The sequence below is a fragment of the Tinamus guttatus genome, unplaced genomic scaffold (assembly GCF_059628265.1).
Source record: "Tinamus guttatus ecotype Peru unplaced genomic scaffold, ASM5962826v1 Tinamus_guttatus_pri_ptg000456l, whole genome shotgun sequence".
Classification (NCBI taxonomy): domain Eukaryota; kingdom Metazoa; phylum Chordata; class Aves; order Tinamiformes; family Tinamidae; genus Tinamus; species Tinamus guttatus.
Window position 1 is genome coordinate 772,466 of NW_028288990.1, and position 144,179 is coordinate 916,644.

General features: G+C 40.0%; 1 protein-coding gene across 2 annotated transcripts; it reads right to left on the bottom strand.

Moving 5' to 3' along the window:
* Positions 1-19,940: 19,940 nt before the first annotated feature.
* Positions 19,941-102,212, bottom strand: FSHR (follicle stimulating hormone receptor). Of its 2 annotated transcripts, XM_010213464.2 has the most exons (10): positions 101,989-102,212; positions 69,346-69,417; positions 48,024-48,098; positions 47,577-47,651; positions 38,467-38,538; positions 36,336-36,413; positions 33,442-33,510; positions 33,257-33,331; positions 28,488-28,673; positions 19,941-21,387 (listed from the first exon to the last, which is right to left on the bottom strand). In XM_010213464.2, exons 1-10 carry the CDS (start codon positions 102,138-102,140, stop codon positions 20,160-20,162), a joined length of 2,082 nt encoding a protein of 693 aa, XP_010211766.1. In that variant the 5' UTR covers positions 102,141-102,212; the 3' UTR covers positions 19,941-20,159. The 2 variants fall into 2 exon arrangements, with proteins under 2 accessions (XP_010211766.1, XP_088388286.1); XM_088532160.1 differs by lacking the exon at positions 38,467-38,538 and having other exon boundaries at positions 101,989-102,211.
* Between the last annotated feature and the right edge of the window lie 41,967 nt (positions 102,213-144,179).

Sequence of the window (144,179 nt, forward strand, 5' to 3'; positions counted from 1 at the left end):
TGAAAGAGGATTTAAATAGACTTGTAAATGCCAAGGGGACCCGGGGGGAGATCAGACGGCAACTGGCACCTCTTTCCCATCATGACTTTATTATCAAGACTAGCTGCACTTGTTAAATTTCCTCTTCTTTTCAGGAAAAAAATGAAAAGAGTTGACAAGAGTCCATCCCTGAGGGCTGCCCACCCAGAGCTAATCTCTGCAGCTCATCCCAAGGCTGCACCAAGTGGCTTCGGGAGCACCACTTAGTGGAAGCAAAATATCCAGCGTATGGTTTTATTTGTAACAGCAGTGAGGAGCTCGAAGGAGCCACGCTTGGCGATTGTACATGCATTTGAGAGGGGATATTTAGTCTCCCAGGCCTCTGCTGATGCTGCAGGTTTGCATCAGGATAAGGAATTTTCCTCATAACCTGCATATACTAGAGGAGTGGCAGGTCATAACCTAGTGGTCGTAATAGTTAATACCTGGGGGAAATGATGTGATGAGTATGACTGGAGGCACATTATATGTCCTGCCCAGTGAACTACACAGATAGCAAAACAGGCATAGTTAATTCCTGGGTAGTAGCCACACATCCCTATGCTATTTGGATGTGGAGAAGATGTCCATATGGTAAACAGTGTTGGGATGCTGGTGGGAGCAGGCTTAAGTGTCATGGGATTTAGGTGGGAGATATGAGGACAGGGGAAAGCATACATTTAAGAAAGGCTTTTGGTGCAATTCTCTGAATGCTGACTCATACCTTCTTTTAAATGGGAGAGGAAAGGTTTTTATGCTCTCAGATTTGTATTGTACGCATATGGGTAACAGCATAGGGCTGGGAGAGGTGTGAATTGCCTTGGGCCTAAGAAGGCCTGCCATCTTCTGGGGAGTTACCTGGGGAGTTTCTTTAAAAGCCCAGTGCTTTCCAACTAGCATACAAATGAGAGTCAGTGGAAGAGCACCAACACTGTACATTTGCTCAAGTTATATAACTTAAACTCAAGGGTAAAGAAGAAGCACTAGAAGCTTGGGCAGTAAGTGAGAGGAATTACACATTTTCATTTGTGATAGGAAATTGGATATCATTAGTGTTATTGTGAGCTGGAGAAAGGCTTCAGTAGCTGTAGTGCCCACATCACTGACTGTAGCCTCTTAAGGAAAATTAAGTTGGATAGCAGGCATATGTGTGTGTTTGGGTGCTTGTGGTCAACTGGGAGGTGCTCTCTGTGCCGCAGAGACTGATCGAACCCCGGGGACCCATTTACTGCTCAAGGCTGAGAGCTCTTGCACGTTGATGGTCACTGGCCTGCACGCAGCCTGGGTGGTGGGAGCCAGTGCTTGGGTTGGATTTGGGAGCGTATATCCCTATCTCCACTCACAGCAAACCTTCAGAGTTTCTAAAAATGAGAGAGCGCTTTGTAATGACAAAAGAAATGAAGCCACAATAGCAAAAGCCTGTATTAGATATTATGCATAAGGCAACTTGATTGCTGCACATAAAAGCAAAAAGCATTGAAATGTAAGTGATCAAACCTGGCTGCATTTGCTCATCCTAACTAAAAGGCAGATATATCCAGCAGATAGATATATCTCTCTCCCTTTCTCTCTCTCTGCTTTAAATAGGGACAATTCTCAAAAGGCAAAAAAAAAAAAAAAAGAGATAATGAGAAAAATTGAAACATCAGAGTACAGATGATAATAGAAGACTCTTCATGAAAGGTTCATTAAATTTCAAGTCCCTGCAATTCAGCAATCAGGGAAAACCAGGCTACAGCCTACTGCAGATCAGAAGCAAGAGCAGCAATTATATGTGAAACCAAATACATTTATACGTATTCATACACACCCAAGAAAACTTGATATAGCAAACAGGGAATGTGAGCTTTTTGAATTTAACAGAAAATTCAGGAAATTGTTAAAAGAGTCTAAAGACGGAGGTGAACAATATATAGCTGCTTGCTTTAAAGAAATTCCTTAAATGTATTAAGAACAAATGAAACCTTAGAAGTGGTACAGGGAAGATCATAGGCAAGGGTGATAAAATTATCATTCGTAATAATAGAAAACCAGAATATTTCTCATAATTGTTCTGTTAGTTTAAGGATCTAGGCAAGGCAGGTTCTGCATGGAGCAATACCATCAGTTAGTCTGACAAAAATATTATCTCTCTCCCTAAGTTTTGCCTGAGATCTGACTATTCAATAATTGTTTGCTCTGTTCTCAGAAAGAAGCAGAATGATGACTTCATATCTCAGTATTGTAACAAACATTTTCTTTACTGCTATTAATTAGGGAGGATGTTAAACAGCAACCATTGAAGTTAAATGATTTTAAATCTCAGGGCTATAGTGCTGATATCCAGCAGCATTGAAAGGACTGAGTGAGGAACTCTTGCACTTTTTTTTTTTTTTTTTTTTTAGCAAATCTTGCAACAGGAGGGCTAAGTGATGCCAGAGCTAATATTGTGCCACAATTTAAAAGGGTAAATTGAATGACCCACTATAATATGGACCAATTACCTCCTCGACTCTCTGGAGAAAAGTCATGTAAAAATAGAAGAGCACTGAATTAAAAAATTAAAAACAGATAATAATAATAATGCTGTAAGTTTATGAACCACTGGTTTGCTCATTTTACCAGTGTCAGCATAGTAGATTTTGGTTTCTGCAAAGCAATCAAAACCTACTATCTTGCTGAAAATATTAGTGGTATGTAAATATTGTGGTGAGCCTTTACTAAGTGGTTTGGATACTGATTAAATTGCTAAATCGCAAAGAATAAATGTGAAAGGAAAGGTGTCATCTAAAATGGTGTATGGCTGAGGAGTTCCTGCAAGGATGGACTCTAGTGCTTGTTTAACATCTCCTAATGCAGAGCTATTTAAGAATTTTAGGAACGATCTGGAACAATAATCATCTGTAAAATTTGCAGTGGAGGTGAAACTGGCAGAGCAGTCAGTGGGGCAAGAGCAGCAAGGATGCACTGAGGGCGGGATGGATTTCTGTGAACATGTTTTGATGTTGATGAATGCAAGATTGTGCAGGGGGAGATGATTCTATGAAGGCCCCTGTGCGATTCGTGAGTGGGACTGTACCTTAGGGTGCAGGTGCTGTGCTGGTACTGTGCTGTTATAGCTGGGTGGGTGAACATGGTGCCCAAGTGTGCAGGCGAGGGGCTGGCAGGAGCAGGTGGTGGAGCAGCAATGCCATGACCAGGTGCTCTGGTCGCTTGGTGGTCTGGTCTCCAGGTGTGGAGCAGCAGTGATGGGACTGCAACTGCACTACACAGGGTCCTGGTGTCCAAAGCTGAGAGCACATTAAAACTGGAGGGGAGTCAGAAAAGAATGGCAGGACTACGTGCAAGCCTGAAAGCATGGCCCAGCCTGGACTGCTTCAGTCTCCTGCTAAAGGTAGGGCGTGAAAGACTGAAAGACTTGAGATGGGAAAGACAGTCAGGATGGACATAAGCGCATGTGGGTGTGTTTTTGACAGAGCAGTGACCATTCACATAGGCATCTTATCTAGGCTGATGTTGGGGTCATGATGCCATTTAGGTTTCAATCCCTGCTGGGCTTCCTCTCCAGGGGACGTGGTAGAGGTGGAGCAGAACTGAAGGTTTGCTTGGGATGGTTACTGGACGAGCTCCTTTGGTCAGGGCTGGCCTCCAGATACGAGGAACGTTTTGGTGCTGCCAGTCAGTAGACACTTCAACGTGAGGAGGTGAGTGAGCACCGAGGTCTGGGCTGCACGGCCATCTTCTGCTGGGACCCTCTGTCCATCTGTCACGTTTGCGCCGAGGGAAGCACAGGAGTTGTTTGTTTCTTGCTCCAGAGTTTTAATGATCCTGCGCAGGTTTGGCTTTGTCTTGTGAACACAAGCTCTCAGCCTGGAAATCTCCAGCCACCTTTATAATCTCGATCCCTGCACTAAAAATCTCTAGACGTCAAAAACTGCAGTGTGCCCGTCTAGCTTTTATGAAATCAAGCCCTTAGGCAAAACTCATAAAAAAAAACAGTTGGAAAAGAATGATTTTATTTTGAAGTACTTTGTGTTTTGCTCTGTATTAAAATATAGTTTGCTCTAATCTATTCCTATATTTGCAAGCAGAATCTAAAAGGAGATAATATGATCTCAAGAGCACAGTGACCCGATACATTTAGTATTACTGTAGCCTTGCAGAAGCCAAATGAAACGAGAGTGTTTTCAATTCCACGTAAATAAATATATATTTTAATAACAGCTAATGTCAGTTCACAAAGAGAAGCACACTAGGAGAGTTCTTTAAAAGAAGATTACGCACTCAGTACAAAATCCCTTCCTCGGATATGACTGAAAAGAAAAATGAAGTTGCAAAATACCATCTCCAGTCTCAGAAAGTCTCACTTCTATATTGTTCTTTCCCCCCTAGGAAAGTAGAAAGACATTATTAAGGCATATCAATCAACTTTGGTGGCACTGTTAATGCCTGATATTATCATTTTGTTCATATTGATGATTTCTCCACATTTTGTTTACATAGTACATCTTACCAATGTCTGTTTTCCCTGTGCAAAAGTTATAATAAAAAAGTGCATGTTTTGAATAATGCATATGCACAAAGTGCTTAGCGATACTTTGACATAATCTGCTATTGGCAGATGCAGAAAGAAATGTAAGGAAATAGGTCTTCTATTACCCTGTATTAGTCATAGTTAATAACCCTCATTGTCTGTATCTTGAAATTGTGCGAGTATCTCTCAGGAGAAGCATGTGATGCAGCTGTGGTTGAAGAATAAAGTCTATGTGCAACTAAGCAGAAGTCAAGATCCTGTACTGTGACACAGACATGCTGTCCAATTCTGGTGTTGAGCATAGTTCATCGCTATTGGATCTTGGGTTTTGCCTCTGCACAGACAGAGTAAAACCCAAAACTGCCGGTGAGGTCCAGGTATTTCCTTCTTCTGTCATAGTTATTGCCTAATTAGTACTAAATTGTGCATAACGAATACTGTCTTATAGGACCACAAAGGACCTACTGTGTAATCAAGAGCAGTCCCTCTCAGCCATGTATACTGTGTTTTAGGCACTTCATTTTGAAGGAAACACTGAACATCTGTTGCACATGCTAGTCTTTCCTCACCACCTATAAAACTAACTTACAATATGTGGTGAAAGCTCAAAACGCTCCACATACAGTGTGCCACGGGACAGCTGAGGCCATTTCCTTTATCCCAAGTCTTGCAAAAGCAAGTTTTTAGCTGCAAAAAACCCTCCCAGATTGTCCAGGAAGTGGAACATAAAAAGCAACAGAAAAAGACTAGAAAACAAAGAAACTAAAAGCATCTGTCAGGAAACAATGATGGTTATTTCACACTGTTCTGGAGAAAAATGTGTTCCTGATTCCGGACCAGGTGGTGAGGTTAACTCTGAGCAAGTGAAGAAAATGCACTGACTGGACGCCTGAGTGATTTTAATAGCATGCTACCAGCTACCTCTTGTCTCTACCTGGGGGCCATCTCTTGTACTTTAGGCTACAAGTAAAACAATAGTGAGGGTTACCCACCTGGGAGCTGTGACCCACCACAAGTACTGGGGACTCAGGGCTTTAGCATCAGATATGTGAGTTTACAGCTGTCCTCCTTCTGGGCTCCTCCTTGCTTCTTGGTAAAGCAAATGCAGCTTCGGATGTCCTACGTGGCCACAGCAAGTGAGTTCAAGGGTTTTCTGGTCATGTTTGCTGTCTGTAAGACAGTATAACTCACCTTTTTTTTCTTGAGGAGGTCATTGTGAATATTAGGGACTTGTGAAATTCACCTATTGCAGTGATGACAGCAATTTTAATATCCTTTTCCAGTCTGTGACACTAGAAATTTCCCATTGCCATTAATTAGCAGGCAACAGAGCTGAAGAGGGAAGAAATGGTGCCGATGATAAGGTTACTGGAAAAAAAAAGGTTTTAAAGAAAAAAAACACTTCAAAGATGTTTCTCTAGATTTTTTTTTCCTTTTTCTTTTTTTTTTTCATTAAAATCCTAAATATTCAGGTTTGGCCTGAAACAAGTTTTCTTATAGGTTTTCAGCTCAACCACCAATTAGAAAAAAAAAGCATAATTTCTCTACTAACCACTGACAAACAGCAAAAAAGATTGAGAAAGCGAGTTTTCTTTCAAAAGCAAAACCCTTGTGTAGGCTCAGCGTTCAGCACAAACCTCCTGCGGTTCTCTTGCGTGGCTGGAGTGCAGCTTTGAATCCTGACGTAAGAGTCTTTGGTGCACTAATGCATCATTAATGCTCTGGCTTTTGGCTCTGGGAAGTGGTGGAGCCATTCTGTGGGGTGGCTCTTCCTGAGATCCCGTGAGAAGAAGAGTCTTTGCAGCTTCAGGCACCTCTGACCTGGGCGAGCACTAGTGCTCGCAGGGTGGCCACCATAAATAACCAAGTTTCCTATGCAAGAGCATAGGAAACATTTAAAAACAGTACATTTAAAAGCATTCCTCTTTATGCTGAATAAGGTTCAGCTGACACGCATGAATGACCTCCTTTAGCAGTTTGACAGCAGTTCCAAACTTTATGGTTTGCTTTTCACTTCCCCTCTCTCTGCTGTGAAGCAAGGACAAATTTATGTGCAAAGAAAAATTTTATGGTTGTGGGTTGAAATAATTAAATTCGGTAACTCCGGTCTGCCCAGCAGAGAGAAATACTTTTCATCCAACTCAAAACTTGGGCAAAACTCACCTGGTTTCTGGTTCCTACTCAGCTGTAGCAGGGTTTTCTCTGAGACCAGCTAGAGCCTGCAGCTCTTCAGCAGAGGTTGCAAACGGAATAATTTCACTGCCTCCAGAGAAGCACAGATTTGTGGTGTCAGGATCTCATTGATTTGTTTAAAGTTCATTAACAAAAGTCACGCAGCACCTTTTCTCAGTGTACACTGCTTGGGGCTCATGTCCAGGAGCGAGCAGTGCCAGTCCCCGTTATATATTTGCTGCGCACCAGATTTTTTATTTCTTGCAGTCATTTGACCCCTGGCAAGCTGATTATAAAAGACTTCCCAGATCTGTAAACCATAATTCCCCAGCCTGCCTATAGGAGTAGACATATATGATTAATTGGACGGCACCAGCTAATTAATACAAGATTTGAGACCTTAGAGCACCTGTTCCACTAAAGATAGGCCAGTCATTTCAGATTCTTGAAGAAAAGCAAAAAACGTAATACCTAATAATATTTCCAAAAGAAGCCTAATTTTTCCTGTAGGTCTCTAATAGAGCAGATGATTAAGAAGAAAGAGATTTTTCATTAGCTTTGACTTTCAGTCAGCACTAATCAGTGCTTTCCTTTCTGGGTAGAACGTCAAGGGACCCGGGTTGGCCTCGGGTATTTCTGTACAGGAGAGCGGGCAGCGCGTGACAGCGTCTGACCCCATGGCCAGCAGCACCCAGGAGGTTAACCCCATGCTCTGAACATGTTGCCTGTGTGATACCCTTTGTATTAAGCCAATAAAGGTTGTCTTACATGTCTGGAAGGCACCAACAGTGGATGTGAGAGGCCGGGCGTTCTTCATCATCAGGACTTCATTACTCTTGCCAAATCAATGCTAGAGAAAGGAAAAAATGAGGAATGCAACCACATATGCGAGAAATGTGTGAAGGGAACATGCTTTACATTGGAGGTATTCCCTTGCTCATTATTTCATGAAATTCAGGCCCTCCCATTGGGATAAGTCTCCTCTCTACTGCAGGAAAAGTCAGCGATTTCATTTTGCAGCCAGATTTTCTTGTTACATGAAAAATGAGTGATGGCAGGAGTGTACAGAATGCTCATTTCCTCACTAAGGCAGTTTTGGAGATCATATCCCTGTTTTTCAGGGCTGCTCACAGTTTGGGCACAGAGCAGCTTGCTGCCCGTGCAGACTGCACCAAGAATGATGCTGATGAGATGTGGGAAGAGCAGCGAGCAGCAGCAGAGCTCTGGTCCCTCCTTGCTGGTTGCTCCTGGGAAAAGCTGCTCTTCCATCAGGACCCAGCTGTGGCTGCAGCCTCTGCAGAAGGACGTTTTACTACTTTCCCCTGTTGTGTTCGTGTTTTGCTGCTGCTGGACACCCAGTTGTGGTTTTGCTACCCTTGCTGGAAAAAGCACTTCACTGGCACTTTCCCCTTTTGGGTGTCCAAACACGCTAATAGGTTGGGTAATTTAATTTGTACTGTATCTCCCCTTTGGAATGTATGATTGCATTTAATATAGCACTGATGTAAATGTTTGTGGTTTATGCTGAGCCAGCTGTCTGCACACATTCCCTCCTGGAGTTTCACACGCGTGTGGCAATCTTTCCAATAATAGCTCTAGGAACGTGGTTGTGTTTTAAGGGTTTTTTGTTGTTGTTATTGTTTTGTTTTTATGATTTTGTTTTGCTTTGTTTTGCTGCTGTTGTTTTAATTTTCATGAATTTCTCAGGTTTTTCAAAGCAAGTGCCATTTTATGCCATTATCATTCAGAAGTAAAAAAGAGAACATACTAGGCCAATGTATGGCAAAAATCGTGGTATTTTACTAGCTGATGGTGGTATATCTAGAAACTTGGAAATGCTGTTTCTTAGATTATTACTTTTTCAGCATATAAACTTGCTTTCATATTAGGGAAGATTTCCCAGCATCAGCGCAAAGCTCCATCTGATACCAGGAATCAATTCAGAGTAAATCATCAGCGGGAGCTGCTGCTGCTGCTCTTTTAAACTCTCTGCATTTAAGAGTCATAATGCGGGCATCCACTTTTGTCCAAGGACACAGGAAAAACACGTACTTTCTTGGTCTCCATGAGTCAGCTTTGAGGCTCTTCTTCCTCCCTAGGAAGAAGTTTAGCTGTGGTGCTTATGTGTCTTCTTGGAGCTACTTGGACCCTCTATGTGGACCTTACCTAGCGCAGAGCAAACATGAGTCCCCAAACTACCAAGTCTTTCTATTGAGAAAATTAGTCTTTTTGCCCCATAAACACAAAAACCTGGAGAAGTGTGAGAGAATTTGAAAGCCTGCTGTGAATCTTCACCCACCTATGGACTGGTGTCCTGAAGTGAATGTGAATCTATTGGAGGGTGGGAAATAAAATCTATTTTCCTGCATTTTTGTAGAGGTAAAATGATGATTTGAGAAGGAGGAGGAAGAGCAGCAAAATGACATATCTGCAGCTGTAGGTGACAGAAGAGATATTAAGATGAATGTCTGCCTTTCTACTGGAAGTGAATCTTTTCTGCTGCTCTCCCATAGGGATTTGCTCATGCATGTAGTGCTGCCTCCAGCTTTTCACCTGGAATTAAATGTATCCTAACTCCTCTCTGCATCAACAGCTGGAATAGCTAAATAAGTGCAAGCAGGGGCTCCTTTAGGTAGCCTGCAGAAACTGTAACCCCGATCATGCCCGGTGATCTACCTGTTCATGGTCCTTTATTTTACCTACACTTTGTTGTTGCTACCAGAGCAGAGAGGGGCACATGCTGAATACGGTGTTTCCCAACGGGGTGAATTCAGCGAAACCCACGTGTGCATGGGGCAAGTCTCACATCTTTGCTCTCCCCAGAGCCTTGGGAAGCGCCCAGCCGCTTGGCACTTGGAGCGGGTAGGATGTGACTTTTCCCTTCCCAGTGTGCGGAGCAGCTGCGTGGGGGAGGCGTCAGACATGCTGTTCCCACAGCAACTCCCTGCCCGCGCCAGGAGGAGGCTCCGGGCCCAGCGTGAGGGGGCTCCGGGCCCAGCGTGAGGGCAGCCTTGGCTCCGGGCGGTGCTTCCTGGGCCGGGCGATAGGGACATGCCAGAGGTCACCCTGCCCGCCACAGCAGGTGCGGCCTCGGCTGCCCGGCCCATCCCGGCCATCCTTCCCACCCCCGTTGGATTTGACGTGGCTTTGAGGTGGAGTGGAGCAGCCAGCGCAACACGGCTTCCAGAACGACTTCCAGAATGTCTGGTTTCCATTTCTTTCTTCACAGACGGGACTCTACAACGGTCCCTGAAGTGGCAGGACCTAAAAGTCCTGCAGAAACCTTATGCCATTTGTCCAAAGGGCTCAGAGTTTGAGAGGAGCTTGACCAAATGCACAGAGGAACTTTTGCAAAGTAAAGGTGACCACTTCTCTATGCTGAAAGCAGCAAGTCCTCTGCTGCTAGTCCTGCATATGGGCATCATATCATCACTCATGTTCACTCAAATCTAGTATTTTCCTATGAGACAAACAAAAGTCGTAGGTGGCCCCCCACATCTCTTTTGTGGGGTCAGAGAGGTAGTGTCTTTCCCTGTGGAAAAGTGTGAAGGAAAAGCATAACGGCTCCTTCAGCCTCGGTCACGGCATGGAAAGGGTTAGATGAACTCTCCATAAAAACCCTGTAAAGCTGCAGGTGCAGGAAGGGAGGAAGAAAAACACACTGCTGCCTTTGGAGCTGCTCCAAGACGAAAGCCTGGAGTCCGTTCCTGGAACAGGCTAGAAAGCAAAACAACCAGGTTATAAATAATGCTGAAAGATGTAACAGAAACAGCAGCCGAAAAACAGGGGTGGAGAGCGCTGCTGCATCTGCATTCAAAGCACCGGGTGCTGCAGACATCCAAGACAGCTGCTTTCTACTTTAAGAGGAAAGGGAAGCTCCTGAATTATTAATATGGGCGGGTTGAGACTGGAGACATTTCCCTGCCACTGTGACTTAACCCCTGCACAGGGAGCAGCTAGGGAGCGGTGTGGAGGATCACAGGCGCGCGCCAGGGCCCCCAGTCCCGGCTGCTCTGCTCCAGGAGCGAGGACAGTGGGCACGGCCACCACGAGCATCCCGACCCCTCTGCTGCACAGCTCCTGCGTGTCTTGGGGACTGCCACCGAGCTCTGCGTAGACTTCAGGCTGTTCCCGTCACAAGTGAAACATCTGCCCAGGAAGCAGAGCTCCTGGCCTGCACTTGTGAGCGCGGAGTGGAAAAATGAGAGAGAAATAAAAAAAGCAGCATGCTCTTATGTGTGCAGAGGAAGAGAGACAAGAAATGTATGTATAGAAGGCAGGAAGAGGACATTGAAATGTTTCTTTTGATAAAAAAGTCATTTCTGACGCAAGTGAAAACTCAGTATTCATTTCACAGAGCCTTTTGGGTTTGCCAGGAATGTTATGGAAGAAGAAAACGCACACACACAAAATCAATACATCCTTAGTTTTTAGAGAGAGCATTCATGGTTAAAATATGTTTGTATTTCAGAATTACTTGCAACTCTATAATTGGTATCCCTTATGGGCAAGTGCTGAGGCAAGAGGAAAGTGAGGAAGGGTTGGTTCAGAGATGGGTGAAGGGAAGAGAAAGAGCAAGCACACAAGCAAAGAGAGAGAAAGGGGGAGCACATATGCTGGAGAGTCGTGGAGGAAAATAGGTATGTGGGTGACAAAAATGGTACAGTTTTGTGGATAATGAAGGAGATCAAGGATGAGAAGGAGCATTAATGATGGCAGAGTTGTGGCTTCTTTTCTAGCTAGTGAAGCAGTTGGTACCAGGCAGGGAGAGGGACACTGCCTGTGGCCCAGGCAATGTTGCCCCCCAGGCAAGGTCTTTGGTGGTAGGAAGGACTTGGATCAAAAGGGACCATTTTCATGAGATGGAGATAAAGCCCAGAGATAATGAGGCGGTTGGAAACTTGCTTCCAGCACTAGTAAAAGCAGTGCTGTGCCCTTGGGGATGCGGCATGTTTTTCTTTACTTTTTTTCCTCTGTGCAGAAATTCAGCCAACTGCAGCAGAGGAACTCGCTGGCGTTGTGTCTAAGTGAAATATTTTTATCACGTGCCTTTTTTTTTTTTTCAAAATAGCAAGTCACTCTGGTGCTATTCTGTGATGCAAGGCCTTGCTGCCAAAAGGACATGTAAGCAGATAAGTGTTTGGAGCGGCTTGGTGGGGGCCGACACGGGTGGTTTTTCCTAGGTGTAGAGCAAACACCGCCTCCTCCTTGGCCTGCAACACGCTGCAGTGCGGAAGACCAGCACACAGCTTACACATTATGCCAGCCCCCCTTTGAAGGTCATTTATTGTGGCAATGATCCTTGGGCTGGTTCTCTGAGCAGGGATGAATAGTATTCTTTGTGCAAGTCATTGCTCACAGGAGCTCCTGTTTAGAAAAATTAACATCGCTTTTTTTTTTTATGAACTTCCTTGGTGCAATCCTTTTCACTCCTCTCATAAGAATTATTTGTATAGCCTTATTTTAAGACTCCTTCTCTCTCTCCCCTTCCCCAGACACGGTTTCTTCAGCATTCACCGATGTTAAAAAAGGAAAAAAGTCTTTGATGAAAATCCTCTAGGAGTTGTCTCTGACTGCCTCTTTGCGCTTGCCTCTTTGCTGACTGAAGAGCATAGGACCTGGAAGACTTTCCACCAATAATGTCTTGTTTCTGGGTACTGCCTGAAGAAAATCATTCTACTTCTGACATATGGCAGAAGGTCCTGTTAACTGCTTTATCATGTCTTGTTTTCCTGGACACTGTCCATCCCTCTGTCATTAGTAATTCTCATCATGCTGTCAGCGCTGACTCCTTCTCCAGGCTCACTCTTCCAAAGCCTCTTTATTTTTGTGGTCTTCTGGGAAGCGCAGAGAAACTGTGAGGGTAGGAAATGTCCAATGGGAATCGGACTTTGCCTAGCTAAGTACTAAGTGAAATATGCCAGATCCTCATCTTACCTCATAGCCCCTTCCCAAAACAGTTTCCAAGACTAAACAGCTCTTAAAAACTCAGGTCTTCAAAGAAAGTCTGCTCATGAGGTTCTGGCTACCCAAGCGCTCCAGGTCTCCTGCAGGGACCAGCCTTGTGTTCCTTGTCTTATCTGCACACTGCCATTACTCAAAGCTTTGCAAACATGAGTGAGGTGTGGAAATGAGCGCCACTCTATCAGCCAAGGAAATGTGCATTAGACCTGACTAAGCTAATGACTTTTTTTAACTTGTGACACATTTATGGCTGTCTGCTGCTTTAACACCACATGATCCCATGGCTTTTTGCAAATTGCAGTTGGCAATGCAAGTTCTTTCCATAGTTTCCTCCTTCATGTCTAAAATGCATCTGGGACGAAATTTAGCCGTGGCAAAACTGCCCAGTGATGCTATGCAAGATGTGAGGGAGGAGTTGCCAAAAGCAAAATGATTTAACTGAAGCAGGACAGAGACCTTTGGGACCTTTATGCACACTGGGATCTGGCCAAAGTGAAGACAGAGCAAAGGCACTAGCAAGTTGATGACTGACTGAGCAGACTGCTGTAGCACAGAGGATGAAGCTGAGCATAAGTTATGATGGTGCTAAATAAATGGAAAGAATATTCTGTTGGCAGAGAGTTACCATGTGGTAAACAACACCTTTCTGTGAAAAAATAGACTCCAGGGAGTCCAAAAAGCCTTTTTTTTTTTTTTTGGTGACTAATGAGTTGGTTCAGTTGTGACTTCACTGGAATCCCATGAGACGATACCACAGTCCAGGGAAGGGGCAATAACATAGCCTGGAAGTGTCGGAGTGGCCAGGGTAGGAACTGAGGGAAGAGGGGAACCAGTAGTGCAGGGCAGAGCTGGAACCAGGTGGCAGGAGAAGCTGTACTTAGGAGGAAATACCCACCTCAAACGCTGGCTCTTGCTTAAGTCAACATGCAGAAATGCAGATATGGCCACATATCATGGAAAAAAAATCTACTTCAACTTGTTTTTTGGCTAGTCCAGGCAAGTTATCTCTGCTGTAAGCAAACCCCCTCTTTCTGGTGCCCCTGTTCACTTGGTATTTGGTATTGTCTCCTGCCATATAGATGTGCACTGGGACCCCAAGTCGGGGGCGTCTCTCTTGCCTCAGTGCAGACAATGACACAGGAATGGAAATGGAAAATCTTCCCCTTTTCCTTGGATCCAGATGGTCCCTTCAGAATGGGAGAGCCATCTGAAAGCTGCCCCAGTTTGGCCCTCTCCTCTTACAGCTTCCACCAGCCTGTGTTGGCTCTCTCCTCCTTGCCCAGCCTTTCCCAGGACACCCGAGAAAGCTGCGTGTCATAAAACACTTTGGTAAGATAATATGAAGCTGCATTTGGCAATGGGGGGCAAAGGGATGCTCTGAACTGTAATATTTTAATTATATTATTATTTAAATTATTAAAAATAGATTAGACTTTTTTTTAATAATAAAATAAACAATAAACCTGGGAATCTGCAGGAGGCAGGGAGAGGGAGCTGTGAGTTGCACGCTGATTTATTGCTCTCAACTGGCTTGAACGCCAACTGTTTTAAAGCAGAATTTTCTAAGTTTGGGAAAGGCCAGTTACTCTCACAATAATCACTTAAAAAATAACCAAAACGGGAGACAGAAACTGGAAAGCAGCAGGAAAACATACGTACACTCCAGTAGATAAAGAGCAACAGGCAGATTGCACAGCAACCTTCTAATTACCAGTTTCTGAGGCAGTATTTCTAAGGGTCAGGGACTCTTTATTCATGATTTCAGTTGAAAATGGAGCATTCCTAAGCACAGGCAGCACAAACCATCAAAGCTGGAAAAGACCAAGATGGGTAAACCTGAGCCAGTGATGAGGAAAGAGCACAAGGCCTACATGGAGGGCTTTGCAGATGCTTGCTCAGGTATTACAGGCAAGGAAAGGAGGACCTGGGGGAGCAGAAAGCCAGTTAGTGTTTTGTAGCTCCCAAGCAGGGCACAGCAAAGGCCCCAAGTGAAGCCCATGGGTGACAGTGCAACCTACATGGCCCGATGGAGCTGCTTTCCTTTCCCACAGAGATCACATATGCATGATTTACGCAGCTTGATTTTACCTTTCTCTTGCTTCTTTGTTCCTTAACACAGGCAACAATGAAATAAAAACTTCCACTGTGACTTTTCTTTAAACTTGTCTCTCCGTGGAATTTTCTGTGCTAATTCCTACTGCTTGTCCCCTGGGAGCTACATTTTAGAATTTCAGCTCTGGCTATTAGGATGCCAGAAAGCAGAAGAGTCTTTACTGTCTCATACTGCCCAGAATTCTCCCAAAATACAGCCTATTCCCACCTATGCACCCTTGCTGGCCAAGGTGATTTCTCCAAGAGCATTGCTCTTCTGCTGTGGGAGTACAGGCTGGTGCAGCAAAGACTCGGGGAACATGTGGCAAAGTCTGTGAGAGAGAAAAAAAATACAATATTTTAGTTATGACAAAGTTAAATGAGGTATTCATCTGCCATGTTAGGCCTGGAACCACATTCCTAACCTCATCCCACATCACTTCTCTGGGAAAAAGAAGAGGTTTTCAACGGCTTTGGGAAGGAGGGAAGAGGGTAGGAGGGATGGGGAAAGGGAAGAAGCCTCTGCAGTTCCTTAATGCCTCAGATCCCTTCCTGAGCACTTTTCATCTCCAATTAAAGGTCACCTACTGGTTCAAGAACAACTGTTAATGAAGAATTTAATTATCCCGATGACAGCTGTAAAATCTTGCTCCTATGCTTCAATCTTTTAAAGCAACAAGGGCCAGATTTTAAAATATGCACCTGAAAGTAAGTTCTTATTCTGCAAACTTGCTCTGAAGGAAGCATGTACATACAGTTCAAGTTTGCCTACACAGTGGGAGGTTACATATGCCCATATTAAGGATGCAGTAGTGTGAGGAGGTCTGTATGTGCTTGTCTGACTATTTGAACCAGACTGTTTTTCTTCTTTTGTTCGTAGCTTGGGCAGGGGAAAGAGGGGATGGTTAAATTATTCCTTGAGGATAAATCATTTCGTATTATTAACTCTTCTTAATGACAAAACTGCACAAATTAAATGTAAGATTATCTCCTGTGTCCTCAGTGGAAGGAGTGTATATAAATACCTCAAGGGAGGGAGTGCAGAGGACGGGGATGGTCTCTTTTCAGTGGTGGCCACTGATAGGACTAGAAGAAATGGCCGGAAACTGAAACATCAAAAATTCCATAGGAACTTAAGGAAAAATTTCTTAACAGTGAGGGTGACAGAGCACTGGAACAGGCTGCCCAGAGAGGTTCTGGAGTCTCCTTCTCTGGAGATCTTCAAAACCCGCTTGGATGCAGTCCTGTGCCACGTGCTCTAGGTGACCCTGCGTGTGCAGGGGGGTTGGGCTAGATGATCTCTAGAGGTCCCTTCCAACCTTAAACATTCTATGATTCTATGATTCTATCATTAGGAGGGGATATACAAGAAAGAAAAGTGGTTAAATGAATTTGAGGCTTAGTAAATGGGATACAAAGCTTCATCTTGAAATGCTAAGTGCAAACGTAGACCTGCCTTCTAACAAGGGACCCTCTTTGGAGACTTTGTGCAACCCCTACAGTGATGTAAAGAAAATATTTCATAATTCATCCCCTCCACAGAGTCAGGCTTTAGTTTTTAGTGATGCTTTTGACCAGCTGCTCCCATTACCCATGGGCTTCAGTCCATCCGGGCCTGTTTCTCCCTTCGCTAGCAAACACTTGCTGTGTGGGAGCATTGCACCTCCAGCCCTTCATCAGTTCCCCACAATGCATAGGTCTCAGGGTGCCATGCTGCTGTCGAAGAGATGGAAAAAAAGCTTGTGGGCAGTAAAAAGGCTGTCAGCAGGGCTGTCTCTTTGTGGCAGTCAGACAGCTTCAACAGGAGCAAAGACCTTACGTGCCTCTAATCAGGAATTTTTCTGGGGCTGGGTGAACACTGAGAGCCAGATGCAGGGTGCCATGTACAGGTAGGGAGGAAAGCAACCAGGAAACTGCAGTGTTTGCAGCTGGCAGATGGTTTTCTGAGCTAACTGGCAATGGGCTGCAAGCTAAGGCCAAGGCTGACACAGCAACTCTTGTGTGCCACAGCTAAGCAGAGACTGGGCTCTGCCGTCCCCCGTGGCCCGTTGATGTGTTTCCGGCACTGGAAAAAATGTCTCATCTTATTTCTTATTCCTTAAGAAATGTGAATTAATAGAATAAGTTGGCTTCCAACAACGCCAAGCCAGTGCTATTGAGTTATCCAAGTGGCTTCAGACATACCTTCCTCTTACCTCTGTGTGAGAATACAGAAGGGTTTTCTCAGTGGTGTCTTTCGTCAGGCAAGTTTCATTAGTAGGTCACAATGACCCCGGCTGCGGAGGCTGCACTGCACAAATGGAGCTCTCCAGATAAGCACTAATATTTATTGCATACTTTGGCAGCATAACTCTAGCTGTACACTTGTTCTCAAGGCACTTTGTTTTGATATTGGTTTTATTAAAATAGATTTCAGAAATGGAAATGCAAAATAGCTAAAGATTACATGCATAAACATGTTCAGTGCTGAGAAAATCCACACCAGACACCAGCAGGCATTTTATACATTACAAGCATGAATAAAATGTATGTCACATTTTCTTACACTATTTTCTTCAAAGAAAAAAAAATGCTGCTTTAAAAACAACTGTAAAAGGACCAATATTCCACAAATACCAACAGACATGGGTCCTACCTACTGTACCCCTTTCCAATTTGGAAGATGCTTAAAATTAAAATGCAGAGAGAAATGAAAGCCAAAGAGATCTGAGGACTTCAAGAGGGAAGTTTGGTCCTGGCAGCACAAGGTTTGGATCCCAGTTTTGCAGCTGCTGCCAGGAGCCAGACTACCACAGGAAGTCTGTGCATGAGCAGTAGGTGTGAGCAGGATGACTTGTGTCTTAAGCCCTCTCCTCTTTCTTTACAGGCAAACAGTGGTACCAGCATTTCTGTGCTCTCCTGGAGGGATAAGGTGAGATGTTTGGTTATTCAGGCTGTATTTACTGCTCAAGTATCATCCCTGGGAAAGAGTTGTGGGCTAGATAGCCATGTCCTTTGGGCCCTGCTCTGACCTGTGGTTACAGGACCTGACCCTGTCCTGTCTTTGGTCACAGAGCACATTTAGCTAGGACCTGTCTCTGCAAATGTCATGAGAAGCAGATGAACTGGACCAAGCTTGTGTGTCCCACATACACAGGAGAGCATATGGAAGATCCAAACAAACAGCATTTCTTGTGACAGGCTAAGTTAGAATGAGCTGTACTTGACCCAGCGAGTGCTAATACTATGCTTAACATGGCTACTTGTTGAGTAAGGCACTTCTAGTGCACAAGGACTGAGGACTGCATCCTGGAAGCATAGAGCATACTTTCTAAGTCTGTGAGATGTATAATCAGAAGAAAATTCAGAATGACTGCTTTTCAAAGGCTGACCCAGTTTTCACCTTATTTCCTTGGAAATTGGTCAGGACTCAGGCAAAAATGTGTGGCATGCTACAAGAATGCTGCCCCATTTGTCAGTAAGTCTGGCCTACCATTTGCCAAGGAACGCCCCTGATATTTTGGAGCAGGAGTAAGTTCAAGAAAGTCTTCCTCCAATGTGACTAAAATATTTGTCATTTCTGCCTATCATCATTCAAACACTTCCATCTGGTTGGGTTTTAATGGCTGGATACTCCACTGCATGGCACAGTGTTTGTGAAGAAGTGATTCCTCTGAGCAGTCAGAAGAGCTTCCCAGAGTGAGACTGTTTTACTTCGATTCTTCCTTCTCCTGGCTCTTGGAAGGAGGGTTACTTGCGCCGAGAAATGAAAATCCCTCCTACTAATCTACGCTATCTTTGATCTTCCCTGTTTATGCAGTAGAGAGCTGATATTTCCTTACCTAGCTTAGACTGACTGAGTAATCATCTCCTGTAGTTATTCATATGAGGTTCAGATGCTAAAACGTGAAGCTGATGACAGGAGGAAAATATGGATGGAAGCATCAAAAATTGCTGCTAAATTTTTAAGAATTGTAGGCAGGAAAAAATTAAAGCTCTAAGCTCATCACATTTAACGATGAGGACTCCAAGGATTTATAATCCCATGGGGCACGAACTTGAAAATGTCTGTGAGCCAGGAATGAAGTCCAGGCTCCTAACCTGGCACTTTCTCTCAAGTTCCCTAGCATCCATGTACTTGCACACAAGCAGCAGAACTCCAAAATGTTTGATGTAAGCTGGTATGGCTAACCCACAAAGTTTGGCATTCAAATTACATGCTGATTCATGGAGATGTTATTCAAAACCCCTGTAAAAGTAGGAAACCTTGAGTAAGAGATTTTTATTGTTGTTGCTGTTATTCAAACATATGCAGAAAACAGCTCTTTTTTTTCAGATTTTTCCGGACCCTTTCTGGACCATTTGTGACAATGTGCACACAAAGGATTTTTTTTTTTTTTTGATGGGAAAAGGAGAGAGAAATCTTAGGATTTTGCAAAAGCTTTGGGTCAGATTTTCCAAGGCCAAATTTTGAACATAAGTCTCCTGTGTAGTCCAGAGAGTCCACAGCACTAATAGTGCTGTAGAGGAAACATGCCTTAGGAATTGTTTTAAAGTGGCACCATGGCCCATGTTGCCATGCCCAAAGCTTCGCAAAGCCTTTCCAACCCAACTTGAGAAAACATCCTCCTCTTTACAAAGGGCTTCTCTTGCTCTTTCTCATCTTGAAAACAAACAAGCAAACTCCCTCCAAACCCAACCAGACTTCTTGATCCAAACACAAATGTGGTCTAGTTCTGTGACCCTGGCAGTCTAGATCTACACAGCTCCTACCCAACATGACGCTTCTGTGCAGAGTATGGCAAGTCCTTGCAGGGAGGAACTTTTAACACCAACCAGCCTACCTGGAGAGGCCACCTAGTTATGTGCTGTGGCAAACAGAAGCAGAAACACAAGGTAGTCTCATTCCTAGTAAGAATGTGCTGAAGAAAGATTGGCTTTCTGCCTCCTGTAACCCTGGGAGATCTGATTAATTAATAATAATAAAAAAGCAAATTACTTTGTCCTTGCATCTGCTTCACAGATGCTTCACATTTTACCTGCTTCACAGATAAAAAAAAAAAATCTAAGTATTTTTTCTTTCACCTCTATACAGTTAGTACTTAATTCTAAGTAAGCCTCTAAATGCTTACTAGGATGAAGTATAACAGGAGATATGAGTTTGTACAGCTCACTTGTTTCTTGAAACAATTCCACTAGGACATTTCAGTGCATACTGAAGTTTTGGTCTTTGTCCTTCAAGAACATCAGTTCTCGATTATGTGTCATTTCTGATGGCTGTTCATTGAACAAAGACACCCACAATGTGGAAATAAAAACATTTCCCCATAAAAAGTAGTTTTACATACTATGTTCAAATCATATTCAAATTCACAGTGGAAACATTATCACACTGCCTCAGACACAAATTCAGGCAAGCATTTCAGTTCAAGTGATTCAGAGGAGCTAGTGAATAAATAGTACCATCACTGTGTTTTGATGCAGAAATGTAATGGCCATTTCTTGTGTGGAAATTATGAGCAGATGAGGAGGTCTCTGTTCTGTAAATCTGGGCTTGCATTTCGCAGCAACCAAACTTACTCAGCAGAATGAAAAAATCCCTTCGGAAAGTCTTTGTGAAAATGGCATAGAGGAAAGGGTTGGCACATGAATTGATGGGGAAAAACAAAACCAAAAGAATCTTGGATTTGGACACTGTGATGAGAGGAACCTTTAGTGAGGCTGATATTGCAAAAAAAGATATTGGTGCCATGCAGAGGAAGTCTGTGAAGATCAGTATGGCCATGCGTTTGGCAATCTTGGTGTCGCTGTTTGAAGAGATGACATTAGGGTTTCTCACAGTGAAATATATGCAGATGTAGCAGGCACTTATGATCACAAATGCAAGTACATTCAGCACTAAAAGAAAAATAACATAAGTCTGAGAAAATGATGTTTCTATATCCATGGGCAAACAGATGCTGACCTTCATATAGCTGCTGACTCCAAAGACAGGGAGAAGTGCCACTGTGAAGGCAAACATCCAGCCAAAAATCATTATAACCACGGCATGACGAAGCCGAACCTTGCGGTCCAGCTGCATGGCATAGGTGATGGTGTGCCACCTTTCCAGAGTTATCGCAGTCAGGGTGTAGACTGAGAGCTCACTTGCAAACACTGTAAAAAATCCTGCGGCATTACATCCTGCCCCAGTTTGCCAATCTATGGCATAGTTGTAATACTGGCTTTTGGTCTGGATATCTACAGATGCAATCAACATGAGGTAGATACCGATGCAGAGGTCTGCAAATGCCAGATTGCACATCAGAAACCGAGGTACAGTGAGTTTGTATTGGCTGCTTATTAAAATAACAAGGACAACGATGTTCCCAGTGATAGCCAGGATGCTGATAAACCATATCAGGACTCTGAGAATGTTGTATCCCATGATATCTTCACATGGATTGAAAGCATCGGGTTTAGGTGAACAAGCTACATTAACTACTTCATTGCATAAACCGTAGTCAAATTCTTTCTCTGCTGGACCAAACCCTATGCCATTGTAGGAAATAAAATCTTCAGTCGCAGATCGTCTGTGCCTCTTATCACCATGCTGTTCATCAAGGTCTTGCTTCGCCTGAGATATACTACATATTGGATGTAATTCAGTGCTGAAATTGTAAAAAGAGTAGAGTTGGAAACTAAGAGACACAGCGAGAGGCACACAGCAAATGAGAAATCATGTAGTTTCCGACAACAGTTCTGTCCTTACGGTTAGCTGATTACAGAGACTTCCATGGAGCTTGAAATTAATGGACTGACTGGTCCCTATTTACAAGGTATTGCATGAAAATGTAAATAAACCAAATATAGGGGAAAGGAAAGCCTGATGTTTGCTGTGCTAACAACCATGCTGCGATTATCCACCTGCATAGATGCAGTCTCTAAGAAGCCTCCCTTATTTCAACTGAACTTAGCTCATCATATGTTATTGATATTCAGATTCTGCACTGGGGAAACGTGATGATGAATCACTATTTAAGACCAGACAGTGAAGTATGATTCAATGCAATTGTGCTCATAAGGAATCTGAAAAATCATAAACCTCATGTTATCTATTAATGTTACTCCTGAACTCCTTTTTCCCTAAAGTTCTCGCTAGTCAATTTGTCATATTTGATCTTGTAATTCCATCAGGGCAGAGAGCAACTCCAGCTTGTGACATTTATTTTCAGTGCCTCTTATCATGTTGGCCACTGTCCATTAACATGACATAGCAGAAATAGCATAAATGAGTCAATTCAAGGCTTCCAGATAATCTCTGGAAGATATCACAACAGATACGAACATAAGACCTGGTAGGATGTTTTGGCTAAAAACTTTCAAGGAAAATGACTTAGAAGCTAATCTGTCCCAGCCAAACATTTCTGTAGAAATAGTAGCTGTGTGAGTTTCTGTTATTAGGTCACAGAGTCAGAGTCACAGAATGGCTGAGGTTGGAAGGGATCTCTAGAGATCATCTAGTCCAATCCCCCTGCTCCAGCAGGGACACCCAGAGCACGTGGCACAGGGTAGCATCCAGGCAGGTCTTTTTAAAACAACTTGTTTTTTTTTTTTTTAGAAAAAAAATAAACTAAGGAAGAGAGTTTCCTTCAAAAAATAAAGTCTTTTATGAATTAAAAATAAATTCTTTTTGAGAAAAAAACCTATGGAATGTAAAAAACTTCTTTTTTGACAGTTTGTATTCACCTTTATGTCCTGGAAGATTAACTCCCCTGCCCGTCTACTCCATGTCTAGACCAGCTGAAGAAAGGAGTGCTGTGGATGTGCTGAAGGGATGATCAGCTCCATCCAGGTAGAAAATACCAAGGAGTTTTAGCAAATAGAGCAGCAGACACTGTGCTGCAAAGCCAACACAGTGGTTGTTCAGCTCTGCCTGTTTTCGCCAGTGGCTCAAATGATAGCAATTTAGCTGTATATATTCCAGGATAGGCTCTCGGCATGTCCTCTACTCTGACTTGCAGTGCACATGAGAGAACAGCTTGCTGGGCAAGTTAGACTTCGTATTTGTAACCTATTTTTATCCTTTCACTTGGTATACTCACTACATCTTCCACCCACCATGCCTCAAACCCATGAGTTTAAAGCATCTGACTGAGGGAAAGGAAAACTAATGAAGCCTCAGCAGCAGCAGTGGGTCAGGATCATTTCCTTACCTCCTGTGCAGTCCCGAGCATCCTCTATTATTATCAGTATTTTTTAACTTGCTTATCGGCAGAAAGCCCATTTTCCGTGTGGGCAGATATGCACCGTGGAGGTGACGGTTGCAGAACAGGGCACTGCATGGGCTGCCAGGGCGCTGCGAGCGGACGCCCGTGTGGATGGGCAGTGACAGAGGAGCGAGGCCCACAGCTCAGTGCAGCAGCCCTCATGGGTCTTGACAGCTATCACAATTGGGGTTATTACTAAATGAACCCAAGGAAATGTTATTAAACTAACATTTTTTTTCCAGCCAGGAGTGAAAAATAAACCCAAATTATGGAGCCAGTGTCTAGACGCTACATCCATCCCACAGATAAGGCAGCCGTTTAGGGTCAGTAAAATATTTCTGTTTATTGTTGTTTGCTAATTCTTGTTCTTATTTAACACGCATAGGTCACAAATAAAATCAGAGTCCCATGAGGCTGGATGCTCTGTTCCAAGGACTGGTGCCAGGGAGTCTTCCTTCTGGTTACTTGCACCGTGAGCAGTTAAGAAAGGGCAGAGTTTCCAAAATATTAAAGGAAAGAAAAGCCTTCATTGAACATGGATCTCTTGTGACTAACATTTATGGCTTTTTTGCCCTGGAATACTTGGCCTTTTTTCTGGACAGTGCACTGGGTATAGTAGTATATTTTGTAGCCAAAGGTTGGGTCCTTGTGTCCTCTCGAAACCATATGCATTTTAACAGAGTTCATTTATTCATGCTATTTGTAACCCTTTTGTTGGCTCCGCTAAAGTGAACTGCCTGAAAAATAAAACTAGAGAAAGGACAACTTAAATAACATGGAAATTGGCAGGGCGCTCTGACAAAAGCAGACAAAAATAACAACTTTTGTACAAGTAGTCATTTTATGCACTCTGTCTGGATCTGGTGAAGGCAGGATCTTTTGTTCTGAGAAATACACTCCGCAGAATAAATAGTCCAGGTCTAGATTCCATATTAGGTCCTACCTCAAATCAATTATGCTTACTGAAAAGTGACAGCAAGTGAGTTGTGAGCAACTGATATTATGTTCTCATGAAATGAGGCCCAAATATGTCTCCTGCTGCTGCCGTGCTTTTTAAAAGTAGGTTTTCAAGTGACAGGTCTTCCACCGAACAATGATAAAGGACAGAAGGATGTGAGAGGAACCTCCACATGCACCGGACTTGTCCTTTTAAAGTTTTCATAATAATCAGTTTACTTTCCATTGGCTCAGCATTCTAGTGCAATGAATCTGCAGATCAATATTTATCATATAATTCTTCTTGGAGTGGAAAAAGTGGCAGCAAAACTGGCTATGATTTTTTTCTGTCTTGCTTCCCAGTCTTGCAGCTGGTCTGTGTTTGAGGTGACATCCTCCAGAATGCAGAAAACACTGCTGCTATAATATATTTAATCTTCCATTATCACAACAGAGCCAGTTCATGGGTGCATACGTCTTTTAACCAGGTAATAGGAGAGGTGATATATTAGAATTGAGCACTAAAAAACTCTCAAAAAGGGAAAATTTCATGTAAATGGGTCGGTCAGAAAGAGGCGTCAGATATCCACCCTAATTCCTTCCCAAACGCCCCAGCAGTCCTTAGAAAAGCCCTCCTGGGGGTTATCAGTTATCTTTTTTGTTCTCCCTGGATTATATGGAAATATTTTGAGATCTGAACAGGAGAATGAATGGATCCTGAGAAGATGTGTCGTAAGTCAAGTGACATCACTCCTCATGACAGTAAGTAACATTTGCTGCACTAAAGCTAACACAACTCTTGCCAAGGAACCCATCAAAACTCTACGATCAAGTACTGCCGACTATTAATAACTCTTAAAATCCTGGGCAGTCTTGAATGCACACACAGCTTGTGCCAGCTGTCAACAAAACTGCTTTGAAATGAAAGCAGGTGTAGCTACTATATATATATATGGTAGCTATGTATACTATAATACTAATCTCTGCCAAAATGTATGTTAATACCTTTCGTTTTCAAGAGCAGGGCACTTCATCATTCCCCTGAACTAAAATGCATCCGCTTTATGTCCTTAAACTGGAGAGAGATCACCAGCCTCTCACTATTTCAGTACTGGACACGTGACTGTATGAATGAAATGACTGATTTTAATTTTGATTTGGATTGGTTATCAGGAACAGTTATTCTCAATCATTTCGGTTACTTTCCATTTATGCCTAGTATTTTTTAAAAGATAAGACTGGTAGCCATAGCAAACATAGATACATTCATCAGAAAGATGATACACTCTACATAAGCACATTTATTCAAGTAATCATATATCAGAGCATACACTGAGATAAAAGCAGTCTTAGTTTTTATACTTTTAACCCAATTGTGAAGCACTTCTTTGGCAAGACAACGATTATTTTACTAATGATTCATGTCATATTCTAATTGCATGACCGTGTAAGTAAAGTTAAAATGTACCAAACCAGGACTGAATTGTTTTAACAGTGAAATAAAGCTACTTTGAATGTGCTGCACACAGAAAACATTTTATTTAAATGCATTTATTGAACAAAGAAATTCATAATAATGTCCAGAGATATGAGTAGATTGTTTATTGCTACCTCATCCTTCTAGATTTCAGAATGTCTCTCCTCTTTTACACCTACTTTCTAATAAACAAAAACCTTCTTGTTTTGTCAGTTACAATTACCTGGAGTTTAACTGGATTAGTAGAATAAACTAAAATGTAAAAATAAACAACATTTGCACCTGTGCAGCAGCTACTCTTTTAAAAGTCTTTTTAGATTTTTGGCACAGAAATTAATATAAGCTTGTCTATATTTTAATTTAGTTCCAAATATATTGTGAAAAAAGGTAATAGTTAAAAATGTCTAAAAATAAAAATAGCTTTACTGACTCCATTAAAACTAACTCTTAAATCTTTTTTTCTGCTGTTTGAAAGTTCTTTCACTTGTTTAAAACAAATTTTTGAGATAATTTATATTAATAATATTATCATTAACATATGGATATTAATATAAGTTACAACATACTAACATGCTCATATCTTAAAATGCAAAAAGATCTTCTCTCTCAGAAGAGAAGCAGCAGCACAAAGTGTCCCCTTCTAAGAACAGAAGTCTCTCTTCTGAAGCAGGGATGAGAACAGGCTTTTGGGGTTCCCTAGAGTTCACCTCGCAAAAACAGAATATTCAGCGAGGCCTAGAAATGTCTGCATTTTTGAGGTCAAAGCAAATTTATCCTGAGAAGGCTTTTTTTTGTATAGCGAAAATAAGAAAACTTGGAGAGGTCAGCTAGGCAATTTTTATGTAGTTTTGCATCTTATGCCTCTTTGATTTTATGTAGTTTTGTACTTGTAACATCACCTTGTTTTTTTTTTTTTTTAATCACCAGAAGTATTTCCTAGAAAGCTCTATGTAAAGGATTAGTTGCCTTATACTTCTTTTTTTTTTATAATTATTATTATTTCATTTTATTACTGACAATTTAGATTTAGGCAACTTGTGAAGACAAGCTGTTGAGTTCCAGAAATCTATAAATTATTCTGACAAGAGAATTCCTTCCCCTTCTTGGACAGACAGTAGGAGAAGAGCTGGCATCAATACAAGAGTTTGCACAAAGAACAGCTCCAGCTTGTGCAGAGCCTCTTCTTGCTGCTCTACGAGTGATACTGGAGCAGGTGGCGCGCAGAGTCATGACCAGACTTGTTCCAGGAGCAGTATTGGCCACCTCAGCATGGTGGTCCTTCCCTGCTCGCTGCCAGCCACACGTGGCTTGCACAAGCTCTGTTCAGGACTTCCCAAATTACTCCTGCCCAGGCTGTTGGGTGGCTAATGTCAGCGTTCTTGCTCTGAACACTGGCTTCTCGTGGCTTCTGGTGGCTTCTTACCTGCCGAGGGCCTTCGAGTGGGCTGAACAGAGAGGGAACTGTGTGCCGTGGGTTTACATCCTCAAGGGCAAGGGTGGCAGTGAAGTTACTTATGACCCAAATGATGGGATGAGTTACTGAGATCTTGCCAAAAGGTCAGTCACATTTCCTCCTGCAACTTTTTTCAATGAGAGGAGTGACTCCTACTTTGTTTTTGAAAAATCTAGGAGAGTTTCCTATCTTGAGGGGGTAGATTTTGGGATTTGGGTCCCGATTTGACACCAGCAGTCCAGTTGACTACTGCCAAGTCTGGTCAAACATGCAAATCATATGATGGTAACAAAATCCCTTTGCTCATTCAGCTTTTCAGGACTTGGCACACTTCCACTGAATCAATGGCAACTATCAAGTTGCCATCAGTTGTGGAAGGACTGGGAGCATTTCTGCTGTTCAAGCCACCAAGCACTGCGCCTGCATAAGCTAGTAGAAGCACGTGAAAATATCACCTTCTGATAAACTCTCCTAGCAAAAAACTTAGTGTTTTGGCTCAACCGTGGCCAATGAGCGATTGATTCTGCCAGATACCCCCCTTTATCACCTTTGTATTCTTCATAGAGTGTTGCAAGCACAGTAAGTGATGTGTATTAGCTATCATCAGCACAAGTGACATGAGGCATCTTTCACTGCCTGGTGACAATATAATGCTTAAAATAAAATAAATTGCTATTATAAGTATTAAAGTGTAGTAGTAGTTTTTGCTTTCTCTGTGTGTTTTTACCTTTCTTTGAAGTTTTAGGCAACTTTTGAAGACAGTGTCTTGAATTATAACCATGATAAGTGCTTTCTTTTATTTTTCTTTTTTTTTCCTGTCACAGCGTTTAAAGTCTTTAAAGACATTTCGCAAAGGAAGAACTTGCAACAATAATGAGGGATTCCATAGGTACCAATCCTGCCAGTTTTCCAGAGGCACAAATTCAGGAGGTTCATTTACTAATTAATATTTATCTTTTAATTCCTCCAGAGGAGCTGAAAATAATTGATAACAATCATTGACCTCACTGCATCTTGCTGATAATAAATTACAACTACTATGGGAATTTACTTTGGGAGTCTAACATGACCCCACACCTGATTCTTGTTAAAGAGTATCTAAGTTAGCCAATTGAGGAATCACGCCTGTAAATGAAGTTTATGCAGATAATGCAGATAACTATGTTTAGTCATATTGATTTCTAGCAACAGAGTGACTTCCTGAGAAAAGAGGGTAGGACAACTCAATGATCCTGTAACCTTCCTGAATTGAGGGTCAAATATTGGCAAGTTTCTGAGGAAACTTTGCATTCCTTCCAACTACCTCCTGAAAAGTTACCAAGCTGTTTCTCCTGAAAGTTTTCAGTGTGCCCCTGGGTTGATCCAGGACTGCTGGTGTCAGTAAAAGACAGCCTTAGGACAACTATGGGCTAGAGTTTTGGCTGGGGAAGATATTGACATTAGTAGAGCTACCACCAACCTGAAATACACAGTGTACTGTGTAACATGCATCAAAATTATGTAGCTGACATCTATTTACTTCTATCCATTAACTCACATGTGCTTAAGAGGCATTTCTTATCAGATTTGGAACAAGCTTATTTAATTCACTATCAAAGCTGAGAAGCAGCAAAAACAAATGAAATAATTACTTACTTTTGTCTTTTCCAGTTTGTAAATGCACAGCAATGGCTAGGATAGGTGAAGTTTGCCTCAATCAAAGAACTGAATTTGCTTAAGTCAGGAAGTTTTTTTAAATTGTATGTAGATCTTGCTCTTAGCTTCTTAATGAGTTCTAATCCATGACTTGGCAAAAATCTGATTTTTGTCCTTGAAATATCCCTTAAGAAAACATACGAAAACCTTGGTAAAAAGCAAATTAACTTCTTCTCAACACTGGATGTACGTTTTAGCCTGCCCTGCTCTTTTTCAGAGTAGCAATTGGAAAGAGGTCATCTAGAAAACCACACTGAAAATAGGATTGAGGGATAGATTAGGAGTTGCTCAAGGAGACTTGAACTAATATATTCATTGCAAACAATAATCAAGTGATGCTAGTCTGGTTTAAAAAACAAAACCCATAACCTTCTGGAGTACGAATTAAGTGTGACAAAAACCATTAGCTCCGTGTGATTCTGGGTTTAGTGAAGAGTGAAATTAATGCACCAATTACCCAAGCACCCTTTTGCCATATACAAAGGCTGATGGAATCACAATATAAGTCTGTTATGGTCCTCCTGGACATCTCATTACAGGAAGGCTACTGTGGAAAAGGTGAAAATACAAAAGGCAATACATACAAGGATCACAGAGGGTAACAGATATGAAGACAGGTGGGGAATATAATAATATGAATATTATTAAGAAGCAAAGAGATTAAAGGCAGACAGGGTGATAAGGTTCAAATTGCAAGGTGTGAAAAATATTATTTTTTCTCCAGAACTTGAAAAAACAAAGAGAGCACAGACTGAAGCTAAGGAATGGGTGAGATTACAGGAGGTGAGATGTATTTATGAGGAAGGCAATTACTGTGTGGAGCAGACTATCAAAGGCCCTGATGGAAACAGCAACGATGAATGTGCGAAAGAGGCAGCAAGGGAAAATTGTTGCATGGTGCAAACACTAAATCGTGACTTGTGCCTCACAGCAGGGAGAAGGGAAGGAGGATCAACCATTCCTCATCAGCCAGGAAAGGGCTGCTTAGGAACCCATCCGCATGTGACAGCTGGGGCAAGTTGTCCCCACATTTCCTTGCCTGGAGCACAAACTGTGCTCTGCAGCCTGTGCCAGCAAGAAAGCACACTTCCTTCTGCTGCAGCAAAACGGACTAAGTAACATCATCCAGGCCTCCCTTAGCCACTGCACTTATGTCACGAGACTGATACAGGATCCAACACTTGCTAAATCTGCTCTATTTTTCATTTTGTCTAACAAAAGGAAAATATTTTCCCTAAAAAATCAGCCTGACATCATTTAATATTATCTCCATCCACCTTGGAGTTATTTTTCAGTTCATGTGTAACAGTCCTATGTCAGGACAACATTATTTGATTTTCATTGCACAATGCACACAAATTATTTTTAGTACCACATTAGTGCAGAATCATGGTGCCACATGTAGGAGAGACCAGATTTTAGCAGCATAAATATAGTTCAGACAGCTGCTATGCACAGGACACAGATTTGCACCTCCACTCTCCATTCTGAGGAACAAAATTAATACCAGGGAATGTTTCCAAACTCACAACATTAGCTGAGGTCAGTCAAGTCTAGCAAATTCATATTAGCTGCCAATTATTGGCAGGTGGGTAATCATAGAATCATAGAGTCGTTATGGTTGGAAAAGACTTTCAATATCATCAAGTCCAACTGTGATGATGGTCTTCGTGTCCATGATGTGCCCACTGATGGTGCTTTGGAGTTACTCCTCATGCCTAGAGGGCTGCAGCACACAGGCCCTGCCGGAATATGGGGTAACAGAGAACCCCCTTGGCAGGCTGAGGGGAACTATCCTGATGTGCCCAAGCAGAAAATGCTGGCAAGCCCTGGCGAGTGCCCTAAACTCTGCCCGCCTTAAGGATCTGGCTCCAATCTCTGGTCCCTCTCTGGTCCTGAGGTTGTTCTGGGGCTGAATCTTCTCTGGAAAAAAACTAAAAGCAGCAGCTTAAGGGAACCTTAAGCTTTAAATTTCTTTACTTAGACACATAGAGCGGCAATTAGGTTGCAAATGGCAACCTCAATTGTTTCATGGATGGATTATAGTCCTTTGTAGGCTGCCTAATGAAAACTGTCACCTTGAATATATATTCATGACTAAACAAGTAAACTGAAGTTTTCTGCCAAAATCCACAGACAGTATCTTTCATGGCATCATTAAGAGCCTATGGAACTTTAGAAGGCTTTATAATTCCAAACAAGGGCATGAAAAATATTTTCTTTGGCTTGTTAGCTGAAAATCTCCAGCAAGCCCAAACAGTTATTATGCTAGCTGGGAAATAACAAGCATGAATAGGAATATCATCTAGCCTTAAAAATAGCTAAAATGTTACTGGGTCTCTTGTCATCTCTAAACCTAAAATAATACTTAAATATATTCCTGAAAAAAATATCCTCTTGTAAATATCTTTTTTTTTTTGAGTGCTATTACACATAAAAAGAAGCAAGTTGGGCAAAGTGCTTTGCATGGGATGTACGTGGTTTAGCACCTTACTCCATGGAGTTGTCACAGAGCAGACCTCAGTTCAGAGGGTCCTTGAGGCCTCACTCACTGCTTGACACCAGCCTTGAGAGCAGCCAGTGTGGGAATAGCAAAATTAATCCAAGTTCTCTTCCTATCAGTTCCCTTCCCCACTGGGAGTTGTATTAGCAAAATATACTGACAGTGGATAATCTCATTTAACTTTGAAAGGTGCATAGAAAAATATTAAGAAAAGGCAGGGATGGTGGGGGTCAATAGCAGTGGACTGACCATTGATATGAATCTTTTCAGAGGCAGCACCTGAACTGCCCTCTGGAAGTGCTTCAGGAGCTGAGCCGTCTTGCTGGAGACGTGCTGGAGTGCCCTGGGCCTTGGGCATCCTTCTGAAGACAAGCTATGAGGGCAGGATGGATGCTCACCACACCATGCTCTACCTCGGCTGCAGTCAGGGAATTGAGCCCAGAATGGAGCAGCAGAGTTATATTCGTAGAGAGGGCACCCCTGCAGCTTCCTGTGCCTCACTGGACCGCCCCAGTTCTTAATGCTAATAGAAGGCAGAAGCTCCTATGGACTTCAATAAGTGACCCAGCCCCTAAACCTGGTGTAAGCTACTATTGCTCTGGGAGCACCAGAAGAGAAATAAAGGAAACAAAATGGCTGCAAATTGAGGTAGGAAAACCTAAGTGGGAAATGAAGTGCATTTTTTGTGCGGAAGGGAAGCATATAGGTGTAAATGTAATTGCCCTTTTGATTTACTTGCCTATTGTCAATGTTGAAATTGTTTAACACAGAAAGTAGTGTCTTTCCAAATGTGATATTCTAATTCAGCCAAAAGCTGTAAGCCTGAGGAAGGAACTGATCTGCGAAACTGTGTAGCCTGAATAAGGCAGGCCAGGTGATAAGTCTGGTGCATTGTGACACTCATATTTGGGTCTAGGAAGATGTCATGTTATTTCAGTAATTTGAAAACTAAAACAGAAGATGGTATTAATAGGGATGGCATTAATTAAACACTCCAACATTTCTAATAAAATAGTGGAGCCTGCAACATAAATTTGTTTTCAACAACACTATTTTCCCCAGCACAAATATTATTATGAGTCCATCATTTCTGTAAGTGAAGTCATTTTTCTGGTATAGGCTGCAGTGACAGACGAATAGAAGACTCCTCTTTCATGATCTCAGTCAGAATAAAAAGGTAATTTACCATCCATAGAATAGTGGACATACTAGTAATGGAACAGAAAACTTCTTACACAAATAACTCAGTGTTAGAAATTGAACTACCAAATGAATCTGAACTACAGCCAAATCAATTTGATAAGCCTCCAGAATATGATTGTATCAACTACAGTTTGTAAAGAAAACGCATTAACTTCTCGCTCCAGGAAATAATGTTTTTCCAATGGAACATCAAGTGTATTGCTGCTGAAAGGATGCTCCATTGGCAGTCTTTTCTAAAGAAGAAAGGCATTTTGAGGGAATGATGCAAGCGGTGTAAATTGCCGGTAACCTGTGTGGTGGCTCTTTATATCCTAAGCGCACTGAACATGGCAAGCTGGAAGAAGGCTTTGAACTGTGTATTTGAGACCTCTAGAAGAGCTCTTATCTCAACTTAAGATTGGCATTTTTCTCTGCCTTTTTAAAGATTTCAAACCACACTAAACCACTGATTCAAAGCACTCCTTTTTGCCCCTTTTGTATCCTTTCTGGACAGAAAGGCTGTGATGATTTGGTGACTTAAAAAAAAGTCATGTGCTTACTACAGCTCTTAGATATTGTGGCCTTGGCTCAGAAGCCAAAGCAGCCATGCACAGTCACAGGGCAGGGATTTTATCTTTAGAATTAACTTTTGGAGCTGCAGGGCAAATCCTCAGCAGTTTAAAATTGTTCAAGGCTGTGCAATTCAAATTTAAGTACAGAGCACCAACTCTGCACAGAACTTAAGCAGAACTTCTCTCTTACTCAGCTTTGGAGAGGAATCTGGATCTAATGCCTGGATCCATATGCTCCAAAAACCTTGAGCATAAAGTGAAAACTTGGATCTAGACTGATATTTCAAATATAGCTTCCTTTTTTTTATATTCAGACAGGTAGGTCCGATTTTGACCTCTAACATTTGTGAGATGTTAAAATCCAGACATGCATTCACTTTTGAATGCTGTATTCTGTCTGTTCTTTTCTGGGGAGTTAATAATGAGAAAAAAAGAATCTAAATATTACTTACAAAACGACTGGGCCATTGGCTCCATGAAAGACTTCATTCGGTAATTTTTCTAAGTTGTGGTTATCACTAAGATTTCTGTAAAACAACAGTATCAATGCTAAAACAATCTGATAATAAAAAAGCCTTCAGGAGTTGCTACTTGCTAATAATTGCTTAGCAGACTACTAAATAACAAAAATAGTTACAGCTCATCCAGGTAGGTTCCATTAAATGCATGATTTTTAATTTCTCGAATTCCATTTTTATTTAGCCATCTGCAATAGAGAAAAAACACAGAACAGTTACGTTCTTATATATATTTCCTAACTAAAACATACCTAATTCAAACTGACCAGCAAAAGGATAAGGTGATTTCAAGCCTGTAATTCCTAAATGGATATTTAAATTAGGAAATTTCTATGAAAGGTGAGAAAGTCCCACTGATTGAAACTTTGGAGAGTACAGATCTGAGTAGGTCAGATCAGCATTATCATTAGAAATGATATCTAGAGCAAGTTTTTAAACTGGTGTTAGATAGACCATGATAGACACATGGATTTGGGCATGGTTTTGCCCATAGCTTTCCCTGATGTGTACAGGAAGATCAGTGAGGCTATTCCAGCCTGAACCCCTGGATCATGGTGCAGAAGAGGCTGCCTGCAATGCAGCAGGGCAGCACGCGCAGGGGAGCAGAAATCACCAGCTATGCTGCTGAATTCCTTCGGTACCTGCTGCCTCTCCAAATTACACTCCCTGGCTGCTCCTGTGCTCATAACCCTGTGTGTCTGCCTTTGCGAGATGGAATAGGTAGCAATACTGGGAACCAAAACTCCTGGAGCTTTCTGCCAAGGTTTTACTGTAGTGCATTAACTAATTAATGTTTAATGTCCTTCTCCCTCTTCCCTTCACGGTCCAAAAAATTTACACTTGGGTCAGTTATACTTATCATTTATATAGTGTAATCTTTCATCTCCTTTTAAGTGTCACTTTGCAACTCACACCCGCTCCAGCACAGGGTGACAGGCCTGATTGATGACAAAAATGGAAAGATTTAATTAAACTGTCACCAAACCTGGACATTTTATTTCTAATTCACACTGAAAGTTGAGCATGCAAGTGACCAACTTATCTAAGGTCTGAGATGGTGAGCTAAGGTCAACATGAAAATCAATTACGGGCTTGGCTGAGAAGATTACCCTTATGACCATGAAAGGCAGATGTGCCCAGCTCCGTATATGTAACGTGTGTCAGATCAGATCAGGAAAGCTGTCACCATCCCCTTCACTTGCAAGCACTATGAGATGTGAATGAGCAGGCAAAGAGGAGAGACATGCCCCTGCTTATAGCATTTGAAACATTTATTCTATTACATTGATCTTACCCATTCATAGCTGCCAGGCTGATATATATGATTTTAATCACTGTTTTAGCACTTACTGCATTCTCTCACGGAACATGATGCTAATGCAAGGAGATACCAATGCTGTAAAGCCAAGCCATTACTGCTGCTGTGCAGTGTGCCCTCTATGCTGCTGTCGCCTGGAAAATTGCACCCAAGCAGTAAAAAGAGCAAAGATACTACCTGAATCCTGAGTGCTTACTATAATTCTTTCCTGGACAGCTTTCTATGGCGACAAATTCTTCTCTCACTCAAATCATCATCCTTACTAGCACCACATAAAATGGAAGTTTTACTTTAGTAACAAGTGCAAATTGATGGAGAGATCCAGAGATCGGACCTATATGCTTTTGATTACTATTTCATGGCTACAGCGCTATATTTAAAAACAATATTCAATTTACTAAGTGCTAGAGGCCACTGCCTCTGAGCTACTATTTACACCTTAATTTGGGAAAGCTCTGTTCTAGGCTCTAAAATCTACAGTTTCAGCTTGTGCTGGTCCCACGCATGGCAGAAGATTAGTTACTGGTTTAAATGTGCTTGGAGCAAGACACAAGTAAACCTGCTTATACTGGCAGTCCCAGAGTGTTCCCCAGAGTGTGGGGGTGCTAAAGGGTCCTGGGCTTTAAATGCTATTTTGGCATGTCTGTTTTCACAGATTATGCCTTGTTTCACAGATTACTTGCTGCATAGTGCTCCCACAAAACAAAATTCCATATGATCGGCAAATATTTTCATTATAAGAGAAAGGATTAAGTAATACATTCAGAGTATCATTACTTGAGCACAATTGAAATACGAATCTGTGAATATCTGAGGGGTTAGTGTTAAGGGATTTGTGTTAAAACTTTAAAGACTATGACATAGATGGTGGGTGCTGATGACTGATAGGGAAAAAGGAGAGATAATAGCGAAGTGACTTGTTATTAGCGTATTTTGGGCAATCTCCAAGCACTGATGGTCTAACCCTGCTCCCACCAAAATCAATGCAAATCCCATCAGTCAATCAGATCATACTTGTCTGCTTTGGCATCTGAGGCAAACTACATAGCACAGTAGGTAACTTTCCCAGTCTGTCTTCTGGCTAGGTGAAATTAAGGTAGCCTGATAGTAAGCAAATAGTACATTTTGGTATATAAAAGACCAAAGAATGCAGGTAGTAGTTCATTAAAAAACATGACTGTTGAAGTCAAATGAAAGGACATCTAACTACACAGCATGAAAGTGCATTGTGAACTGGCCTGTATCAATTCATTAACACTGTGTATAAGCATACCATATTTCCACACTATCTACATATATTTTGCCTCAGTAATTAATGCCTTTGAATGATGCATCTGACTGTAAATATTTATGAGTCAAGCCATCCCTTTGAACAAAATGTGTATCACATGGAATTGCTGTATGTAGAATATGTTTAACCTTGGTATCAGTAATTACTTCATTTATTCTATGCTGTAGTTCTAAAAGAAAGAGCAGGATTAGAATGGAAACAAACCACAAAAGCATTCATTCTTCATGGCAGGAAAATAGAACACACAGATTTCAGGAGTAGGGGAGAAGTCTAAAAACGTTGAATTGATTTTGGAAGTCTACATAATAGTGCCCATCCCAGGAATAAATAAGTTTTTCTTGACCCTATTCTGGAAATGAAATGAGCAAACAAGCAGAAGAATGGATTTGTTATTTCTTACTCACATAATCACACTTTCAGAACTCAGGCCCATGAACGAATTACTTTCAATTGTACGTATATTGATATTGTCTTGAATGTCTCTGAAAAATAAAAGATAACTTTTTGTACCTCTATCAGCCTTTCAATAAGAAAAGGTATTTCAAACATCAAAGGTATTTTTCCTTATATTCAATTTGATGAACTATTTCATGCTAAAGATAGCAAATAAAGTTTCTAGTATTTTCATTAATAGAGCACAAACCTTCCTGGCAAAAAAAAAAAAAAAAAAAAAAAAAGACTGAAGTCAAATATTTCCAAACTGTTGCTCTTCTTACCTTCATCCTAAACAAGCTCAAACTATTAAAATATATAGAAGCCTGGGTCTGAGAATCCTCACATGGATAATATGTATAAGATACTCCAAACCAGAATATACCTCTCAACCAGAAGTCATGAGTCTCTTCAGCCTGATTCAGCAGAGTACCTAAAAGTCTATGAATAATTCCCCTGCCAGTGTCAACGAGGTTGCTTATAAGCTTTGTATGTGCTTAAGAACTTCGGACGTGGGGCCCCTGTCAGTTGGGTTTGTTGAACTGACAAGTATTCATTTCAGCCTTTCAGCAGTTTTGACTAGTGTAAAAAAAGAACTGCAGATTCTGTTGCTTGCTCAAAATAGACCTCAAAGAAGTTAAACAGTATTACTCATAATTTAGACTGGAAATATGGTTGTTTCCATGCTGTTTCTATTGGAAAGCAGGGAACAAAATGAATTATCTGCAAAGTTTGAAATTAAATGCAGTTCCAAAATTATCTCACCCTTACAGTTAAATATGGCCACAACACTGCATTAACTCAGAGTTATACAGAAAGCTCAAGTCAAGATCAGCACTTAGAAACAGGGAGAGCGGCATCACTAGAAGCAAGATTTACCTCTGCCCTAAGTACAAGGCCTTTACAGTTTCATTAACCAACGAAGATCTGTCTTTCGGATTTAAATCTTGGGAGAACTGAAGCCAAAGGGTAATTTTTTATTGAGCTCAGTGGGGTCAAGGTTTAAACCAAAATCTATTTTGGGACTTATGTAGTGTTAAGGCCTAGTTAGCTCTATAGAAAGTAAGGAATTTCACCTGAAAAGGAAAACTCTTGTGCACCAGTCCACAATAATTCAAATCAAGCTAAGAATGATGATAATCCTAAAAGCTCATGGCAATAATGTTCTGTAGCTTTGTATCTGTTGCATTTACTTTATGGTTTCACACAGCCCTTAAGTGCAGTTCCCAAAATTACATATTAAACAAATTTATTTCTTAGAATACATATGTATACAATATACAGACATCTCCGATTTTTCTGCACACATTTCTTCATTTTCATGACCATTAGTAAGATAACTGCAGAATTAATATTCCCACAAATTGAAATCTTCTAATCAAAGACTCAAAAATCTTTGAAGATTCAAAAATTTAAAAATTCTGTTTTATTTTAACTTAAGGAAGATAAGAAATATCTGCTTATTTCCTAGATTTTCTGTGTGCTATACTATAAAAAGAACGATTGAAACTCTCCGACAAGTTCTTTGTCAGCGAAAAACAACAAAAACTGCTAAATTACATGCAGTTTTTATAAGAAAGTGTCTACTTTCGCACAAAAATTCATACAAATATTTTTTCGCTATTAGCACTGGAGTTTTCCCTAGCAATATTTCATTCCTGGACTGTTTTACTGCCAGAGAAAAGAAAAAAAAAACATGCTAGGGATATTTTCTTGTGGTTTGGTTTGTGATCTGCAATGTGAACATCTGCCCGCTGAGATTGGGACTGAGAGCAGCCACTCGGCTCCTTCAGGCCATAGAGCTGTCACCAGATGCCAACAAATTTCCACCTCCATCAGCCTGGATTGAATTGTGGTTGGTGAACCAGAAGTAGGAGTCGTTTTCAGCCCCCTGGGCCACGTAGCTCCACACTCCTCATATAGGTAAAGGAAGAGCTTTGAGGAAAGCAGACCCAGAGACAGACCCTTTAGAATTACAAACAAATAGGCTGTCATAATGCTAGTAAATGAAGACAAGGAGACTCACATTTTGAAAGGTTCTGTTAGAAGAGCAGAACATGCAAATGGAGCTGCTAAAAAGTTGGAAACAGACTTAAAACTTACAGCAAAACTTTCTGGAAAGACCGGACCTTATGGAGAGCAGGTAAAAATCTAAGACCCGTATTTGATATTAACCTGAGGAAGAGAGAACAAGTGAACATTATTAGGGGTGAAGCAATGATTAGCAGAGAAAAAAACACAGGGGATTTGAAAAAATGTGGCTGCAAAATGTAGACTTCAGCCACAAATGTAGGGATTGCCCAAGGTAACTCTACATTGGAATATAAAAGGGTTTTCCTCAAAAGCACTAGCTAGATCCTGCCCCCACTGAAGTTAACAGTGAAACCCTGCTTTGGATATTCACATAATCCCTCTGGATGATCTCAGAACAGCTCTTGTCCTAATTTCCTAATGATACTTTCAGAAGTCAACTGCACGACACAGAATAATTATTTTCATAGCAGCAGCTCTTCTAAAGAAAAAAGTACAAATCTATTTACTGTATTTTTAACTTTCTGTTTTTAAGAGTGGATACATTAATTCCATTAGAAATAACATGAGAGAAAATGCTTTATTTGCCAGTAACTTCAAGAGTGAGGAGCTGAGCACACATGAATGCTCTGCTGGAAAGGGGACTGAGCCCCACCATGTAGAGCTGAAACCACCTGCCACTCTGCACGGCACTGCCGATCGCGTGCAGCTCCGTTTTGGTTGATGCCCACCAGGCACAGTGACTTGGAAGCACCAACTCCAGGGCTTCTTCTTGGGGCAGAAAGGAAGCGGGGCCACAGGGACTAACAAAGATACACCAGGTTGAATATATCAATAATGGATAAATATGGTTATCAAGAACATGAGCAAGGACAGGACAAAAGCAGCCAAGGTTGCTGCTGCACAGAAAGAGATGGCCAGTGGTTGCCCCAGGTCATGTGGGTAGCCCAAAGGAGGAGGGTATGTGAGGCTGGGAGCTGCCTTGGCCATCAAATATCTCATTACCATTCCAATGCTACCCACAAAGAGAAAACTTGGGTTCTTTAAAGGTTAATTATCTCTTTGTATCTTTAATATGGAAGCTGGTAGAGAAGATAACCTTTAGTGAGAATATTGGTTCCTTAAGAAGTGCATTAGCTCTATACAGAAGGTATTTTTTATCTTGGCATTGAAACAGAACAATAGTTTTCTGTTGCTGGATGTTATTTTGCACATCGACTCACAATAATTAAATGATGATAAAAGACACCAGAACTGGAAAAGTTACAACATTTATTTTATATTTTTTATGAACCAAGATTATCTCAGGAGAGCTGCTGAAAGATCTTTCAGGTTTCATGAAAGGAACTGAAACTGAACACCTAAACATGACAACCACTTTCTACATTTGGGCACTAAGAGTGACATGTATGTCCATAAAACAGTTATTCACTTTCATAAGTACTGATCCGAGCTCCCTGAAGTGACACCTGGATAGTCTCAGGCATTCATATTGAAACAATCAACTTGTTATCTCTCTAATTTTATAACCAAAAGCATTGCATTATGTGTAGGAAAAAAAAAAGTACTGAATATTCAAGGAGACAATTTGGGGAAGTTGATGAAATGTCATGACTATTTTGCCCTGGGAATCTGAGTGGTCAGATATTGCATTAGCTTCAAAAAATCACAGTTCTCGTGTCACAAAGAAAGGTCTACGGAAATGCCCTTGCAAAACTACTACATACAGTTAAATAGAAGGCAAGATTAATGAAGCAAATGGATTTCACAAATCTGCTATTATTTAAAGTACTTTTGCACTTATTACTCAGGAAAGTATTTAGCCAAAAAAAAATTAGAATCAATAGAAGAACCTGCAGCTCCACCCTTACAGTATTTTAAAGTACACTCTCTAAACTACTAGAGATGTACAAGGTTTTAGCTGAAAGGCTGCCTTTAATTTTAAATGAGTCATGAGTCAAAATCTAAGAGCCACTTGTTAAATACAAATTACAGCATGCATTTAGTTTAATAATTAAACGATGAAAAAAACTACTGCCAACTAGTGTGTGGCTGTTGCAGGGCTCAGGAGAAGATCTGAAAATCTTTCCTCTCTCCACTACTTTGCCAGTTGAATGAAGCAATGATGGGCAGTGGTACTCTGACATATGCTATTCAGACACTATTATTTCCAGGGCTGATTCACTGCAAACATCTCAGAATGCCACCCTGGCTAGCAGGGCTTTCAACATGGATGTGTAAAGAAAGGCTTTCCAAGCCTTGGGCTGTGCCACATTTCTGATCTTTCCAGGCATCCCAAAGTCTTCTGGGCTCAGTTGGCATGTGTGTAAACTGAGCAGCATGATATAATGAGGCATAGAAGCAAACATCCTTGAAAACCATTATATACGGAGGTAAATCTACAGGTGGAACAAAGCGCTGATTGCACTGAGGTCCGATAGCCTGATTAGAAATATGAGAGGATGCTCCTTTAATTAACTGCAGAAAAAGAACCAAAAAATATTTAGGTAGGCTGTAGTCTGTACCTATCTTCTTTCTTATTCAACTAGCAACTCTCCAGAGGTCTTTAAGCGGATAATCTTGTTAGAATGTAGATAATCCAATTTATTCAGTCTCTTTCCTGCAGGACAGTTTCACCAATATATTTACCATTTAATATATACATTCCTAGTAGCCTTGCTTTAAACAAATGTCCTCTTTAATCTATGTTATAACTGAATCCCGCCTTGCACGAACAGCTTGGTGAGAACCTGCTTTTCAGATGCAAATGGCTGCATCCCAGAGCATTAATAGTCTTTACGGGAAGGCTTATAAGAGCCAGCACTTCAGAGAACACAGCACTGTGAGCACCAGAGGAAAAAAAAATCTTTCAAAAACTAATTTCTGACAGATTCCATCTGCTTATTTGCAGATACAGCAGCATTCCTGCTCTTCTTATGCCAAACTGATAGGAACTACTTCAACAAAACAGGGAACGCAGCTTAGCTTGTCAACTTATTGGGGGTATTTGCTAAATGGCAAACATAAGGTAAGCAGAGATAAACATGATGCCATTCAGGAAGCCTTATTTCTGTGTCCTCTAATGGTACTTATAATCATAGTTATAGTGTGTACCTGGAACATGGTTGTAGTGAGCACTTTCCTCTCTAGCTCCTGAAACTAAGCCACTGCGTGCACAGGAATATTGGAAACAGTAAAATAATGGGGAAATAGGTGAGAGGGAGCCTGAGTGCAGTCTAGTAGCACAACAATTGTGTGTCCTGGCCTTGCAGCCTAAGCTGAGTCTATAGCCCAAGAAGGCCACTTCTGGGGCAAGGTCTTTGATCAGGAGGCTATCCTGCAGAGGAAAGGAGAGCATCAGAGTCAACACTGTCCAGAGGGTCAGCAGTTCTGTGGAATTCCCCATTACACATGCTTTGCTCTAGCTCTGCAGCAAAATGGGATTTAGGAAGTGTGTCAGATGTGTGTGTCAGGCATCCTCAAAAATAAAGCCAAGCAGGTACAAGCAGCTGTGAATCTCTGGAACTGAGCTGTGCTCTGCACAAAAACTACTCCGCAGATAAAATAGATGCTTTTGAGACATTAAAGTAGGACATGGGCACACCCATTGTAAAAAAAAAAAAAAAAAAAAAAAAAAAAAAAAAGGACAGAGATTACATATGTGACCTATGGAAAGAAAATAGGTTTGAAAAGCCATCACTACATTATTAAACAGACAATGCCTCAGCTTTCCCTAATGAGAGCCAGATAAAAAATCTTGTACTCATGAAAAGGTCAACAAGTTACCATTTCAAACAGTCTTTCTCTTTGGCATATACCCAAGAAGACCAATTAATAATTCTCTTCGCTGCTTCTGAAAGACTTGTGAGGAAGTTCAGGTTGTTTTTCCAGAAGGTTTAGGGTATTTCAGCACTTTATTATTACATATATATTTCAGTATTTTTCTTTCCGTCTTATTCTTGCCATACTGTTAATGATGATGCAGGAGACAAAGGGCCTGCACTAAACTTACGAAGTACTGGGGTGGGACGGGTGTGAAATATATTCATACCCAAGCTGACAAAGATAAAAGTGTGTTAATGTTCACCAGCTAGTGGTTATAATGAGCCCATAAAGATGATGAGAGGACTGACAAAGCTACCCAGAGCTTCTTGCCTGTCCATAAATAAGATCTAGTGGCTCCACAATGTCTTTTAAGCAGCACAGAGAAAGCTTTGCAAGTAAAGTACTGCAAAGGTCAAGAAATTGATGGTCTGTGATGTTCAGTCTCCATCTCAGGCATTAACACTGATTTTCTTTTCAAACTTTTTTTTTCTTCTTCTGAAAATAGCCAGTAAATATGTATTTTTCCATGAGATTTTTTCTATGTTGTGTTTTAATGGTTTTGTCACAGTCACGGCACTGTTAAAAAGAATCCCACTAAGCATTTAGGAGCCTGGCACTGGTGCTGGAAACTTCAGAAAGAACCACACAAAATTTGGCAATGGGGCTGCAGCTGATTCCCCTTGCTCTGGAGAGCTGGTTGCAGGCTGGCCTTGCCAGACCTCTTTACACCGAGATACAGAGCAGAAGGTTGGATCAAGGATGTGTCAGGATATGTACTACCATCTCTGGGTCTGCTGACTTGACATGGAGTATTTGGAAAGCTGATGTGGATCCCAACTGAGGAGAAGATATGTCACATGGGCAGCAAGAGTACATCCCAGTGGGACCAGCCTGAGTTTCCTGCAGGTAATGGGAGAACAAGGCTGTGCTGAATAAAGGTTTGTTAGTTTACCTTTGCAGCCTTAAAATTTTTATCATTTCTCAAATACCTGCCACTATTTTTTCTTTAGTCGACAGGGATGTTTAATCCATTTCCAAATTGTTTTAAATTTTAATTCCAAAAGTTTTTACTTCTGTACTGTGCAAAGAAAAAAAAAATCCATTTACACACCTCAGTGTTTTACCTGACATTTTCATTGAGCATCCCTCCCTCATCATAAAAAAATGAGTAACGGGAGCTGGATTACCTTCACCAGGTGCCATTTTGTAGCCTTCTGTCAAGCTTTCTGCTTCCTCATTAAATTAGCAATCCTATTCTTTCAAATGACAAAAGTTCTTTGTCTTTTCAAGGGAGGTTTCTAAAAGAGCAAGTACTAGTGTGAGAAACTAGTTACTAGGATGGAGAAAATGGCACTCCTTCCTATAGAAATGTGCCAGAAGTGAGCACGAAGTTGTGACTGTACAGAGTGCAGAGTGATCTGAACATGATATAACTCAGCTCAATGTGACTTCAGGCCTTGCTCCAGGCAAGGCAGAAGGCCTTGCTCCAGGCAGAATTATCAAAAATTACTTGGTATCTTATGGGACGACTGGCAAAATGTATATGGTGGTGGGGAAAAAAAAAAGATTTTGGTTTGTTTGTAGCAGCGTTGGTGGTAGGATACATGCTGAAGTTGGCTGTGGCTGAGGAGGAGAAGACAACCCCCTTAGCTGGTCCCCAGGCTGGCCCGGCATGCTCATCTCGGAGCAGTGGGAGAAGCAGTGCCTGGGAAGAGCAGCCAGCTTGTCACTGCTGTGCCCCTGCCTGTTGCTCGGGAATGGGATCTCAGCCCTGTCTGTGCCTCCTACTTCTATATGCCACGTGATGGTTTGGCTTTGAGTTTAATCCTAAAGTTGAGCAGAAGTAGAATATACTTACGCTGCTGAAGCTCACTTTGACTAAAATAGCCAAGAAAAGGTGGTCAAAGTCACTTAAAGCTGGGCAAACTAATGCACAGAGAAGTCGGATTCACTTTTCAGATATGATTCCCCAGTGCTCAGTCTTCTAGCATTTGTAGGCCTAGTTGCAGACACGTGGTAGGTTGCCCCTCCCTGATGTCAGACCAAGCTAGCAAACCTCTACCATGTCAAATACCTCTACTGCGCCATTCCCCCACAGCCAGCAAGGGCAACAGAGCATAGAAGAAAAATGTCTGCAGGCTCCAGAGATCTTCCTGCAGTGGAGCAGCACCGAAGGACTGGGGAACTCAAGGGTAGGTGAGGTACCACAAGTCCTTCAGAAACCTCCTGCGCTTTTACAGTGCTGTGCCTGTCCTTTCCAGGTGGGGAAACAGCTCAAATACTGTTGAATATCTGGACTGACTGAAGTTTTTCAGTCAAAGCCTCATGGGTAATAAACTGGTGTAGCTCCCCTGAGGCTAAAAGTGCTGATTTATACCCACAGCATCACTAATGCAAACCCTGTGATTAACATGAAAGGCACATTCAGCAGTTCAAATTCTAGGACTCATGATGCTCGGCACCTTTTGTACTATTTATAGCCACGTGGGAGTCTTTTTTAGCCTCCTAAAATAAAGTCACAGAGGGGAAATGATACAAATACATTAGTGAAGGAAACACCAAAGATGGATTTTATTTATTTAAGTTAAAGAATAGCTTTGGCACAAGAACAAATGCGAATGAAATGGCTGTGAATAAAATTAGAGAAAATTTTCTATTCATGAAACTATTGAGTTTCTCCCCATAAGAATGGCATGAGAAAGCAGGGAGAGTGAAAAACATCAAGAATAACAATAATGCACTTAATTAAAGGGTTTCAGAGAGAGGAGACAGTAAGAAATGGGATACAGTAATCTGGAGATTCTCTTCTAGTTCCCATGTTCCCACAAGATGGAAAAGCTTAGAAAGTACCCCAAAGCATTTTTTCCCCTCTCATCTGAACTACTGAGTAAAACTTGCTAAGGTTTGAGGGGAGGAAAGAATGCTTAGTCAGACAAGCACTCTTCTTTTTTTGTTCATCTTTTGCTTCTGTGAATCATGGTAGAGCTGCTTCGGCTGAGTTTTTATACAAGAAACATCTTTGAATGTTTGACTCAATGCGTATGAGAGCAGGGAGTGACAAATACTCAAGAGAGGGAGCATATTTCATTCTCAAGTGGATGCCATGAAAATGCTTATATTGCTATTTTGTCCTAATCAATGCTGATGAATAACATTTTGTGAGGAAACATGCTATTTCTGATTAGCATATAACCACCCATATGAGTGACCTTTATGGCATTCTGTTGCAAAATGTAATATTTGGAGGAATAGCATTAGGGTAAGGACCTTGAAACAATTTTATAAATCATGAACGTGAATGATAAGCTACATCCTCAGCTAGAGGAAATGAACATAAATTCATGGCATTACCTGCAATTCATATAACTGAGGAGCTAAACCCACATTCAGATCAAATTTTGGTCACTGCAACTGAATAATTACATGTATTTATAACAGGAATAGTAGTCACTGCAGAACTATGTTTTAAGAATGAAACGACTACTCAAAAGTAAATAATAGCAAATAGGAAGTATATATCTTTAACCATTAAAGTCAGATAATTTTTAGCTCTTCTAATGAGTCTAAACAATGTTGTGAAAGAGAATTCTGTGGAAACGAAACCAAGAATCAGAAATAATAGCAGGAAAGGGACAGAGAATGAGAAACAGCCATTGGCATGATCAGCACCCCAGGAATGGGCAGCTGAGTGAGGAGCATCCAGATATTCATAATTGCAGAGGTTTTTCCACTATTTGTTGGCGCTAAGCATCCACTGAAGTCAACAGAAAGACTTACACTTTCAGTTCAGATATTGAAAGTGGGGATTTAACCTTTTTCTCAAGACTTACAAATTACATGTCCCACATCAAAAAGCACTGAAACTAGTGCATTGTGATTTTCACAAAGATAACCATTTCTTCAAATTTGTATAAAGAGAAATGTGCTCTCTTTCATTCTTTTTATCCATCTATAGATCTGACAAATTTACCAGAAATAGCAATTTGTCTTGTGAATTTTACATGGAATAAACAAATGTTTTAATTTTGTACGCAGGTAGCCAGAATTATTCAAAGACATCAGTTACTGTTGAATGACTCAGGCATGAAACCAAAAGGCATGTGATTTCTCCCCATGACAATGCAAGCTTAAATCCTTACTTCCCTGTTGCAAATAAATAAATAAATTCCTAAGCTTGAATCTCAAATCTCATAGGTTCTGTGCTCAAAAATGCTATGAGACTTTGGTCTGAATTTGAGCTATCAGAGAATAATAATTTTCAGGGACATCAAATAATCAATAACTCTCTGGGAGCTATGCATTTTAGACCATTGACATGAACTTCAGAGCACACCTCTAAAAAGTGTCCAACCAGTATCTAACCAGACAATTAGGTACTTGCTATGGTTAAGTAACCAAATACAGAAACTGTAATCAGCAAGACATGGATGAGTCTGGAAAGATTATCGCACAAGATTGAGTGTATGTGTTCAGATGAACAGATGTACAAAAATTAATGCAATATCCTGCCTGGAATATATGCCATTGTTCAGCAAGGTGCACGGTGGGGGCTTATTTAAGCTACAGCCATTAAAACCAATTACGGCTAAATGGAGTTCATTGGACTTCATTTGGCTTTTGATACATAGAAGAGCAGAGATTATTAGTCATGTTAAGATCGCATGCTAAAAGCTGTGAAAATGTTTTTGGATAATAGTTTATTTTAAGGATGCGCTCCGTTATCACTGAATTATGACAGCAGGCCCATGGGAGCAGATGTGGCAACCACAGATGAGCAAACTGCATTCCTGATGAGGCTGGCTAATGAAATAAAATTACACCACAAACCATACATTTGTATTCAGAAGTTTTAATTAGCTCACATCAAGTGTTAATGAAAACAACTGCTAAAGTAGTACCATTGTTAAAGCAAGAAGAATTTGAATGCTTATGACCATGCATATGAAGTATAAGAGGGGGCAAAGTCATAACAAAGGTGGATGAAAGTGATTTTGTCCCAGAGCTCTTGAGAGGAATTACAATCAAAATGCTTTGGGCAATTCCATTTGCTCAGATCATTGCCCTGGTCAGAAAGTGCTCATGCAATAGCAATAAAAAGGGCCCAGATCCTTTTCTCACCTCTCAGGTTCAACCTGTTGCCTAGGAAGGCCCAGGAATTTTGTGTGTGGGAATGACCCACGGAGGGTATTACATTCAACTTTTCTGAGGATTGAGAGTTAGAAACTGGTGGTGAAAATGGGGATCAATAATGTGCAACTAGTGGGGCGATCACCAGAACTGCTCAGTACAGCATGGACAGAAACACATCCCTATCATTTAAATATTCCGTGTTACTTTAAAAGAGAAAAAATTCTTACAAATATCTGAGGTTTGGAAGGTCTTGGAAAGCATCTTGATCAATGTATACAAGGTTGTTGGCCTTCTCAATTCTTCTGTAAAGAGAAAATGAAACATTACAGAAAATATATTATTTTATCAATTTTAAAATATCCATGGTTAGCCCAGCATGAAGACACACTGTATGTTAAGGGACCTTTCTTTTTTAGAGAAATAAATCTGCATGATTCCAGAAGAACAGCCTAGCATACACTAACAGACACAGTAAGATAAGATTTAGGCTGACTAGGAAAAGAAAGGGAAGGTTTGGATGAGAAAATGGAAGAGACAAGGAGATGTCAAATGTTCCTGTATCTGTACAAGTTCTTGAACCAAACTTACCTGAACCAAACTGAAGAACCTTAGATACTTGTCTATAACGAATCTTTGTAATTATCTTCTTTGAATTTAGATTGCTCATTACTTACATTTCATGTAGTTCGGGAAGGCTGGAAAACACATTTGCTTCTATGACCTCCAATGCATCATTCTGTGAGATCTCTCTGAAAAATAATTAAAGTCAGGATATTTCAAGCAATGCTGTCAATGGAAAGGTAACCAGAGACTGGACATATGAGAAATTTATATGGACCTTCTCCTTGATTACAGAGCAGTTTTAAAAACAGGCTAAACATCAGGTAAGAAAACAGATCCCAGATAGACTGAGAACCTGCCACCAAGACAACCAGTGGGAGCTGGAAACAGAACACATCACCTTCTCTGGACTAAGTTTGTACCCGAAAGAGTAGCCTAACACTTCCTGCTGTCATCATTCCCTGTGGATAGTACAAGGCAGCTATTTACTGGATCTCTGACATCACTAATTACCAACAGAGATTTAATGAAGATTTTAACTTGGTGAAGGAAAGATAAAAGGTGACTGCAGGGGAGCAAATAGAGCAAAAAGTTTCCCAAGAAATGTGACGTAGCTTCAGCTGTAGAACATAGTATTGTCTTGATCTGATGTGAACTACAGAGATCAAAATTAAATCAAGAGCAAAAACATGTTTTCTGAAAGAATTTGGAGACCACAGAAATGAAGAACTCTTCCAGACTCTGCAGAAAACCTTATTTGATCTTTTCTACATGCCCACCAACAGCTACAGAATGACAGAATATGAATGGCCAGCTTTCAGTGATCAGGACACCAGAACTTCAGCCTTTGCTGGCCCAAAGAACTTCTCTCTTTTCCTCCTTCATCTCTGGGCTTGCTCAGGCTCAGATATAATTGGAATGCAGGAGCTGTCCTGATAAACCAAGAGGGAATCACTGCTGTGCAACATGTCTCAGTCACATCTCTCCTGCTGACAGTGACCAGGAAAGTAAGATACAGGCAGCTATGCCAGAAAAATTTCCATTGCTGGTTTTGGAAATGGGGCAAAATTATGATTTTCCAGGATGATATCAGCTATGATCAGAAGGTAAAGTTTGTAATAGAGATATGACTCAAGGAATACTTGGATGGCCTCTTTTATTGGTAGTGTAAATACACACAGCTTTAGAAGGAAACCTTACAAAAAACCTCCAATTGAAAACTGACCATCACTTGTTGCTGAACACTTTGTTCTGTTGAAATTATGATAGCTGCAAATAGATTCAAACAGGAACAGAAACTATAGGTGCATAGTCAATAGTAAAACATGAAAAAATAATCACGAGAATTATTACATCATACAAAAAGAAATCATGCAAAATCAAATCATACAAAAAGAATCCCACTTTATTTGAGTTACATCTGAGCTGTACCTGACAATTTACATGCCCATGTGACACAAACAAAAGTCTTGCAAAAGAAAGTTGTTCATCTCACTTTTTTTTCTTTAAAAAATGCCTCAGTAGTTTTTTTACTTTAATAAAAAGCTCTCCTTCCTGCTTCCCCAAGATTTTTGCAAAAGAAATCCAGCTGTCATCAGCTGGGCTGACAGGCAGTCAGCAGGAGTGCTGATTTTCACCCATACTGTGATGACAACTGTATTTACTTAATAGACTGCTGAATCAGCATTTCAAAGCCTCAACAGGCTTATTCAGTTCATTGTTTAGGTTTCAGTAGCAACAAAACGCTTCACTGAGACTGGAATTATTTATACTATGCAAAGAGCATAGCCACTGCAAGGAATACAGGGTTGGAAAGTTTCCCATTTAAATAGATAGAAAAATTGCCACAAAACGAGAACTACTTGTTTAATGTCTCATGCAAGTCAGCAGGAGATCTAGGAAAAGAGTTTTCAGAGTCTTAATTCAATGTGGCCTGCCTCATCAAATTAGCTCATAAGCTTCCACCAAAATATTTTTCAAAGACTTTTTGAAGATCTCCCTGTTTTCTTTCACAATAATAAATATACAGATCAGTAGTAATCAATCATTACATTGTATGTACACGTCACTGCAATTCACTCAACTACAGCCTAGAAGATTTAAAGCTATAAAAGGTGTCTCAAACAGACCTTCAAGATTTTGTTTTTGATCTTTTTATGCTTGCTCTTGTTTGAAGATAAGCAATATATTTGCCATCTTCTACAATCTAAAAATAATTTGCCTAGAAAAAAAAAGAAAATTCTACAGCAAAAGCAGAAGGTTTTACACCAGCAATTCCATTTAATCAAGAGATCTCACATCAGAAAAATGCTAAGGAAAAGATCACCGGGGAAAAATGCCATGTTTTTTTTGCCTTGTGTGGGCAAACAGGCTTACCAAGAAACCACAATATGGGAGTGACACTGCTGTGGAGGGTAATAATAATCTTTTGTGACCCAATCTGTTATTTACTTTGGGAACAACTCGGAAAATGTAGCTATTTCAGATAAATGGTAACAAACTAAATGTTTCTGCATCAGAAGAATTTTTTGGCTTCCTAAGACTGTGATGGGTATGTGCTTGTTTCAAACAAAAAATATAAGATACAGATCTGATTAAAGTAGGGCACAAGCTAGCCATGACACTTTCAAAGATTAGGAGACTATTTGATTAAAAAGGAATGAGAGAGAGGGAGACAGAAATCTTTAAATGGCTTTAAAAAAAAGATTAGGTTTATAAAGAATTTAAATAACACTTGTATAAGTGAGATTCAGATATCTGTGGAATTACTTGGTTGTCATACAAATACTTCTAGTCACATGCATAAAGGCAACGGTAATTTTAATAGATAATTAAAACATGTCCATTTAAAATGCTCTTCCTGTCTTGCTACTCAGGCAAACAGCTACTGCAGCTATCATGGTCACGACTGGGACCCCCAGGCTAGGGCCATCCCTCCAAACAGGGCAAGCCAGCCTCCAAGAGCATTCACAGCTCTATTGAAATCAAAAGTGATCCACAAATAGGAAAAAAAATAAATAAAAAAGGAAAGAGAATTCAGTAAAAATGTTTTACAGGGGATAATGGTTTGCTTTATTTTTTATCAGAAGTTAGCTGAAGACTTTAGGGTGTGACAAGGTCACACAATAAAAGAAAAACCTCTCATTTACTACTGATATAGTAAGATGTAATCAATATTTATTATTTCCAAGCAATTGATTGCAGTGTACTGTTTCATCATCAACTTATGATGATCTAAGATGGTGGAGCTTTTGCAATGGATAATCTCAACTCCCTTTCACTGCCAGCTAAACTTTCTCACTGCTTCACTTGCTTTTTTTTATGCTGGGAGCTTAACTGCAGGCAATGCTGCTGGATGCTCACAGTGTCTGCGACAGAGCAGTGTGCAGAACAGGAAACATTTCCCTTCAAAATATCTACTTTCAATAAAATCAAGGTATATTGAAATGGTCATTTAAACACTTCTATTAGCAAAGGATTTATAGTTCATGGCAGTTTCTTCATAGCCCTTTAAAGAAAATCTCCTACATTAATCAAAGTCTTACAGCAAAAGCAAGCATTAAACTCACAAACTAATGGTTTTACAGCCAAGTGATCTCACATTTCAAATTAATGAAAGAATAAAAGACTGGACATTTATACGTCTTTTATGACAAAAATTACTTTCAGGATCAGAGTGGGGCACACACAAAGAGATAGGATTTTTTCCTCCTTTTAGGAAATGGAACTGTTCCTCCTTTCTAACTATTTAAAATGAAGGTGCAAATATAAATACGTATTAATATTCATTTATATTTTTAACAATAACTGTGGAATGGAAACTTCTGTCAGAAGAAAGACCAAGCACAGTCAGGGCAACACATCAGCTTGGCAGAGATCACAGCATCAGTCACTTATGTGGGCTATATGACGTGGACTCACAAGCATGAAGACCTTCAACTATCAAAACCAGAAACCAGAGTGACATTGGGTTGCACGAACTGTTGTCTGATGAGTTCAGCTGCAGTACTACTGCAGATACATTTTGGTATTTAATCTCACTGTAGACATCTAGATGGCACTCAGGTTTCTGGGGTGCTTGCCTGGGTGCTCTCACACAGACCCAGTAGGTGATGGGAAGGGGGGATCTCCTCCCTCGCTGGAGCCACACTGCTTCCCCGGCAAGGTTGACTGCATCCTGCTCCCTGCCAACATCTGGTTTTCCTTACCAAGCTCCTGCACAACAGAGGTACCAAGACTGACTACCTCACTTGCTGGCATCCATCCCAGCTGGGACTTCTGGTCTTTTACCCTTGGCAACAAGTGGGGTTGCTCAATGTGGTGGATGGGATGGATGGTCTATGATCCTCCAAGCAAACATTTTTCACTGCGTGGTCATTTGCAGTTACTAGCGGTATTGGTACCAGTTACTGTGGCAGAGTGCAGTGGTCTCATACTCTGCACTGCAGCAAAGCTGGTTTAGCTCTGTGTCAATTCAAGAGAAGGGAAGAAACAAACCTACTTTGCTTTTTTCCTTTCTTTAAATGCACATACTCTTTAGAGTTTTTCTGCAGTTGTATCAGACAATTTGCTAAGTCAGTTTTACCTGGAGCTATGACTAATATCAAAATTTAAATCACGATTAAGGAAAAATCAGCAGCGGTGTGGGCATCTCACATGCATGCTTACATGCATGCTCACACACAACCACACACACAAAATCCTGCCCAGGGTTCACCAAATGAGCAACCACTGTGACAGGTCTGAACTGAACGCCAACACATGCAGCACTGGGCAGCCATCACCTCAGCGTGACATCCAGAGAAACCTAGCCAAACCCTTATTTCTCATCATGTCAGCAGAAGCAGGCCAACCTGGAATCTCCTTTAGAAAACCTCCCTCTGAAGCAACAGCAAAATGCTACTACATTGATTTAAGTGGGTTACGAAAAAAAGTTACCTTTCTTAAAACTATTAGACATTTGTCACCTTTTTAAAATGGGTGCTTGACACTTCTTTCTGCCCTTTTTCTTGTGAACATGAAAAACTTGTCTCCTTATCATGATTTATTGAACACAAGGGAGTTGCAGGCTAATGTATCTTAGCAGTTATTGACATTTCAAATACGAATTCAAACACTAACTCTTCTCATCTATACTTTTACGAAGATATCCACATATGTTATAGTGATCTGACTGGATAAGTAGGACAACCCTTTAAGGAATATTAACAGTGATTTCACACTTAAAGCAAAAGTGTGTATACATAAGGCTTTGATGAAGGTTATCTGGTGGCACCAATGCCTTGTCTTCCTGCCTTCATATTCTCAAGAAAATTATTGCAGGCCCTGGAATAATAAAATGCAAATTTGCACACACCTGAAGCACTGAAGCACACTGAAGCAAAGGGGATTTTATTTCTATCAGAGCTTTGGCACCATGCGAGCAATCCAAACAAAACTCTGTTGAGGGTTTGGTTGCATCAAATTAATTGTCCATGTAACTGTATTAGATTGGTCTCTCTAATCTGAAAAAAGTGCATGATTAGTCTGCAAAATTGGAACTGATTATGACTGGATTCAAAAGCAGAAGTCACGTCATTATAGGAATTGATTTTATAATCAGTACAGTTTGGTGGGATAGATATATCCTCACACTGTAGTAAGCATATATAATATTAATTTTAGTTTATTTTCAGTAAAACTGATAATGTGTGAAGCCTTGTGAGTTGTGCAAACAGCAGCCCTCTTGCAGGATGAGGTCCTCTGAGGAAACGAGCTCACTGCACAAGTCGGGGCTTCAAGGCCCAGGCAAGCGCATATCCTGACTGTGCACCATCATTCCTCCACTCAGTATCACAAATGGATAGCTGAAACCTCATGATTGCCTTATCTGCCTAAACTTAAGTTCCCAATCTCCCCTTCTGACTAAGCAATTCCAGGTTGCTTTTAATAGATGAATGATGACAGGGGGCAGCCTCTTTCCAGTGGTGGCCATCAACAGAACTAGAGCAAACGGCCACAGGCTAAAATACCAAAAGTTCCACAGGAATTAAAGGAAAAATTTATTAGCAGTGAGAGTGATGGAGCACTGGAACAAGCTGCCAAGAGAGGTTGTGGAATCTCCATCTCTGGAGATCTTCAAAACCCGCTTGGACGCAGTCCTGTGCCACATGCTCTAGGTGACCCTGCAGGTGCAGGGGGTTGGACTAGATGATCCCTAGAGGTCCCTTCCAACCTTAAGGATTCTACGACTCTATGACTGTCCTCGTGCTGGCCAGGTATGCAATTTGGCAAGGTGCAAAATCCCAGGACAATGGCTGAAATGTGGCTAGAGCAGTGCAGTGCCTATACCTTTCAGGCACTGACTGTATGCATTCAGGCATCTATATTTAGGTGGCAAATTAGGGGGCCTCACCTCTTGATGCAATAAAACCAGGTACAGAAACCCCTCTGGGCAGCACTCCAGAGGAGACACACCTGTGAGTCCTTGGTCCTCCCACATGCAGCACCCAGAGACAGGAGCCTTGTAACTCAGGGTCCTTGAGCCACTGGGGCAGACATAATAAATTTTAAAAACACTAAATTACTAAATTTTACCATTGATTAGGAAAAATTTCAGAGAAAGTAGAAGTATGTGAATTCTCTAAAATAAAAGCACTCTCCCCAACAATGACAACTCTTTCTCAGACACGACGAGTGTTGGAGGATTTTGAGATTAAGCTGAGAGACTGACAGACAAAAAAGTTTTTATTTTTCAGCTGAGAAAGACTTCCCCATTCAAAGATGCTGACATAAGCTTTACGCCCATCTAGTAATCCCTCTCAAAGAACTGGGCTAGGAGCATTTATTGCCACTCATCTTTTATTATCTCATGGCTATGGTATTCTGCTAATGATGAAGAGTTTTACAAAGAATGACCTGGGAAGATGAAGGAATTGCATTTGGGTTGATCATTCAAGAGGGCAGCTGAATGAGCCAACTGGAAAGCTAACTTCATGGCAGATCGATTCTTCTACGACCTGAATACTTTTCCCAAAGTAAAATATGGTTCAAATTCATTTCTGGAGAAAATGACTGTCTTGGAATCAGAGAACATTTAGTCTCCAGGACCCAAAGTCTTCTAATGGCTTTTCAACACATCATCTTGATCTTTTCAACATCTTGAAGCAGATGTTCTCAGACACTTTCACAATTAGTTTAGAAATATTTAACAAAACACAGGCAGAAGAAATGCCTCTGGAGCATACTTCATTACTACCTCCAAAACATTACAGAGAAGATCAGAAGTGCCCCAGATATGCAATATGAAACTTTTTAAGCTAGGAAAAAAACCCTCAGTTCTGGCATTAAAAATGTTCTCAGAATTATGAGTGAACCCTGGATACTCACCAGAGCAAATCATGCAGTACCTTACACCCACTTCACTGCAAATAAATCTTCATCCAAGGTGTTAGTTTTTTTTTAACCATCTCAGGCATTAATATTTTTTCTTCATTTACTGTAAATTTAAACTAAGGATTACCTAGACGTTGAGCTAGCATTTGTTTGGCGTGGGTACTGATTTCACCCATCCTGAGAAAAAAGTTATAATCACATTAAACAATATTGCAAATACAGACATTATCTTTTAGCTGCCAACACCATCCACTACATCTTCCAAATACCTTCTTGAAGGGATTCAGGGCTTCTGGTAGTCAATCTTACAGACTCCCTGTGAAACACCTTTTCCAGCATGGAGACTCCCATCTTTCTTCTTTACATTCATTCTTTCCTCCCATGAAAACTATCTACTACTCTTGTGTTTTACATCTAATTATAGTCTTGACATTACGAACTCTTATCCATGAGCTTTACCTCAAGGTTGAGCTGATATCCTATTGCATACATACGTGCGTAATTGGGACCCTCAGGAAGAAGCTAACCAGGAAAAGGATTTTCTTTTGTGCCTCTAAAGTCACATCCAAACCTTGTAACAGAATGACAGAACAGCAGGAGCACTAGCAAGAAGCTGTTGTGTCAAAAGCTTTATGAAACAAGTATGCAAAGTAGGTGACTTAAATGACTATCATACAGTGGCTTCAAAAGCAGAATTACCATTACCATTAAGCCCAAACCTGCAGGTTCTGTGTCAGAGAATGCAGAGGTGACATACTATACAAACCCAGGAATTACTCACAATCCTTAACTCTTTTACCAAGTGGCTAATGTCAGCAAAGAGGAGCTTCATCTAGAGTCTTATTCAATAAATTACTAAACTAGTCTCTAATATGAAACTGTAGAAAAATCATAGACATCCACCTGAGTGTCCCTGACACAAAAAACCTCCTTAACTTGCAAGCACAGCAAGGCTGCACACAGATAAACAAGTCTTTTCTGGGGGGAAAGGAATATGTCATAGAACTTGGGCAATCCCCCAATGTATTAACATATTTTTATATTTGTGCAGATATATACGCATTATCCCAAAGAGCATTAAAGATAATAGACTCTTGGCCACATGAAACTGCTTATTTTCTAATATCAGTGAGCAGCTGACTTTCTGCATGCCTACTGCCATTTGCCAGGAAGTTGCTCACGTTCTCCATGAAGGGCCTCTGCCATGACTACAGATGTAACTCAGGCTGGCAGAGGCACTCAAAAAACAAGGGCATTGTGGTGTCCATTCAGCACCAGTGCTGTCATCTGTTGCAAAAAAGTTCTCGCACCTGAGCGCCCAGTGTCAATTTCTGGGTGCTTGGGAATGACCTGCTGTCCCAGGAAAGGGTGTTTTGGACTCCCTGGGTGCCTCTCTCTGGGTGCACTACATCGGTTCGTATATAAACGATGGCATGAAAAGAAGTTTTAGAGTCAACTAAATGATTTAATGCTGGCTCTGCAGGCTGGCTGTGGTTTAGAGACGTGGTATGGAAATGATTCTCCCCAGGTCAATCCCCAATGCCCATCCCAAGCGGGGAGTTTTTAGTCATGGCTCTCTGAGGGCTCCCTTGCTGGTGATGTGAAGCACGAACTCCAGAATGGCAGGATCAGGACTTTCTTCCATGGTGGCACCTGTTTAACTTCAAGGAGCAGGCAAAACCCCAAAAAAGATGCTTTTGCATTTGAAGATGTGCACACACATCTTCATTTTTATCTTACCTCCAGTTAAATGAAAGTAACTCTGTATGTGTGCACATCCTGCGTAGTAAAAGGGAGAATCCTGCATTTATTTATGAGACATATTCAAAAAGATTCATGCTAAGAATGGCTGCATTTTTTTGCTCATCTTTATGTGCTGAAATCAATTTAAGGACATGCATACTGTGGGCACTGGAAGTTGCAGAGAAACCTACATCCACCTGAATACTGCTTGAACTCAGTCCTACCTCCCATGCAGCCCTGCGATTCTGCTAGATAATTTTGCCACACGTTCATACTGCCCACAAGGGCAGCAACAGCATGCGTGTTTGTATGTTCTTATCTTCTCCTTCTTCTCCTTAAAGGCCTGCAGATGTTAGAACTAGTAGATTCTCTGTGGGACATGACTGGTTAGTAAGGGGCCAAGCAGAGATGAAGGACACCTGTTAAATAGGGAAAATGCTCTTGATTTTTCTTTGGATCACACTGAGCTAAGAAATAAGGGGAAAAGAATTTATAGCTTGTGACTGGTGACATCCTCCAGTAATCCACAAGTCAGGCACAGCACAGCCAAAGCAATGCAATCTTCCCCCAGCATCCACAACGTGGCTTGGTCACCCACTGAGATACCCTCTCCATTTCAGAGTCATTTCAAGCTCTGGCCAAGAGACGCTGCTGATTAAAGGCAGTTGCAGCAGTTGTGATTTAGATGAATCACAGTCTCCTGAGGATACAGGCTGAGATCACCATCTCACTGTATGCAAGCCACCAACCCGCCCATGTGAAAATAAAGCCTTAATCACTCATATGTGGACAAGTGACCTAGAAATGCTGAGGTTCAAAGTCCTGTTACCTTCCGCTTGAGTCATTCTCCCATCATATGAAGCTTATTGTGACATATTTTGTGGGGGTTAAAGCGGGGGAGAACAACCAAAAGTCTATTTTGTCCTTTAGTGATAAAATTATGCATAGCTCAGAGAACAGACAAATAAAAGAACAAAATGCCCGTGAAAGAGGGAAATGCGGCAGCAAGGGAAAAACTCTTGTTGCATATTATATCTTCATTTGAATTTCAGAATTAATCTGCATGAATTATATTTTTAATTTGTTTAACTATGTTAATAGTCAGCATGCACAAGTGGTTTTAGCAGTATTTTCGCTTTATATGTATGACTCAAGAATTACCATAGCAACTTGCTTCCTAATTAGCCTTCAGTTACAAACAATCAATACAATTAGACAAGGTCATCGCTGGAGTAAGCTCTACAGATTTTTAAAATAGGCTCCTGAGAGTCAGTAGTCAGTAATGACATGAAGAAGAGGGACAGACTCCTGGACAATCTTCCCCAAAGGATGGCTGCTATTCTCTTATTACTTGCTGTCTTAGGAACAAAAGAAGTTGTAGCAAACGATAACTTTGTCACTTACCAGACTGCAGAAAGCTTTTAACCTGCCAATAAATTCTCAAAATATGGAGGTTAGAAGTGTTTTTAGATTTGCATTTAAAAAGACATCTTGCTCTCATGTTGCTGGGATTGACTAAGACTTGATACTGTCACAAAACAAGAATAGCTATGGCTTAGATTTTCATCAATGGGTTTACATCTGAAATCAATTCCTCTATATGAGAAGGACCCTGAAGCCTGCAGTAAGAGGAGCCTGGCAGTGCACGGGGAATATGCTGCCTAAGGCTTGGGCCTGTGCTGTGCTCAGCTGGGATGCCATTTGGAAGCACTCCCTTCAGTGACCCGAACAATTGCTCATCACTGACCATCTCATCCTCATTTTTACAGAGTGTTCCAATCGTTAACATGTTCCCTCTTATCCTGAAAGCACAGTGCCTGGCAACACAGTAGGATGGAAACATAAGGTGCTATTCAGAGGTACTCCAAGTCCCAGGAACTTGGGAACAACAAACCAGGCTCCCTGATACTGACAGATGAAGGTTCATGAAGAGCGACTTTACTTCTTAGCATGCTTAAGCCTGCTACCAAGAAACACAGAGGGGAACGAGTTATTTTTAAATAAACATCATGTGTTGTCAATGATGCCTAGGCACAGAGCTGCCACAGATGAATTATGATTTATTTATTTGCCTCAGTGCAAAAATTTGCTGCTACTCAGCTCTCCTCCTCTAACAAAGGGTACTCTTACATGAGGCCGGCCTTCAGCCTCAGCTCATCCTCACTCGTGGCATCAGCAGCAGAAGTGAATATGCTGTTGGAGCAGCAACATTCTCCATCACAATCACCTTCCCCAGAAAGTGTCGGCTCAAGCAACAGCACCAAATGGGATGGGACTGTTGCAAAAAAGGTGGATATGGGCACACGTAACAAATACACAGCGAAAATGTAGTGACCTGAAAGTGTGGAGGGTCTGTACGAACACACTTCAAGTTGGAAGCTTTGAGGGCATGTATGCCTTTCCATCACACTTGGGGTTGCTCCTCAATGCAGATTTTCATCTGCTCCTCAATGCAGATTTCCTTCTCTGGGCTGGGACCTTCCAAGCTTCTCCTCTCCAAAGAGGCTCAGTAGCCCACAAAGGGGGGGCCTTTCCTCCAGAAAGCTCTGCCTCTGCCAGGTTTCCTAAAAAGCATCGTTTAATCATCAACAGAAGTAATAAATAAGCAAATTCCGTCGAGCACATCCATGCTTGCCCCTTCTCACGGCTCAGATGGGAAAAGCCACAATCTTAAAAATCAAACATCAGAAGTCTTAAAAGTATGGAAAATAAAGCCAAAAAACATATCACCACATATCTCTCTCAAAAGAGATGAGATTGATGAAACGATTAGACATCTTCACATGTAATGAGCACCTTCAATTCATGGTTGCCGCTTTAAGATGAAGGTGTAAATCTTTACTCCACAAGTTCAGAGTTGCATTCTCCTCTGTTTTAGTGGAGAAACTTCACAACACAAAGGCAACAGGGAGAGAACATCACCATTGAACATCTATTACCTGTTTGTTATTACAGGTTTCTCTCCTCCTTAGAGCAGAAAACACCCTATGAGACAAACAAAATATATCCTCCTTCCAGATGCATTATTCTGTGATTGTTCTATAAAAGTTCTTGGGAATGTCCTCCTTTAGCAATTGATAGCAACAGCTATCAGGGAGGAGGCTCTGAATGAGGACAACCACCAGCCTGCCACAGTCTCCACCAGTCTCCACTGCTGACTGCATTCAGCAAAACATGAAGATGCACAGGCACCAACAGTTCTTAATCAGCCTGCATTTCTCCTGCAATCTTTTGTAATTTCTGTCAACAGTGCCAGCTCCTTTAAACAGTCACAGTATTTTGTGGCTCAGGATTTTTCTTTCATTCTAAATTCTAGCGGCTTAATTATTTTCCAGCCAACTGGACTACTAAAAATATATATATTTCATGAGTATACTACCTACATGAGTAAACTACTTACCACTCTTTATTATGTAGAAATCAAAACCAAATATTCACAGCATTTTGTGAGCACATCACTCTAGGCTTGTCCACGATGAATCCCTGGATTTATACCTGGGATGAATTGGGACCAGCAGTCTCTTTTGTACAAAATCAAAATGCTGCTCACTAATAACAATGAAATTCTCAACTGCCTCTCCACTGAGCAAAACAGCCATCAGACTAATGATTAAATCCACATCAATCATTTGGCATAATAGAAACAAAGGCAATGCAATATAATGTTGTCAGAGAATCAACATCTCCTGCTTAGAAAATAAATGTCTCGACTTCATCTCAACATTTGTTTTCTAAAAAAGGTGAGGTTTGTATCAGCATTTGTATATCAGTAGGAAACAATACTTCATTGCAATATGTCAATTCCACTAACATTATTACTTAAATAAACAGAAAGCTAGATAAAATTTACAGCAAAAAGTTTTTTTAAATCCTCCTGAAACTGAATTTCCATTTCCGATCCTGTACCAACCTTCCTCCAACTAACAAACAATATTTAGTAAATGACAGCAATCAATGTTAAGAATATTCCTTTTTAGAGCAAATCAGACACAATTTCAAGTCAGTCACATCTTTTGCACTAATCATCCACTATTACAGAGAGAAACACATACCTATCAGAGTATTAGAAAAAAATCTATAACAGCTGTTTATTAACAACAACAACACAAAAATATTTCCTTAAAAAAACATATATTCTTCATAACAGAAGTCTTTAAAGCAAGCACAGCAATTGGAAATGTCTTTCAGACACAGCATTACTAAGGCTCTTCGCCCCCACCCAGATTCCCCGGACTCTCACCAGCACAAGGCCACGGTGCATCAGAGCCACGAACCCTTATAAGCAAGTCTGGCAACTAGAGGAAATAGAGATGTTTGAACTGAACAGCCATTTGAAATGTAATTCTGAATGCAAATATTTGACTTTCCTGATTTAACTCAAATTTCACAAAAATATATATAAATATATATATTTTTTGGTACGACAAAGACCATCATCTTATAGCAATGCCCCTTACGACCATCCTTTTTATAAAGCTTATTGACTTTAATGTTAACTTCATATTTACAATTCTTTTTGCTTTCAAGTCAGCATACTTTATCCTGAATGCTTTCCAGAAATACTGGAAGTATATTTGATTAAGACACAAAAGACAAATGCTTTTAATTAAAAATAATTTAGGCATATTAATACTTATTTTAACTAGAAAACTGTAATTGTTTCAATTACAGCAATATTCTAAAACATCACATGAGAAGAGCTACCTTTTACTATTTATAAGCCATGAATGATATTCAAAAATGTAAAATATAATTAGAAATGGTAATTCTGAATTCTCCTTTCATTTTCTGGGATACATATGTAAGTTTAATAAAGACATCTCTCAGGCACTAAATTCATTAGCAAAGACATTTTTACAAAGATACTTAAAAGATCATTGAGTTTACTTTGAAAATACAAGAAACTCACAATAAAATACAACAAATTGAAAATCTTTGCCCTTCAAATCGAGGTGAAACTCCTAGGACAAAGAGGTGAAACTTCCTGAAATTACATATTTCGATAAAATATTTGACTCTGCTTGAAGCTGTCTTATGCTTTAGAGCAACAGCTTTGGTTCTTCCAAAAAAAAAAAAAAAAAAAAACTGAGGAAACAGACAAACCAGCCCCTTCAGGATGCATAAAGCAGCTGGACAAGAAGGAAAGACACCCAAAGACTGCAATACTAATTCTGAACCACAGGTGACTAGCAATTCTGGGACTCCTTACTAAGCCTAGCAGCCACACGCCTTGCAAAACCGAATGGTTCAGAGGAAGCAAAATATGAATAACCTTATTGTGCCAGTCCTAAGGTCCATCTACCCCAGTACCTTGAGACTCTAGTGTTGGTAGCAGAGGCCCAGAAAGAAGAGCAGGGGAGGCAGGCTGGGGTGGTCTCGCTGAATACTCAGCCAAACTGATTTGCAGCTTAAATGAATATCTTTGTATTCAGTAGGTAAGCAGCTAAAATAGGTTTTTCTTTACCAAATTTTACCATGAGACTTTTAGCATCAGCAAATCCTCAGAGCAGAGCGCCACAGCTGAGCCATATCTCGTGTGAAGAGGTATCTCTGTCCTCTCCTTTTTTAATTTACATTTTTTTTTAAATCCTATCCTCCAGTTCTAGGATTAGAAAGGGCAGTGAATCTGTCCCTGTTCACCTTCCCCATACTAATTCTGAGTCTACAGACCACTCCAATATCCCCCATCAAATATATCTCCTCCAGGCTGAAGAGTCTGATCTACCCAATTATTCCTCAGATCAAAAGCATCCATGAGACTAGCTGGGTCTGCTGCTCTTCTCTGAACACTTTCTTCCTAAAATCTTTCAAAGTAGAGAGATCCCACCATGAATTTCAACAGGGACCTAGTTACCCAGTAACTCCTAACATTTAATTTGGAGGGTTTTCTGGCCACTGAGTTGAAGTTTCTTTTTAGATGTGTGCATTGCGATGCTCAAACCTCATTCTTGTATGAACAAGGCTAATTCAGAGCACATATTTAGACATGAAAAAGAGCAATTGTTTTTTCCATGCATGTTATCTTATCTGCATTTCACCTACACTGATTTTTGTCTGATTTGCTTATGTAGAGAAGGACTGAAGAACATTAGATTTAAGCTTTCCAGTTTCCATCCCAAAAAGGGCAGGCTCTTACAAATGCATTTTCTCATGTCTTTTTCATGAATTCAAATAATCTGAACAGCATGTCACCCTGGGGAGGGGCATTAAAGTATTCATACAGGTGAAGAAATTGCCCCTTTTCATTTTATCTCTCCCTCTGCCCAGACACTTATGAAGCAGGGACAGAAACATAGGAATATTTCCTTTTATTCTGCATTTTATCATGCTCTTATTAAAATATATGCATAGTAGCATGATTTTCTGGGACCTTTTAAAGGGAAAATTTTAAAAAATGGTGGTATGAACACTGTGAACTGATTTTATATTTCTTGCTTCTTTCTTTTAAGAGTTATTATTTTAGTCACAATTCTGTTCTGCTAAGGCATTAGCAGATTGAGATCAGCGTAAGCATTTGCAGAAATTTACAGTATATAACACTGTGGCTAAAATCTCCGGTCTTTGACGAAGCAGTGACTTACTAACACGTCTAATAAGTCTGCTTCATCTTTTTGTAGTTTTGCAAGAAACAACAACAAATGCAAGTTCTCTGCAATAGATGAGGTTTGATAGGGAAAAGCAGAATACCAGGTGATGATGCAGCAAAGCATTTATAGATTATGATGAAAAAAAGATTTTTTCCCAGCATCACGGGATGCTGCCAGGCTACAGGATGCATGCAGTGTGTGAAGCACCACTGACATTTATTCTTTGGAACATTGGCCTGAACTTTGAATTTCTTTGGTTCTGTGGGTTACTGGCCTTAATGCTGTAGCCCTCTGCTCCCTGAGAGGAAACGCATATTTAGATTCATTTAAACACATCAAGTAGTATGCCTCTTTCCATGCCCTGCCCTTAAGATACAGAATGTTACAAATAGCATCGTATAATGTAAATTAGAATATAATACTCACGGAGTTGCATGTCAGGAATATACTCTGGAGTATTTATCACCAAGGCTTTATCCTTACCAGATTCAGGACAGATTTTGGTATACAGAATGAGTGCATGGCTCTTTCACCTCAGAGACATAAGTAAATATTTTTGTAAACATATATGACTTAATTGATGAATCATGGCAACTACTGCAAAACCATATTTTGTTTCTTGTGAAAAAAAAAAAAAGATTTATCCAAAGGATATAAAAAAGATGGAAAGGAACTGCTGCCTGGAACCATTTTCCAAATGTCTGTTACACTGAATCCCATCGAGTTTCTCAAAACAATTTTAATGATCTTTTTTAATCACAGTTTCTCGGATACCAAATGATGGAATGCAGCACATGATACACTGAAAAAACAAACAAACACACACCCGAACAAGAAATTTCGGGTCCCCTCCTCTCCGTTTAGGCTGCACGCTACCAAGCACTATCAAACCACTCTGCTGAGGGGTAAATCCCCAGTGTCCCCAGCTATCTCTCTCTAGCTGAAACAAAACAATAAAGATAACTCACTCTGATCTGCGGTGTGACCTGGCTTTTAACCAACAGGGACAAATCGGAAAGATTTTTTAGCATCATATATCAGCTTATACATATGACGTAACTCGGTGCTCAGGTATCCTGGTGACAGGAGACCAGCATCATGATACGAATCATCTCTGGGCCAAGAGTCCCAGTAACAAAGGAGGTGAAAGAGTGAACGACTGACTGATGGGATAAATATACGATCTAGACCAATTTTACCTAATTAAGGGGAAGCTGTACAGAACTGGTGCTTATATTCCTGCTGCATTCCAATGACAGAAGACCTCAGTTCCCAGGATTGTGAGTTCTGGCAGATTTCTCCAACCCTAGGAGTTTTAACACTTTCCAGCATTTTCAGAGCTCGTCAAGGATTTATGTACAGAAGTTTTGTTGACCACAGTGTGGTTCATGTTCTTAAAACACGCCTTTGCCAAGAACTTGAAGAAATCCCTTTCTCCCATTACTCCAGACTAGAAAATATTGCCAATAACTTCTTCTTAAGGTCTTGCAGTTTACAGAGTTCATCACATATGTGGCTGAATTTATTTGGGCTGCACAAAAGTTAGATTTGAGAATGAATCATAGAAAACACTATGCTTTAGTCCAAATCTTTTGAAAGAATTAATAATTTTCTATAGATTTTAAGTGGACCGTCCCTCAGAATTCAGAAGTAAAACCTATTTAGCTTGCACAGGTAAGGCAGTCACACCTCTTCATCTATAATATTACTGTACAGAGAAAGCTGATTACACAGAATTATCTTGCTTCCATGATACGGATCAGGAGCATGATCAAAGTTCTAAAAGGGACTATTTTTTTTTTCTCTCCAAAAGCCATTACAGGTGTGTTTCAAAAGGCAGCATCAGCGCAGACAGACCAGGTTCCTCAGACTGTCTCTATCTTCCTCACTGGCGACATGGGGCTGCAATTTTGTCCCCATTGACAACAGCCTCTTTGGCTGAAGACTCCCTCTTCTGTCCTCTCACTCATGCCAGAATGTAAACTTACAGTTCGGAGTTAGCGTTATGTGTTTCTGTCATTTGATCTTTCAAAGGGGGCATGAGACATTCATGTTTCCTTGGAGTAGTAATATCATCCTAACCATTAAGTTCAGTCTTTCTCACTACTCCTGTAATGCTGAGTGGCAAAATATATGACACTAAATGATTTTAATTTAATATTATTTTAATTTTATTTTTTAGTTACCATATTAAGAAAAGTTAACATCAATCTAAACTGCACGTGGCACAGTTTCCTCGTACATGCAAATCAGTCTGGTTCCACTGAAGCTAATGAAGCTATGCTGGTTTCAGAACAGATGAAGATCTGCTCTAATAACAAAAGCAAAAGAGCCCTCATCATAGGGTTTCTTTTTTTTTTTTTTTTCCCCTCTGGTAATAGGTCTTTTCAGATTTTCCCCATCTTTAGTTCAGCTACTGAGGTTCAGACCAAATTTCCTACCAATGCCAGATTCAAGCATTGTTAGATCAACATTTAGAAATCTACTTCTCTACACTGCAGAAACAGAAGGAAAGTTAGCAAGAAAGAAAAGGTAGTGGCTTCAGTATTGCCTCAGACTTTCTTCCAAATTAAGCCTTTTCAGCACAGGTTGAAGATGACATGGCAGCTGCATACTGAGCAGCTTGTATTAAATTGATTTTGCTAGGCATGTGCCTACATGGTGTTACCTTTTAATTTAGTAACTAAAGGGTTAATTAGTTCTTGGAGTGTAGCAGGTTGATTAAGCAGGAAGCTAGAGGAGATGTCACATTTCAGCTGGTTAGGCTTCTTAGGAACAGACTAAAACTATGTGCTTCCCTGAAAACCCATTTGCTAGATGAACATGAAAGCCAGAGATATACAGAAGTTGGAGAGCTGGTAGCAATAAACCAGTATTAAAGTATTTCTCAGATCTGCCGTTTCTGAAGAGTTTTCTATAAGAACAATTAAATTACACTATAGCAAGAGAAATCTAAGATAAGTCAAAATATTTAGTAAGCTCAACATTTACTTAAGAAAAGCTTTTTCCTAGAACATGTATGTAAAAAGTTATTTCACTACCTGATAATCTGCAGAATAGACATTTCATGATTTTTCAGTAAAAAAATTAATTTAGATGAGCAAGAAGAAAATAATGAGCTGTAGATGCTTCATACGGGCTCTCATTCTTCCAGAAAACTTAGAAAAATAAATAAAAAAATCACCTGAATCTCTTTAATTTGGTAACTAAATTTTAATTTGGTAACTAAAACTGGAGCTTAACAGGGAGGGCAGACCGCGTTCGCCATGACAGCCTTTCCAGGCCACACTGCATTTTCAAACTAAGTCGTGGTCACTACCATCTATTCATTCTAGAAAACATTTTGACAGTCCAAATAAGACATTTGATTCAAAACGAAGAGGTGTGGGGAGAAATAAGCACAGTCTTTCATAGGTACTAAGACAAATATTAAACATTTTGTGGTAAAATGCATTTGGTCATAGTTCCCAAATGTTTCATTATTTTTAGGAAAAAAATAAAATGCACACAGAAAGCAAACACTGCAAAAAAATGAATTTTGAAAAATTGATTTTTTTTTGAGAACGAGAACTTTTTGGTCTCTGTATTCAAAAGTTTCTCTTTACTTTGAATGTTACCAGAAAAGAGTTAAGATTCTTATGGAGGACTCATCTGTGTCCAGCTACTCATTGCAAACCGATGATTTTCAAGTCCACCATCAGCTGCACATCTTGTGTGCCCTAAGACCTATCCCATTCTCAGAAGCACAGTTAGAAATGATCTAGAAGTGATAAAGATCATGTCTACAGAGCTATTGGATTTTACCAGACACTGCTTTTCTTTAGTCACAGAGTTAGGAACTACTATCACTCCCTTGATTATTCTCCCTTTTTAGTTTTATGAAAGCACAACATTTACACTACATTCAAACATATCATTTGTATACATTAGGCTATCCATATTTTACCCCATAGAGGTATCATATTATTAATAGCTGTTTCCCTTAAATAGACTGCAGTTTGCTTTAATCTTCCTTTGTGTATGATCTTGCAAGAGACAAAAGGCTTTCATACAAAGGCTGTGTTTTTATACGCAAACATACCATTTGATTATGGACCTTTTTTTGTCTCTACATTATTATGAATCTTTCTGATGGATTTTTATGCATTAGATTTAGGATTTGTAGTCTATATCAAATTTTATCTGTTTGCTATATCATCTGCAAATACTGCATCTTTGTTGATGCTGATTGGTCTCATTTGCATATTTATCACCCTTTTATTCTCAAAGACATTTTGCTATAAATGATTTGTGCCCATTTCTCCTCCATGTACTGACAGTAAACACATATATTTTCAAACTGAGCTCATTTCCATATATAATTTTTTGTGCTAACAATAAATCATCACTTAGAGACAACCTATTCAGTGTAATCATTACAGTTCATACATAGCTGACATATGGTTTCTGAGTAATTAAAGGTAACGTGAGCAGTTTACATTGCACTTTGCAACTCACTTCACAGTCCAGAGAGCTTAATGATTTTCTCTAAGGACTAGGCTAAAAGGAACCCAGCAGATCTGGGGAGAAATTAGTGCCAAAAATCTAGCGACATCGAGCCATTTTTTTTTCCTGTTAACTCCTGACAAAACCAGAAGCTCTTGAATTCTTCTTGCACATCCACTGCTTGCCTTCATCCACCTGTATTTCCTAAGGCTCAAAATTTTTTCCTTCCATTTCCCTGTCTTTTGTTGTCCCTCCATCTCCTCTCTTTTTGCCAATTTTCCTACATCTACAAGGGTATGAGGCAGAGGAGAAGATGACAAAGAAAGAGAAATGGTGAGAATCTATTTCTTTTTAGTTCTGTCATTACACGCACTTCACTGAAAAAGGCCTTCCCACTAAAGCACATTCCCTGCTCCCACTCAGACCACTCATGGACAAACACCTGGACAAATGTAGGTCCAAGACTGACCTTATCAGTAAGGGCCCAAGACTGGGCATATTCCAAATAGTGTAATTTGGTCACACAAGAAATAATTCACAAAAGTAAACATATGCCACAGAACAGCTCAGATTTGAAAGTGACAATTATCTTTGCTGGTGCTAACATGAGATAACCCATAGATTTCCTGTAACTAGAGAATACTAGGAAAAACACTATTCAGCACTTTTACTCTCAGGGTGGAGGGCTGCAGTACAAACACAACAGAATCGTAATGGGTGTGTGATATATCAGTTCAAAGATGCTCATAATTTTATCTTCAGACTCATCACTAAAATTCATGCAAATTAGATGCTTTACTCCTTATGTGCTAAGATGTTCATAACAAGCGGCTGTAAGAAACTTGTTGCCCACATCCCAGAGGACTCTAAACATGCACAAAATTATCCTATTTTTTCAGTAATCAAAGAGAATTGACTGACCTGTTACAAATAGCAGCATTTTCCTTTCTAATCTTCCACTGCTTTATGACAACCTAAATCAAAGTTCTCAAATTAAACAGTTTCCCATAGACTCCTGCTATGGATTTTATTTGTTAATCACAATGATGCTTCGTGTTGAATTAGCCTTTGACCAAGACGCAAGAACTGCTTCCTTGCTGTTAAATATATATATATATATATGTGACAAAAATGTTTTGTTAGGGACTTGCTTACAGACTGAAGCAGTAAAAGCAGAAACTGTAGCCAGAAAATACTGTTTAAAGTGAAATGGTTGTTTCCCAGTAAGCATTGACACAATACATACATTTTCTCTAGGTTAACAAGTCCTGCGAAAGCTCCTTTCAGAATGGCTCTCATCTTGGTAAGGACAAATCTCCTGAAAACAGAGAAAACATGCTGATTATTCACTATTCACAACACAGGGCTGCCCGGTGGCTCTTATCATAGATACAAGAATAGTCGCCACCACGAAGGATTCATATTCTAAATACAGCTATCATGTTCAAAGGCTTTGCGGGACTCCAACTGTCTGCCCCAGAGCAAAACAGCAGCATATTTTTCGCCTACCTCCGGAGATACTCAAGAGGAAAAGCATCAGTCATTGAGTCTCAATTTCCCTTTTTGCTTTAGTCTGAAACAAACACCTGCTCACTGCAGCTTTGCTGCATGCTGTGAGAGGATGGTGCCTTTTTCGTCTCTTCCTCTCTTTTAGTGTGCAAATGTGGAAACATGGAATCAAGCAGCCCTGGGGAGCCCAATGGGCCAAGATGTTTATGCAAGGTTGCAGGTGGTACATACACACACATGAAGGATAAACGTTAATCTGCTACACCAATAATTTGAAGAGTCATCTGGTATCTTCAGTCAGTGTAGTGTCAAATCCCTGTGCTGATTTTCATAGTCCCTCTTTAAATTAATTCATAACATCCCACAAAATTAGGGTAGTGGAATATGCAACTCTCCCACCTGTGGACCAAGACCACATTTTAATATCTTTTTAAAGGACACAGGGTATGCTCTATGAAGAATAAACATTTAAATATCATGCAAACTTTCCTGATCTCACCTTGTTTTACCACAGCAAATAAAAAGAACTACAGTTTATAACACACAATAAATGAAAGGTAGGTTATCTACTACTTTTTGGGGAAATGAGGTGTTATCCTAGGCAATTGTATCCTATCATATACTTCATCATTCAAAGACACTGAATACAATTGCATATACTAACATAACGTGTTTATCAAGACACATGGACAGAAGCCAAGCTGAGAAACCATGACTGAGGCATGAAAAAATCCCACAGAGTGTCGGTATGTGGAAATACTGTATTTTTATATTTACTGTGGAGAATAAAAACAATGCTCAAACTCTCAGGTGTCAAAAACCAGATTCAATAAATTAAATATTACATGTTAGTTCTATTGAAAAAAATCCATTAAAAGACAGCATTCCCATCTTAAAAAGATCACTTGTATCACACAGATGAATATTATCATTCTATGATTTGGTTTCTTAGTTGACCTTCCCATAGAAATGGAAAATAATTATTTTTTGAATTACTACAGAAGTCTTCTTTCAGTGAGCATGCCTGCTAGATGATTCCTCATTTTTTATCATCTCAAAGAAATGTTTCTGAATGGCTGCTTGGAACTTCTCTTCTTTTCCATCTGTGTTGCCTTATTTTAATATCTTCAGAAAGATGGAAATGGGAACTCAGCCTACTCTCACCTACTGTGCAGTCTTGCAAATTTTAACAGTTTACCCTTCAGAACTAGAGACTGACTCTCTTACCGTTCACATATTCACAGAAAGCACTTGTCTTTTTTTCATCTAATTAATTCAGAATTTGTATGAGTATCATGTTTTAATTAAAATACCAGGAAAATAAGTATTAGTTTGATGAAATAGCACTGTGATGGATTTTTGTTTTCTAATTGCCAATTAGAGTCTACCTCCTCATTTAGGTTTTTAAATTTGTTAATATTATTCAAGTACCACAAAGTCAATGCATATCTCATTTAACTCTAAGGATGTCACTAGGATTAAACTACGAGTCAACTTGGCCCCACATATTTTAAACATTTAAATTTACGGTAGTCTTAATCCTGAAAGATGATAGAGTCAATTTTTATTTCATTATTCTGGTAATATTTTAAATCAGAAACAGTTTCTCCATGCTGTCACACAAGAATTACACTATTGAGATCATTATGCAAATGCTGAAAGATTAAACAGCTTCTAGAAAAGGCCCAACCTGGATTAGGCAATTGTAATGCCTCACTGAAAACACTGCCTCGTAATGTATGCAGTGCTACGCCTGTGCTTTGGGAGCACAGACCCACACCCCGGGACGTGCAGAACAGCCTGTGGGCTTAGTGCAGCACAGCTCTGCCGTTAGCAAACTGTTTAACTTTGATCCACTTTGAAACCTCTTCTAAAATGCTTCTTTTGCTTAATTTTGCAGGCCTAGAAAGTCTGCTTGGTCTGAAAAGCAACCTGTATTTTTGAATGGCAATATCCTAAAAATAATGCTGTTGCTGCAAGTGCAGCTCATCAGGAGGCAGGCAGTCCTTTAAGCACTTATCTCTGCCATGCTTTAGCACCATCAGAATTTACAGCCTGATCCTAAAACTAATAAAAAGATGGAAACATCATTCACATGTAAGACCACCTATGAGCAAAGCTACAAATGCACAGAAGTAGAAATCAAAATGTTGAGTTTCCTTGTTGAAGGCTATGCTATGCTATGCTGACACAGAGCCTAGATTTAGCACCTTCCTTTCTAATATCCTTAGTAGACTGTTAAAGTAGAATTGAAGCTGAAGTCCACTTCAAAACCACTTCAAAAAAGTAAAGTTAGGTGTGTTGAGCCTCACCGAGCAGACTAATAAGACTAGTCATAACCTTATAACTAACACTGAAAATTAGAATCTGTCACTTGTTGAATTACCAACTGTATAATGAATAGGAGTCTATTACAACCAGTTGAGTGCCGTATTGTCAGTCAATCTCCCAAGTTAGGCACCAAGAATCCATCGGTACTTAACTTAAAATACTGGCTGCTCAGTAGCAACTGAGGAACATGTAGAAAATAACAGAAAAGTAGAGCCTTGGTTTTGCTTCTAGGATTCTTTTAAGGCTAAAGGAATGAATACAGTCCACTTCTGTCCAAACATGTTTTATGAAAGACAAACAAGATATCAAAGTGACCTCTGAAAAATGTGTGCTTAGTGGAAAGATGCATTATTTGTTCCTAACAGGGACTTGGGCATCTGCAAGGAAAACACTAAAAAGCCGGTATGTTTAGCAATAGAATTAAATAAAAGACAATAGAATTAAAAAACAGCTATGTGCCCAGTAGAAGGTATAGGAAAGGGTAAATATGCACAGTTTTTTTAAGAAAAACATTTTTGATTTATGAATGTTATACAGTTGCCTTTTTATTTTAGCTTGCTCATGAGTGGTTTTATGTAAAAATTTAGCATTACAAACCTATCACAAATCTGCTAAGTAAGGCTTGATGAGTCATGACTGAAGTAATTTCCCACAGATTTATTTATATACAGGGAGATCTAAACCCAGTTATTGAGAATGATGATGTCCTAGTTAACAGGAAACCGCTGACACAGATAATTTACACAACTTTGCATCACAGTGAAAACAACCCAGACACATCTTGTTTCTGCATACCTATATCTAATACAAGACAAATATCATAGTGTCAAGTTAATGACAAGGTCTAGAGAGTTGATGTAAAGAACAGATTTTAGCAGGTATTGGTAAAATGATCCTGCATAACCCTGTAACTGTTAACTATGAACAGATTTATTGAGCATTTTTTTTTTCTTAGAATAGAGTGTTCCACAGCTGAAGTGCTTCAGACAGCCAGAATGCCAGACTTAAAGGAAATGAAACATCCAGAAAAAAAGTCTATTATTTCATCCAGTCTCACATGAATCTTGGGATAGAAATAAGACCTTAAAAAACACATAAAAACCTTGATAAAATTGGACCAACAAGGATACTTCTGTTAAGCATCTCTAAAAAAAAGTGCACACAAAACATGTAATATATGCACATTAACCATATTGATATATGTAAATATGTTGTATTTAAGCTAACTATGTTTAGGTGAAACAGTATGTATTTTGCACGTTCACCAAATGAGGAGTTCTCAGACACTAGTACCACAGGATTTTTCCTGAACTGGGTGGAAGAACTTGGCAGTGGGTGCCACCAGAATTCCCACCAGCCCTGGTAGCTTCCTTCCCTTGGAAAACACCTCCCAGTTAGTAGGGGGGTCTTATTAGACTAGCAAAAAAACCCTTGGCCTACATCTGTCTTATAAGTGTGGATGAATTTAGGTCTTTCAAAACCCTCTTTAAAACTCATTTTTCTCATCTATTTAAGTCAAAAATAGTTAATCACAAAGTGTTGTTTTGTAGAGTTATCTCCCCTGGCTCATGTACATTGCAAATTCATGGCATTAAAATCAATGATATCAAGCATATACTATAAACTTTCTAACTTAACGACCACAGGAAAATAAAACAAAGATTTAGTGACCATAGTGCTAAATCGCTAAATTCTGTTCCAAATAAATAAATGCAATAGGATTTTGAAGAACAATTTACTTTAATCTCCGAGGTACTAGACTGATGTTATCAGCTTCTAATCCTCGCAGCAATGTGTATTTTGTCAGACACAAAGATTTACTGTGAAATTTAATTTCCTTTCTTTGTAAATTTTTGGGTTGTTTCTTTGTTTCTGTTTCTTGCTTTGAAGATGTGCTGGAGGTCCCAGCACAACCAACAACTGAGTTTTCGATTCACATTAAGAGAAGACAAAATGATGCCATGACCTATTTCATGTGCGTAGTTTCTTGCTCTTGATAAAATGCAAAACCAAACAAAATTCTACCCTACTTTTTACATTTTCACTTGATTAGTCAATGCAACAAGTGAAAGACAATTTTGCTTTTCATGCTGTAACAGAAGACAGGCAGACATTTCAGACTGTGACTCAGAGAGTGTAAACTGATGTAGCTATGTCAGTTTGGCCCTAAGCTTTGGTCTCAATTCCCACTGTAAAGAATCACGAGATTCCTTTGGGCTCAGGTATGATGAAGACCATTGTAAGCCTCATGGCTTCTAACTACTGTATGACTTCACTACGAGTAGGATTTACTTCTAGCAATCACCACTAGAAAGGTACACACCCAGAAATACGTGAATGTTCAAGTATTAATTATATTGTGATTTTGAATATGAAAACTATTTTTCTAATATTTTATTTTTTATTTTTTTGGATCACTAGAAGGAAGAAAAAGATCTGCTAACAAATGTAATAGCTCAAACCTACTTTGTTAGTAGTAAAGAACTAAAAGTTTTGATTTTTGATAGAAAATTAATATGCTCAGTTCAGAAATCCTAACAGAAATGTGTGAGCTGCATCACTTCTCCAGCTCTTAAACAAAACTGAACTTTCTCTTCTAGGTGTTTGCTTCAAACCTTTTGTTTTCCAGAGAGGGTTTATTTTGCTGTAGCTAAAGTACCCAGCCTGAGAAAGACGTGAAGATCACAGGGGACACAGTATTTCAGGCTGCGCACAGCATGGCACAGGAGCTCCGGACCCTGCGGGTCACAAAGTACTAGATCACCTACAAACTAGTAAATAGGGGACTAAAGCTTTATTTTTTTTATTTTTTAAGCAAACACAACTGGATTATTTATTTTAATGCCCAGAGCATGACATTTGGCAATTTAAGTAGAAGATCATAGGGATCTTCCATACAAAGTATCTTGTGACTGCTTTCTGACACATCTCCCCTTCCTGTCCAAGAGGAGTGGAGTCCAAAACTATTAAATTATATCCTAAATCATCACAAGAAAAGTTTCAAAGAAATGTTCAGGCTAAATGCAGAAAAGTTGGGTTTGTTTGCTTTCTGGGTATTTTTATGTCTTCAGAGGGTATTCCTATCATGTCATCAAGCTCTTTTCCACAGGCATGAGCCTTTAATTAGAAATGAGAGGAAGGTTTATTAGCTGCCTCCGTTCCAAGAGGGGCTGAGGTTTGGACTTCAGAAGGGAGGTGACATCATGAGCTATGGCACCAGCACTGACAAAACACTGCTCATCTCGTAACTTCGCTTGCCTTTTCAGAGCGCCTCTCCATCAGCTTAAAGAAAATCTAAAACCAAGCTGGATATTTTTCATGAATGACAATTCATGTAACTAATTTACAGATTCACTTCAAACAGGGGACCCTGTTGGCACAGGCACATCTGAACAAGGAAGGAAGAGCTTTGTAGAGAGCCTGAGACACACATTTAATGAGACTTGCTCTACACACATTTAAATTGACTTCCAAAAACCAGACCATAATCCTTTGGCAACAGGCACAATCTGTCTGAGAGCACCTAATCGTTACGTTCACACACGCTGCCCTGCCCACGGTTAAGTCAGCTGCTCATCCACTTCAAATGCTTGTAAGAAGACAAGTTATCTAGTCTGTGCAGTTGGTTAATACATGTGGGATAGTAATGGAAGGTGAAGGTATCTCAAAGGAAAACTGCAAAATTCATTTTATGGAGAAGACTGAAAATAAACATCTCCTCAATGAAATCTAAAAGAACCAGTGGACAAAATAAAAAGACATCAAATCCTGACAAACAACTAAGTCGATCAAAAAGAAAAATGAGTACAAGAAATTGGGACAAGTATCTGGTATCCTTTCCTTTTTATTTCCAAGAAAAATAGCTCCATCTGTTTTTTTCACACAAACACAAAGTTACTCCCCAAGTTCACAAAATAAATTTGTCACAGATCCTGGGCTTGAACCCAGAGTTTCAGTCTAGCACCATAATCACAAAGTCACCTTTCTTTTACATCATAGAACTTTCAAAGGGGGAGAAATGGAAGCAACCTGTTTACAGCTGGTAGTCACAAACAGTAATAGACAAACTAATGAAATGTTAAATTTTAACAAGGCTATATTAAAGTGAAATTCATAAAGTACAAGGCATTACAGCTGTGCTCTGAGGGTCAGTAACACCACCCTTCCGTTTGGCTGCAGAAGGCACCACCAATATGAAAGTACCATGTCCTCTCAAGTGCGCTCCAGGAGAACCTCTGTGACACTGGGAGTGATATAAATAGCCACCTCTGGTAAATATAAATGTTGCCGTTTGTGCACCATTAAACAACGCAAGGCACAGGCAAAGTAAATATAATTAGAGCTGGGATAATAAAGTTATTAGTGATGCCTCTCTGCTTTGCAGATCTGAACGTAAAAAAGCAATATGTGCAGTAGCTCATGAAAAATCACTCCTTAATCTTTACTACAGACCTCTCTTAAAATCATTTTCCTTTTTTGAATTAGAGTAAAAGTGTAACGAACAGTGCTAGCGGCATTCATATTCTAGATTTAGTGAACACTTGCTTGGCATAATGCCACCCAGCAATAAAAAGCTAAACAGAAATGCTTTAAGATCACATGGCTGATGTCACGGGAGGGAATGCCCCAATACTGTAATAGCAAAATGCATCTCTGCCTGCACGGTCTCATCTCCCTAGCAGGGTTGTGACACTGCTCATAGGTGCAGAGCGAGGCTACTGCAGGATCTCTTTTTCTTCCTAAGCCCAGCTGAAGTCAGCCAACACTGGGCCCCTTGCAGATGAAAAGCAGAGATGAGGAAGGACAGAAAATGCTGTGAAAAAAAATGCATCAGTTAAAGCACCAGACTGCAGAAGAGACAAAGCAAGATGCTTGCAAGCTTATTCCATCCTCCACCCCTCACACCTCCTCTTTAGTTTTCAGAAAATATGTTACGTTTAGTCTCAGCACTGATATACTTCTCATTTCAGGACAAAGCATCCACTGTCCGCAGCAACATGTTCATCCCCCACAGCACTGCAGACAGCTTCTTTCCAAGGTCACTCGCACAGGCAGTTAAAAATAAAGCTGCAGGACACTTTTAAACACTCTGCTTGAATAGGGTGAGGTGTATTTGAAATTTAGAGTTAAGAAATCAGACAGAGATCAATCAAAATGGCAAAATTGACAATCAGAAGGAGAAATGCAACAGAAGTATTTTTACCAAACTAGAGATGCTCAGAACAAATAGGCAGGGACATATCCTCACTTAGTGCAATTTCTATAGTGTGCTTAGTTGCTTTACACGGAAATAAAATTGGAAAGGAACTGACAGACAAAACTCTAACAACTCAAACTAGTTGCCTGGGTATATTAACCATTTCTGCAAAGAAAACATCGAAGAAATGCAGCAAATACTGATGACACCTGTGTTTGGAGCAGAACTGCTGCAGAGAGATACCCCTGCCATGATCTGCACCTCACAGCACTGGGCTCCTCTCACAGCATACTTGAGCATTAGGGCTCATGCTGATATCAATGCATAGTAATGTACAGAGAAAAAAAAATCAGCTATTCCAGTATTCATATTTTCCAGATTTTCCTCTGGAAGTGTTTATAAGGAAGGTTTTCTTTAAGCTTGCTTGTCCTCACGTAGCTCACCTGAGTATAGAGGCTTTGCTGCTTTATCCTGAGCCTATAGACGCTTTGTCCTGTAGCTATCAAAGGTGCAGAAAGTGCCTGGAGTGACTGCAAATCTGGAGCACAGGACGGTTTGTTCGAGTATCCTTTGGTACAAGAACGTTGCTCAGCTCAAGGAATTCAGCTAGCTGAAGTCAAATGCAAACACTACGTAGGCTTCCTGCATCACCTGGACACATGAAGCACTGCACAGCACTGCCTGGACTCTGGATTCCTCTCCAGGATGGATACAGAGAAAAGAGGTTCGCCCCTTAGCACAAGTCTGAATGGAAAATAACTTCTATTTAGACCTGTGAGATATTCAGTGACCACACTCACATCTGGAAAGGGTTTAATTGCTAGGGGTATGCTACCACAAATCGAACAAACACATATACCCCAAAACCAAACCAAACCAACCAAACAAAAAAACCCACTATCGCACCACACAAAAGACCCCCAATAACCAGTAAGCTAAGAGTGCAGTTAAAATTGCTTCAATTAATGTCAAAGTTGTGCTGTGGAAAGTATTTTGAGTAAGACAAATAACAAAAGTGACAGAAGTTACCCTGTCTTGGTTACAGAAAATAGTGATAGTTTTATTTTTATAAATAGCTGCACTGTATGTGCATTGATTATCCCTTCCAAAAAGTCACTACTTTTAAAGAGATTATCTCTTTCCCCATGGTTTACTTGGATGGGCTTTGGAGAAATGTAGAGCATGGGATAAGCATGCAACATCCTTAATATCTGACCTTGATATCTACAGCCATGTTTATGGCAAAAAGGCATTAAAAATTCATTTACCCTGTGCAAACTTTCAGCACTGCGTCTATTTGTATTAAGAATTTCCTGAAAAGCAACTCCTGGGTATTTTGTTTTACCACAGAGTGTTCTGCAATCTTTTCTGTGGTCAATCTGGCAAGGCAAATAGGGTTATGGGAAACATCTATAATCCAACCAATTTGTCCTCTCTCCCCCCAGTATTATTGTCTTCTTCAAAAGACAGAGTCAGTCATTTCAGCTTTTTCCCTGCCCCAATAACATATCAAGAAAGATCTCACCTCTCAGCAGGCCAAGAACAGTGCTTTGTTCATCAACTTGAGGTCCCAGCAGGAAAGCTAAGACTGTTATTTCTGTGCAGTGTTTCTCCCTTTAAGACTTCAGGACTTTATGCTGAGAGGCTCATCATACATGATGCTATTTTTATCAACTTAGACACACTGTCCAGGGACAAAATTCTCTATGTTGAGGGCTGTAGATTTCATGCTGAGGCCAAAACTTTCTTTAATGAGCAAATTTTTCTGTGAAAGGTACTGCTGAAACATCACTGTTTGACAAAATATCGAGTAGCTTACCTCTTTCACTTCATTTTGTTTGATAAATTATTCGAAGAGGAGGTGGTTTACTTTTTAACTCCCTTCTCACATATATTCTCATAGATTTTATATCTATATTGTTTAACTGGACACAACTGAAATATTATTAATAATAAAACCGAAAGCGAGAGACCCACTGCCACTTACTTTAATTAGCATATTCTGTCCAATAAGTAAGGGAGCCTCCACTGAATATTTGGGTTCAATTAGAAATGTCCAGAGACTTGCTTGAAGTTGTAATGAGATACTGATAGGGAATGTTCAGAAACAGTATAAAGAATAGCACCTGGAAACTCAGATCTTACTCTATTATTTTTCTCTGGATCAAAGTATGAGCTCTGTAAACATAAATATTCTCTCTGCTACCTAATATGCACCGGTTCTTCCAAAGAAGTGCTTTGAGCGCCAAACACAACTAACTCAATTGGCAATCTTAAGAAAAAAGCATCTCCCAAAGAGGGGTCCCAAACGCCAGCCACACACACACTGCTATTGAGGGCGTTCTAAGCATCTAGACTTGGATTGACACAGCTAGTTAGAAAAAAGTTAGTTACATGCTCCTACATCTCTCTCTCTGTGATGAGCTGAACATTTTCTCCTTTCCGCATATTAAGAGGCACATTTGAATTTTAAATAGCTAGATTTTGAAATAGTAAACACATTCAGAATAAATGTGTGCTTTGTACTTTGACCTTCAGAGTGCTTCTTGAACACGAACTTTCTGTGCAGCACTTAAACCCACATGGTTCTGTTTAATAGGATGACAGAATGGTGAAGCAGAGACAGGACAAACCGGACCTGCCCATGGCACAAGAGAAGGTTGTGGAAGTCCTTCAGGAAAGAGCTGAACAGCCGCACCTAGGAAAATACTCCCTTTTCAACATCTAACCTCAGTGCATGAGAGCTCTAATTCTGCCCCTTTCCTACAAACCCTTAGGTTAGCTTTCTTGAATTATGAGATCTTTGAGTGACTATGATAGCTTCTTGATAGACAAGATAGACAGCTTCTTGCTTATAATTGATAAAACCTGAATAGAAGAAACAAGTGTTGAAGAAACAACCTGAAACACTCAGTTTTCAATGTGAAGGTAGGTCAAAAATAGAGTCCCCAATGACCAGCACTGGACCTGCTTACCATAGTCATAAATAATCTGGAACTAGAGTGCACAGGAAGGTGACGAAGGTGATAATGACTAACAACTCCAGAGCTGGGTGAAAAGGGCTGCAGAACTAGCAGACGGGCTTCCTTCTTCATATAATGCGTAGCTGGGCTGTGCAACTCCCTGTCAGGGGACACTGAGGATGGTAGATATTCAGAAAGAACTGCATAAATTCATGAAAACAAAATACATGAAGAAAGTTAACTACCCAGTTGCCTTTCTGGTACAACACAGTTATCTGTGATTATCAGATGCTGGGCTAGGGAGCTCCTTGATCCCACCCAGAGCTCCTCCTCTTCACAAGGAAATTTCTAAGAACTTTTCCACTTCCTGTTCTTCTCATCTCTACTTCACTCCCCCACTTGCTAATGCTCCATAAACTCCAGCTCTCTTTCAAAACATGTATCCTTATCATCAGCATGCAGTTTAGCAAGCAAAGGCTTTCTCCCACTTACATGTATTCAAGGCCTACCAAATATTGACCCTTAGAGATGTCTTTCTCCAAGTCCCAATATATATTCACAACTGCTGTGTTATTACAGCTTGCTTTGTTTTGTCTTTTTTGTTAACCAGTAGAAAATAAATAAAAACAACAAAAAAAACCTCCACTGAAACGTACATCAGAGGAGCAAGGAACCTTCACGACACTTTGCAAAAGTAGGGATATTGTTTTGACATGAGCAAATGAGCACAAGCAAATGCCACCTATTCTGCCCTCACCTAGAAATGATCAGTCTCTGAGTCATCGAAATGTGAAGTATTTCCCATTCCTCAATATTTACAGATGGTGTAGGGCACATTAAAGAGGAGGAGGTTACTCTTTAGGTCAAGACAACTAAAGGATTATTCCCTTCTCAGTGGCAGCAGATCAGGTAAAGTATAAAACTGAAATAGGGGTAATGTTTTCAAAGCTGCATTCCTACTCCCATTTCATCTCACAGAAGTGGCTCTGTAGGACATATTTTAAAATAAATACCACAGTATCAAAGCATTACTCCACTTACTTGAATAATAAAAACATTAAAAGAATACCCTAGCTCTCCACTAGCTCTTTGACTAGGTCATTTTGCCAATTTCTGTAAAAACAAATGAAATACATTGCCACTGTCCAAGAACTTGCAGTTCTCCCTCACTGTCTCACCCCCATTTGTTTTTCAATCCCAATCACTTGCTTCAAAACAATCTTTCTTTCAAGATGGCTCTTTTATACTGGTTAAATCAGACTGCAATACCTGATCTACTGCAAATTACTCAGGGAATCAGAAACTCAGCCACAGCAGAATTTCTTCTACCATACGTTAGGTGCTTGAAGAACTAGATTTCTAACGGAAAGGCGATCTCCTTTTTGCCTAACAGCTTGTGGATGACATGAACACAGCATCTCTCAGAGAAGGGATGGCAGTAGAAGAGATTTTATTTCTTTCAGTACTGTAAAGCAGACTCAGACTCATGATAGTCCCAATGCTCAAGCTTTGCATGACTCTCTTGCTGCACTGCTTTTCTAATAACCTCTCTCCTCCTTTTTCATGGGAAAGACAGTGTTTCACACAGTCTTTAAGAAAAGGGTGGGGTTCTGACCTCTTTATCTCAAAAAAGGTCTATTAACATTAGGAAAGGCAAACGGAATGCAAAGAATTTGATCAAAGACAAGAAATGGCTTCCATTAATGAAATAACCAATTTGGCCAGGACTTTTCACCCTGAAAAACATAAGAGGCCTCTAAGAGAGATCTACAAAACATCTGAGAGGGAAGGCAATGGTCAGTTACTCAACATGTCTTCCATTACAAATGCTATGATGCATCATGTGAAACTAGAGGCAGCTATATTCCAAGCATGTAGGAGGAAGTAGTCCTTCACACAACACACATGGTAGAATTCCTTCATACAGCTTGCATGGATGCAAAAAGCAGACATGGGTTAAAGGGCAGACTGGACAACAATCCTGGAGACAGAATTCAGGGTAACTAAGCATACAAATAACAAGAGTCTCAAGCCCAGGGTTGAAAGAAGATGGAGCCTGGAGGAGCACTGTAGTAATATATCTTAAAGGCTTCTTACTCTACCCTTAGCATCTCTTAAGAATCCCTACTGTATGCAGGGGAGGTCCTACTGTCCTAGCAGTTAAAGGTCAGTTTATCTTTCTACGATGGAAAACCTGCTTCAATATCTGCCTCTGCTGGGCAAGCAGCCCTACCGGTCAGCTTAAGTGCAGGTGGGAATAAGTAAAGAGGATTTATCATGCCATGTAAGCATGATAATTTGAGCTGCTGAGCAGCTGCAGAAGATCCTTGCTAAGCTATACAACACCTTTGTGAAGTTTTTGGACTGGATCACACTGCAAACAAGCCGAGGGGCTTAGCTTTCTCACAGTACCTGAACAACGACATTGGTTCCTTAAAGGATGGTTGCAGCAAGTATCCAATCAATACTGCATCTGTGCCTATCTAGACAAGACACAAACAAAGGTAGCTTCTTGCTGCACTGCATAAGACATTTCTGAGCTCCAAAGCTATATTCAGCAATACCGACTCCATCTTTCTATTTCCATATCAATTTCGAAGTAAAGCCTAACATTTTTAAAAGCAGACTAAGGTTTCAGAGTCTACTACCTAGCCTGCTTTCTTTATGAAGACATGTAAGCCTATGTTCTAATTAATTCCAGTTGATGATTTCCAAGAAAGCAAAGGCTGTAGTCTTTGAAGCTGACCAGGCAGGCTTCAGGATAAACTAGGAAGAGAGTAACAGTCTTTTTATTGGAGGAAGAATATGCTATCACAGTAAATACTTTGATACCAATATGCAGTCCCTGCTCAAGCAGCAGCATCCCAGTATCTTTCAACTAGTTAAAGAATTTAGAGCCTGCAAATGGAAATTGAATAGCCTAAGATTAAGAGAAAGCTGGTTACTGACAATAAATGAATACACTAGGTAAATAAATGAATGCACTGACAATTAATGAATACACCATTAAGTCAATAGATGCTGATACTTTGTCAGAGACTGAATTCCAGCTTGGTGCTAAAAAGTGTCTAACTCTCTAAGGCTTTGCTTTTGCTTTGTTTTTTAGCAGCAAGCATTTTATTTGATTTTTTAAAATTCTGAATAAAGGTATATTTTTAAAAAAGGCAACAACAACAACAAAAAGAAAACCACACACAAAAACACAAAAAACTATCCCTCAGTACTCAAATCTGTGCTTCCAGAGAAGAGGCAGGCATAGGGGTTCCTCTGCCTGCCATGTTCCTAATTCAGGAACATGCTAAGTCCCATTCACTTCAGGATATCAGTTAATGTGGGTATTTAAGCAAATGCTTCAATTTCTTTCTTGAATAATAGTGGTTCTTTAATTCAGGACCATAAACAGCAGCTGTATTCCGCTTTCTTTGAAGTTGGAATTAGCGGAAGGAGTCCTTGTGTAATTGCCTACATTACATGCCTAGAATTAGCGCGCAGCTGACTGCATCAACAGCAAGAGATAGGCTGAAGGGAGTAAAATCCACGCAGTGCGGGGGAAGTGTGAAGTTCGTGAGCCCACATGGTGGCCAGGGGGCCTCCAGCTGAGCAAAAACTGCATGAGTATGAGCCTGATAAATTTTCCTGAGTTCACTTCACATATCAGAAAGAGGAATCTAGACCCCTCTGCTCTCACTGGAGGTGTGAAATTAAATGCCTTTTCTCTCAGAGAGAAACTGAGGACAGAAAAATGAAACACAGAACAGAACTGTGCTTGAAAATAGAGGGAAAATAAATCAGCAAATGGATTAGCCTGAGATCGGAACACTCAGAGCAGCCTAATCTGGAACAGCAGAGCTCTCAGGGTTTGTGTTTTCTAAATTAGTTTTAATAAAGAGAATCAATAGTTCAAATTATGAAGAAAGACAAAAGCACAGATCAAATTTATCAAGGTTGTAGCTTATCGTTATAAGCTATGGGGTGTCATCTCTTGTCTGAAGGAGACAAGGTGGTAGAAGAAACCCCTTGCAGCTTTTCAGTATCTTTCTCAGAACACCTGTTGGATACAACAGCAGGTTGGATACATAGCCTATAAATGCTCCTGGTTATCCAAACACAAACATAACCTCTATTTCCTATCACCATCAGGAAAAAAACAAAATCAAAACAAAACAACACAACAACAACAAAACCCACAAAAAAAACCCAACCCCCCCTCCCCCACCAAAACAAAAAGAAAACAAACAGAAAAAACACAGGGATTTTTGAATCTTGACCTGAACATAAATGCAAAACTTTCCAGTAAGCTGGGCACAAGCAGACAAAGGAGCACAATATACATTTTGTTGCATATAAAATTAAATGCTCAGGTAATGAGATTCTTGTTCAATTTTTTGGAAAAGTAGCTCTCCATATATCAGGAAGGTTGGGAAGAGGTATTGGAGGAAAAAGAGTTCAGGAGTTTGCTCTCCATCTAATAGCTGGATGGGCTATGGCTTCTGGACAGTGTCCCTCACTGGAGGGGAGCATGGGTTTCGGATCTCAGGGACCTGGGCACCGCTGCTGGCTGCCAGAAGGCAAAAGGGATTTGTGCCTCATTTACCTCTTTGTAAAACAGGTGTAATAACAAGAATCTTCAAAAAGAACTTTGCCACTGAGCGATGAAAAAGAGTATGAACAGGCTTACTGCTTCCTTCTGCATAAAAATTTGAAATTATGAACTACTCCCAAATATAGTTCCCAAGTATAGCTTAAAGCTATTGTAGCTTTTCATGGCTGTTTTAACAGCTGTGTTATATACAGTTCTGCTAGAGCAGAGCTGGCAGGGCTTCAGCAGCAGGAGCCCGGCTCTGCAAATGCTTTCCCCCAGGCACTGAGGCGCATGGCTGCTCCCGGCAAGACCGCAGCTGCAGCTTCATAGCAAAGTGAAAAGTTACAGCACAGAGACACCCTAAAAGGGAGGCAAAAAAAAAGGAGTATCCCCAGCTGCCTCTGGGTAACAAAGGGAGGACTTTACTTCAAAAAGTGTTTAATAGTGGTCTCCCCACCCCAATAACGAAACTGAGGAAAACCATATGCCAGTGCTAAACAGGTTTTCAAGCCTCTCTTGGACTCCAGGTCACCAACCCATGTCTTTCCTGAGTCTGCTACATGCGGAGGGTTTATACGCCACATCACAGAAAAAAAAAAAAAAACCATGAGCTCCCCTTGCAATGGGATTTTATGCCAGACACCCTGAGCACTAGCTCAGGAGCATAAGCACTCCATTGGAAACGAAATCACTGAAATAAAAGAATAAAACAAAACAAAAACAAATTTAAAAACCCACTTTTTTTTTGCCTCAGATATCACTTTCTCATTAAAATTAAGCTAAGTGCAATCCACCAGCCCTGAATATATTTAATCAAATAGAGTATAATTGAAGAAGTTTCTGGCCCACTGCATGACATCCCAGAGGTGTGAGTGCAATGTAGGGTACTGATAACCTCTGTCAACTACTGTTCACCCTCTGGCTGAATAGCTGACATCATTTATATGGGCTTTGTGCTCGTATATAGCACATAAGAGTCATTTCCATTGTTGCAGCTGAATTATAGATAAACAGTGAAAGGCAATAATAACCTTATAATAATAGAAGATGTGACAAATGTATTACGGAAAGTCGTTCAGTTACTCTAGCAAAGAGCACAGTTCAAAGCCTGTCTAGAATAGGCTTCCACCTTCCTAATAAATATTTAGAAACTTCTTAAATCTTCAGGAACACAATATTGAACATCTGACATAAAAAATCAGTTCAGATTCCTAAGTGTTTTTTATTACATTCAATCAGATTTCATAATATTTTCTAACAAGCAGCATCTTTGCCAGGAGACACAGAACTCCCTCAGCTAGAGAAGTCATAGGTTGACTGCAAGTCCATGAAATAAACACAAGGCCAATTATGATTCAAGTGTTATAAGTTATTCTCTATTCAGTGAGGAAGAAATGATTTTCCCAGCAGTGTTACTTGCACTATAATGATTATTGGATGTAAGCCAAGTTAAGAAATGATGAAAAAACAAATTAGATGGGCTGCAGATCAGTGGCTTATCTTGACTGCTCACCTTGAAGGCACAGTTTGGAAAATATAATATACAGGAACAGGAGCCAGGATATTTGAAGCCTCTACTCTCCTTCCTTCCTCCTGATATTTCATATTAAAATTTCTAAACAGAAATAAACATTTCCAGCAGGGATAAACACAAGGCAGCACATCTTGCCATTCTAAGGACATTTGCTTAATTAAAAGTAATGATAGCTTTGGTTTTAATTATCTTCTGGCAAAGATAATTAAGGAGGTATAAATTATATAGGAACTTACCTTTGTCTGATATTCTCATTTTTATATGCAGCTATTTATGAGTCATATAAGAAAAAAAAATGCCAAGGCTCCTTAGTTTTTATTAGGGGACACTTCAGTACTGATGACCAAGTGCTAAGGTAATGCAATAAAACAAAAGGCCCCATATTATGCACAATCTAATGGAAATCAGTAAGAATTCTTCCACCAATTTCCAGCATGCATTGTATAAACTTTTTACTGCATGCATAAGCCTGAATAATGGGAACAGAGGTGAACCAATCTGTGACATAATGATAGTCTCCTTATGCTGAGATGGAACTGTCCTGATCAGAGCTTTTAACCAAAAGAGATGAGCTGGCCTCACATTCTTTGACTACATCCACAATCAGCAGATGTTCTGCACATTAAGTGCTGCACGTCTTATCTAGCTGATAGAATTCACTACAAGAGACTTAGTTAACTATGTTTGGTTTTGCTTTGGGCCAGTAAAAATGACAGTCAGCGTTACCACCAAAACCGAAACGTCATTACAAAAGGTTTCATACGGACCCTTCCAGAAGCAGGATTTGAAACACTGATGTGTTTCCAAGATTAGCCTTACTTGGCAAAAGGTCACTTAAGCTTCAGAGATGTGTTAGCCTTGCAAGGAATAAGAGACTGCACAATTTTTGTAGTTCATTGCTATGTTGAAAAAGTATGCCATAAATTTACAGTCCTTGAGCTGTAGGGTTAGACGTAGTGCTTGGTATTTCAGCACTTTTGTTTATTACCTTTCAGCCCTCAACCATTTTTCTTTAAGGTAACATCTATATCTGTTCTTGCAAACAGATCATTCAAATATTAGGCATGGTACTGGCTATTCTCTCTCCTTTCTCAGAACAAGGCATGCTTTACAGGAACGAAAAAAAAATGAGCATTTGCTCAGGGTTTGACAGTTGTAAAGGATGTTTATCTCCTAGGGCTTTGTTTACTGGACTGCAGTTTTTAAAAGATTATTTTATGCTGCAAAAGTAACGGTCTACATAACCGCTCTTTTTGTACTCTAAGGCAATATTCAAGGCACATATATTGAGTTGTAGAAGAGGAAATGATATGCAATGAAAGTACAGAAAGACCCAACTAACTTTGTGCATGCTTTTTGATTTTTCACACCTTCTTTACCCCAGGGTAATCCTCTGCATCACACAAACGCTTCCTCTGCTCTCCACTTAATTCAGTGAGTCTGTGATCATGCGCACTCACAGTAACTACTGGGCCAGAGAGGACTGGGAGGTAGATATTGAGTGCATCATTTTCCTGCCTGAAATTCATTCCTTAGATGGAGTCTGCAAGAAGAGACAGCACTGATGGGCAAAAGGTCTTTTTGGGAAGCAAAGCATTTGGAGACACATCCATGCTGCCTTTCCCTGCAAGGCCAGGACACTAGAGTCCGTCATTGCCAGGCAAAGGCCGCAACCTGCACATGAGTTTGGCCGTGACGAATCTTAGGTGCCACTGGGGATCTGCTGTCAGGGCTGCCTTGGGCTTCTCCTTGCAGTGCTGGGCAGTGTTGGTGTTTGGGTGATGACAGCGTCAGCACAGCACAGGGGCATCACCAGGCCCAGCAATGTTGCCGGGATGCCTGCATCACATAACATTCCAAGCCCTTGGGTGACACCAGAATCAGGGATGTTGCCATGACGTCGGCATCACATAACATTCCAAGCCCTCGGGTGACACCAGAGTCACGATGTTGCCATGATGTCGGCATTGCATCAGAACCCCTGCCGTGTGGCCCAGGGATGTTGCTATGACACCACTATTGCATCACAATCCCAGGCCCGCTATAAAGGTGGTGCTGGGGTGGCCTTCGGTCACTTTGCCCGTTGGCGAGCAACTGTGCAAGCGAGTGGGCAGAGACTTGACCTTTCGGTCAAGGAGTGAGGCTGCGGGGTAAGAGCCACTCCAGGACTCCCTCTCGAGCCTCCTTCCCCTCATGGCTCTCCCTTTGCTCAGTGACCTCCCAAGGGACCCCAACTGCTGCCTGGTGCCAGGGAGGGCACATGGAGTGAGTACAGGGTGCCTTTCTCTTCCCAGATTTCCTATCGTCGGCCTTGAGCTGGTTTCATTGTTGGATTTTATTTCAGTGCGGACGCCAGGCGTGAGGGTGAGCCCAGAGCAGAGGGGCTGGGGCCAGCAGTGGGTGCAGTGGGTGGGAAGGCAGCTGCTGGGCAGGACTGTGGTGCTGCTGCCCAGCCTGGCGCTGGGCTTGTGGGTCATTGCTGGGGCCACTGACATGAGCTGGGCCATGTTTTCATCTACAAACAGGACTTGGGTGAAGAGCTTGGCGCCGGCCGCACGCGAGGCCCTGTCACCTTGGTGACATGGACTCTCGTGTGTGAGCTGTGTGCCAGCTTGTGGCCCTGACCCTCATACTCTTTACTATCCTGAGCATTCCCTTGGCCTGCCGCGTCCTGATGTCTTTTTTGTTGGCTGTGATGTTCATCCCCCGAGGTGAGCGGCCCTGTCCCAAGTGTAGCTGTGGTAACGGCTCCTGTCCAGCACCCCGGTTGCCGGCGCCCACCCCTCTGCTGGCCGGGGTTGCGCAGGGGCTGCCCCACAGCGCTGACAGCCTCTTGCCTCCTCTCCCACAGTCTCCGTGTCCCCCTTTAAGCTCCCGGAGGAGCCTGCTGGGAGGGGGCTGGAAAGGTAAGTGGAGCCCGGCCCTTCCAGGGCTGCCCTGGGGTGCTGGCTTGGTCCCACGGGCAGGAGCAGGGTGAGCCAGGAGGCCGAGGGTTGGGCTGGGTTCCCTCGGACCCGCCAGCGCTAGGGCCTCCTGCTGGGGACACTGGGGAGCCCCCTCCTGACCTGCCTTCTCCCTTCCAGGTGCCCAGGCACGGACGGCGGGGTGAATGGGGAGCCTCATGGCCCTTCCCCACTTCGCCACCGTGTACAGTTGGGGGCCAACCAGGTGGTGTTCCTGGGGCCGGGCAAGGAACTCCTTGATTTCATCCCCAGGGAGGCCCATCTGGATTGGCCCCCAACTATGGCGCGCAAATCCACCCTGCAGCGCCTCTGGGCACCCCTCCTGGTGGTGGAGACCAGCCCATCTGGGTCTCCACCCCAACCCGAGCCTTCCCAGCAGCTCCAGGAGCGAGGAGCCCTCCACTGTCCCAGCGCTGCAGCGCTGGGAAACAGTGGAGTCTGGGGACACGGAGGCTCCCTCCCCTCCTGCAGCCGGCTCTGGCTGGCAAGTGGCACTTCGCTCCCTGCTCCGCCCTGGCTGCACCTGCGGGGGCTGGCGGGCGCTAGGCAGGGGGCTCTGCCACCGCATCGCCACCCTGAGGAGGAGGAGAGGGCGCAGGGACCGCCGGGCCGCCCATGTCACCAGTGAGGCGCTGTGAAGCACAGTCCCTGTGCAGAAGCTGTGCTGAGCAGTGCCCACCGGCCCGGCGCCCCTGTCCCCTTGGGGTGAACATCTTGTGCCTCGCAACAGGACACCTGAGGTCCGTGTCATCTGGGAGAGGCGCAGCCCATCAGTGCCTCTCCCTGGGTCTTCTGGTGCCCTGTCCCCTTGGGGTGGTGCACAAAACATCTGTGCACCACAACAGGGTACCCGAGGCCCTTGTCATCTGGGAGAGGCACAGCCCATCAGTGCCTCTTCCTGGGCCTCTTGGTGCCCTGTCCGCTTGGGCAGTGCAAAAAACATCTGTGCACTGCGATGGAGGACACGAGGCCTTCATCATCAGGGAGAGGCACAGGACACCAGTGCCTCTCCCTGGGCCTCTCCTCTGTCCACAAAAACTCTCACCTTCACCAGACAGCCAGGCAGGGAGCACCAGCGCAGAGCCGCGGAAGCCTGCCTGCTCCTGGCCCTGGCAACAGTGACCCCTCCCTGCACATGGGCTCCCATAACAACGATCCTCGGCCACCTCAGGAAGCATGGAGAGATGAGCAGCCAGAAGATGGCCTGAGACGTGGCCGAACAGCTGAGCTCAGAGCTGACCTCAGGACACAGAGACTTGGGGGAGGCCTGGAGCTCATGGGGGCCTCCCCGGCTCCTCCTGGCCTTGGTCCTGTTGAAGTTGATGGAGCCGCCAGGCCAGGAGGAGCAGCTGCAGGACACCGGAGAGCTCAGCGCGGGGCAGAGACACAGCTAACCAACCCCGCGCTGAGCCCGGTGTCCCTCTCACCGGAGGTTAGTGCAGTAAATATGCAATAAACACTTGTGTGCTGTGTAGCAGGAGTCGAGTGATTCTTCTTCCCCAATCTCACCCTCCCCTTGATCTCAACAGTCGCACAGGCAGGTGACACTGGGACGGAGCCGCAGGAAGACCCCCTCTACTGGGCCTGCTCACAGCAGCAGCGATGCCTCCCTGAGCACTCTGTCCTGCGCTGCCTGCGCAGATGCTCTGGCTGTGGAACCAGCTCCTGCCAGGTGAGGCACTGCCATTGGCAATAGCAGGCCCAGTAGCCTCACCAGCAGGCCCAGCAGCCTCACCTGCGGCCCTGCAGAAGCCCTGGGGCACCCAGCAGCTCCGCGGGCATGCCAGCTCCAGCTTGGGAAGAAGGAGCTCAGGGTAGTAACATGCATCCACAAAGGGAAACCATGCTTAACCACTCTTGAGAGCCCTCCATGATATCTGGGTAGATGAGGGGAGGGCAGATCATGTGGTCTACCTCATCTTCTGCAACACTTTGGACACTATCTATCTCCTTTAGTTGGCAGAAAGGCAGAACTAAGGGTTGTTCTAGGGGACACAAAGTCTTGCTGGAGGCAAGAGATTTTGTGGGCAGAGGAGAGGCCCAGGGAGAGGCACTGGTGTTCTGCTGGGCTTTATACTAGCAAAGAAAGACTGGCTGGAGATTTGAGGGTGAGATTGCTGAAGGCCAGTCTTGCCAGAGAAGACAGAGGCAAAAAAGGCACTAAGCATCTTGTCCCTATCTCCTCTTTCCCATCTAGCAGAAGGCCTGATATTTCCTAGTCCACTTCTAACCTGGTTCCTTCCAGAGCTGAGCTGAACTTGGAGGCAACCATCCACAGACAAGAATCAGAATAGGAAGAAGCAGCTCCAATCAGATCAATGATGGATTCAGGGGCTTCCAGTCTGTGGGTGAGGAGGCAAGTAAGAGCTATTCTCCCAGCAGGAGCCTTCCAAAAACTCCAAGACTGCAAGTCCAGGGCTGCAGTACAGAAAAAGCATTAGACTGAATGTGCCAAATTAATTGGGAAGCATGCTGTTAGGCAGGCCAACACAAGAAGCATGGCTGTTGGCATCTGCTACAGCAGCAACCAAAACATAATTATGCTGAAAAAGAACTTTCGAAATGACAGAACTCAATGCCATGAAAGCTCTCATAGTGATGGGAGCAATACTTTATGAGGAAGACGAAATTTAGGTGTCCATACAGTCTAGATAGATATACTTTCTTCAGAGTGCCTTATGAAAAAGAGGAAATACCATGTCGAAGACTAAGACTTCTGAGACTTGTGGACTTTTAGAATCTGAAATACACACAGACATATGGAGTTTGCACCAAACATTCAGCACTTCTATGCAACAGAAGCTGAAGCCTAAGCTGTTATTCATGAACGTACAATATCAAAATAAAGTACTTTACAGAAATGTATAAATTCCTTTGTATGACTGTAGAGACACTAGTAAAGCACTGCTAAAAAAAAATAGCAGCTTCCCATCCCTCCAAAGCAAAGGTTAACAAGCTTTCTGTGGAAGGCAGAAAGTCTTCAAGGACACGCTCGTGTCTCCTTGAAGAACCCCTTGCCTTATTCTCTGTTTTAGCTGATAACTACCACTTTCAGCTTGGAGGACATTTAACAGATGAATCCACACCTAGAACAAAGGATGTGTCTTGTCAGCCTAAAACAAAGAAAAAGATCAAAATCTTTCAAAGCCTTGAACAAAGAGCCAGCTGCCTGCTTTCTAGTGCACTAGAGCATCTCTTCCAGACCACATTCGCATCTCTGACGGACAAGCAAAATGGCAAGTATAAGTTTCTGCTGCTGTTCCCTAACCCTGAAGCTACATGTCTGTCCCTGCTAGACCAGGGCAGTTCCAGTTCTTCGGCTGGCTCTTTGTGGAGACGCAGATCCTCATGTTGAGCTTGGGCAGCATTTCAGTAAAGCACTGTGCGAATGTACTCTGTGATGAATGAACTTGATCCAAATTTTGTAGTTTAAGCCCACACACTACACAAATACCACCAATATTATGTGGCAATAAAACCATACAAATGATGAAAGCCAAAAAAGTAGTATTTGCTACATGTATACACTGCTACACTGGGTTTAAAAAAAAAAAAAAGAAAAAGAAAAAAGGAGAACTATAGATATATCATTCACATAGTTTTGAAGGGATGGATATAGCTATGAAGACATACACAGATAATAGCTAAATTAGTAAAGGGTTTAAATATTCACCTCAGCTGAGTGTAACACTCCTGTAAAATACTGTTCTAATAAAGTAGCAGAAACTAATATAAGAGCAGAAATGAAAACAGTGGAAAAGGTGACGATGAAGAGGTACCGCATTAATAAAGATATATTTGAAGGAGGGAAAAAAAAACAACAAAAAAAAGAAATGGTATATGCATCACTTCAGCATCACAAAATAGTAGAGCTATGATTTTGTACTGTATTATTTAGGAGATTCAAAAGAGCAGGCTTGAATTGAGTGCTGCTGAGCACAAAGCCTCTCTGTGATGAGAAATGGTTATTGAAAAGGAATATAAATGTGCAAGAGATTCCCCCCACACCCCAACCTCTCTTTGTTCTTTTGAACATGGAAATACACTCCCATAGGAGTATGATCTGGTGAATCAGGTCCCCACCTATGACACTGATTTGTGACCCTGTACTCTTGAAAAATTGCTTGTCCATTGCATCCCATAAATTAAACTTTTGTGAAATGGATAAATATCTTTACCTACATACCAGGAATGTTACAAGATTTGCTAATACTTTAGAAAAGTATTGATATTCCTAAGAAAACTGAAAGTTTTCCAAATGGTTTATTAAAAAAAAAGTCTTCCTACTAATTTAAACAAATATATATTTTATTTGTGCTTTCAGCAACCATTTTATTCTTCCCTGAAGTGGTTTCCTGTCTACTGCAACAGCATAAAGCCCTGAATCTGCACATATGGACAGATGGATAGTTCGACACCTATGATCCTTCTCACTGGAACTCAGTGGACTTCCTTGGGTGGGCAATAAGGATATGCATGTTTGTGGAACCAAACTGCAGATTTTATTGGTTTTACCTCACAGGGGCCACTAACACTGACTTTGGAGGACTGAAAAATGAGGTTTGGGCTTCATCTGCCATGGCAACAATATACTGCAGATAGGAAATTATAGCCCCAGCGCTGTGGATACAGCGAGTTTTTGCCCAAATCAGTAATTCCACCTAGACAGAGTTGTTGCTCTGACAGGGCATTTCTTGTTTTGCTATCATTTTCTGACATAGTCTGTGCTTCTTTTATGACACACCAATAGCCAAAAGAAAGAAACAAAACAGAATTTCCACTGCAGTTCTGTGCATCAAAGATGACTTCAGGGACAAAGCAGATTTTTTAGTGTCAACTCTTTGCTCTAAAATAATGTTCCCCCTTTTTTTTTTTTTTTTTTTTTTTAAATAGCCCCTTTTTTATACCCTGTTTGTTCAGAAATTTTCATATGTCTATGAATAATCCTGCTGGAAGACTCTTAAAATCAATCATTTCCCCGTAGCTATCAAGAAGGAAATAATGGACTGGCCTCATCAGTGCTCCATTTCCAGAGGACAGGTGGGCCTGGAGATGGCAGAGAAATTGCCCAGACAGTGTTTCACTGCTGGAGCTGCTTTTGTTCTTACCAGGGTGAGGATTTGCAGGTGGCAAGTGCTCCCTGTCAAATATTGGGATCTTTAACAAATATCTTTTCCTGAACATGCCTACTGAAGACCTGAAGGCAGTATTCTAATACATTTATATCATAGAGTGATACAAGTGAAAAAAATAAATCAAAGCTTAGCCTGAAGCCTGATGCTGGAAACTCTTGAGAAAACAACATGCTTTCTCTTCCTGTCTTCACAAAGTCATTCTGGTTCCTTATTAAACACTATTACTTTAAATACCTAGATTTGCTGACCAGCATTTCAAAGCATATTCCCTCCATATTCCACCCTACACAAACTCTCTAGAGGAAGAATATAAAGAGTTCTGATTCCAGAGAAACTTCATGACTCTTCAGTCTTCCACACCTTATGCAAGTAACCTGAATTTAAACACAAATACAACATGAGGATTTCCTACTTACAATGGCAAGCAGCGATTAGCAACCTCCAACGTTAATCTGAGTGCAGAGATCAGCACAAAGATTTTGATCCAGGCAATTTTGGCCAAACACTGAGATTGATCTCAGGCACTTAGACATGTATTTAGTAAAAGCAGAGAGAAAAGGGAATTTTGTCTCAAATTTTAAACACATAGGACCATGCATCAAGACTATCTCAAGAAAGTTAAAAGCTAAAGTATCTGGTCTGAAAGTTGCTACTGAGACTGTCACTCTTCAGAGCAGAATCTTCAGGTATCAGGGCAGACCAATGTTTGCTTCTAATTTTATATTCCTGTTCAGATCTGGGATTCAAAGCTAGTGCCACTTAAAAGTGTTATGAACTTTGGATGCTATAAGAGCATTCCGGTACCAGAGTGAAACCTAATATTCAAGAAAGCATAGAAAATATTTTTTTTCTCCCACTGCATGTTTATTCATACAATGTCTTTGGAAAAGCCCTGAAGATGCACAGATTAGTTAATACTAGATGACTATATTCAGACAAGAAATTGAATCTGAAATCACATCCTCAGCTACATTAACTGAAATTTTATGTCAGCAAGAATATTACCAGGGCAGCAGTCACGCAATAGCATTTACAGGCGTAATATCATTAAACGCCGACTGGCAACTGCTGGCATTGGAGGACAGGTGAGAGTCAATGCAAGGCAAAAACTTCAGCTTGCAGCTCAGCCAGCTGAGCAGGTTCATGTTTGAGATCTAGCCTGCCCTGTCTATAACAAGTTTTGAGATTGTTACAAAGATACCATGCTAGATAGCTAGCATGGGCAATGATACAGCTTCAGAAAGCTCCAAATCTATGAAAATGTCCTTTTATAAACAAATAGTTCATACTTGGTTAGTTTGAAGCCTGTTTTCACTTCACTCAGACATCTCTCTCTCTCTGCCTATAACAACAGCCCGTAAATACTCCTCTAGCTAACAAGAAGCAAATACAGGGAATGGCCTGATAATGTACTGGGAGGTAAGTGTGCCTGTCTTGCAGGGTGAGCCCATGGAAACACATCAGGATGTCTGGAGGAAAACATTGTGTGAAGGAAACAAAATGCAAATTTTTCTGAGACCCCAGAAGTCAAGGAAACTGCACCTGACTAAAGAGAGCAGCTGGGCTCCTTTTTGCAGCTCATGTAAGACAGTGAAAAGAAATCATTTTCTATACTCACATGTGAAATTCAGGCTCGACTCTGACCTATAATTTCAAAGGTGCTCCATTTTAAAGACCTAAATTTCACTGCTAATAAGAGCAGTCTAATCAAACTACAGGCGAAGTGTGTGAAATAATTTACAGGTTTTGCCTGGAAAGGTCAAGGTCTTAAACAATGAAAAGTGCTTTTGACTGCTTGCCCTGCACAGTGTAAAACTAATTGACCATGACGACAAATAATGCCTGCCTTCTGTGCCCAAAGTATTTTGTTTACCGCCATGCACAAATTAATTAACAATCAAATGCTATCAAAAGTAACAGCACATGGCTGGCAGAGGTCCCAAATACCAAGCAAAGAAAATGATCTTGGTTCTTTCCACTGAAGATGAGGAATCCAAGACAATTTAAATTAGCTTCTGTGAACCTATCCCAATTACCTTTTAGCTCTTATACAAGGATGCTTAGGCAAGTTAAGTAAAATTAACTAGAAAGCTATAAAACTAGAAGAGATTCCTTGATATTAAACTTGGGTTTCTTTTGGTCCTCAGGTGGGTGCGTAACAGAGGTTTACTTGTTTTTCTTCCCTATGCTAGATAATTCAGTTTGGCTTTGCAGAGCCCCCTTCACACAGACAAACTGCAGGCATTTAGGGCAGTTATTCTGTTCACAGCAGTATATTCACTTTAGAACCCTTTTCCCTACAACTGTTCTCACTGCTCCTCTCATATTCCTCATCCATTCTCTTTTACCTCTCTTACTGAGTTTTCCACATACCTAATATATTCAGTGACAAATCAACTTGGTTAGAACTCTCCAACACCTGCAGAAGAAACTCTTGAGCAGCACAACAGACCTCCTTCTGCAGGCTTAGTAGATGACACATTTCTTTCCAAACGCACTCTTCTTGAGGAATTCAATCTGGCACTTTAAAAATGCCTCCCATTGGAGATCACTTCTCCATCATATGCTAGAAAAACTGCTGGAAGGGTAAATATTTCTTTTTTAAAAAATATTTGTTTTTTTTTTTAAAAAAAACAACAACAACAAAAAACAAAAACAGCCTGGCCTGGATTTTGAGGGAGATGTAAGCTCTATTTTCCTATACTTCAATGCTGATATGGCTTTGCTAAGGGCTAGATATAAGAGATTAACTGATTAAGTGTCATTCCTAAAATGTCATTTATAAATCTTAGTGAGGGGTTGAAAGTGTTGTATAGGTAAATGGAGAATGGGGGAACTGTTCTGGTTTCACATCTCTTAAGAGTACAGCAGCTTGTCCTGTTAGATCAGAGCATGAGAGACACAAATACACATCTTCCTGTATCCACCTCTGTATAAACATCTGGAGTTTCCTATATAAGGAGTAAGATGGCAAGTCAACCAAGCTGAACAACTGCAACCTGAGAAGCTTAACACCTTTCAGACTTGAGAACAACATTCTTCAAAATTTTACCCTGGATTTCTATGTTCCACTCTACCAGCTAATAATGTTCACAACCACATTTGGATATCAATAAGATTCTTGGCCTGCCTTGGAGATAAGAGAGATGAACTTATTACAATCCAGTGTTAGAAAAGAAAAGGCAACAAACCTCAGAGTTATAGTGTTTTAATACCATACAGTGAAAATCGATGAGTTGTATGAAGTCATAGTAAGGGAAGTAAATTAAGCTAGGAAATGATCTATACCACTGAAGAGTTTTGCGTGGCATACCTTTCAGGGCAAAGAAAAATTAACTGCTGCGTAACAGTAGTGAATTCATGACACCTCCAGTCTGTTTTGTGATTCATATTCTTATCAGAGAAATAGGAGATTTAGTTTTGTACTGCTTTCTAATGTCTCCTAAGCTTAACTTCTCCATTTTAACCACATTTTAGATTAAGATCTACTTATTTCTGATCTTACAGGCTTTCTCTCTTGATGTGGCTCTGCACTAAATCTTGGCATTTACCATCTTACATCTCATGAATAATTTTATTGTTTAATGCTCCTAGCTTATAAAAAAGGGAAAAATAGAAGAGTTTCTCTGCATGTGGGACCAGATGGCCATTGAAAAAGTTGTAACTTGTAGAAGTATGGGTACCGTAAGAGAGGTTTGCTGTAGCTGGTCCCAGAGAAAGGCATCAAGCTGGGGTAAGACATGAATTTACTGTTTAGCTACATAACTAACCAGAATACAGGCATCCAAACTTGAAAGCTTCAGGGATCTTCATTTTATTATTTTATCCTCTCTATGCTCTTTGTCAATAATCGTGTTGCTGTTACCACTCACATCACTTACAGTTTATTTTTTAGGAAAGCACGACTAACTCATTTAATGCATAACACAGAATTTGCTATTTCCACGCAGCTACCATTTCAGTGTTCAGACATCTACTTAGCCTTGCCTTGATAGTCTAAAATAAATATCCTTGAGCAATTGAACAAAAACACCTATGCAGTGGGCAAGAAAAAAAATAGTGTTTATAGTTTGTAGACACTTGGGATAAAACATTCTAAATAATATACTTTTAAACTGCTATATAAGTGACTAACCAGTTAGTGAAGCTGGAGAATGGTTTCTAAAATATAAAGCTCTGTGGGATCAAGTTTTATTTATTCTACTTGTAGTTTTCTCTCTCTGTTAGAATTTTGAGCAGGTGCCCAAAATGTAGACCATCTCCCCCGCAGTATTTTAAATCACCCTGGTTGTTCCTTTCTGACATGCTAATAAGTTAAGCAAATTTTCATAAAAAGGCTGATAAAGGATTTTTTTAAAAAAATTCACTAAGTCACAAATCTAAGTTTGTAAAGCTTTACTATGAGGAGTCTCCATGCTCTAGAGAAGCTTCTTACAGCATCTCTACTCTGCCTGGAATCAGCCACGTACCAACTGCTCAACAGATCCATTTAATCTCCAGAGACTAAATGAATTCTTAGTAAATAACCAGAAGGATGGATTACAAAGCCTTATATCGAATTTTAAGAATAGCTTTTAAGTCTTCAAGGACTACACAGTTACTACTTGCTTGCTGGCTCACTTATTTCCCTACTTGCTGACTTTGTGAGGTGATGAATAGTTAAAATTGACTCAATGAGTCCAAGCTCCCCATTTGAATTTTTTCCCTTTGGCCTGAATCTTCTGCCATGGGAAACCTCCAGAATACTGATCAAAGCCATCTTTATTCCTCAGGGACTTTTCAGTAACTACAAGAAACACCAAAAATACTTCTATCCAACTCTTCTTCCAGACCATTTTTATAAAACAAAACACCTGATCGCCACAGTCTTCTTCTGAAAACCTCCAGAGTGTGCCAATCACAGTCTTCTCAAGTCCACAGGTACCAACAGACACAGAAGTACAGCATTCCTTCCTAGATGCTGGCCTGCACACTGAGGCATAGATGTGATAGGAAGAATAGGAATGAAACCCTGTTGTTTCTGATCCCTCTCTGTTACAACAGGGAAAGTACAGCCAGGAATCACTCAAAATGAGACTGCCAGGCCCTTCCGCTCTGACACAAGCGCTAATGCTAATCCAACTAGATGAAGAAATCCCAGCTCTTGTACCATGCAACAAAGCTCACACTAACTGCCCAGTGTAAGCTCTCACTGGCAGCATGCCGTTTACAAAGAAGATCCTGGCAGTATGTGTCATTGGCCCTTGAGGCCACATACATTAATCTTAAAAGTTCCTGGCAAAAAACAGAGATAACAGTTGATTGGTCTGCACAGACGATGTTTTTGCCTTTGTCCTGACTTTTCTCCATAAGTCACCCAACTGGGTGCCAGGTACGATTGCACTCACCTAAGAAACAGCCGTGATGAGACGGGAAGACACAGAAAGAGAGAATCGCTCACTCCAAGCCCACCCCCAGGAATTCTTGAAGTCTATCAGGTTCCTGCTCTCTCCCCAAAGCTTTCAGCTATGTATTATTCAACATCTAAAGATATCAAGGACACACAGAGAAGCTGAAGAGCCTACTGAGAGGAACCATCTCCTCAAAGGTAAATAGACTACAGCATCCAGCACCCTCTCAAAATTATTTCCTAAATGAAAGAAACATCATATAGGAGCTGTGCTTATATAGTAGGAATAAGCCCATGCTTGTGTCCTATGCAAGATCATTAGATACTGTGGCCATCTAGGCCCAAGCAGTTACACTGGTTTTACAGGCCTTGTAATTCTTTGGGTTTTTTTTTTTTTTTTGAAGACACACAGAGTTTATTCTCTGTTGCCAGCTGAGCATTTGCACTAGCAGTTGGAGCAGTGAAGTTTATTGTTCATCAGCTGAATCAACCCATGGACCTTCAGCCTGCAGCTGTGCCTACAGGAAGGCACCTTTTCCTAGCACCTCTTTTGCCCTTGAATGAAAATCTAAGGCTTATCCAACACTTAACTTGTCAGCTAATACATCACGCTTTATTCTCCTTAACAGCTGCTATGTTGGAGGTAACATCACTGAGTTTTTAGGGACAAATTCTTTAACAATAATGAAATCAACCCCAGGACTATCTATCTTGTAAAGAATCAAAAATTGGTGTAAATTAAAATCTCTTCAGTTGATTCTTTTCTAAGAGTAATACTTACATTACACTTAAAGAAAAAAAGAATCACTTCCTGTTTACAGGCACACTGAAGTCCTAGCCTGCAGTTTCAGGGAATACACAGTTATGCTGAGAAACCTGCTAATAAGAAACCTCAAAACACCCTTGAAAAGTTAACAAGTATCTACTGCAGACAAATTCTACTTATTAACAGGTGCTTTTTGGTGATATAAAACTTCTTCTCAGAAATAACTGTAAAATGATTTTGCTTAATCCTTTGAAAGCAAACCTTAACTGTGAAATCTAAGGAAACAATCAAAGCAAAACTAAACGAAATGAGCAGTATATGCCTGGAGCATTAGTAACTCAGATTTAGATGACCTAAATCATAAATAGATTATTTTTCCCTCCAGTTGTAAGATGGGTTTATACTTTCACTGACCCTCTACTGTTAATTCAGACATTATTCTGAAGTTTCCACCAGTCTACTTATTCTATTTATTTAGTGAGTACAATTCTCAAAGGGAACTTCTCCATTAGAAAAAACTGTAGCATATTATAGCTCTGTGGTCTGTAATATCAGGCTAGTGACACATTCTTCAAACCAGTGACATAGCATTACTCCTTGTATCCTCTCTCTGAACTTGTTTCTCCAATTGTAATAAAAAGGTTTATGCAAGTCTGCTGCTTTCATTTCGCTTTAGGTCTTAATGCTGTTAAATACCTATCAGTGTACAAAATATAGCTTGCCTTAAAAATACATAGTTAAACAATCACTTGGACTGTTATGTAGTTAACATTGCGTGAATTCTATTACTAACCTGCATTACTAGCATGGAAAACAGCTGCCATGCAACATTCTTCAGATTACTATACTGAAGACAAAGAGAAGCTTTTAGATAGATAAAATTCTTCCTCAAGTAACTGTATCTTTATATTGTTCATTCTCACCAAATGCAGTCATCCAGCTCCCTTGATACAGGAGAATCACACTCTGAATCCTTATCTCTCTCTCTTTTTTTTTTTCTTTCTCTCTCTCTCTCTTTTTTTTTTTCCAAGTCTTCATCATTTCAAATGAAAACAAACAAACAAAAAAAAATCCTCCCTGACAAATAAATACAAGCCTTTGGCAAGTTCCTGCGGTACGAACAGAAACACTCATCAAGTTGTTCAGGGCAGACAAGTTGTGCTACATGTTTCAATAACGCTAAAGCAAGCTGTAAAGAAAACTCAGACTTTATGCTTCAAATTACTGTCACAGTACGAAGGAGACTTGTTTTAAGTTTAGTCTATACTTTGCATTATAAAATAACATATCTTTTCTTAACAGAGATCTTAAAATGAACATAACAGCAATGGAAGGACACTTCAAGCTGTAATTTAATGAATGTCAGAGGAAGTGTTGTGCTTTTCAAACAGCTGGTACAAGTCTCCTGAGTAAATCCCTACAAAATTTATTCTTGGCTTGCCAAACAAGCCAAACAAAAAGTTTATTTTAAAAGACAACAACAAAGCTGCTGCTTGCAACCATTCCTTCTGCCTACTTACAGTTCAGTGGAGTTCTTGGGAATGTCCCGAGGAATCTGGATCACCTTGCTCTCCTGACAAATGAATATCCTGCCTAAGCATTGACATGTGTGATGCCGACAAGCGGAACAGCCAGCCAGGAAAACCAGCAAAAAAGCAAAAATGAAAGACATGTCTGGCTCTACATCTGTTCCCTCCTCCTCCTTCTAGGAGAAAGGATTGCAGAGCCTTCCCTGTGCGACTAAGAGTGACTCCCTTAATTAAAGATCCGCCTTAAAAGCTGAGATGAATCATGTGATTCCTCAGGGATGACTTCTATGCAACTTTCAGTTCAGGGCCTGACGATCCTTTCGGGTCTTAGAGTAGGCATGAAGAAAAGTAGAGTTGATTTTCTAAGTCAAACTTATTTTATGTTTTAAGTGAACTTATGGCCTAACTGAACTACATAGAGGGCTGTTGACAGCTCTACATATCTACACTGAAAAAGTTTCTTTCTTTTCAACTATGCTATTTTGCATGTGTTGCTTAGTAAGGCCAACAAACAAATAAGCATTTTCGCTTTCTACAGCCTAGGCTCTCTTCTTCTGGCAAAGGTACTATTTCTGTTTCCCATTCTAGGGTCTTAGAGTCCATGCTGGTAGGTTGCTCTTAGGCAAAAGAAATGTGTTATTTTTGTATTTTATAGGCTATACAACCTATTTTATAGGTTAAAAGCTATACGGTCCTACAGCCAAAGCTAAGTTACACACCTTTATTTTCAGCTGTGATTGATCTTCATGCACTGGCTGACACCTTTCTTTCGCAGCACCCTTGAAGAAACCCAAGCAGGAAAAAGTGTCATTATCCAAACGGTCGTTTTGGGAATTGTAAGCTTAATTCATCACGTGGAAAAAAACACAGAGAGTTGAAGAAGTGACACACAGGAAGAGAAATCAAAAAAACATAAGCAAAAACCTAATAAAACAAAAGAGGGCCTCCTTTTTCTCTGAAATTTGCTGCTCAAAAGATTCCACCATTCTCACATTTAAAATAAGCCCCAAAATGTAGATGATTCTTAATGCACCCCAGGATCCCACTGGCCTTCTTGGCCACGAGGGCACACTGCTGCCTCATGGTCAACTTGTTGTCCACCATGACACCCAGGTCTTTCTCCGCAGAGCTGCTCTCCAAAAGGTCAGTCCCCAGCCTGTACTGGTGTCCGGGGTTATTTCTCCCCAGGTGCAAGACCTTGCACTTGGCCTTGTTGAATTTCATCAGGTTTTTCACCGCCCAGTTGTCCAGTCTGTCCAGGTCCCTCTGGATGGCAGCACAGCCCTCTGGGGTGTCGAAGTACAAATTCATTTGTAATGAATTGTAAGAGGATTAATAAATGTAAAGCTGTATATGTAAAATACAATCTATTTTGCTAAGGGCTCTGAATTCAAGAGAATGAGACAGAAATGCCAGAATGGCTGCCAGAAAAGAAAAAAAAATCTAACATATCAATGACTGTTTGTGATTCTTTTCCTAAAAGTATTAAAGATCTTAAACCTACAAGTACTACCAAATGAGTACAATATTTACTTTCATTCATGAAAACGGCAGAAGTCAGTCCTATCATGAAATAAATTTCTACTTAATTTTGTAAAAAAAATCCTGTAGCCTCTTAGAAGATGGACTAACGAGACTTTAGTATTTAAACAAATGCAAGAAAGACAACTCATAAAAGTTTTTGTTCTTGTCCTTTTAAAAGCAGGACCCTAGTTTCTTCAGCAGTAGACTGAAAGTAGCCTGAAAAAATGTGAGGCTTGAGAATACGGAGGTCACTGGAACATTTGGTTAGGAAAGAATGAAAGGCATTTTTCTTCATTCTGAAATATATTAATATAAATGGTCATGTTATGCTGATGAAATGGATAGTCATATTTATTATAAAGTTAAAAAAAGGACTACGTCCCATGAACGTCAAAATAAATTGCATCCATATGAAAATTAAATTTGAACTTTGTGTTTCATATATCAAACTATATAATTTGTTTCAGATGAGAGCAACAATTCTTCTATAGGTGAAAAGTCAAGAGATTAAAAAAATAACTAGAGGTACAAGAAATCTTTCCAATTATTAATAACTTTCAAAGCTGTGTCAAATGTACTCTTACAACATAGATATTTCAAAACATCAGGTCAGGCCCATCTGCAAATCATAAGATTTATGAAGAAATCTCTCTCTCTCTCTCTCAAGCACTGTTGCAGCAGACATGCAATTTAGTGAATTATGATGAATAATCTACAATATCATTGTTGAGTCAACGCAATTAGATGTCTTCTGGGGTAGATGGTTACTTCAAGGTTATATGGTAACGGAGGGCTCCTTTTCAAGACAACAGTAAACAACTCGAGCTAATAGAACTGGCCACTAAAATTAGCATTGGCCTCTAAAATTAGCACTGGCCTAATTTTGCAAGCCCTGAGCCAAGGGAACTGGGTCCTTTTCCAGATTCCATTCTTGGACAAAGAATAGGCACCTGGCTGGGCCATGCTGCCATCTGGTTGCTGAGGTTACAAGAGGAAGCAAAATGAATCACCACAGCTCTCTCAACCTCTTCCAAACACACCAAACCAACTCGTACTCCTTCTGAAGAAGTGTAGACACTGTCATCCCTACTTCCACAGTTCTGACATTTAGCCCTAGATGCTACTATTCTTTGCAAGGCATAAAGGTTACCAGGTATTGCAGTATATAAACTTACAAACCAGCCATTTCCACTTGTGTTTATCTGCTCTGTAACAAAATATTACTGATAATAAGTAAATATGCTAACCACAAATATTCTATAAAAATGTGTAGATGAGCATGGACAGATAAGAGAGACCTAAATCCAAAAGAAGTTCTGCCTTGAGGAGTGGAGAGCTCTGTCCAGCACATAGGCACTGCCCATGGGCTAAGAGGCATCAATAACATCTATTGTTCTGACTCAGGCTGAGCTCTGTATGACCAGAAGAAATGTTTCCAACTTGAAAAACCTGCAGTGGGACAGGACAAATTAACAAGAGTTAGTTTGACCCTTTATTGATTTATCTTCTGTGAATGTGCATGTGCTTTAAAATAGCAGATCACTGAAGACAACAGACTGTTTACCTGATTAAAAGGGAATATTTTAGGCTCTTTTCCAGAAATACTATTTTCAGCAGTATTTTCCACCCCTCCCTCCCCCACCCACAATGAATGGATATTATTTTTAAACCCCGTCGAATGGACAGGCTTTATCTATGCCCTCAGTATTCAGAACACAAAACACTGAACTAGCCTAATAAAAGCACCGGTTTATTACTGTATCAGTTCTTCTGGCCAGCTGCTTGCATGCATCCTCCACACAAAAAGACTGAAATTGAGACAGCAAATTAGCCACCAGAGGGAGTTCCTTCATTCAAGAATAGGAAAAACACTATTATGAGGAAAGAAATAAAATGGTACGGAATTGAACACATACATTTCCCCTGACTGACTGTTTTTTGTTTTGTTTTGTTTTTTACTTTCAACTTGGACTTTGGGCTGTAATTAACCTGCTATTAAATAGCAGCTTTGCAGATGACAGAGCAGTGCAATGTACAACATTATGTTTAAGGCAGCAATATCTAAACACACTGTTGTCTTCTGTTCCCCTTCAATTTTTTTTTTCCCTTAAATCCTAATTACTGTGTGATGCAAACAGCTATGTATACCTGTTTAACTAGAGGAAGACACTGTGTAACATGGAAATGCCTCATGCCCTCCTAACATTTTTGCTGACATTTCTCAGCAGTGAGAGTTTGAGTTATCATCTGAGAAGAGGAATCACAACTGCATTTATTGTGCTTTGCCCTGTAGTTTTAGGGTGTTGATAGGAGCTGACAAGCTCTCACCTATCCTTTATCTACATCATATTTTACAAGTGGTTGGAGATATAAGCATCTCATGTATATTAGCATTACAGAAAACAAATGCAAGAGAACACAAAAGGCAGAGAAAAGACCTTACTACTCCATCTAGTACTGCTTCTTAGTTTGTTGATACCCAGTTTATAATAAAAGACATGGCACACTTGCTAGGTTTCCATTACAACCTATAGAAGCATGTGTCACACTTCTTTGCATAGCAGGTTGACTACATCAAAATAATGCACAAGAAATATGGAAACCTGACTAGAATCTCACTTTACATCATATATCCTGCCCTTGATGTTTTCTCCAGCCTGCAAAGTCTATCTAAATGCCAGAGATGTGAGGTTGAAAGAAGACTTGCCTAAGTACAGAATAGTATAGACCTCCATACGGACACTAATAAGCATATATTCTTGAGGTTTGCACAAGAAAAAAAACAAAACATTTGGATACCTAAATCCTACAGAGAGAGAGTGAAAAAAAAAGGCCAAAAAAGAAAAAAAAAAGCAGGAACTGGGAATCCAACTGCCAGTTTCCAAGGACCCTAAACAGACTCTTCACTTAGGTATATGGTAGGAGAACAAGAGGCTTGATTTGAAAGAAGAGAGGTTCAGATTGGCCATAAGGAGAATTTTTTTCACCCTGGTGACAGTCAAGAAGTGGCACAGATGACCCAGATTTGTTATATAGTGCCCATTCTTGGAAATTTACAGGATCCAGCTGAAAAAAAATGCTGAGCAACCTGGTCTGACCTCACAGCTGAACTTGATTTGAGCAGGAGGTTGAACTAGAGACCTCCTGAGGTCCCTTCCAAACTGAAATATTCTGTGATTCTACCCATGGCTCAGAAAAGTCATTTAAAGAACATTTAAAATACAGAGACTGATAACTTACGGTTTTCTATAAACTTACACTGTCAGCTGTTGTGAGCGTGGTTACAATACACTACTCAGCTATTGGTCTTTAATACACAAATAAACAAGAAATGCTTATCACCATGAAAAAAAGGGCTAGTAATATTTATTTTTTCCCAATTCAAAGGGCTGTTCACTCTTTCCAAGTTCATAAGTCTCCTATATAGGATTCTATGCAGTTTAGCAGCAAAGTTCTTACTCGCTGAAATTTGAGATGTCTTTAATACTCTCAAGTACAATTTATTATGAAATAAAATGAATTAAAGAAACTTTACCTTAATGATGCCTCCACAACATGTCATGTAATGAGCACCTTCTATTAAAGAAGGTAAGAGCCTGGCAGACCACACATGAGGAACTTCAAGGACTGGAGTGCAGAGAGCTCTAAGGAAAACATTTACCTAATTCCTCTAGTTCTTGAGAAGAGCATATAAACAGTATTAACAAATTATCTTTTGATCAGAGAAACTGTTTGTTGAAATTCTTTCAAACTGGATGAGCAACAGGCATTAAAATTTATTAAAGAGGCCTCAAATGGAAAAAAAAAGGCAGAATAACAGATGTCATGTACCTTTCTGCTTCTTATGTCTTTATTTTCAAGGTATCCTGCAATGCATAAAAATGTATCTTCTCTTGACCCCATATAGCTTAAGAGAAGTCAGCTCTGCATGGGAAAAGGAAGAGCTCAGCCTTGACTGACACATGAAAGACACTAAATATCCTTCTGAGAAATATACTTCACCCTACTACCTGATACCAAAAAAAAAAAAAAAAAAGGTAAGAATGACAAATTAACATTTGGTAAACCCTCTGAGGATGATGCAAATGACTAACTAATCCCTAAGCAACATTAAAATCTAAATATTGATTGGATCTCTGGCAGCCATTTTCCTCTTTCACTCTTTACTTCTGCTCCCTTTGGGAGTCCTCAAGTGCTGTTGAAGAGTATTTTATTCCACAAATAGATCCACTGAAATTAATGAGATTGGTTATGGAACAATGTTCTGCCAAACATGACTAAAAATTCAGAATCTGTCCCTTAGCATATGAAATAAAGAAAAATGTTATATGGTATGCAATTTTATGTAAGCAAATGAGAGTCAAAAGGAAAACTAGGCATATCTAAATCTTTAGGAAATGGGAGTTGTAGCAAAATAAAGATGAGTAACTTTCCAGTTACTCTGGCAAGCCTAAATTCCTGCCCTAGGATCGTCCAAGGATCCCTCCCTCCTTGGATTTCTTTTACCTCCACTATCCGTTCTGCAGAGTTTGGCAGGGAGGCAGCACAGGGAGGGTCTCTGATTCCTGACCTGCCTGCAGGTGCTCTCAGCACAGCAGCACACAGCTCTCTACAAAGCCTGAGCACCTCCTCCAGCTGGAAAAGCAGAGGAAAAAGAGCCTGCCACTGCTTTGAGGGCAAGTAGGGAGTCACAGGTAGACCAAGGGTGCTCTGCAGATGATGGAAGAGAAGCCTCTTCATCTCTCAGGCAGTTTTATAAACTTCACTAGCATGTTATCAAAGTACCTCACCAATCCCCATAGCTACTTTTGTATTAAAAACCCAAACGGATATGTAGCTACTCATCTTGAAGTCTGGATGATACATTGGAGTATCCTGACCTATGTAGGAATGTAGGAAAAAAAAATGCTAACAGATTTTAAAGGAGTCCTCTCAAAAGAGTCCTCTGGCTGCTGTCACCGTTGTGACAATGTTGGAGCATGATCCACTAAGGTGTTAGAGGAGAAAATAGTTAAATATCAAAAGATTTTTGAAATCTATTGAACACGGTAAGCTCGAAGCAGGAAAAAAACATATTTCAACAATCTATTTCATTTTTCATACCTCTGCTACAATTTTTCGTTATCCTTTTGACGCTCACAATGTGGTTTAGCATGGCATAATTCATCAAGTCCTGACACACCCTATTGTATTACACCTGGCTGAAAGGAAAAGTGCCTTTTGGATCAAGCTGACAACAAGTCAGGTACAACAACCTTAACCCAAAATGTCTGCAGAAGGCAAAACTATTTTACCTTTCAATGTCACTTTTTAAGACAAGCAGCAAAGGCAAAAAAGCACAAGCTGCCAATGTAAGTGATTGCAACCACAACTTGGCTATTTATTAGAGTCAGGTGAAGTTCAAACTGCTTGGAGACCAAACACAGAGTCTCTCAGAAATATGTACACTGCATTTTGCTAGCCTGTTCTGCATGTGCTCCAAGCTGACCAGAAAATTCATTGGGCCTCATTAGTCCACACTTTTTGCTAACCACCTTGTTCAGATAACTTTTGGTGGGCGTGGCATGGAATAAATGGACTTTGCCTCTGCTTGTAAAATCTGTGGATTTACTCCTCTGTGCAAAAAACATGAAGCAGACCCAATTCCATTCAAATCTGGGGATGAGGTCAATAGTGATACACAATATTTATGCCAGTCGAAGTGTGAGTATGACAGCAAAAACAAACTAAAATGTTCCAATCAGATACAGCATCTAAAATAGCCAAAGATCTGCTGGAAATGCAGACATTTCTAGAAGATTATGGAACAAGCGGAAGAGGAAGCCAGGTCAGAGCTCCCTTAGCTCAGCAAGGTGGTGCCATGGCAGGAGTTGGGGCAAGCAGCTCACTGCCAGATCAGAGCAGCAACAACAAAACAAACATCAAAACACATCAAAGTGGCAACAAATCTAAGGGAATGGGGATAAGGATGCACTCCTGTGCTCTGATATATCTAGCCTTTATGGAGAGCTTTCCATTGCTTGCTCTTAAGGCCTAATTGTATGGTATTATCTGACCAAACAGTGTATGGAAGTAGCACGTGATAAGGATTGCCTAGAGGGACCTCAGGTGCTGCAGCGCATGGGATGAGGAGCTATTCTCAGGAGCTGAATCAAGAGGTAGTTACAGTTGAGCCATAAAGCCACTGGCCACCTAATACATCTCAATTCAAATTCATTATAGCAATAATTTTGCCTAATGCTAGCAGTGACACTGAACAGTGCAGAGAGGATTTTAAATGAGAAGGGAAATGACAGAAAAGAATCTCTGGGAAAGAAGAAAAAAAAAAGAGCCCCCCCTAAGAAATTTAAATCTTTAGCCTCTGCATGCTGGTTACCTAACCGTGCTTTACCTGAAGCACAGCAGGCACAAAAAAAGACAAACGTGATGGGGAAATGCTGGGTACTATCCCCAGCAGGAAGGGAGGGAAGTGGGAAGCCTCATGGAGGCAGGGCAGTCTCACTTCACTAAAAATTGCAGCAGTGCCAGACTCACTGAAAAAACTGATACCTCTGCCAACCTTGCCTCGCTGACAGTGCAAAGAGTCAATCCTGTCGTGAATCTTGCCTGAGGTGACACATGACCGCAGTAGCACCACGTACACCTCCTCCAAGGGTATACAGGACAGAGTCGAGCACTGGCGAGTTGAGCAGGGATCAGAAACAACACCTGAGCAACTGCTCCGGCTGGACCATGAGTGTCCCTTCCCTCCCTCACCTGGGATGGGGCCTAAGGTAGCTCCTTGTAATGCTGAGGGGCTCCTGTGCCCAGTAGCTGTTGTTATTTTACTGTCTCCTTTATGGATCTGGCACAAAAACGAGGCAGCGTAAGGATCTGTAAAAATTATGGTGTGGGAGGAAACAGACACTGAGCTCAAATGCACCCCTCAGAATATCTGGCCAAGTCTACAGCTAGCTTCAGCTGGAAGAGCACCACCATAAAATCATCCAGCTTATGGGCAAAAAGCATGTCAGCTCCAGCAGAGAAATAGTTCCCATGGCCAATACTCATACTTCAACATCCTAGCTTTCCTCACTGACAGACCACAGCTGTTGTAGGGAGCTTTCTTCAATATGTGTAGGAGAAGGTGACATTTCTGCCACATATGAAGGCAACGGTACCAAAGTTAAGCCTTAGCATCTGGAAATAGCTCCTCTTGGATGCCTCTTCTTGTCTCCAAATGACTCAACACAGGGTGATGTGGCATATTTCTGCCACCAAGGAGTAAGTGCTGTTTGTTCCTGCTTAGTCTTCGGATCCCATGAAGAGATTAGAGTGGCAGGTTCATTAAAAAATTACGTCAGACAGAAAATCTTTGAATCCACCCAACTCTGCACAAAGTTTGAAATGACAGAACCCACAATTCGGTAGTATTGAGTTTCTCAGCTCCACCCACTTGTGAAGCCAGCTGCCACCTCCAGCAGAAATGCAACAGTAGCATCGCTTGGGACAAGCTCAGGCCACCTCTGTGCAGAGGTCCGGTGTTCAAATTTGCCTTTCTTTGTTTTTAAAAGCTGCTGCTCAGGAAGAGGACAGGAATAAGCTCATGGAAGGCACTTAGCTCCATCACAAAGGCTCTTAGCATCATCAGAAAAGACAGAGGGGAAAATGATCACGAGGCAACATTCATGCAACTTCCAGGGATGAGGATAGCCCTTTGGAAGTGCACCTGTCACTGACTGAGCAGACTGCTGACAGTGACTGCTCTGTGCTGAGAGAAATCAGAGAAGCAGTGAGGGCAGAAAATATAATTTACACTGGCTAACTTCTATGTATAGTGGGCACACGTCATACCAGAACTTGACACAAAAGTCTTAGATGCAGAAATGAACATTTTACCTGCCACCAGTGGAGCACTCTGGCTAGCAGCTAAGTGAATTTTAGCAATCCGGGCATTTAGATGCCACTTCACAGAGCAGCATGTTAGCAATCCTGCAAAAAGGAATATCCCTTGAAGTGGTATTCCATAGCATTAGGGATTTAGTTTATTAACACAGAGTTGTGCCTTCTCTCTGAGACAAATATTATATGTGCAATAATGTATTGAGCACTCTCTCATGAGTACAATGTCACCATAGTTGATCTAACTTCCAAAAAGGGTAACTACAAAAATGAGGTAGTTTTATAAAGGCCAGGTGGGAAAGTTAAATTGTTACAGATGACACGGAAGACTAAAAGCCATCACATTGAAAGCATAATACCTGTTTATATCATCTTTTAGAATGTGGCAAGAGGAAGTTAGTAGTGCTGCAAGGGCTGTAGAGAAAGGATCAACTGTCTGCAAGATTATATGTTACTGTTTTATGTTTTGTATTTCACTAGATACTTATATATATGTAAATATAAAACATATATCTATATTATCATATAAAATATATAATTAGTCATGCCAAGGAAAAAGAGCCAAACAGTTAAAAAATCAAAACTATTACCAGAAACTATAATAAAGGATGGATCTACAGAATACCTTGAAACATGCCAGACTTGTGAGGAACCATTGTACCACCTGCAAAAGGAAATCCTGCTGTGTTTTCCAAAAGCTTTTTGCAAAGGTCTCTCATCAGAAGCTTTTAACAGCTGTAGGAGAAGAGGAAATATTCCACTGAGGACAAATTGAAATTAGCTGAAACACAGGTATTGAATTGAAGACCTGGGAAACAAGATGATACACGAGCATTTGATACAAGTCTACAAAATCAGGGTTAGCATGGAACTGAAGGAAACTTATGTTTTTTTACCATGTCTTTCATTACCAGAACTAAAGGGCATCCAAAGAAGCCAGAAGGAGCTAAACCAAACAAGATTTCTTTTTTTTAATGCAACCAGTCGTAGTAACACAGGGGATTTCCTTGTTAAACACGGTGAGTATAAGAATTTGACACTGATTCTAGGAAAGATTGAGTCACCACATGGAAGGGAGTCTTGGGGGTTGCTAAATGGACAGACAAGAGTCTCAGAAAATCTCCAGAGCTGTAAGAGTTTGGAGGTAGAAAGAATACTAGGATGCTCACCTTACTTCTCTTCTTTAGGTGTCCACTTACAACAATTCCTGGAGATAGAATAGTGAAGGTATGAATATTATCACCATTTTTAGGCATGTGGGATCCTAACCGTCCAATCCTGATTTAAAGCAAATTTTTATATTAGCTGAGGATTTCTTACTTTGTTAATTGGAATACTTTATTTATATGAGTCTCATAGCTTTTCCTTCTGACATATTCACTCTCTTGTATAGAAGCTGTAACACTGAAACATGCCAGTACTGAGAATTCTAGAAATGAGAGAAACTTTCTAGGAGTTAGATCTCAAGTCAGATGCCTCCAGATTCACAACCCCTAGATTGATATAAGGATAGTGGCTCATACTAAGAGCGAAGTCACTCTTCACTCATTAGTGCATGTCTGATTTATGCATACAAATTATTTCATGTTTAACAAAATGACAACTCACGCTTAAAACTTTGACATTTGCTTGTGCATATTGCTCAGTTCGGGGCTTCCACTAGCAAGGGAAGACTTCTCCTTTTTAAGGAAAATGCTTCAAAATATTTTCTTTTTTTCTGTTCCCTAAGTAAACTACTCTGCTTCTGGGCATATATTAGTGGTAAACTATTGCAAGCATTCAAATCATCAGAGCAAGCTTTATCTATGAAATACGTCATTATATGTATTCCCTGCCTTAAGTCCTCTTACAGAACCACGTTATCATAATACATGGCACACTGTCTAGGTGGCTTCTTTTTCAATTTGTAAACTGCCTCTACTTTGAAGACTTTAATATATTACGCTGTTCAGTGAAAAATCCAGAGAGAATGCAAACAAGATGCTCTTTTTCAAAGAGAATCTTTGGTTTGTCCTAATAGGCTGTGTGTAGTCAAGAAAAGGAGGGATACACGTTTAGGAGCTGCAGAATACCAGAAGGAAAATGCTCAGGGAGTAAAATTCAGATATCTCATATCCAGTATTTCTGATATATTTTAACATTATGCTGTTTATCCTATATTTCAGGATAAAAGTGGCTCTGCAAACTAATGTACTGATAACAGCCTATACAGCAGCAATGTGTGAATTATTGTATTTCCCTACAGAGCTCTGAAATTGCCTCTGAGTCCTGCTATGTACCTAATATTCTGGCTATTTGCTGAGCTGAAACATGGACCAACCACTATTTTAGACTATAGATTTTGTTCAGTAATGCTTACTGATTTTTTTAGCCCGACTTATACTTAATCCATTGAATCCATGAAGCATCTTATCAAAACCCAGTGATGTTTTGCATCTGAGGTGTTCCTCATCCTTTTGGGTCAAAAAACTGTATTAGCAGAAATCCGTCTGGGTATAGTCTCTGGGACCCTTTCTATAAGCGCATTAACACATAAAATCCATACATACCCATACATCCAACATATAAAATTTAAAGGTACTTCAGCTTCCAGAAGGCTCCCTAGACCTAGACATGCACGACTTACTGATCAGGTGGTTGCACTCCCTGAAGCAAAGCAGCACCAAACCAGTCTGTGGAAACTGGAAGTTCCAGTTCACTGCACCTGAGCATCCTTCCTCCTCTGGCTACTGACTCAAATTAACAGGATAATAATTACTGTGTCTAGGACTGTAATGTCTAGTGCAACCAGCTGGCTCAGTTGCTTACCCTGTTGCACAGCCAGGTCCATAAAAAATGTCACTGCTGGAGTCAGAGATCAGAAAATAGTTGGTGCATAACTTGTACCACAGTGGTTGGTGTGCATCTCTGTTGTTCCCAGTTACACTTTATGTTCTTGGAGGGCCACTGGATATAAGGGGATGTCCTGAATGGAAAGGAGATGATACTTTCCTTGAGGAACATCTGGGTATGCTGCAAGAGAGGAGGCTGTGGACACTGCAGGGGAGCAGAAGCAAAGATGCACAGCACAGGGCTGGATGCCTGCAGCACAACAGAGGCTGCAGCAAGAAATAGCAAGAAACCAGTCTGCCTCCAGACACAGGGGACAGAGAGGCCCCAGAAATCACAGGGGACTGGACAGAGTTTTTTTATTGTTGTTGTTTGTTTGTTTGTTTGTTTTTAATATAACTGAAATCAAGCTTGGAAATACAGATCCATTTACAAGGACATATTAGGCAGAAGGAGCACTACATATAAATCTTTGTCCCTTCCCTCCCTTCTCTGTCCTACTTACTAAGTCTGGGACATCTTGCTTCTGAGTTTTGCACACTCAGTATTTTTGCAGCTATCATCTGATGCCCCTCCAGGGCTGCCTTGGCTGCTGCCTTGGACATTTGGGACTTACAAGCAGCTTATGGAGTCAGTCTGAACATGAATCAAAAATTAACTTCCTGTATGCCAGAGACAGGTCTTAACTGACTGTCATAAAATAAGAGAGTGTGATCAAAAAGTGACCAGATTTGATAAAGAAGAAAGAGAAGGAAGAACAGTGATAAAGAGTTAATGTCCAGGCTCCTAAAAACAAATACATCATTAGGATTAGCAGTTTCTAACAAATTTAGTCCTCCTATTTAGCAGTGGCAATGCTGCTTGCTGCTTGGCATTTCAATGCTTACATAATTTATAGTCTATTATTTGATAATGTATTGAAACTGGCTGCTGTCTGTGGCACCATCAAAGCTATCTGCTAATTCACTGCTTGACCTTCTCTGCATGCACGCAAATGGAAGAGGAACACGGGACACACTGCGGCAGCTCTAGAAATGACTCAGTGTTCAGAGAGCCTCATTTATAGGAACCTTCTCATCAAAAAATGCGCGGGCACAAGGGTGCAACTGGGCACATGTGCTGGGAGGTGCCTCTTCACAGGCAGAAGTTCTCCCTGTGCCCCTCTGAGATGCTGGAGGGGAAGGGAAAGGAGGGAAGTGTCACGGGCTGACCAAAGGCGTCCCATATTTTGCTGATTCACAGGGCACACTTGGGACACTGTATGGTACAGAAGCAAAATGCAAGTCCGAGGCAGTGAGAAGACAGGTCTCCTTTCACTGTCTGACTGCAGGGAGCCTTTAATCACTACCTAGCCATGGTGTCTTCCCCTGATCATATACTAGCATCCAGAGTATGTTTGGGAAGCAGGACTCCATCTATGAACATTTACAGAAGTATTTCAGTCTCTGGATGCTGAACATACACTGTTCATGCCCAGTCTTCAGAGCAGTTAAAAATTCTATGTGAATGAGAGCTGCAGATGCTCTCAGCATTACTCAAAGCATCATGAAAAATGCACAGAAACGTCTATGCTGGACAGCACGTTGCTTCTTGCATTCTCTGTCAGGCAAGGATAAATACTGCTAGAGGAACGTGACAAGCTCTAGGGCTCTCCCTTGCCTGGGCCTCTTCAGTCCTTACGAGCTGCTGAGCAAGCACATGCCACAAAGTCACAGTTCTTCAAACAAGACAAATCAATTTTAAACACCAGCAGAAACTCATTGACTTCAGTTATCGCAAGACAAAGGACTTGATCTGCAGATATAGCTAAAACTTACAAATACCTACCTGAATACTTCTGTTGATGCCAATGCCCAAAAGGGAGCGCATGAAAGTTCAGATTAGGTGACAGCACTGTCCCCCATCTCTCTGAGGCTTCACCTGACAGTCCGTGTTACAGCTACCACTGTTCAATTTTCCCAAATCAAAGAGCGCCTTCCAATATTTCTTCTCTTTTTTCATTTCAATTTTGTGTGTAATCTAGCAGAAAAATAAGTAGAGCAATGCACAGAGAGGCAAGGAAAATTTAAATAACTTGTTAGTGCCAAAGTCAATGAAAGGGTTATTTAATCAGACATGCATTGTGGTGGCATAAAATGGAATAGGCTATACTGTGGCAGGGCTTTCTCGATGTTCCGTTTTTTCCCCAAATATGCCTTCATTTTCCCTGCAAGTTTCTTTTATGTTTTAGAGAAGCAGTTGTGAGCCACGCATACATGTTAACTGTAATTTATCAAGGACAAAATGAATAATTTAATTTCTGAAGAAGAGATCATCTATATTGCTCCTGACTCTTTAGCAAAGATTTTTTTCTCCCTGATGTTATAGCCATCCTCTTTCAGCTGCATTTACACGTAGGGGAAGTGCTGCTTTTTTTCTAAGCCAGCAAGTCCCAGCAGAACTCCCCACCCCCCAACACCACCTTTTTTTTTGTTCCAACACTTCTGATCTTGAAGTGCATGAATTATTCACAAAGAATTCCATATATCTTCAAAACATGTCTGTTAAATAAAACTGCATATTTAATCCCCTTCCTTGTTGATTATCCACAGCAAGGAATAATGATTGGAATTGCCAGAGATCACAACTCCCCAGCAGCTTTGTGCATATGGCTACATCCATCCCCTTGGTTTTTGTCAGACCTGTTTCCAGGTCTGACAGTTTGCACTGTTTTGACACATAACCTCATTTTTGTAAATTGCTGTGTTGCATGTATGTGACAGTTTTATCAAAAACAGTTTTATGACAGTTTTATCAAAAGTTTTGGAATAGAAACAAAAAAATAAACAGAAACAAATAGAAACAAACAAACAAAAAAAGGCTAAGCAGGACTTACTTAGGAATTATACAGGGAATGAAAGAATTTGCAAACTTTAATTAAAAGCAGGAAAGTAACTTAAACGAACATCAAGATTTATATATAAGTATAGTCAAACAGCCAACATCAACCCTATCATTTTGTTAACCCTTTTTTATAGTGCACTTTTGAATATACACATAAACTTAGCATCTGCAATCAAAAAAGTGCACGGGCAGTACAACCAACTTCACCATTTAGCCATAAACAATCATCTGAAATTCAGGAATGTTTGATATCCATTAAAAGGATCCAAGTCATGATACTATGTTTATGTTCCTTCCTTTCTCTTCTGGTTGACTATGGTTTCTGATAGGTAAGCAAAATAAGTCACTCCCAGATCTTCTGTATGACCTTTATATCTTATCTTCTTTGCCATACCATGGGGGAAAAATATTTCTCTCATTTGCAGGATCTGCATGAAAAATATATTTTTTGGCTTGTGTGGCTCTCATTTACTAATTTACTTAAGATCGGTAAATTTTATTGCATAGATAATGTAAATATTCTAACAAATAGTACAACATAAGTAAAGGCATTAACTGCTTTCTTAAAACTTGTGTACTAAATGTTCATGACATCCAAGTATATCAAAAATGTTTAGGATTTTGGATCTCCTAAGCTCTGTTTACATTCTCCAGTATATCCCAACTACACTTCTAAAATACTGCTTTAGATTGTAAGGATTCACCTTCAAAGCTGACACAAGAAAAACAATGTCAAACAAGCAGTCATAATTTCTTACACATCCTGTGCATACTGTGAACCTCTTTCTCCAGATTAGCTGAGCCCTGGCTAGATCCTAGCCCTGCATCTCAGACTCTTTCTCACCAAAGATTTTAGACCTCTTCCTGCAAGAAGGTATTTTCCTTCAGTCAAACAAGCAGCAGCACTTAGGGATAGCTCCTAGGGCTTATAAGGAAGCAGATTACAGGAAAAGATAGGGTTTTTTTTTCTTTCTTTCTTTTTTCCAGAACAGAAAAATAGCCCAACAGAAAATGTTGTGCAGTAGCCATACATGCTTGGACTGATTTCATATTCATCTCTCTGGCTTTGACTTAGTCTGATATCTAGGTGCATATTAGTAAAAAGCCTTTCTCAGAAAGAATTGGCATACTTTTCACAAACGTAGTGTCCTAATGGAATATAAATACAAAACTATCACAGCCTCAGAGAGTTTGAAGGAAGAACCATGACAGCCACCTGTATATCACAGATGAAGTCTATGCAGCATTTGCAGCATCTCTTAAATAAACCTCTGAATAAAGTCTTAGATTTACCAGCATGAAAGCTCTCTTGTTTCATGAGCTATCATGTGATACATGAAATGTTGTGGAGGCAGTCTAGTGAGATACACAGCAAGAAAGAATATGATTAGCATGGAGTGATTCAGACCATTGGCCATGCCGGATTTCTAACAAAGATGCTGGCACAAAAAAAAATACAGGAAGGAAAAACAAAGGCTGTACACAGTACGAGAGATATTTGCTAAAAGATAAAGAACAGAAAAGAGATGTTGAGTCATCTCATTGCGAAGAAAAAAAAGTGAGATAAATGTGGTTGCCAAGAATAATATCTGAAGCACCAGGCATCTGATAGAAGTGTTGAATGAATACTGTGATCCCAGACAAACTGAGCCAGAAGAAACCTACAATGCATTTGCATAAAGTTAAGCAGAAGAAAGAGGAACAACAGCTTAAACTTCAAAACTGGAAACTTTCTAGTCTACCTGCAGTTTTGGAGACCTTCAAGACTCTGCAAAACAATAATATGATTTCTGGAACATATGATCCCAGTCACAAGAGAGCCTGTTGGGAGAGAAGACTTTCCTTCCAGGGAGATACTGATAAATACCACTCTGGGCAAAAACAAATACACAGGTCTAAGCTAAAGGCAATGACAAAGACTGACAGAGGGAAAGGGGCAAGGAAGATGTCAAATGGAGCCATGTGCTATGTTCAGCACTGCAGCTGTTGTAGGAAGCAAGAGGTATACAGAGGAAGCAGACAACACCGGTTTAGAGGACGCTATCTGCAATTCCATTTCAGCAGAGGCAAGGACTCATTTCAATGAGCATTCACAACTAAAGTCAGTCCCCCATAATTCAGCCACCATACTTGCAGCTATGCTGTTAAACAAATGACTGTTTTGATTCCAGCTGGACTCTGGAGCCAGATGCAATATCATTAAAACCACAGTGATAAGCAGCAATCTTAGACTGGGGAAATGTGACTGACTGTAGGTGATGGAAAATAAGTCTTTTGAGACCAGCTGGCAAGTGCATGCTGTTGCTAAAAACTGCAAAATAAAATATGATCGTTTTGTTTAGAGTTTGCATTAGTTAATAGAAATTCCACATAAAGCTAACAGCCTGCTACAAAGGTATCAATAGCTTGTAGATGCTGTGCGCAGAGGTCAGGTCGGGGTCCAGCAACTGTACATGTGCTTTGAGTGTCAATGGGGACTTGAAGACTCTACCCCCTTCAGTTAAATATCAAAGCAAATGTGGCCTATGGCAGGGAAAACACAGAAGGAACTTTAGCTTGGACATAAAAATTATTAAGAAAGGAAAAAGGATGCGAACAAGCCAGACAATCGACATGGAGTTGTCCTTACTCAGTTACTGTATGGAGCAAGTAACTTACCTACTGTCATCACAGACTGATGACCCACCGGGACACAGCGTGTGCCAACAATGTCTGTAGCACAACGTATCAACTAGTCATTCTGATCTCAGCAGTTCAGGTGACATGAGGAAAGAACTCCCCCAAACTCCCAATGTTGTTATAGGGAAAGGTATGAGAACAGTTGGAATCACTTGCTACAGGAGAATGGCATTACATTGCATTGCTATTATTATAGTTGTGGTACCTTTTTGAACAGATTTCTTCACAAGCAACCAGTTTAGTTTTACAAGCCTATAGAACATTTGACACCTAAATAGTGTGGGAGTGCTCACTGCTGATGCTGAACATCCATCTTGCATGAAGGCAGCATCATTTTGCAATAGCATTTCAGTAATACTGAAAGCCTTTTATAATGGAAGAAGATGTACCCTTAGTAGGGTTTCAGGGACTCTGAAGTTTTGTTGTTAGATTTATTGACTATTCACAATGCAGTTTCCTCTGGCATTTGCTTTTTTTTCAACCGCTTTCACTTCCATGTTAACTGCAAAAATTCTTGCTCTTTTTCATTTCCTTTTCAATTATTTTTGGATTTATTTATTAGCTGATTAATAACTACAGGGACTGCATACATTAGAAATAAATAACCTGCAGGCCTTTCACGAATGATTAAGGGACTATTAGCTAAACCACAATTATATGCAAGATCCAGTATAGAGTCACGGAAAGAAATAAGAATACTTCGCTGATTTACTTGAATTAAAGGGGCTGCAGGACTTTGAAATGATAAAGATGGTATGTATAACCATGATCTAGTATGTAAAAGGATAAATGCAACCAGTTTGCTGCAGCTGCTTTGTAATTTCTGAAGCAGGATTTAGCCCATTCTGTTCTCATTACTGAGACAAATCATAAATTTGCAAGCATCTTTGAAGATAGCCAGAAAAACACATTCAATCTGAATAGTCATGCAAAGGCACAGTGTATGTGAATATGTATTTGAATTACAATTCATTTAATTTTACATCACATTTTATATTTGCACACTGAAGATTTATCTTACAAACTAACCAAATCACAGCCTCCTGTACATATTCATTGTACTGGCACAGCCAAGCAGGGCTGGGCTGCATGTCATGCCGTCATCACCGCATGACAGGAGAGATTTCAGAGCCCACTCAGAGCCAAGACTCTCACACAGGTCTGCTTTGCTCTGCGTCGAGTTTGAACACCTCACTGTGGCAAAACATGCAGTTCTCAGCACTACGCAGTAACTTGTTCCTAGAAGTTACTGCAGAAACATCTTTAAGATTCAGTTTCCAAGAACTGAATCTTCCTCCAATTCTTCTTCCTCCAATAAGTGAATTTTAGCACAACATAGAGCTCAAATACACACCAAATATGATGTACAATTACCTGGTGAGGCAGCCTGTTCAGAGACCTGAGGACTTGATGAGGGCCATGAATATGAAGGATATAATTGATAAAACCATTTGTTCTTAGTGCTTTTCCTTGAGCCTCATTCACCATTAAAGGAAAGCAGGTAAAGTTTAATTCGTGTTACCTATTAAAAAATAGAGAAATCCTTGACATTCCTTAGCCGTTATGCTTCCTCCTTACCATGAGTTCATTTAATTGGTTATCTGAATATTTCTCTTACTACAAAAATAGAACAGGGCAGACCACAGTGAAAGGGGATACAATCAGATATCTTCTACACAAGTGTTATTCATTATCAAAAACAAACAAAAAACTGCTTGATCTTCCTACTGTGCAGGAATCCTGCTGGAAATTATGGAAATTTGAGCTACATTTGTATTTCATTTTTCTAGCCTACACTCACTAAACATTAGAATACGGACACAACTGGTATTCCTGATCAAGCTTGATTTTTTTTTGAATGCATTTACTGGATATCTTGGATGAAAATACAATAATTAAATAAGAAGAGGCTCTGTGTTTGACCTGTCAAGCCTTTTGATTTCACTCTCTGCAGTTCACTGTATTTGCTGTGGTATGACAGAATGATCACTGGCAAAAACAAAATTTTACTTGTGTGAATTGACACAAATGGCAGATAATATGGCTCTCTCTGTAGACAAACATTTGGTGCAACATCTCCCTTGTTTTCAGAGATTTGTAAATGTTTCAACAGAATGTAGCTACACACAGAATGATGAATAAGAAATGGCATAGTGACGTGAATATTGTTATTTCATGTCAATGATTTAGAATAAATACTGAAAAAGCAGAGGTCAAGAAAAAAAAATATTTTGTGTGTTCTGGTTAATACAAAGATACAGAACATACTGATGCATTTCTCTGAATTCACTGGTGATTTTCTATCAATCACAGCCTTTATTCACACAAGAGATATCAGATTCCTTTCTGGGAAGAATCAAACAGGAGATAAAAATAATTAAAAATTTTTATCTCAAGAACACAATCTTTTATTCCCCTTTAAGAAGTACTAACAATATATTCAATCTGAAATGTTTTTTCAAGTGCTGGGGGACCACATTACAAATGACTTTGTTCATTAGGCTGTGGAAAGTAGCATAGGTTCAACTGAGGGCACACCACCTCCTGCAGAGCTACATAACAAGGCAACATAAAGCCATTGAACCGAGACTGTGTGAGACCGGTTGGCTATATCCATGAGAAAGGTAAATGTGGTCTTAGGCTGCACTGAGAGAGCAATTTTAGTACAGATCTAGACTTACTGAAAAAAAAAAAAAACATAACAACAACACCTATTCTGAAGGACATTCTGCACAAATAGTGATTGTGTGTATATACATATATGCAAACATACACACACACATATATTTTACTTTGGTTATCCCTATACATTCACTTATGAATCTTTTGGATATTTTTGGTACATCTTCACAATTTATCAATTCAAATAAAAATTTTAGGGTAGGACTCAACATATAATCCTGAATAAATTCTTCTCTTTGGAAAAATGAAGTCATGAACTGTGATTTTTGGCAAGTGCAGGGAGCCTTACAAAGTAAAGAAGTGAATAACTTCTACTTTTTAATAAAAGCAATAAATTTATTGATGAAATGTAATTTTTGTTTGCAGCAAGTCATGGGAAGAATATTTTTAATAGATGCTTACCTCCTACTTCTCTCACCTCTCCTTTGCCTCTCCAAAATTTAGGTTTTGAACACCATATGCTGAGCCGACAACATGGAAAATCTGCTTGATAAAGTGCTGGTGAGCAGTGACACAGAATGCATTCTTAACAAAGAAAAGGCCTTTCCTCAATGGCCTTTTTTTTTTTTTTTTTTTAAACAGGGCTGTTTAAAGAACCTCTCATCATCTTCTGGGAACATCATCTTTGCTGTATGGTTAGTTACTATACCTTAATAGACAAGTGTGAAATAAAATTGCCTTAATAACCTAGCCATGGTGTAATCATTGCTTTGGTTTTTGTGACAAGATGTTATTTAGAAGCGTGCTGCATGTCCTCGAGGGCAGGTATCAAAGACAAAGGAAAAACACTTGTCAGAGTCATGAAAAGAGGATGTGCTTTTACTCCCCCTCTCTAAACTTCTATTCCCCACACTGCCCTCCGACTAACTGAATTCTCAACTTTACATTTTTAATTTCCTACAGCCATGAGCAAGCCCAGATGGACTCAAGGCAGCATCCAAAGAGTCCTTGATTTGATGGAAGCCAGCTAAAGTACATGAGGAATGAATCTGGGGCAAGCATTTGGTAGGATTCTACTAGCAAATCCAGACACCTTCCTAAATTCCATAGCAGCTTTGAAAGGAAATAAATGCAATTGTTAAGGTTGCTATAGAAATATTTATAGAGATGACAAAGATACACCGCAACACAAGTTTTACCAGGGAAAAAGCTCTGACTGAGATGGAGCTTACATAATTAACTATTTCATTCCACAGATGTAAGATGTCAATTTAAAAATGTTAATATATTCATCCTTTCCTGAGTCAGAGAACTCCAGAATATCATGTACATGGGTCTCTTCCTGTATACCTAATAAAAGACATTTTGATAAACAGCTTTAAAACTACTTAAAATTTTAACACCTGTGTAAAAATACCCATTTTAAATCACTATATTGTATCATATTCTTGTCAACCTTGAGTTATGGCAGCAGGAAAACCAGAGTTTTGACCCCCAGAAATTTTGAAATGAAGGACAGAAAAGCAAATATTGCAACAACTTGCCTCTTTGCCTCATTCAGTCTTTTCAAGTGGATATTCTCGCACCAAAAGTACAGTCTAGGTACTATTACTGTGCAACTATCTTGGTTTAGTCATTGAAAGTGCAAAAAGTGATTGCTTCACTCTTTTCTTTTTTCTTTTTGAAGTGCTATGCAACTCTTCAAACAGGAATACACAAAGAATTACCCATTGAGCATTATTGTAAAAGCTCATTTACTGTGCATTGCTATTTTCTTATTGTGCTTTGCAATCCCAGCAAGGTACAGAACAGCATTTGCTGGAATCTGTTGCACAGATCCTCTTGTTCCCTGGGGGCAGGCTATCAATTAAACAGTCAATGTCTGTACCAACTGAATTGCCAAGTAGCTTAGTAGAAATTAGAGCTGGCTAAATGATTTAAATTAAATTAAAATTCCCTCTCAAGTTTAATCTGAAGCTGAAATCACTTTTGATCTGGCAGTCAAAAATCCCTTTGATTAGGATTCTACAATACTGTGTTCACCTTGACACTTTTGTTCAAGAACTGATTTCAAATTTTGGCTTAAAAATGAGCTGCCCTGACACTGGTCATTTGCACTGTATTTTGCCTGAAGTTGAGCTCATTCTGAGCCTACTCTCCTGTAATTTTTAATCCAAACTCTAGACAGCAGAGAGGAGCCAACGTGGCACTCACTCAGCCACAACTCAGGCACTCAGCTTTGCAAGTCAAGGCATCACTGTGCCAAAATTTACTAGAAAAGGTTGTAAGGTTGGACAGAGCAATGAGTTTAGAGGATCGGTTATGAATCAGCTAAAAGAAATGTTATTACAGATGGTACAGACACCAGTCTTTTACTGATGGTAATACAAACAATTCACTGTACTTAATACAAAATCTGAAAACATCCAGCTTTTTCAGAATAGCTCTGTGAAGTCTACTTCCATTTCTCTTCTATAGCATCTTTTCTTCTGTACAGATCTCACAGCCAGTTTGACAGAGAAGAGCAATCTTCTGAACTGGGTTTTTTTTTTTTTTTTTGAGCAATTGTTGAGGTCAGAACCAAATGGAAGATGATTATCTCAAATGATCTTTTAATAAGCTTTACATAGCAAGCATTCTACAGTGCTTGAGTTTCAAAAGTACTCAGTGCACATATTACTTCTGGAATAAATATCAACAGCTTGCTTATTCCTCCTGCAAACTTAGTGCAAGTTCTCCACCTTGACTCATTTGCATCAAAAAGCAGAACATTTCTTGACACCTTCTGTTGTCTGCTGTCTAAGTCGTATTGGCTACTTGCATTTTCTACATTCAAATATAAATACGACATTAAAAATAATTTATAGTCAAACATTTCATTTTTACCATCGTTTACTGATATTCAGCTTTTTTTGGTTCTAACCACCATATGTCCAGTGAGACCCATCATTTTCTAATGACAGATCCATTTTTAGAAATAAATGAGAAAAATCTTTCATCTGCCCTGTGACATAGCCACATAGAAAAAGTTTCATCTCCATGACTATCCTTCAGTCTTCAGCAGGCAAGTCCCCTAAGTAAAGGATCCCAGCTAATTTTCTTACTGTTGGCTGAGCCAGGTCAAGAGGCAAATCAAAATCAAATCTTGTTTACGGAGGTTTGATATACTGCATAGAAGCTCATACTGAGAACCTATGGAATCCTGTATGCTAGGCTGGGCGAACTTCTGACATTGGCAGTACAGAAAAGCATGCCAGGGATGACTTTCAGATTTACATCAGTAAAGCAAAGATTAGCAATATAACGTATAACTTCAGAACTTCGCATTTACTATTAACTGTTAATGGCAAGATCCAGTCTGATCAAGAAATTCAGGACTTCATTAATCTAAGCATTGATCAGTGTAGATTTAATATATGTTACCTGCTCTTTTGATCAAAGTCCTTCCTTTCAACCATTGGTACTATTTTGGGAAAGAAAACACCAGCGACCCTGCTTCCCACCTGTACACCCACACACACAAAACATTGTGTCTGCTCATAGCAAGTTTCTTTGAATATGAATGTAACAAAAGCAAGTCAAGTCTGACCAAGAAGAGACTCATGCACCATGGCTGAGAGGACTGATAATAGACACCTGATTTTACATTGTCTTCCTTATTGCTGTCATTTCTCTGAATTGTGTACAAATGCTGTGTACTGAAAAATCCTCAGAACACATTAGTAGTCTACTGTTTTATGCGCACTGGTAGGGCATAGGAAGGAATCCAAAGGAAAATGTTATAGTACTCCAAACGTTTATTTTATTAAAAAACACAGTCAGGACTGTAATATGGTCAATGTTTAGCTAAAAACTACAAAACTTTATCTAAATAATATTTTAGTACTTTAAGTCTCTGGGAGCTGTCTGGCTTTTTGTAATTTCCAAGGAATATATAATTGACTTCCAAGGGTTGATACTTTGACCATGCCTGCCTACATGTGATAATAGCACACAAAAATGTATACATATATACACATATGTATAAATACATAAAAAGAGAGATAGAAATAGATATGTATATTCTAAAATATGTCAATTTCACTAATCTTTGCCTGCCAAGATTGCTATTCCTCATTCTGCACTGCTCTGATGACAGTGGAATAGAGAAGAGACTTGGCTGTCACTAAGTTAAGTTTTAGCATCATCAACTATTCATTCATAAGCAGCACGGAAGCCTGAACTCAGTTCTGGCTGATCAAATGCTTTTCAAGTTTACATTTCATCTAACTTGTAAGCCTAATTACAGGCTTCATTAGCTTGCAGATATTGGTGGCAAGAAGAAAAAACAGAAGTTTACCATTATCCTTGAACTTTTGAAAAAATTACTATATCAGTTGAAACTTATTTAGAAGAACAAACTTCTTGAGAGGTAGCAAAAAGAGTATCAAAATTCTGCATTCTAGATTGGAGAAAGAATCTCGCCCTGTGAGACGTTGCAGCAACAGATACAGCAGAAGAAAAAAACAACACTAAGTGAAAAACGTGTTTGGAAAAAAAACCCAACTATATATTAGTTGCTGGTAGGTGCTGAATTCTGCCATATCACTGAGTGTTTAAGAACAAGTCTGCATACACATTCTGTAATTGAATGTCAAATAAAAATGAAAATATATTGTTTTATTGCTACTGTTCATTGATTTATTGAAGTGATTTATTGTCATTAAACATGAGGACCAACAAATCATTTTGCTGACACCATCAACTAGGTTGTCAGTTCACAACGTTAAAGGTAATGGATGATTATTATTTTACTGTAATGGGTTTAATCAGTGCTTTGAATGACTTAGCAGTCAAGTCATAGTATAGCCAACTCATCATTCATCAAGGCAGCATTTTGTTTACCAACATCATCTATAATTCATCTGATTGTTGACAATCACCAGCAAACACCTTTCAGGCTAAGTTTTATCAGAAATGAAAATCTCCACAGCTGCAGCATACTAACTAACCCTACACTGTACAGGCAGAGCAGAAGTGCTGCAAGTTGCTCCTTCCCTCTCCCCCAAAGAGACAGCTGTCAGCCCAAGAGTAGGGCCAGCCAAATATACGTTCACACTAACTGCTTCTCAGCCCAGCACTGGGTTTTACAGTATTTTGATCTGTATACAGTGCTGCTTCTATTACGTGTCAATGCTCCAAGCAACCCCTCAAATTCAGTTTCAAATCAGATTGCTAAGAAAGTGCAATCAATCTGCTCTGTATTCTCTATAGAGGTAAAATTGTAAGCCTGACTTTCTCTTCATGAATGGGGGAGAATCCTATACCTATTTGCGTTATGTTGATATAAATTGTGGAGAACTCCAGACTTACAGAAATGCTGGTTATCTTTATTTAAAAAGGTACAGTGCTAGAGACATGCTGATGGTATCATCACAAGTGACCGGCCTTAAATCATTTACTTGTATTATGTCTTTTATGGGTAAGGGACAAGATGCAAATTGCTGAAAATGGTTCATACTAAGATGACAGGTTAACAGCTTAATTCCTCACAAAAGTATATTATAAGCACAAATAGACTGCTACTTTCTACAGCTCCAGTATATATTGTACTAGCTTTTACTGATTTATTCTGAGATACGCCTCACAGGTCTTAACACTGATATTCCTCTACTGCCTTACAGAGAGTTACTTTATATGTGAAAAAAGAAGAACATCAGAGCTCTGCCTTTTAGAGCAGAGAAGGAATCTGGCTATGTAAGACGAGGGGTGTCTGTTCTGGATACCTTAACACAACAGGAGATCATTTCAAAGTTCTGCAAGAATCATTTACATTTCAAAACCAAACTTGATTATTGTATATAAATATGCAAGAGACCCGCAGACAGGTTTCTCAGGGCTCCATCCAGTTGGGGTTTGAATTTACCTGAGGATGGAGAGTCCATATAAGCTCCCTGTGCAACATGTACCAGCATTCAGCTGCCCATACAGTAAATCTTACGCTTAAGTGGGATTGAGGAGAAAGTCCCCTGGGTCAAGCAGTCATGTTTGATGTGCTCCAGGTCTCCTCATCAGTATCAATGGTGCCCATGTGGAAGACCAGAAGAAGGTGATAATCTGAGGGCCATATCTGCTATGCAGAGCTTGCTGCAACTCAAATACAGCACAGCTGAATGACAGAAAGCACCAAGAGAAAAGTGTTGTTTACAAGCTCGCTTTACTTCTATCATCTTATTGATTACTTCATTTTTTCTAAGTCTAAAAACTATTCTAGTTATAATAATTTTAAAATGTAGATTTTTAAATGGAAAAGACTGTCTAAATCTGAAGTTCTCTAAAGTAGCTCAATAGCACATTGCTTTTGAATGCTGCCTCTCACAACAAGAAGCTGCATGATGGAAATAGTGTCATTGTACCTGTAAACAGAAGATGTCTGCCAGAAATAAATTAAAAGCAGCAACAAAGCTGCTAAAATTCTTCAGCTGGAACCAAAATTGCTTATAGACATCATATTAAAGCTTCAGAAACAACAACAAAAAAAAGAACTAAATTTTTCATGGTTTAACACTGGTAAATCCATCTTAAAATATATGCATTAATGTACTCTCTCAACATTCAGGAGAGATTTTGGAGTCATTATGAATAGTTCTTTGAAAATGTCAGCTCATGGCTAAGGGACAAGGAAACAAGGAAAATAAAATGCTGGGAGTCATTAAGGAAGGAGGAAAAACAAAAGCCACCTAATCATTATGCCGTTGGATAAATCCTTGTTGTTCCCATAGATCGCATATCAAACACATTTCTACACTCTCCATCTCAAAAAGGTTAGAGCAGGAAAAAGAAAAATGAAGACAAACAAATAATGCAGGATAATGATATAACATCCATACAAACATAGACTATATAGACTGAAATATCTTAAACTTGGACAACAGTGATCAAGGAAGAATAAAATAGAGGCATACAAAACTCAGTGCAATGGGAAAGGAGGCAGAAAAACCAAGCAAAATCATTAAAAAGAAAAGATAGATTCAGAAATTAGGGCCTGACTGCTCTTTGTGTCTCTCCTAGTATAATTTGCACTTCATAGTTTAACTTGTACATTGGATCTATACAAAATGATAGCACACTTCTTTGCCACCTTCCTCCACACTGTGATGGCTTTTCTGTTCTATTTAGACCTGTTACGTCTCAGATGTACAATCTTCTCATGCAAAGAGAATGTGCTCTGTGTAGCCAAATAAATTCTTTCTGGGATAAAGAACTCCCAACTAACAAAGTTTTAAACAGCCACTCAGAATTGCAGAAATCTGCTCAAAACTGTGGAGCTCAATGAAATACTTGGGATCAGTATTAGTACCATGTTATTCTTACTAGCCAGAAGTCAGGACATGTTTCTTACATTCCCATTCTAATACTGCATTGTAAACCATCTGCTTCATCTATATTAAACCTAAATCATTTTGCTCTCATTTACATCTTCCTTTCCCAATCATTAAAGACTAAATTAAGCTATGTAGTCCACTTGTAATACATTGTACGATGCCAAGTATTTAGGAACAGAAACCCTGGCTGGAGTATCTACACCTAACTAAAATAATCATCCAGGTTTAACAAAAAACATTCCCAAAGTGGCATTTACCTACAAGCTATGTGTTGTTTTATTGACAGGAAACTACCAATAAGATATCTATTTAAAGGAAGGTATGGAAAGAAACAGAATAAATATTCATTATCATCCTTTGGTGTCTTCTGAACACAGCAATAATTTTATCATGAGAAGAAACATGCCCCAAAACAGAATCTTAAAGCTAACTCTGTTTCTTGGTATAAATATCTATGTATCTTGCACTCTGAGTATGTTAAAGAAAGCAAGCCACACAGATTCAACAGAACCCCCAAACAGACCTATTTTCAAAAAGCTAAGAGTATCCACTACATTGTAATACACCCTAATGTACAAGGGATCAAAGACTCTTTAGTTACCCCCGTCCCTTGGGAAATTGTGCACTGTACTTTCTAGTGTTTTTCTATTGCTGGCCTTGAGAGACCAATGGTATTTTTTTCTCCCCAGAGAACTTCATCCATACAATTTCAGCAAAGTCTCAAACAGAATGAAGATAAATGGAGCTGAAAAAGCAAAAAATACCTGTACAAGAGCTGTAGGAAACTCCAGCTCCATGCTTCATGGAAATTGATTTTTTTCCCTCATTTACATGGATTTGGTGACAGAGACTGCACCAAGTTTGTAAGCAGCTATGCCCGGCTAAATACGAATACAGTAGTAAAAAAGAAAACATTCTTCCAGAGACTTTCATTGCCTGCAAAATATCATGAATGTTTCACATTCAAGCAACAAATGTGAAAGAGAATAGACCATAAAAGCAAGGATTATTGCCTCAGAAATAGCTCTGCCTTCCCTGCCTTCCAGTAATGAAGCAAGAACTCCCTGTAAGAGACCAGAGTGATCAGCATGGTATAAAAAGGAAGAAATCCATACGTGATTTGATGTTTAGAAAAAAGAATATGATATTACATAAAGTGTAAGAGAAAGAGGCATCTCTTTTCCTTGCGAACAGCACTTTTAAATCTACATCTGCAAAGAATGTAGAATATATCTCTTACAAAATGAACTTAACATTCCTATTCTGCACTGAGAAAATTATATTTAACTACCAGAGAAAAATACAAAAAGTCAAATATATTCCTGCAAAAACGCAGTGTGTAAATTGCATGCAAATGTGATATCACTTCCTAAGAGTGCATCTCTTCTCATTTGGAGAAGGAAGATTTAACTTGAAAGCATGCTGGTTACAAGCTATTAAAGTGAGCCAAAGACATATTCTGCAAGTGCTATTTTTCACCTGTTTATTGATGTGAAATACAGCTGAGTACCCACTTCTAAGACACACACAAAATTAATTTATTCCTCAAGAGCAGCTGCACAAATTCTGGGGTCTCTCTGATCATGAAGAACCATATTATTGGGACATATATGCACAATAGACTGAAGGATTGTAGCTCCCTCCCACAACTGTTACTAAAATATACTGGGTTTTTTTTTTGTTGTTGTTGAACATTTTAAAATATCTCTTCAATTTATTTGGAAATTATTTAAAATTTCTTTAAATTTATCTTATTTCCTTTTTAAATTACATTATCAGAAATGTGTCATAATTATAGTGAACTCAAACTACTAATTTGAAGACCTCGTCATAGCTACTTTAGAAACATTTAAATAACATCTATTTAAATTTTCAAGCTTTTCTTACAACATATGCAAGGAATCCTGAATATTTAAAGAAAATAAAAACAAAACAAACAAAAAACCAACCAACCAACCAAAAAAACCCCAACAATACCACAGCCGCAAAATCCCATAACAAAAGACAATCTTTAATGATCACTGAAGCTCCTATGACCTTAATGACATTAAAATAAATCTTGAATGAAAACTGATGCTTTCTGCCAGCTCTGGTAACGCTTGTGGTCAGTATTCAGAGAGTGTAATGCCATGAAACAATACAGGAAACCACTACATTTCAGGACTTCAACTAATATTTCACAAAACCACTTTCTTTTGGAAGGACTATTATGGGATGTTTTAAAGACAGCTTCTGTTTTAAAACTATAATGAAAATATCTATTGACATACATTTTACCATGAAATGAAAAACAAACTTTTAAACAAGTCTGCTTAGCAATGTAGGTCTCTAAAGGCCCCTCATTGTCCAATGCAATTTTTAGAAGGGATTCAACATCTTAAATCATTTAGGTCTTGCAACAGAGGATGGTGCAAGGCTTTAACGCATTCAGAAATCTGGAACGTAATGTATGGACCACCATTCTCCATCTGCACAATTAGAATGACAGTAGGAGGATATTCTGAAAATAAATACCTCTGTGTGAGTAAACTCAGACTTATGTTAAAAAGTCACTTGGCATCTAACCTCAGAGGATAATAATTAGAGAATAAATCAGAAACAAAAATGATAAACAAGCAACTCGCCTAGATATTCTCTTGTTTTTCAGATATGGTCTTTTTGCTGTATTTGGGGACACAAACATAATGGCACTCCCAAAATATTCTAGTTCCCTTTTTAATGTAACATTATGTTATGTTGAATTTGTTCATCTCTGAGCTGAAATTTAACAGTAGATTAGATCACTTTAGAGCTTTTGTTACTATGGTAACACTGCTCTGCAGTTCTATTTCTTCACCTCCAATCTTGATTTTGAGGTGACTGGTTATATTTATTCCTGTCCTTTACAGAATCTCAGAGTGCTAAAAGAGCATTTGGTACAAGAAAAATGTTAGCATAAGCTTCCACCATAAGGTGGGCAGTCCATACTGGTTAATTTGACCTGAAGGTTGTGTGCTATTTGGGTTAAATGCATTCATTTCTGGGGGGATTTAAGTTCTAAATTAAATCATACTACTAGTAAATGAAGTTTGGTTAAGTTGGTCATTCTTGGATCTCCTCTCTGAATACCTTAGAGACGGTATGGCACTTCAGAGATATTCTGAAGAGACAAACCTCAGTTCTTTTCCTCAAGGAGGGATCTATTGTCCAACACAGACACAAAACCAAGTGGTATGGACCATCTTTTGTTATGTGGCTCTCTAAAACCTTCCTCATGGAAGCTTCAGTCCACAATGAAGAAACTTCTTGCTTATTAGGACCAATGGATCTACAGATTATCCTAATTATTTTCCTCTGTTCCAGGCAGCCAAACGTCTGTTCATGGAGCTCAGCAACCTGTGCAGAGGGCTACACCAATATTGTTTTGTGAAAGGTTTCTTTTGCATTTGGCTGTACTGTATCTGGCTTTATTTGCATGTAAAAGTGGCTGATTACACCAACACCAGGCATTCACAATAGATATTTAAGACAAATATTGAAGTAATCAAGCATCATTTGACATTTTCCTCTATAAGCTTTTACACAGCTTATAATTTTGTCAAACTGAGCTGATACATTAAAAACTTAGCACATCCACAAAGGTTGTTTTTAGAGTAGGAAGCTTTATCTCCTTGGATTTGTCCTGCTAATGTGGAAGGACTTCTAGGCCAAGGCTTCCTGCTTGCAGATGGCTTCCTGCACTAAATTACCCTCTGTAGACAGAGCTTTCTCAGTAAACCGAGAATGAAGCATATTTCTTATTAAGCTACAACTAATATTGGGAGCGTCCCTCCAGGCATTTATACCAGGAAATGCTTCATAAAAAAAAATAAATAAAAAGGCAAAAAATGCATGGATAATTGCTAACACAGAGATGCAGAAAAAAATTAGACTTTTTCCAAAAAGGTTTTCTATTTGGGATGTCTCATTTGTCATCCTGTTAAAAATCAAGTCAAATTTAGGCAACTCAGAGATCTGTAAAGTACAGAGCTCCCCCCACACAGGTAAGACTTTCATTTCTGGAAGCTCTAAACCTCTACAAAAATAAATCCCTTCTCCCTGAGACTGCTAGGGACTCAGCTCTCAAACCTACCTGGTCCATGCCTAAGTGATAGCAAATATTGTTCCATCTCCTCAAAGCTCCCAAATGTGCATGCAAAAAAGCCTTTGTTACATGGTGCGGGGGAGGGGAGAGGGAATTAATTACATTTAATTACAAATCACAAGGCATTAGCCTAATTCTACCGGCAACCACAGGGTGGCGTTCATGTTCTTCGCTATCAAATTAATGACTGATGGATTGCAAGGTCACTTTGCACAAATATACACTCAACACATCCTCTCAAATTAGAATATTTGATTCCTTTTCCCAGTGCTGAAGTGCAAAATTCCTCACATTCCACCTATACTGGATTTTCCTTATCATAGGTCTAAACCCCTACAGGTAGCTTATTTCATCAATTGCTGATTTCACTTCTCTGTGAAAGAGCCCAATGAAGACAAGCACGTGATGCCATGCTAGCATTCATTTCCACCAAGCAATCATTTTAAGGTGTGTAGGCTACCTCCTATAAAGCTGATTGCATGGTAACTGGTAAACACTAAACTGCATACCACGAAGCATAACTCTCCAAAACTTCACCAGGCTTGTCCTTGAAGCAATGAAAGTAACTACTTAATATTTAACCATCTTGCTGATCATTTTTTAAAGTTATTTTCCAAAGAACATGAGCTGAAATGTAGCATCTGCTTGTCAGAGCAAAAGTCGCCTTCCAGGGAGGTTGATTGAGACATAAAAATTACAGGTATTCTCATGTAAACCAGGAGTGCTTCCACAGAACCCAGTTAATCTGCATTAGTGGTAAACAATAAAATAATAAAACTAAAGAAATTATTTGGAGGATGATAATGGTCATGCTTTCATTAACTGTCTATGGATTTGGTACATTTTAAGCACTGAGCACGATCAGTGGGGAGAAGGGAGCTTTATTTGGGAAAGGTCATTCGCACGCAAGGTTGCAAATGCTCAGATCCAAACAGAAGAAGTCATGCCTGCTTGCCAGGGCACCAAGCAAGTGCACAAAAGAGGAGGAGGAGAAGCAGGGGACAATCAAACTGCCATATTCGTTCTGCCTGGATGTTCAGTTTTTCCAAATTTGGTTTTAAAATAAAAATACATTAGCATCCAGCTAGACAAACGAAAGTTTACATATAAAGTAGGCCACGTTGATCTTGATGGAGGGAGAGAACCTGTCAGGAATAAAGAACATGATGCCTTGCAGGAAAAAATAAGAAAGGGCAACATATTTAGGATGCAAATATTTTGACACTTATTCAGTGCTTTACTTGGCAGCAGCAACTGAAATAGCACACATCCTTCCAGTACCACTCAATAGGGCTTTCAGCAAGAAAACCCAGTACTATTAAAAAATACTGGCTTAATATGGTATTATCGGGCAGAAATTTTTGGCTGGCTCTATGAAAGAAATAACAGGTCATCGTAAGGGTTAGTGCCACAGGGCACAGCTTTTTGCAAGTCTGAACTCATATCAGGTAAAGGCAAACTGAATATCACACACCTGGATGTTCAGGCAGGAGAATGCCGCAAGTTTGCATAGCAAAATTCAGTTCACTGGGAGGACACACAGTTTTGTCATGAGATTGAATGGTGCATCTTTTATTGGACTTTGCTTTTGAAGCACCAGCCTTGTATTTGGGATGAGCGATGGTAGAGTAAAGAGCTAACAATGAAACTACTGAATTACACCAACTCTGCTGATGGGGCAGGAAATGGGAAGCATCCCTAGCAGCAAGGAAGGGAAGCGGGAAGCTGAAGCAGGACTTGGCTAAAAAAATGCAACAATACCAAATTTGCTAAAAATCAAACACCTTTGCCAATCTTGTCTTGCTGACAAGTTTGCTTGCTTTACTTGCTTGCAACAAGCAGATACTTCCGTGGATCTCACCTGAATGTTCTGGAAGGCTCCCTTCCTAAGGACGCCCATAGTACCATCACGTGCAACTCTCCTAAGGGCATGAAGGACAGATCAGGGATCGGGAATGCCACCCAAGCGTCTCCTCCAGCTGGACCATGAGGATCTCTCCCCTTGCTTACCTGGGACATGGGCTAAGGTGGCTCTTTGCAAGGCTGAGAGTAGACTGTACTGTAGAAGTGATATGGAAGGAATCTAGCATACCTTTCATTTAAACATATGCTTTTCTGTAGATATGCTTTTTCTGTAGATAATTCTTAACATAAATTTGCATGTACTTCATAAATATTTTGTATATTTCATTTATTTTTGCTTTATTAAGACATGGAACTTGCCTTCCAATATTAATTTTATTTTTAAGTCTATTTAAGTTCTGTACTGTGTGTTCCCCAATCGAGGACATTGAATTTCTATTCATGTTTTGTTCTTCTGTTTTTTGTGTCCTTGCAGCTAAATCAAAACAAGAACACCGAAAAAAAAAAGTAAGAGAGTTTACATAGTAGGCTTTAGCTGATAACATTTAAAGTGGTAGTTGATCACACAATTGCAGAAATATTCCAAAAATATATAAAAAAATCAAAGGTGAGCTGAACACTATATGTATTTTAAATTTAAACTGTAAACATGGTCTGCTGATGTGATAACACTGGTTCTGATATGTGTATAGTTTTGAATGAGGGCTCAAGCTCAGTGAATTAGGCCCCAGAATATGAAAAGCTTTTCTTAGAGGCCAATTTATATAGGAATTAGGCATGCTAAAATAAATGGAGCATGCTAAAAAAAAAGTTTTAGACTGTTCATTCCCTGAGCATCAGAAGTGAAAAGGTTAAGACGATCTCATGTTTCTTTGTTTCTGACAGAGTGATTCCAGGGGCTGTGAAGTCCATCTGCAGTAAAGGATTTAGCCACAGGCTGATTTTGTTGATTTCTCCACTGCTTAGATATACCACAAGAGTGATAATAAGATTATCTGCAAGAACCTGAACACTTGACCCTACACTTGCATTGCTATGTTTTATATCCCGGAGAAGTGTTAATTAGATGGAGAGACCTAGTAGGCTATAAAAGCTCAAGTATCAGATGAAGATATTCTGTCTCTGAAAGCAACTTTTGCCCTTGGTTAAGTTGTACCACCAAAGACAATAAGATATGTTCTTCAAGAAAATAATATGGACCCTATCAACTTACATATGGAATTGCGTATGCAGTCTTAATTAAACGTTCTCCTGCTGAATTATAGTTGTGATTTAATGTCTAAGGTTTATGCTCCCTTTGCACAAAACTACCAGGTGTTGAGTCAAACTAATTGTTATAGGTTTCCTTTTGGAATCTTTGAATTCAGAGTAAAGCCGTAGCTTGCTATAGTTTTAAAACTTCATCACTACTATTTGTGGTTAAGATCTTTGATGCCCTCTTATTAGTGTCTCAAGGTTTAAGCCTTTCCCTCCTGCCAGGCGAATCCCTATCCCTCTCCTTCAGGAAGCTCCTGAAGCTTCGAAGTTGCTGCTGATTTGCTGCAATTACAGCAAAAGACAGAGCATTAGCACAAGTACTTGCCTTCATACTACCTCACAGGAGTGGCCATAAGGAGAAACTGGACTGCCATTTCACAAACCCTTTATTATTCCGCTTTAAGGAAAAAGAGTTAAAACAAAAGTATATCAAGAACCACCAATCTACATATATGCTACATTTACCAGCTGTCATCTGTCAGGTATCCTAATACACACAGACACAAATTCAACTCACCTATACTCCAATCTGCACCTTCTTCACAGCCTTCTTCAGGACAGGTTCTTTCCTACCCTTCCCTTGTTTGTTGGTCTGGTCTCTTGAACTTGATCCTTTTGAAAACAGTACTTAGGGTATTAAAACCTGTCCTCGTGGTGCCAGGTTTGTTATGGTCTTCCAGATTTATATTGAGATCCTGGGAGTATACCAGAAACATGCTTTGGTTAAAAAGGCAAAATTTTGCTGTCTTTGCCTGTTCATGTTTGTTTGAAATGGATGAGTTTTAAGCTGAAGCATGCATGAATGCAAAGCCACAAATTAAAGCTGCTTCTGCAGCTAGAGCTGCAGTGAAACTGCTCATAAGCAGCTGGTGAGTTTTCATGATCATTTGACAAGTGCTGTCTGAAACTGATACCCACTAATGAAACTCAGAAGTTTGCATATAAACTTAACACCATCCTTTCCTCTCCCCTTTCCTAGGTCAGACTCATTAAGACTAAAAAACACAAAAGCATCATTCAAGACAATTTTATGCTTCTCCTTTTAAATAAAGCAATATAACCATCTTCTGAATTACTCACTTCAGAGGCTATTTTAGCACAAAACAGTAAGCACTGGTTTACTAAAACACTGGTGTGCTCTTTTGGCACAGATGCTCTGATAAAACAAGAGAAGCTTCTGTGATTCTGGAACCTTCAAGGTTCAGGAAATTCTGTTAGCCCTGGTGGGTTATGTGCAGTAGAATAAGGATTAGTGCTTGGTCTACAGATCTGCTTTTTCTCATGTCCTCTAATGACCCAAAGAGCTTCTACACAGATCTAGCTCCATCTACCCCCTGCTTAAATGGAAATAATTCAGAGAAGTAGGGCTCTGCATCTACTACAAACCTAAACTGGACCAGAATCAGCTTTTAATTTCCCCATGCTAACTTAATTATTCTGCAGCGAACACATTTACTTGAGTGCTGGTAGTCCTCCAAATCCTTCTCCCAATCACACCCTCTCCATGAACATCTCCTCCCAAACAGCAACAGAAAGTTGCTACAGTATCTTTGCTTCCTGAAGTGCGACAAGCCTTGGAAGCCCCAGTGACACACAGGAATGTGCAATATCTGCAGTGCAGGCTTGACTGGCAGTGGGGCTATGTGCAGTCCCAGGGAGTGACTGCTAAACCTCTTGAGAAGGTTCAGCTTTGCAGTAAAGATGCGGTCCATGAAGCTGCCTTCCATACCACCTATCTTAAACTTATCTCCTGCTTCCTGCTCTATCAAGGCTCAGCCAGTGGGATTTTTAATCATAAAAAAGGCAACTACCACAGCAAGTTCATGATAAGTTCACAATACCATATTTCACAAATGGACTTTCAGAGGTCAGAAGATTTCAGCTACTATAGAATGCACACTGCTGGATTGAAGAGTTTACACTATGGGGAATGAGAGATTGATGTCTGAAAAAAAAAAAGGCACACCTAAGATAAAGAAAAGTTGCTTTATAGAGAGTAGATATTTAAAGGTAATACATTAATATTAAAAATATACACTGGAGGCTACCTTAGCAGCCTGGGTTTACAAACATGTTCTACAAAGACAGCATTTCACTGCGTGTACCTTATTACGTGGTGTATGCTATGCTCAACTCTGTGAAGACTTGCTTTCATCTTCAGTGCCTCTCTCTTAGAAGTGAAGCAGTATTATACTCTTAAGAATGAATACAAGTTATCTAGTTCAGCGAGCCACATCGCTTAGAGAAACTTTCACACAGGTCTTTAGTCGTAAATACTGTCATTACAAAGAGAAGAAACACTCGAGCTTTTGTGACTAATGTATTTGCTGCATGTCAGTATATTCCTTCAAAGGTCATACCATAATTCCAGTTTGGACACAGCTTGCATCTATCCACAGAGTTGCAGTATGACAGAAATCTGTCCATACAGGTATCTATTCATGCCACAATCTATTCATGACATACATTCTGTATTTAAATATTATGCTTACTGTTGATAATGAATGAGGCATGGTCTACATTTTTATTACTGCACACACAAGAGGCTTTTTACCTCTACCTTAATTTACTTCTGGAATAATATCTTATTGATCCATTTGGTATGCTTTAGTCTTAAGGAAAAAATACAGAGTTCTGATTTAGTCCAACAAGTGCAGAAATGCAGTAAATTGCAGCATGAAGGCAAATAGTAGTCTGCCAAAGCTATTGAAGGGCAGCAACTTATTAACAATCACTCATCACCATAAAGGCACAGCAGCTGGAGATGACTCACTTCTGCCAACCCTCATAATGGTTCTTTCTTCCATCAATAGCCCAGTATCTGAAGAACAGAAAGATCTCAATAAAATTAGTGTCACTCACTAATGCTTTTTTTAAAAAGAGAGAAGGGTAAAGAAAGTATTTTTGAACATGTTGACTTCAGTGCAGACCAAACTGAATACAGTGAATACCTTCACTAAAATACTAGTGTTTCTAGGAGCCATATGGCAACATACTATTTGTAGCAGTAGCTTCTGAAAATTCATTACTTTGATCCTATGATGCAAATATTGACTTTCATCTATTCTCTCTGTGGGCTAATCCCTCTTGTCATTTTTGTAATCATCATTCCTGCATCTTGTTAAGTTGCATCCTGTTTTCTGTGTAGTACCATGTATGTCAAATCAAGACATATAAATCTTGTTGGCAATTAGAGATCAGTTGGCAAGAGCATAACATAGTCCAAATAGACTTTATTTCTTTAGTCAAATACATCAAAAGTCTTCTAAAGTCTGGTGAAAGATCTTAGCATTTTCAGAGTTTTTTAAGCAGCACTAGTTTCTCAAATAACTGCAACAAATAGAAAACATTGCATTTCGGCTACTGCCTGGTCAGCTGTTTCAAGTTTGAAGCGTTGCTGTTGCAAATAAGGGGCAACATAAAGGAAAACATGTTTTAGTAAAAAATCTCTTGAAATGATCCATATGCAATTGCTTGAATTTTATAGTGCCTTCAGAATTTCCACTCAACTTTATCTTATTTTGCCTACAGTTTCCTGATAGTGTCAAGCCTATTTTTCCCCTTAAATGATGGTGTATTTCTACTGCAGTTTGGGATTAACTAAAATATAGAAATCTTATATACTCACAGAGAAACTTAACCCATCCCAAGTAAATAGTCAGTTGAACAGGGAAATTTCTACAACGTAGCTTCCTTGGGATTCCAATACTTTTGAATTAGGGGGTGTCCCTAGTGTTTTACACATAAAGAATCCCTCACCTACACTAATAACTATAAAAGTTGCAACTTTGAAATAAAAAGCAGGGTTTTAAAACTTATTTCTATAATAGGGAAATTGAAACAGGGATTGCAATTTACAGTGTGTAGCCCACTTAGGAAGAAAGGACCAGAAATCCTAGGATATAAGCTAAGAGGAGGGCAATATTGTGTTAATTCAGTTCCCTTCCCTTAAACTTCCATGCAAGTCTAGTATAATGGGGTATTTCTACCCAATCAGACAACTCTCAGTAAAACTACTAATGGCACCATCTAACCAAGTCCATCTACCACCTGGGATATAGCTGCAGCTTCAGATGGGGCGATCCCTATTTATAATTTCCCTATTATAGAAACAAGTTTTAAAACCCTGCTCAGAAGAACTCCTTTTAGTCTGGACAGGTTAGAAGCTGCGTCCAGCACAGAATTCATTGTGTGCATAATACAAGGTAGACACCTAAGCATTGCCCTAGGTTATTGACTATTAGATATTTGTTGATTATTAGCTATCCTGCACTAAAATGCTTTTACACCATACCGTTTCAGCTGTTTCATGCTGTGTTGTCCTCTATCTCACAACTTCATCATACTCATTGGTGAGCTCCCACCTGATTCTGAGTGTGCACCTTGCCCTTTTCTTTTGAGGATGTTGAGGATTTCCATGTAATAAAAACATTGCTTAGCCAGTTTAGTGTCAAACAGGTTTTGATAGCAGTAATGAAGGGGGTAGGAGCTCTTTTCTGGTACTGCTCAGATTGGAGAGGCTGGGCTCCTGTGAGCTGAGTACGTATGAAAGGGGAGAGGCAGTTTAGTACTAAGACTATGCCCCTTTTTCATCTCCTCCTCCTTTTCCAGAGGAGTATCACTACAAAATATACCAAATCTTCCATTCAATACCCAAGGTGTACTGATCTGACCGATTAAAATGCTGTTGTCTATATGGAACTGTAACACCATGCATACCCAGAACAGACAAGTAATTAATACAGGATTGCAACAAAAATATCTCCAAAAATAGAACCATGCCCTAAGGCAAACAACACTGAGTTACAAACTATGTTTCCAGAAAATTTGTCATTAGAGACAAAATTCCTTAACAGTATCAGACATAATTTTGTGCTGTAAAGTTACTGCTGAATTTGCAGTAAATTGCAAGTTTGCCAAAGAACTTGGACAATGTTTCCAATAATTTGATCTGTAGACTCCCTAACATCACAGCAAATTCTTCCTGAAAGTGGAAAGTTATTATCCATACTATCCATCAGTTTGTCTTTTCGAAGTGTTGTAATATAAATAATTCTTGGACTCATCTGGCAACTTGGGGAAAGCTAGGCCTATTACCTCAGCATCACTGCTCTCCTGAAAATAAACCACTGACAGCTCTGCTTTTATCTGCCCACAATTTGGATTCATGTTACTCCACTGTCAGACTAGAATGTATGGATTAATAAAAACTAGTAGAAACAATGATTGAGTCTCAAGTTACTACACTGAGAGGATAAGCTTCTATTTTATTAATAAAATGCTTACACAAACATTTTCAGTTTTGCTCACAGAAATGTAAAAAGCAATTCATATATATTTTTTCAGAGAAATAGCTGGTATCATTAGCATAAGTATCACTGGTTTGATTTTTCATTAAATGAGAAATGCCTTTTGCAAAGGTATGGCACACATGGTCTTGATGAAAGTTGTGAAGTTTTTTTTTTAATTTGGTTAGTTTGTTTTGTTTTTTTTTTAAGCTGAAAGTTGGTTATCAAAACCTATGCAACAACTTAGAATTGCTCTAGAAACAGATATGCATAGGAGACATTCAGACAAGAGACCCTAGGCAGCTAATCCCAGCTAATCTCAGGTTTTTACATTCAACTGTCTGAATTTGCCAAGCCAGGAGAATACCAGAATTTACAGATATGCCCTTTCAGCCAAAAGGAACAGTGTTTCAGTAATAGCCAGCCTGTCTGTGATACTTCACTTTGTTAATGTGAGCCTGCATTTAAATTATAAAATTATTTCACAATTCAAAGCTTAGAGCCTAGAGCTAGTTTCTATGCTACAGAAAGCTACACTGTGATTTTCATGAAGAAAAATACCTGGATTGTTGACAGAGCAGGACTAGAGACAGCTCTGTTCTCTACCACCTGCAGGCTTTGAAAATCAGAACAAGTACATGTTTAATCATTTACCAGGGAAATGGAACAGCTACAGTAACAACAAAAAGAGGTTTTACTAGATTAAAATGAATCTGCAAATAACACAGTATGCTACAGGAGTGTCAAAAATCAGTTTGGTTTTTCTTTTGCCTAAACTCTCCACAAGCAGTTCCCCCAAAACCCCCTCATTTGTTAGCAGAGACCTTACACCCTGGCTCCTCACAGGCAGGGCAGAGCACTCAGTGAGAGTAAAGCTGAATACAAGTGGAAACTTGGTTTTCAGAAAACACAGATGAATTTTGATTAAAGTAATATGCTCAATTATAGCAGTATTTGTATAGGGCAGTGGTAGGTATGAAAGTGATTGGTAACTCTTTATCTTTGATTTAGCAAAGTGGACTGATTTGGTCAAGCAGCAGAGTACCTGAGACCATCAGGCATGTGCCATTCACCACCTGGCTCTCCAGCTGGGCTCCTTCCCTCCCTGATTGGAAGCACTTCCACTAAAGGCACATTTTACTCTCCTCCATAATAAAAGCTGCTACAACACTGACTAAAAACATAAAGAGCAAAATTAGAGTGTGGCTGCAGTTTTCTTCTAGAGGGTTTTTGAAGTAGGTGAACTTCACAGTAGCACCTAAAGGAACTCATGAAGATTTCTGTAACTGCTGAGCAAACCAGGTAAAACAAATAAGTATTTCTCAATATCTAACTTGTTTGCACGCTTATGATTTCATTTATTGATTAGAAGAAAAAATAAGCTTGATGCAAATTAAAGTTAAGCAAGGGCACAAATACACCCAATATGCATCATATTCTGAGAAAAGAACCTGAATACCAGTTTCATGTTAATAATAAGAGTTGCCACAATTAAATTGGTAACCACTTAACAACAATCTGGGGGTTTTCTTTTCATTTAACCTGTATTTTAAAACCAACACTTTCTTAGCAGATTCACACCCTTCTGGAACATTTGTAAAATAATTGTCTAAGATATTACAGATGAGTGCAACACCTAGTCAAGAACTTCATGTCACAGGTACAAGACACTACTGGGGATAGCAATTTATTTTTATTACTGGTACTATTTTAGATTTGAGGACTGTTCTTCACATCTTGATTCTCTACCGACTATGCCTGTCAAGCAGCAATTAACCACCTACATTTGCCTATGCTATGCATTTACAGCTCCTTACAAAAGTGATTCAGATTCAGACAACTATTAAAATGACATTTTTGAAACATTTT

What these genes read in the sequence shown, in the direction of transcription:
- FSHR (XM_010213464.2), bottom strand. Translation starts at nt 102,140, where the DNA reads ATGTCTTTCATTTTTGCTTTTTTGCTGGTTTTCCTGGCTGGCTGTTCC. An exon ending in CTTCCAAACCTCAGATATTT is followed by an intron (nt 38,539 to 47,576) that starts GTAAGAATTTTT and finishes TCTCTTCCTCAG; the next exon opens with GTTAATATCAAATACGGGTC. An exon ending in TCTTTCCAGAAAGTTTTGCT is followed by an intron (nt 36,414 to 38,466) that starts GTAAGTTTTAAG and finishes TTTATTTTTCAG; the next exon opens with AGACATTCAAGACAATATCA.